A 144179-nucleotide genomic window follows, 5' to 3' on the forward strand; every position below is an offset into this window, starting at 1 on the left:
AGCTATAGTCGCTATATTCATAGTCTGGCGGATAGAATTTCGGGAACCAATTGAACTGTCAAATAACGGAACCAATCGAGCATATCACGACCAACAACAGAAAAGAGCACATCAGGTTTTGTGACCTAAATTCTGGAAACACTTTTCTCGCGATTCAAAGCTTGCCTAGGCAAAACAACATCATAATTTACTTGGGGAACGTTTTCCCTATTCTATGGTGCTTTTAATTTGCGTTCAGTTTGCAAGGAATGAAATATCTTAGTTTTGATTATAATATTTGAGCCCCTTTTCATTTATTGGTCTTCAGTATCTTGAATTGGTTCCCTTTTTTGCTAGATGGAATTTCTCTCCGCCAGACTATGAATATAGCGACTATAGTGGCAGCTGGCTAGATCCGGCCAAAACATAACGATGGTCTTGTGTTGCCGAATGAAGGGTAAAATCCGCTTTTTCAGACACTCTTTAATGTAAACCTTCGACGTCATTGTATGATATATGATGAAAACCTTGGTTTTAAGGTCACAACTGCAGATTCCTTGCCAAACCATTAGTTTCCGAGCAAACTTTTCAGCAAAAACAAATTTATACCTGGAAGAGACATCCCCACGACCAGTTGCCAGGTAAAATTTTCGTCCGGGGATTTGTTTATAATCCATTTTGACATATGTTTCGTCATCCATTAAAATACAGCCATCAAATTTCGTCAAAACTCGTTCGTATAGTAATCGTGCTCGCTTTTTGGCCACTAAATTTTGTTTCTGGGAGCGATTCGGATGTTTACTGGCACAAAAAGACTTATATCCTTCTCTTGAAAGGATGTTACGCACGGTGAAAAAGTTGGAAACATATTTCTTTGCCAAATCACGTATGGAGACACCTCGGTTGCTTTTCACGTACCTCAACACTTTTCTCCTCAGCTCTTTGTCCCTAGTGCCACTTTTATGACAGATGCGCTGTACTCTATCCACACTCAGAGTATCCTTGTAGCGTTTGATTACAAGACTCACCGTTGACTTTGGGAATTTTAACACTTATTGTTCCATGTTCCATGATTCGTAATTCCGGGATGCGCCAATCAATCGAGAAAAACTTTTCACCAATTCCTTCGTTAATGAAACATCCGAGGGGCACGCAATAACCTTTAACTCCTACGCAAGCCTTTTTTAAGTACAATAATTACAGTTAACTACATGATTAATTACTTTAATTACGAGCGTCGGAATTGTTTTGATTTAATTACTTTTAAGTACAAATTTCAGTTTTAATTACAAGTCGCATAAATTAAGTACATTAACTCCATTAATGTACAACGAGAAATGTACTTAAATTTCCCCCAGCGTACCGTTAGACCCTTTCGTTATTGGCCCGTGAAACAAAAATTCACAGGCCCTTTTGCTACGTTAAGGATAATGTCAGCTCTGATAAATTGTATCGCTACCGCTGTTATGACTTCAGAATAGACCCTATAAACATACATCTCCTGGGACCTACGAGGAAATCTACGTTGGTGATTGGTGCCAATTCACATGCAACGATCGGTTCGTGATTGGAAATGTAGTCGGATTTCATTACTGCCGAGGTGTAGGCAGGGCAATTAACTATATCCTGGATCACGCCCCTGTCACAGCACCGGAGAATGCGACAATGAAAGGAATGTTTGTGTGTGCTGCCTGGTTCAACCTAAGAAATAACGAATTTAATTTGGTGGATGCGAACGAATACAGAATTACAAAAAAAATTGTTAACCTTTGCGTGCCTAACGTCTAAATTTGCATAGATTTCAAAAATCAATTAGCTCTAAAAACATAATTTCTCAATATTTTTCTTTACAACAAATTGAATTTTGTCTTGAATCTATTGAAGATTCTGAATACATCTGAAAATATTTTGATCAATTCATGGTTCCTGAGTTATATCGGTTCCCGTTGGGGTCACTTTTGGTCGGCATTCGGCTTTATTGTTCTGTAATAAGTATACACACGATGAACATCATGTTTTTTTTTTTCTCAAACGATGTAATTGGACCAGTGGCAGCTATTTCGATGGTTCACAATCACATTGGGCATCCCGAAAATGTTTCAGTGCCCCGGGGAAGTGGCCAATTCTCAACAAGAACCAAAACCCATCATTCGACATATCAAACTTCATGATTTTACAAATCTTGGCCAGTAATGGCCTTATTGAAAGTCCATGGTCACACTAGCCCTTCCGGGAATGTTCCGGTGCCCCCGGGGAAGTGGCCAATTCTCAACACGAACGAAAGCCATCGTGTGACATATCAAACTTCATGATTTTACAAATCTTGGCCAGTAATGGCCTTATTGAAATTCCATGGTCACACTAGCCCTTCCGGGAATATTCCGGTGCCCCCGGGGAAGTGGCCAATTCTCAACAAGAACGAAACCCATCGTGCGACATATCAAACTTCATGATTTTACAAATCTTGGCCAGTAATGGCCTTATTGAAAGTCCATGGTCACACTAGCCCTTCCGGGAATGTTCCGGTGCCCCGGGGAAGTGGCCAATTCTCAACAAGAACGAAACCCATCGTGCGACATATCAAACTTCATGATTTTACAAATGTTGGCCAGTAATGGCCTTATTGAAATTCCATGTTCACACTAGCCCTTCCGGGAATGTTCCGGTGCTCCCGGGGAAGTGGCCAATTCTCAACAAGAACCAAAACCCATCATTCGACATATCAAACTTCATGATTTTACAAATCTTGGCCAGTAATGGCCTTATTGAAAGTCCATGGTTCCGGTGCCCCCGGGGAAGTGGCCAATTCTCAACAAGAACGAAAGCCATCGTGCGACATATCAAACTTCATGATTTTACAAATCTTGGCCAGTAATGGCCTTATTGAAATTCCATGGTCACACTAGCCCTTCCGGGAATGTTCCGGTGCCCCCGGGGAAGTGGCCAATTCTCAACAAGAACGAAACCTATCGTGCGACATATCAAACTTCATGATTTTACAAATCTTGGCCAGTAATGGTCTTATTGAGAGTCCATGGTCACACTAGCCCTCCCAGACATGTTCTGGTGCCCCCGGAGAAGTGGCCAATTCTCATTAAGAACCAAAAACCCATCGTGCGACATATCAAAATTCATGATTTTCCAAACTTTGGCTGGTAATGGCCTTAATGAGACTCGACGGTCACACTAGCCCTCTCGGGCATGTTCCTGTGTCCCCGGACGAACTTTAAACTTCATTATTCTGCACGGCTAATAATGGTCTTAGACAGTCCACAGTCCCATTTAATTGTCCCCCCCCCCCCTCGGGTAGATTTCCAACTCCCAATAAGAACCAGAACCCCTCGTGTGACATATCAAACTTCATTATTTTACGTAAATCCGTCGGTAATGACCATATTAAGAATTCAAATTTGCTATCCCAGACAGCTGAACGGACACTGGAGCTGGTGAATACTTTGGACATTCACACGCTGTGCTATTTCCGGGAAAAAATCGCAGCTGGTATGCAATTGTCTTCCCAGCACGGATAACTTGAGTGTGTCAAGTTGATCGGTAACGATCAATTCGTGTCCTGTGCACATGGGACTCATCGTTTCCTATCGGTTTGGAGTTCTGCCCATAGTATTGTTTAGTTGACCCATGGAAAGATGAACAATGGGGAGGCGAATTTCATAAGTGCTATCGCGTCAATTCTGAATACGGATGTGATCATATGTTGGCGATAATACAAATAAAAGCACACAATTGGTTTGAATCATCTTAGTGTCTGCAACCAAAACCTGATTATATTTTTTTTGTCAATGAACTCTGCCTTAAATCCGTTAATTATTATTAGTATAATAATATTAAGTTTGAAAGAAATATTGAAATAATTGAAAAATTCACGCGTAACATCAGAAAATTAATGCAAATGCAAATACATCTTCCATTGAATCTGTTAATTCAGGCATCATCATAATATCATCATCTGTCGAACTGTGCTGCGAGAATGGCTTAAAATTCGAACATTTTTTGATCGGGAGGAAATTGCTCGAGGAATTGCTTGAATTTAAGGAAATGTAAAATTTGAAGACTTGTCGTCACAACTAAGTGATTCCCATTTCATTTGTATGGCAATCACGGCCCTCATTATGAGTATCACTTCCTTTTCACTGTAGATTGTCGCTAGAGTTGTAAACCGATATAACCCACTCGTGACAATCGATTTTATTCTAGTTCTGCATTAAAGCGCATTATTCAACGAATACAGTGCACTAGATACATCAACAAATGCCTGTCAAATGTTTTTTGTTCCAACCACCAGGGGCGCGGTGGTGTATTAAACCGTGCATCCAGATTTACTTTGAATCGAGCTTTATGTATGCACAATTTGAATTTTGGAGGATTTTGCCCACACTTAGCTTTGCATCTGTAAACGAGAACCAAATTGCAGGTTCAATCTAACCCTTTGAATCCCGAAAATACAAATTAATGATTTGATCTGATTTGAAGTTTTATTCGCTTGATTTCACAACATAGATAAGTGGATGTTTTTAATGGTGAATACATATCAATAACACATTTTCACGGTGGAGGAATCGCTAGGAAAATCAGAAGAAAAAAAAACATTCAGTGCAAAGCAAGTTTCTCTAATGCTTTTATTCCATGCATCAATACTTCTTATCTTTCACTGGTGAAAATTTCAGAGTGGTGTCTCTTACAGATTTTGAGTTGTATCACAGAGAACAGACGTTGAGAATCGAACAATATTTCTGTAAAAATTTGTGAAATGATTCCTATTCAACTTAAGCGCTACTAACGGCGACTTCCCCACTTAAAAAATTCTCTTTGACAACCTGAAGGCGCTGGCGTTGCACAAATTACACTAGACACTATAGACATAATCCAGACAATTTCGTGGACTGATACTGTTTTCAATAACATCGACATGATTCTGCTTATACCATTCAATGACATCCCTGCTGTAATCGCACCTGGCTAAGTCGGGCCAGAACTTTACCGGACCTTCGTGTGACTGAAAGAAAGGCAAATTTCTCTTCTGGAGACATTGCTCCAGTGATGAAAACCTTTGAAGGTACAGCACGCAACAACCATCCTACACCATCGACTAGAAATACTTGGGGTAACGTGGGCTTTAGGTAGTGATGAAACTTCGCTAGAACTATTCCACAGCCGCAGACAATATATGAGCAAAGGCGGGCGCACACTTTTTTGCCTGTATATAAATTATCGCACTAAAGCTTCATGATAGCATTTTCAACCAACTCTGAATATCGTTAACTTCACGTATGAAGTAACATAAACACACTTTGAATGTTTATTTTTTTCCAAATCTGCAGATGCCTTGCCAAATCATCAATTTGCTAGCAAATTTATCTGCGAAGTCAAATTTGAACGCAAGGTATAATTTTTGACCTGGAATTTGTCCAATTTCACGTAAATTTCAACGTCCATCCAAATCCATCAGTTGCACTTAATTAGAACTTGCTCGTCCAGCTTCCGAGGCAACGAGGTTTTGTTTCGGCGACCTGTTGGGATGTTTGCTGGCATGGTACAACCGAAAACCTTCTCGCATACAGATTCGCCGAACTGTACTGTGCGCCGCACTGAACCTTTTCGTCAGATCACGCCCGGAGATCCCAGGATTATATTGGACTGCCCTAATGATCTTCGCTCGTAATTTCCGTTCACATGTTCCACTTTTACGTTTGTTTTGCTTTGCGCGATCCAATGTTAGTGTTTCCCGATAACGTTTATAGACGGTATTTACTGTCGATTTTGAAAATATGAGAATCATTGCAATCATTCCTCCTGACCACGTTGGGTTTTCAACGTGAGTGTGTAGAATATTTTCACGTCTCTCGCGTTCCATCTTCGATAACTTTTAAACGAGTGTATCCCCATAAAAAAAATTGACAGATGGGGAATTTCCCTGTCGACCGACGAAATCGGTTCAAATCAAATCAAATCAAATCAGATTGACCGCCCACGGTTGCTGCTCTGTTATTACCAGATCAGCTGCAATTACACACACTAAGATTTTTTTTACAGGAGTCAGTATTTTTTTACTGGGTTTTTGAATTACTGAAAATGTCGGTAAAAATTCAAATGATCGTTATCCGTAAGGAATCAATGAAATCGACCAATTTTATTTTCTATCATTAAATGGGGTTTACAGAACTAAGTATGACAAGTTCAGAACAAATTTTCTCATTAATAAATTTTCCACAGATTTTTAAACTTTTACCGAACAGTTCCGCAATTCAAAAACTCGGTAAAACCGTACTGACTCGATTAGTGTGTGCACAGAGAACCAACAGATGATGTTTGGGACTAACATTCATCCTCAATGTGTAAGAACTGGAGATCTAATATTTAGCAATACCAGCGCCGGCCGTGTCCGAATGCAGGTCAACTTGGGAATGGGAAGGAATGTGTTGACGTAATACTCGCTGTGAAGGAAACCGAGAAATCCTCTGCGCTTCCACGAGAAATCACTGGGATGTTGGATGTGGGGGGAAAGGTTGCACGCACACGCAGGGATCGTTTTTTTGGTAGAGCGATTATAATACACCACACACACACACACACACACACACACGCGCGCGCACTCATCCAATTTCTATTTTTAGATCAGGACCCACACTGTGTTAAAGTGATGCGATCGGTGTTAAAGAAGAATTTGTTTTCATTAAAATCTAGTGGGTATAGAATAAGGCAAAGTGAAAAATTGCAAGGAAGGGGACGGGCCTGGGATTGAACTCCCGACCTTCTGCTCAGTAAGCAGAAACGGTAACCACTGAGCTACCGAGCCTCGTCCTGTCGACCGACGAAATCGGTTGTATACAAAAAAGCCCTATTAGTAAACCGAAAACTTCGGGATTAGTACACTGGTTATTTTTGTCAGCATATTCGTTAGTGTATTTAATCGGATTCCGCCGGGACCGTCGGCCATAGATTTAATCTAGTGTAAAATCTGGAAATTGTATGTTTTTTGATCGGTGATTATTTTATTGTACGTATTAATATACAGACGAATTTGGTTTACGTAGTGATTATAAAATAGTGACAGTGAGGCTAAGTGAGTGCAGCTTTATTATCAAATTTCATTACAACCTGGTAAGTTGGTATTAATATTTTTGTTATTTAGGAAAGCATACAATGGCAAGCAGGTGGAGTACTTGGGTAGTAAAAAAAAAAAGCTGCTAAACACAAAGAATACGACAAGTTATATCACCAATACCTGGAAGAATCAGATATAAAAAGTGATTCCGATGATGATCTGCAGCCCTCAATGGAGCATGAACAATGGAGCATGAACGACGGAATTGAAATCAGTTTTGAAGGAAATGAAGAGCCCTTGATTGAGACACTGCAAAAGGATGGAATACATCATAATGATTCTATTAGGTATCCTAGTAATGTAGACAGTGGTCAGATAATAAACATATCTAGCGTTCAGAATCGTAAGGGCCTAACTGCGATAATCGGTTGGCATCAATCTTAAAAGTGAAGCCCACCTATTTCCATCCACCAACTACAGGTCGTATAAGTGAAGCTGGTCCTGGTCTTATAAGTGAAAGGACACACTGACTTACAGATTTGCTGAATTTTGGATCTGTACATGATATAAGACGCCCACTCCTATCCACATATAAGACCAGAAAATGAATGCAAATGTCTAATAAGTGGATGCAGGAGGGGGGGCGGTCTTCCTTGCGTTGGAACAATTCTCAGTGCATTTGCTGTTGCTTTTGTTAGCCAATATAACCTTTTACGATACTGTATTGAAAAATGTTCAGGAAAATGCAAGGAAAAATTATTAAAATTACAAAAAATTACAACTTACCCCAAAGGTAAAATCAATGAAGAAAATCTGTCATATTAGTTAGGTCCTCATGATTCTGCGTGCTAGAATATGTTTTAATTTATATACAAACTATCAAAGCCACAATGTACTAAAGCAGTGTTTTTTTTCTGTTTCTCCTAGCAGCAGTGACACTGTGCATGAAAAAGAGCGAGACGGATGAATTCGAGGCAGAAAACTTTAAAGATCTCAAATCTAACGTTCCACTGAAATATCGGCTTGCATATTTCGTGTCACGTTACCACCTGAGTGTTGAAGCTACCAAAACATTATTAGAAATATTTCGAGATGAAGGTCTCGATGTTCCGATAAGTTGTGTGACCTTGTTGGAAACTCCTCAAAGTGCTTTACTGCCTAAAAAAGTTCACCCTGGTGAATACGTCCATTTTGGAATTAAAAACACGTTTTCTAATTTGGTTGGTGATTCAATTGCGTCAACAATGAGCGAGATAAATTTAGACATCAATATCGATGGTCTCCCCGTTTCAAAAAATGGAAGATGCTTATGGCCTATCCTAGCTGCATTCCCAAACGTGTTCGAAATCTCTCCGTTTGTTGTTGGGTGCTATGCAGGTCTGAAATAACCATCTAATTTTGATGACTTTCTGGTTGACTTTGTAGCAGAAGTCAACGATTTGATAGCAAAAGGTATTGAAATAACTCCTGAATCTGGAACGGTCAGACTAAATTTTAAAATTCGCCTGTTCATATGTGACCGCCCAGCAACGTGTAAAATAAGCGGAACGGTGTCACACGTCAGCAAACACGGTTGTCCGAATTGCGAGCAAGTTGGTAGCCGCGTAAATTGTGTCATTGTTTATTCGAAGGAAGAGAGCTGCGCACGAACCTGAACATCACCGTGTCCAGTCCGTTTACGGAGTTGAGCGCATCAATGGATTGGATATGATTCTACAACTAGGAGTAGATCCTATGCACGCTTGTTACCTTGGTGTAACAAAAAAGGTACTTGAAAGCATGTTCGGGAAGTTGAAAAAAGCCGGATACAAAGGGAGGAGATTGCGTAAAACTGATCGAATTAAAACAGGTTTGTTCTGCTGGCTTTGATAAAGATGAAATATTTGTCTAATTTTTCACTTTTTTCTTTAAAGGTTCATTTTACTTTGAATTAGGGAAGCTCAATCCAAAGGAATTTGCAAGGCGTCCAAAACCATTCGAAGAATTGTCTAACTTTAAAGCAACCGAATTTCGTTTGTTTGATTCTTACATTGGTTTGCTTGTCACCGGGAAGTTCTTTGAAAAAGAACATCACGAGCATTTTATGTTGTACTATTGTGCTCTTCGTCTGCTTTCTATGAGAAATCCATTAAACAATGACATAGAGTTAGCAAGACAATTTCTTAGAAATTTTGTTCATATGTTTCATAGATTCTATGGTGCAACTGGTCTTACGCACAACGTGCATATGTTATTGCATTTAGCAGACTATGTTGAATTGTATGGAAATCTGCCCTCAATCAGCGCTTTCAGGTATGAAAACTTTATGCTAGAGATAAAAAGAACTTTAACTAAAAAGCATCAACTTGTGCAGCAACTTTACAATCGAACAGTTGAACAAACAAAAATCGCTGAAAAGCCTGGTTATCAAAACCAATTTGCAGAAATATTTCAAATGAAAAAGCGTCTATATGGCTGTTTATTTGCATACCGCACCTGCTATTTTAATAATAGAAAAGTAATTAGCGTAAACGGCAAAGATGATTGTGTTATGATAGATGGAATCCCTGCTAAAGTTCTTGGTTTTGCAGATTATGAAGGCCAAAGAGGCGCAATTACCAATTGATTTTACCAAGATTGGTGTATGGTACGCTGAAAATTTAACCGAAGAAATTGAATTGCAATTTTCCTTCGCGTGAAAAGTTTTGAGAGTAAACTTTTTAAGGTCATATTGTTATTCAATTGTTCCGAAAATTTACTTATTTTTTCACTGAAAAACGTTATTCCTAAGAGGCATGGCTTAAAATTTATGAATTTTCAAAGTATGTCATGTTCGGGAAAATCTGAAAGCTCAACTAAAATTTTCCAGAAAAATTGACCACCTACAATTTTTTAAATATTTTTATCGTTCTTAGATCCATAAAATCTACATGTGGGCAAAATTTCATTAAATTCTTAGACCCTTCGGCCTATTTTGTCCGATAATAAAAAATCTCCATATATTAACCACAGACAAACAGACATAACACTCACAAATTGCGCATAGTCAATTCCCTTGTGTTTGACGTTTACACACTACCGCCATCTGTTCAGCGTACTGCCCACCAGAGTGTACTCAACAGATGGCGGTTATGTTTAGCGACGATGTTTTACAGTGAGAAATATTCAGTTGGTTATGTCTGTTGGCCTTTGATTAAATATGAACGTTGTGATAACTTTTAAACAGCCAGACATGTACCAGGAACGTGCTAAAAATGTGCTGAATAAAAAAATAAAAATTAATTAAATTTTTGAACAGAACAGGATTAGTCACCGCGACATTTTCAGTAAAATGGGTACTTTTTACTCATGCACAAAAAAAAATAACATGCAGGGTAAAAAGTACCCATGTTTTGAAGTATTCGTCGAATACATATTAATGAGTAAATCCCCTTTTACTCATTTAATGTGTTAGGCCACTCGCTAAAATGCGTGCGCACTTTTCTTTAAAATGGTAAAGTTTTACTCTTTAATTGGGACTTTCAAGTCACCGTGTGAAATGAAGAAAACAACTCTCACAAGATCTGTCCCAAAAATCGTTCGCTCAATCGTTTTTGGCATGTCAAGCTGTGCTGACTTTCATTTTGCTTGGTGAAATTTTTTTATTGTTCAGTAACAATTAATGAGCGACTCGAATTCGTTGCGAAGATTTTTGGAGAGGGAATTTGATCGAATCAATGCTCGGTTTGACAGAGGTAATTATAGTTATTCACTTTATTGTGCTACGGCACACTAATTAGTATTTTTTTTATATGTTTTTCTTTAGTTGAACAACAACAACGTGATACGTTGGTTCATCAACGAGCGACACGGGAACTGCTATCAGAATGCAACAACCGGCTCCAGCTCATCCAAAAGCACATGACGCCACCAACAAAACGGACGTTTCCGGTAAAAACCATCGAGGATTTACAAACTGTTGTTGGCAAATTCGAGCACCCGGATCAGGCAGCCGATATCAGACAAGAAATAACATATCCTTTGAGCAGTGTCAACCAGGATTAATGGCTGCGGGCAATAATGTCTGACCAGGTTGTTTCCCATTAGCATACCGCAGATGAAATTCGCCATTTGAACTTCATCAAACATATACTGAGTAAGTTGTTTCGGTTTTATTGATTTCATATTTAGTAACCGTGTTTGTATTTTTCTTCCGTATAGATAACATCACATTTACCACGGACAAACAGTTCACAGCCTTGGTGAACCAAGGGAAAGGAAGAGCATACTCACAACGACGGAGAGAAGCAAAGAAATCTGTGGCCAAGGAAAATGCCCCACCCTTGGCTCCACCTTCCAGAACTGTAGAGCTCTTTGGGAAACCATCAGGTGCGAAGAAAACTAAAAAGGAGGAAACGCGTGTTGTGGTGCATATGGTTGAAAATGTAGATGCTTCTCCATCGGATTCAGCGGTTTAGGGTTCGGAGGAATCTGATGATGACATCGAGGAAGACGTTGAATCCCCTGCCTATACTCCGCTGAAATAATCGTAAACTGTTGTCGGTTTTTTCTCTCTATATAATAAATAAATAAACCTTTCAAAACCAAATGTGTATAATGTTTATTTGTTGAATTCAATTTCCTCTTCTGTACCATCTAGTATACGCTCACTTGATATTAATAATGTTGTCTGCCAATGCATTATTCAATTATATCTGTCGATTTAGTATGTTTTATCAGAAGGAACAATTTAATAACCCGATTAATTAGTGTACTTCATCTGGTTTCATCAATTTCATAAACCGATTTAACAGTTGACTTAATCTTTCCCATCGTACAAACAACTGAATGAACCGATTAACCACTCTATTTCGTTTGGTTTCATCAATTGCGTATGCTGATTTATTTGTCGACTTAATCTGTTTTCATCATAGAAACAATAATTTAATAAACTGATCAACCAGTATATTTCGTCTGGTTTCATAGAAGCCCGGCTACAACTCTGTCATCCTACTAATCGTTCGATTTGGTCGCTTCTAGTTGACTGATTTCCTATGTTTTCGACTACCGATTTCGTGTGCTGACGCGTCGGCAACCTCCCTTTGAGAGTCGATGCAACAATTTATAAATACGTCGGTTTCATAGTCGGTCAATCTTACCGACGTGAACCGATTTAGTCGAGGGGAAAATCGGGAGGATTTTTTATGGGGATCCATTCAGCCAAACGTCTTGGTTTAATTTAAAAATGACATATTGCTGTACAGGGTGTGCCATATTGTATGTTGGTATGTAAATATTGAACAACTTTGACATTTGTCAACCGATTGACTTCAGTAGACAAATTTTGGAAACTTCAATTCAGTACAATTTTAATCATGAATCACTTCACACCAAAACAACGCGCTGAAATCGTAACGATGCACATTGAAAATATTTGTAGAGTTGTGTTAATTCAACGTGCATATCGTCGAAAATATCGTGACAAGCAGGCGCCGACTGACAAAACTGCTCGTCGTTTGGTGTCAAATTTGGTTGAGCATGAGATAGTGGGAGATCGTCCACATGTCGTTGGTTGAAGTGGTATGAGAAAGTGTTGCCTAGGACCCAAATGTGTCGTATCGCCACCGCGCTCTGCATTTTGACGTCAGTGGATCAAACAATAAATAAAAAAAGGACTGGACGCTTAACGGTGTGCCATGCCACACTGCAAATCAAACAATTCAGTTTTTGCAACTAAAATTCCCTGGACATCTGGTATAAAAAAGGCAACCTCTCCAGGTTTGACGCTTCCAGACTTATTTTTGTGGGGTTTTTTTTTAAAGCAAAGTTTACGCCAGCAAGGCTCAGACCATTGACGAACTCAAGGCACACATTTGTGCCGAAATCATCGCTATATCGCCTAAGATAAAAGTGATGAAAAACGCAGAAAAAATGGCACACTTTACTGTGGCGGCTACTTGATTGATGTTGTATTCAAAAATTAGTCTCGTATTTGAAAATCGGTTGTTTTTTTCCAAGTTATTCATGGTTTACATACCGACATAAAATATGGCGCACCCTGTATAGTTCGAAACACATATTTACGCTATAAATCTATTTTATTTAAAAATAATATGCGAATACAAAATGTTATCAAAAAATCAGAAAATTGATATAAAAGAAACACAGATATAATCCATTACTAATAGTGATGGAATTATATCTGTGTTTTTGACATGGACTTAATTTTGACACACCCATTCCAACACTCAGGTCATCTACCTTACCATTTTCACTATCATTATTATTTACACAAACACGTATCGAAACTAACAGTAGTCATGTCATAAATCTGATATGAGCTAAGGTGAATATATATGCTAATTGAATTACATATCTGGTTGAACCTGATGCCGATCAACAAACGGTGAAGTAAGAAACTGTGTTTGACCGCAGATACAAAGTATTTTCAGTGTCAATACACACCAAAGCGAGTCAGTTGCGGATCTCTCGACCTGGGAAACCGAAGGCAGCTTGCAAACGTTTTGTTCGTCAATTATCACTTTGGTATATTACTCCATACAAGGTGCGCTGGACATCATCCCCCACTATAAGGCGACTGATTCCGCCGAACTATTTAAATAAAACGAATGATCTGCAAACCATTAATTGTGATCTTGAAAGCGAAAGGTACAACAAATCCATCCTCCTGAGGGAACTGCTGATTTGCTAGAGCAACGTGTTGAAATGGTAAATATTCGTCATATTCGTCAATCAAAAGCTTGATTTTAAAGGACATTATTTTTTTCAGAAAAGTGCATTGCTGGTTTTGGCCGTGATCCTCGGCTGTAATGGTCAAGGATATCAAGGATATTACTACCCCAAGCCAAGCATTCCACTTGAACCAGCGCCTGTTTGTTCAACATCGTATGTAACGCAGACCCTCCGAGAAGCCGTCCAAGTTCCTGTATATTACACATCAACCGTGGTGGATCGGCAATACTTCACAGTGTTTTCCACCGTCGTTCAACCAGTGACCCAAATTGAAACCCAAACAAGAACAGTGGTTATAACGCCAAGTCCCGTGATCCTATATTCCACTATCGTGTCCACCGTAACGGCTTTCAGCGGCATTCAGGATGATAGCAGCAGCAATCAACAATCCTTGAACAACGGTTATCTTCCTCCACCGGTAGTAAGTGACGATGCTCGGGGTCGTCCAAATAATGAGTACCTGCCTCCATGTGGAGAAGAGTCTCGAAGCAACACAGGGGTTAACATTTTGAGCCTTGCTGGTGTTGATAGTGATGCTGTTAGCCAAAATAGTGTACGGTTCAACCCACTGGAACAGCAGCAAATTTCGCTCAATCTCGGAGCGTTGCCTCCGTACTGATTGATGCGTGGTTTGCATGCAAGCGTCTAAGAACGAGATGTAGATGTAGGAAACGAGTGTGTGATGATGTGCGAATAGATTTAGGCGTTACATATTAAGAGGATTTGCTTTCGATCCTGTTAGGTGTGTTAAATAAAAAAAAAATACTTCTGAGAGAGAGACGCTTCTGTGTTCGTGTTTGAAGTGAGGCTGACATTGATTTTTTCGTTGACTACTGCTATATAGGCCTATAATTTTGTAATGCAGTGTACTTAGAAAATTCCACTCGTTCAAGGGCATTTGGTGGGATACTTGTGGAAATCATTATTCATGATGCAGTTCACCAATTTTTATAGAATCCGTTTTGTATTGTTAGGGTTCCAAACTCCGAATAGTTGCTGTGTGCTTTTATAATGTTTCGCGCCTATATGATTGTTAACGACCAACCGGACGCTACCTTAGCTTAATCGTAGCAAAATTTTGAAATTGAGCAACTCGGCCCTCTTCTATTTAGTATTTGTATTTTTATTATTATTAGTATATAGTATTGTATTAGTATTTTAGTATTTGTACGGTAGATTAATTTTTTTCCACTGTTCCAATCTCATTCTCGCACAAGTCACCACGCACCGCACAGAGGGGTATTTATTCTACGCTAGCTGACCAATAGTCGATTTTCCCAAATACAGTCAGGAATCCTTATTGCCGGGGTAACGGGGCGTGAATAAGGAACCTTTAATAAGGATACCCACAGCTTATGGGATTTTCACTAATGGGGGCTATGGTGGATTATCTCATTTATTTCAATATATAAAGCTATACAGGCTTAGACAAAGTTGTTGTACTGGGATAGACCAACAAGCCTGTGTCATTGGATTCAGGTTTAATCGGGAACTACGCCGCTAGAGGCGCTTCTCTCTTATATTACTTATGACTGGCGTTATAATATATGGAACGTTGGACCCAAGTTAGAATATTTCGTGATCCTGGCCATACAGAAAGTTGCTGTCCTGAGCAAAGTTGTCCAGGTGACTAAGTCCTTTCGGTTGGTGGACATATGAGTTCAGAACTCTCTCACTACGCAGTGCTAGTGTGCACGTGCAATTCTAGTCTAGTCTAGTCTAGTCTACACATACACAGCCAGTACTTGAAAGAATCCTGGAAAATGATACATCTATCATTTTTCTTGTCATTATTAATGCCTGCTGCACATCAAGGATGTGAAACAAACAATAAAGCGGCCAGGCCTACTGTGTAGCGTTTAGTTAATTTTTGTGGAAGTGAATGTTTACCATGTCTACTTAATAAGTATAGACAGTGGTTAACATTTAATCCACAGGTAATCAAAGAGCGGGGACATACCGTACCAACCGCTCCGTATGCAGGATTTGAAAATAGGCTATATAAATCGTTGGGAGTGACAGAGCTAAGAAAGTTAATGTACACTCCTTGGTTGTCCGATCTCCTGGGATGGAACACAGGTATTTACCCCTTGTGTTCGAGCGTACAGTCCTCCCTCCGTACAAGCGTGGACGGCACCGCCCACCCACTGCCATCCCTCAATCGATCCAGCCGACCTGAGTCGAAGGACAACAGAGAGCGGTGTGCGGACGTAACCTATACGGAGGGAATGCTGTATTCGCCTAGGTTATAGCGCCCTTGCTCGCTATTCGTTATTCGCTGTCTACAATGAGAAGAAACAATGCATGAAATTTATAGTGAGTAATTTTAATGAATATATATATATATATATATATATATATATATATATATATTGACTTAAATTGATATATATATATATATATATATATATTAGCCGTCTCGATTGAATGCGCATGTTTAAACAACGTTGATCCAGGTACCTATCATATAAATTTGCATATAATCTAGTTATGATTATTGTCAATAATACTTACATTTCGATAAAGATGATGCTGCCTACTTTACCTGTTATGTGATACTTATCACCACAGAGTCCAACCTTGAATTGCAGACCAGGTCCACTAACAAAACACTCGTTCCGAGAAGGGGTTTATGGTCTTCTTCTTCTTCTTCTTCAGGTTCGCTCACCACTCGGAATGAAGGCTCGGTGCGGTTAGTAATATCAAACAGTGTTACATGCAAACGAAAAAACGAAAAAGAGATGCAACCAGGATTAGTTTTTTAAAGTAATAGTTTCATCTGAATACCCAACTAATCATATCTCAGTGACATTGTACCACTCTGAACCCACACCTAAAGCTATTTTGTGATTATATGGTTACTTTGGTATTCACATGAAATGTCGTGCAAGTACCAGAGGTTCAACAACGCCCAACTATGGACAGCTCAATGTTAATACCATTTACTCTTTGAATCAGCTTACACCAACATGATAATCTACTAAGAAACATCTAAGAATGTATAGAGATAAAGTTCAAAAATACAGTTTTAACTGATGGTACTTTATAAACGTCAAACTGTTCAATATTGGACCCTGCCAACACACGGCGCCAGCACGGCAATGTGGGCCGTCAGAATGGTTCATCGGTTGCGAAGTGAAGTGTTTCTTAAACTGAAGCGATACATTTCTCAATGTTTCAACGTTATCCTAACGTAAACTTAATATTATCACCCATATGCCTGTCCACGCCCGAAACCCATCCACCACACAAAATCAAATAAAAATGTTTCTGTATGGCAAACACGTCCAGACATAAACGAGAATATGGGTGTATATCTTCACTGTAACAACTACGGGTAATCATCGAAAATACTTGCATTTTACTCAGGCACTTTTGAGCAAACTGCAATCACTCTCTCATACTCGTAATGTGCCACGACCAAATTGGCACAACGACGCCCTATACGCTCTCTGACCAAAGCGCAGGGGTGCTAGTGTGCACGTGCAATTCCTATATAAACTGTATCTCGAGAGCCTGGCCATATAGAAGGTTACTGTCTTCAGCAAAGTTGTTCAGGTGACTAAGTCCTTTCGGATGGTGCTCATGTTATTCCATAACTCTCACACTACGTGGCGCTAGTGTACACATGAACTTCCTTAATACACTGATAGGCAAAATAAAGTGCCCACCCCATCATTTTTGAAATTTCTCTCATTTATTTGGTTCAAATTCAAATAAACACACCGTAGTCTGTTTCGATGTCTTACCTTTATTATTCTTTTAAAGTTACACCTATGGAATACTGAAAATATAAAGTTTTACTTGAAGTAAAAGAAAATCAATTTGGATTGAAAAAGAAAACAGTGACAAAAAAAAGTGCCCACTTCAAAAATCGGTATGTTTTCGATAAGTTTCCATCGGAAAACCCCTCGATTGTTTTTGTTTTGAAAGTTTGACATGTATTGAAGCAAACGGGTGGAACTGGTGCATTTGTACACGTGATCGCATTTGAATCAGTTGAAAAAAATGGAGGACGTAGTGATTTCGAAAGCAATTCCCGTGTGTATCCGAAAATTGGTTGTTCGTGATGTGCAAAACGGTGAATCGCACCGGTCTGTCGCTAGGAAGTACAATATCAGCAAAACAGCGGTCGGGAAAATTCTGCAGAAAATGAAATCGTTCGGATCAGTGGTGGATCGCCCTGGCAGAGGCAGGATGCGCAAAACGGATGCGAGAACGGACACCAAGATCATGCGTGAAGTGAAGAAGAACCCGAAGGTAACTGTCCGCGAGATCCAGGAGGCTCTTCAGCTAACAGTTTCCAGTCGAACTGTTCGTCGCCGTCTCGTAGCACAGGGGTTGAACAGCAAAGTTGCTCGGAAGCGCCCATTTATCAGCAAGGCAAACAAAGTCAAACGGCTTAAGTTTGCTAAGGAGCATGCTGATAAGCCCCTAGAGTTCTGGAAAACGGTTCTCTGGACGGACGAATCAAAATTCGAACTGTTCAACCGGAAGCGACGGGTTCGTGTGTGGTGTAGATCGGGTGAGGAGCTTCAGGAGCGCCACATACAAGGCACGGTGAAGCATGGAGGAGGAAATGTGATGGTCTGGGGGTGCTTTTCGTGGGGTGGAGTGGGAAGCCTGGTGAAAATCGACGGGATAATGACGGCAGATTCCTACATCGACATCCTGCGGGAAAATCTGGAAGTTTCGCTGATCCAGACGGGCCTTGAGGAGAAATTCGTATTCCAGCAGGACAACGATCCGAAGCATACTGCCAAGAAGACTAAGTCTTTCTTCCGGTCATGTCGAATTAAACCACTGGAATGGCCTCCACAAAGCCCGGACCTCAACCCCATCGAGAATTTGTGGGCGATTCTCGATGCCAGGGTTGACAAAACTGGTGTTACCAATAAAAATAACTATTTTGAAGCCCTGGAGCGCGCCTGGGAAGAACTAGATCCACAGCACCTGAAGAATCTAGTGGAGAGCATGCCGAAGCGCCTGCAGCTGGTCCTGAAGGCCAAAGGAGGACACATTAACTATTAGGCTGGTATTCTTTTACTTTATTTTATGTTTTCTGGAGTTAAAATGCAGTGGGCACTTTTTTTTGTCACTGTTCTTTTTTACACCCATTTTGATTTTTTTTTCTTCGAGTCAGTCTCTTCTTTTTATCTGGTATTCTATAAGTGAAACTTAAAAAGAATATAAAGAATAAGATATAAAAAATACTACAGTGTATTTACTTTAATTTGAACCAAATAAATGAGAGAAATTCAAAAAATGATGGGGTGGGCACTTTATTTTGCCTATCAGTGTATGTTATGTCTCGAAATCTTGTCCATATAAGATGTTGCTGTACAATATGAAAACAGGAGCAGGAAAAGGGATGACGTTTAGAGGCTGGAATTTTATTTCTGATGCCATTTTGAAATCCAAGATGGCGGTAATTGGTTAAAAAAACGGTCAAATACCCTAAAATATCGATATTTTTGGAAAATGAGGAAGGATATCATTAACAGACATTATGGGCATCCAGATTGGGAATGACGTGTAGAGGCCGGAAATCGATAGCAGATGGCATTTCGGAATTCAAGATGGCGGCCATCGGTTCAACAAAAAAAAACTGTAAAATAACCGGGCCGGAAATCAATGCCAGAAGTCATTGTTGAATCCAAGATGGCGGCCATCGGGTCAAGAAAAACTGTCCAATACTCTAAAATATGAGTATTTCCGAAAAGGAAACGTCCTGGAAATCGATTCCAGATGCCATTTTGGCATCCAATATGGCGGCCATCAGTTCAATAAAAACTCTAAAATAACTGCAAAAACTTACAAATATGGAATTCCACATGTACACTAGCGCTGCGTAGTGTGAGAGTTCTGAACTAATATGTCCACCATCCGAAAGGACTTGGTCACATGAACAACTTTGCTGAAGACAGCAACTTTCTGTACGGCCAAAAAATTGATTCCACATGACATCGGTAGATTTCACTTCTAGTATTATTTTAATGAGATAAATGAATGAAACATCTTTAAATTAAATGTACTTCCAACAATTCAAGAGAAAAAGCTATGTTTGCCTAATATGTTGAAAAAATTCCAAACCTATCAGTCCCTTGTTGCTAATACACGCATAACTAGATAATTTCAAGATATGAATAAGATGTAATTCTTCATAGGATATACGTTATGATCATCCCAGGATGCCATCAGAGTTGCTTTCAGGATTCCTCAGAATCATCTTATAATTTCTTCTGGCTTCCCTTGAAATTTCCGTCCATAACAACCTTACAAATTATCTTTTGGAATCCCTTCTTGTAAATCCTAGAATTTATTCTTCAATTATCTTATAATTCTCAATCATTCTATTAACACTCCGAATACGATGCCTCCGAAAAACGTGTAACGGCAACTTTGCAATGGCATAACTTAGCCATTTCTTAATCAATTTCAAAAATTGTGGTACCTTTAGAATTCCTAGGGTTTGTAGATGATTTTGATTGAAAATAAAGTCGTCTACTTTTTTAAAAAAACGAAAAGAGTTGTTACACGTTTTTTTGAAAGGTGTGTTTGTAGGGTTTAGCAAGTGGCGCAAGATCTGTAATTTAGATTATGGGCACTAATGTTCCCAATTAGTCAAAATACAGTCATGTTTCCTATAAATTGATCCTGGAGACAACGGAACGGTCCTCGAAAAATCCGGAACATCCGTAAAAGTGGTCAATCCATGAACCTGATCCTAGAGCTCTGCGGTTTTTTTTTTTTTGAAAACATTAGGAACTCTGATATAAAAAAAAAATATTTGGGGTCGTGACATAAACATGTACCTGGATGGCCATAGAACCGTCCTCCGAAAGATCCGGAACATCCGTAAAAGTGATCAATCCATGAAACTGATCCTAGAGCTACGCATTTTTTTAACATAAGGATCTGTGTTATAAGAATGAAACAGATGGCCATCGGACCGTCCAGCGGAAGATCTGGAACATCCGTAAATGTAGTAAATCCACGATCCTGATCCTAGAGCTCCGCGCTTTTTTTTTAATTTAGGAACAGTGATGATAGAAAGAATTTGGGGTTGTGACATAAACATGAACCTGGATGTTCATAGAACCGTCTTCCGGAAGATCCGGAACATCCGTAAAAGTGATCAATCCATGAAACTGATCCTAGAGCTACGCGTTTTTTAAGGGGGTATTCCCAATCTTTTGCCTTTTTTCGGCCTGTTTTTCAATTAATTTTTTTTCAAGGAAAATGAATAGTAATGCGCCTAACTCTTTGGGATTCTTGTTTATTGAACATTAAAGTTTACAAATAAATTTTTTTCGACATAAAAAAAGACATTATTGACGTCACAAAATGGCGACAAACAGACCCCTGTTCGCCGCAAACGCCTGGACGGGCGAAGACTTTTCTCTGAAACGGCTTCATCTGAAACAGATTTCGTGATGAAATTAATAATCTGCATAAGATTCTCTGGAGCTTCTCCCGTTGGCAGCAAAAAATCTTGCAAATTAACAAAATGGCGGCCATATGAAAAAACAGGTGATTTTTAGCCCGCTTTTTTGCAGCTTTAAGGTGCTTCAAACAATGTTAAATGTTAATATTTTTGGCTGAAAGTGGGAGAAGCTCCAAAGAATTTAATAAGGAACAAAATGCGCAAAGATTCAAGTCAATATCTCTTATAGTTTCTGAGAAAAATCTTCGCCCGATAAAAAAAATGTGGTTTCGAGAAAAACGCGTTTAAAGTTTTGACTTTAGATAAAACCATTTGGGGGTTCTTACCATTAGTCAGCTATGCCTGGACACCGAATTCGCTGATCGGAAAACGGCTTGGGGGGATGAAAGTATATAGTCTAAAGTACAAAAAAACGTGAAAAACAAAAATTTGATTTTTTGAAAAAAAGATCGGGAATACCCCCTTAACATTAGGATCTGTGATTTCCATCGGACCGTCCAGCGGAAGATCTGGAACATCCGTAAATGTAGTAAATCCACGATCCTGATCCTAGAGCTCCGCGTTTTTTTTTTAAATATTAAGAACTGTGATGATAGAAAGAATTTGAAGTTGTGACACAAACATGAACCTGGATGTCCATGGGAACGTCCTCCGGAAGATCCGGAACATCCGTAAAAGTAGTCAATTCATGAAATTGATCCTAGAGCTCCGCATTTTTTTTGAAAAACACTAAAAACTGAGATGATAGAATGAAATTGGGGTCGTGACATAAACATGGACCTTGATGGCCATGAGACCGTCCTCCGAAGATCCAGAACATCCATGAAAGTGGAAAATTCACGAAACTGATCCTAGAGCTCCGTGGTATTCTTCAAAACGTTAGGAACTGTGATATTAGAATGAATTTGGGATCGTGACATAAACATGGACCCAGATGGCCATCGGACCGTCCTCCGGAAGATCCGAAAAATCCGTTCAAGTGGTCAATGTATGGAACTGATCCTAGAACTCCACGGTTTTTTCGAAAACACTTGGAACTGACATATATAAATTAATTTGCGGTCGTGACATAAACATGTACCTAGAAGGCCATATGACCGTCCTTCGTAAGATCTAGAACATCTAAACTGATCCTAGAGTTTTACGGTTTTTTTTTTAAAGCATGTGAAACTGCGATATAAGAAAGAATTTGGGGTCATGACATAAACATTCGAACTGTGATATATTAATGAATTTAGGATCTGGACATCAACATGAACCTGGATGGGCATTTGACCGTCCTCCAGAAGATCCGGATCATCCGTAAAAGTGGATCATCCATGAAACTATGAAAAAACAGTGGTTTTTTTTTCGAAAACTCTTGGAACTGCGATTTAAGATAGAATTAAGGGTCGTGACATAAACATGGATCCGGATGGCCATGGGACTGTCCTCCAAAAGCTCCGGAACATCCGTAAATTTGTCATACTATGAAACTGATCCTAGAGCTCTGCAGTACTGTGTGATCCAGTGGTTTCTTATATCACAGTGTTTAAATATAAGAAACCACTGGATCATTTTTACGGATTTTTCGTATCTTCCAGAGGACGGTCCATGCTTTTGTTACGACCACAAATTCTGTCTTATATCACAGTTCCTAATGGTTTTGAAAAAACTGCGGAGCTCTCCGATCAATTTAATTGATTGACCTCTTTTACTGATGTTCTGGATCTTCTGGAGGACGTTCCCATGGACATCCATGTTCATGTTTATGTCACAACCCCAAATTATTTCTATCATCACAGTTCCTAATGTTTTCAAAAAAATAACGTGTAGATCTAGGATCAGTTTCGTGGATTGATCACTTTTACGGATATTCCTGATCTTCCAGAGGACGGTCCTATGGACCATCCAGCTTCATGTTTATGTCACAACCCCAAATTCTTTTTATCATCACAGTTCCTAATGTTAAAAAAAAACGCGGAGCTCTAGGATCATGATTGTGGATTGATCACTTTTACGGATGTTCCGGAGCTTCCGCTAGACGGTCCGATGGCCATCTTATCCATGACCCAAATTCATTATTATTTCACAGATCGTAATGTTAAAAAAAAACGTGGAGCACTAGGATCAGTTTCATGGATTGTCCACTTTTACGGATGTTCCGGATCTTCCGGAGGACGGTCCCATGGCCATCCAGGTACATGTTTATGTCACGACACCAAATATTTTTTTTTATATCACAGTTCCTAATGTTTTCAAACAAAACCGCAGAGCTCTAGGATCAGGTTAGTGGATTGACCACTTTTACGGATGATCCGGATTTATCGAGGACCGTTCCGTTGTCTCCAGGATCCATATATACGAACCATGACTGTATTCTGGCTAATTGTGAACATTTGTGCTCATAATCTAAATTACAGATCTTGCGCCACTTGCAAAACCCTAAAAACACTCCTTTCAAAAAAAAAAAAAAAAAGCGTAATAACTCTTTTCGCTTTTTAAAACAGTAGACGATTCTATTTTCAATCTTTTCACAATCAAAATCATCTACAAACCCTAGGGATTCTAAAGGTACCACCATTTTTTGAAATTGATTAAAAAATGGCTAAGTTATGCCATTGCAAACTTACCGTTACACGTAAAGTTTTTTACCCACCGTATTCGGAGTGTTAAAATTATTTCCATAATTATGTGTAAGTTACCCTTTGAAAATTCATCTTTGAAATAGTGCTAAGAATTTCCTTGGCGTTCATCCCAGAATTGTCTTGGAAATCTTAACAGACCTATTAAGGAATTCTCTGATTTTATTAGGAAAATCCCTTGATATTTAGTTAGCAACGTATTTTCTAAGGATTCCCTTTATATTATCCTCATAACGTTGAACTTTTTCTCAGCATTTGTCAAAAGATCTCTTCTGAAATCCTTTGAAAATTATGTCTTTTGATCTCACAACTACACACTGGGGGTTATTCCGAGAGTTGCAGTGACTTTTGTCTCTAGTGAAGTGAGACAAATCACGCCGTGGTGACGTGACTCTTCATGTGACTTGAACAGAGAGTCACCACGACGTAACTTTTCTCACTTCAGTAGTGACAAAAGTCACTTCGACTATCGAAATAACCCCCACTGCACTCTTTTGGGTCAAAAGTTATCCGAAATAATTGTCTATGTCTCAAATAACAACGTTGGTTTCATCATACTGCTGCAGACCATGAATTAGGCTTGGTCTTCAAAAGTTCGATAAAATTTATAATGTTACTTGGAATATTTCACCATATTTAACTGTTTCCATTAAACCGAGAAAACTACGTAAGCCATCCGGAAAAAAAAACCCTGAAATAACCGGGATTTTAACTTATCACTAATACTAATAAATTCAAAAATACAACCATGAAGTCTTTATTTCAAGTGCCTTCGTTTTGAACACATGTTGGGTTACTATTCATCAGCAAGCTTTCGTTAAATTCTATGGTATCGTTTCTTGGATGAAAACTGCTCTCATTATCCGACTGGCTATCTTCATATTTATTTTGGTCATTTCGTCGCAACATGCACAGCGCACTGGCTGCGGCAGCCTTTTTAATTTATTTACACTACAATGAACGAACAAAATCTATTGCTAACACAGCGTTAAACTTTGTATCAACAGTGAAATGTTGAGTATTTGTTTTATCTCGCGTAAGGAAGAAAGAAAATCTGGATGGACAGCACCAGCTTTCGGAGGAAAGATCGGAAAGAGAAGCTTCGCTTCTGGCATATCTCACTAACTACTACTACTACTACTACAACGGGACAGAGTATTTCTTGTTCATACGATATCACTACTAGGGGTCTAGATCAGGTTGAATCTTTCCGGTTCCGGTGGAATGATGTCGAGATTAAGCGGTGATCGCTTGACGGTGGCAGTTGCTTCGACCGGGAGGTATGCATTCGTTGGAGTACAGGTGATGACCGTTTCGGTTAGTCGTTCTGTAACGGTTACGGTGCGAATGGAGGTGACTTCCCCTGGTGCTGGAAGGTAGGCATTGGCGGGCTTGCAAACGGTTTGTGAAGCGGGAGGCAGAGTAACGGTGGAGTAGATGGTTGGGGTTACTTCCAGCGATGGAGTTATAGTGATGGTTTTCGTTCCTCGGGAGGTGATGGTCAGTGCTGGAGCCGAGATTGTAGTAGTGCTGGTCGCTCGTGGTGTTTCCGTACGGGTGATGGTGTTGGTGGTACTGGCGGTAGTTGTGATCACGTTGGTTGGAGTCAAAGTTCTGGTAACGGTTGTCGTCGGTTCAGTTGTCTGGACAACGAACGATGGCGTGATGGTTCTAAAATAGAGAAATTGTTAAGCCTAGAAACAAGGGATGTTACTATAGAAATTACCTGGTGATTGTCCGTGTGGCAGCCGTTTCCTGAACGAAGAAGGACGGCGTAATCGTTCTGGTTTGGGTGTTTGTTGAGTCTAGTGTGATCAGTCTGGTCGATGTGGGAGTTATAGTACGGTCTACGGTTACTGAATTCAGGTAGGAGAGTCTGGTTGATGTGGGTGTAACGGTTCGATTAACGGTGACAGATACTGCATAGAATACGTTGGTAGAAGTGGGAGTCACAGTTCGGTTGATGGTTGCCGCTAGCTCGTAGAAGACGTTGGTACTTGTTGGAGTGACCGTCCTGTTTACTGTTACCGATGGAAGGTAAAACAGACTCGTGGATGTGGGAGTCACCGTTCGATTGATAGTTACAGAAGGTAAATATTGAAGGTTTGTATACGTGGGAGTTATGGTTCGTGTAAGTGTAACCGAATCTAGATACTCTAAGCTGGTATATGTTGGAGTGATAGTTCGGGTAATGGACACTGACGGCAAGTAGGATAAAAAGGTGGACGTTGGTGTGATGGTCCTCGTGACCGAAGTACTGCTGGCAGTGAAAACACTGGTAATGGTGGGAGTTACAGTGCGAGTATTCGTAACGAAAGGAGTTTGGCTGATGACGATCGTAGTCGTTGGAGTTATAGTGCGAGTCGTAGCAATTGGCGATCCACGAGAAGTAATGGTTGTTGTTGTAGGAGGCAATGTTACTGTTGTGGTACTTGGTTTAGGTCTGATGGTAGTAGTTACATCTGGTTCCGGAGGAAGATAGGAATTGGTGTTTCCACAGAACGGCCTAACACTGGTTGTAGTTTCCGTCACTGTCGTCGGAATGGTCTGTGTAACTGTTTCCTTTTGGATCTTCGTTTGAATTGCGGTCGATACTATGGTCTCGGTTTCTGTAGCCGTTTTTGTAACTGTTCGCGTCTCCCACGGACACGATGGAGTACCATCTGGGTAACCACAAACATCCGGTCCTCCTTCGCATTTTGGCTCGAATGCAACTATCGGTTTCTCGTTGGAGTATCCTCTGAAAACGTTTTCCGATTCACTTGGTTCGATCACATTCCTGAACTGTTGTGCCGCCTGTGCTGCTTCCTGGTCTTGTCCGAGTTCCAGCAACGGAATGTCCGCCCGACAGACCGCCAGCAGTGATACGATTGCCAGAAGGTGAAATTTCTAACAGTGGAGAGAAAATAAATGTACATGTTAATATTAAATATTTAATAATGTTAGTATGCCGGTAAAGTTCTAAAAATTCAAGCAAGTGATCGCAGACCAGGAACTTCACCTTGAACGATGACATGGCTGTTGACTATGCACCGGTAGACGCTACTCTTCGACCGATGTCTGATGGTTGACTGTTGCGAATTAGAATTGCTAATGCCCCCTCTGTTAATCATAGCATCCATCCCGGAAGATCCACCGAACAAAGGATTCGTTTTCTTTATAAATCGCGAAAATGTTATAGCAAAAGGCCACCAAATATCAAACAGGTTCATTCAAACCTGCCGGTACAAAACCGGCTTTGACGTGTTCGTTGTATTGTTTTCTACTTTTCTTCAGCATGGTGCTCATCTTTGCCATATGATAATAGGATGATAAATATTTGACAAAACTACAGCATCGCAGATCCAACGACCTTCAGTGGCTTTTATCACGTTCGGGCTGTGTCTGCACGGTTGGCACTTGTTTGTCAAGTTGCACCTAATACGCTTCTCCTATAAGTACGTTCTGAACGATACATATGCACCTAGGTATGTGAGAACTTGGACAACTGGTAGATGATTTGAAAAAACCACTACCAAGGCAACCAGGCAACGAGGAGTTGTTGTACAAATTACATATTCTGCTCAGGCTGATAACCTATTTAAATCAAGTCGCTAGATAACGGTTGAGTAAACTGGATCGTGCATGCACAGATGCATCAGAGATATGGAGAAATGTTGAGCGTTTTCAGATTTTTGCATCTAGATTATGCAATGTGACCAGCTTCTGTTGTTACATAAATTAACTCAACAATTTATACGTTGTGCATATAAATAATCATTTAATGTCATTCAGATTCGAAACATGGATAAGATATTTTTTGGTTTCGTTTAGCGCGTGGTCATTGCCAGACATTTTTTTCTATCGGTTTGAATGCTGATATTTTGTTCACTGTTCTCAGCTGTTTACCGAAATAATTATGAACATGTCCCATGCATCTCAACATTTATGAAGATGTTAGTGAATTAGTCATTCAGTGTTTATGATTTCATTTACGTGCAAGGGTCTTTTTAAAGCAAAATGCTTGTTTATTCGTTAGCAAAAGATCTGAGATGTTTGTGCTGTTACAATTGATGTTACCGTTGGAAACTTTAATATGCAATACGTTTGCTATTTCAGTGCCAGTTTTTTACGTTTATAACAGGTTGTTTTTTCAGACATGCCCAAGATCTCGTGGCATTACTGCCGAAAGTGTGAAAACAGTCCAGAAAATTTGACACTTTTGGAAGTTAGCCTATTCTTGAGCGATCCAACAATATCCCTACTGAACTCAAGCTTTTCTGAAGTTAATATTGTATGAGCTTAGTTTACATTTTTTTCAAAAGTGATTTAAAAGTTTTGTAAAATTCAGTACTGTTCAAAGTGATTTTGAACGTGCTAAGCTCTTCTGAAATGGTCCAGTACTTTCCAAAGTGATCCTAAGCTTTTCTCAAGCTATTTAGCACTATCTGAAGTGATTATGAACGTTTTCAACGTGATTCCATTTTTTCCCAATGACAATCCCATACAAATTCTCTATCGCAGTAGCCAGAACGTTCATTTTCCTATGGTTCTATAACTCGATATCAAGTTATTGGACATCAAGTTGTGGAGAGTTGACTGTTCTTCATCTATGTTGCCAAAATCTTTTTCGATGTGTCACAATTTAGTACTAATTTGGCCTAGCGATAAGAATCATTACTCCATTTAGCGATTCCTGTTGAAAAACTATTGCAGAACTCGTGGAAGTGAGGAGAATTTCCCGGTTCCCAACAAAGCGAGAATCACGTCAACAAATTCCTATCTATTCCCTAATTTATCTGCATTTGGACGCGGTTGGTGCTTTTATTGCCTATCGTGTATGAGATCACCAGTTTTTATACATTGCAGATGCTACCCAACAAACAATTCAGAGTCACAAATAAGCATATAAATTGAATAAATGCTGTATTACAGTGTACAATGCTGAATAAAACTAGTTGTCGAATTATGTGCTGAAAAAACCTCATTGAGATCGATAGATGCACATTTATTCCACTGTTTGCTAAGATTCGATAAATTTTCTTATTAAAAGCTGTATAAACGTTGAATATCTTCCCAATTCAACGCCAGAAGTTTGATCTAATAAAAAAACTGAATAAGTGTAATTTGTACATACATTGACATTTAATTCAATTTTTTCAATTGATTTAATAACATGCTCTATTAGACGCAGGGTCCCACAAAGTCACTTTCAATCGAAAATCGTCAAGCGACAATGAAGCTGTCAACCATCACTTTCAATTGAAAGTCATTCTGTCTTCTCTTCGAGCAGATCCCCGTCAACATCAACAGAACCACTTTCGATCAGTTTTAATGCTGTTTGTTTTGACTTGACTTGTGTTCATTTCTTTTTTCATTGTCAAATGAGCTTACTTTTGCATTGAAGCGAAGCTGTTCGATCCAAATTCTATGACTTTTGTTGCTTGTTGACTCGGTTCATTTAAGCGTATGCGCATAGATCTGTGCACGTGGATGTCAAATTTATCATTGTCGGGTGGTTTGTTTACCCATCAATATGGTTTTTTTTTTATTAATCGGGGTGACGTCTAGAGATCATTCGGAAAAAAATAGGAAATGCTGATGCCGTTATGGGTATATTTGGACGGGGTGAAATCAATATCCGACACCATCCATGATGGCGACTTCCGGTTTGAGAATAAGTTGTAAATTCTATCAAATACCCATACAAACGGTTTTTTTTAGAATCATGGTAACGTCTAGAAGCCGGAAATCGATATCCGACGCCATTTTGTAATCCAAGACGGCGGCTTCCGATGTGTGGAAAAGTGTCAAATATCCTAAAATATGGTTATTTTCAGAATGGGGATGAGACGTAGATGCCGAAAACTGATGTCACGCCGTCTCGTCTTTGGAATCCAAGATGGCGGCTTTGGTTCAGAAAAACTGTGAAATATTGTCAAATACCGATCAATGTGGGTTTTTTTTTGGCGTCGAATATCGATTGTCGGCATCCCCTTTCCGAAAATACCCATATTTTAGGATAGTTGACACTTTCTGAATCCTAATGGCCGCCATATTGGATTCCAACATAGTGTCGGATATCGATTTTTGGCATCTACGCGTTGGTCCCGTTCCGAAAATAACTATATCTTAGGGTATTTGACACTTCATAAAACCAATAGCCACTATCTTTAATTCCAAAATGGCGTCGGATATAATTTTTCAGCATCTACGCGGCATCCCCGTTCCAAAAATACCCTATTGTAGGGTTTTCGACACTTTTTTTTCTGAAACCCGATGGCTGCCATTTTGGATTCAAAAATGACGTCCAATATCGATTTTCGGTATCTTCGCGTCGTCCCCGTTCCGAAAATACCCGTAGTGTAGGGTATTTGAGACTTTCCCTGACCCCGATGGCTGCCATCTTGAACTCCAGAATGGCCTCGTCAATTTAATTTTCGTTTAATATAAAATAATATATTATTAAATACTACATATAATCCGGATGCCATCCCTATCGGCAGCCGATATTGTGCGGATACTATCCGGATACCATATGCTGATGCCTGCTTCGTCGGGTCGTGACAAGTCGAATGTGCCCCGAATTGAAGTGAAAGTGGAAAAAACGAAGGAAGCAATTTTCGAGTCATTCATAGCGTCAATTGAAACAAGTCTTTGCTTCAAATGGAATGAACTGAAGCACTTGACGAACGAAACAAGTGATAGTCCAGTCATGTTCGAAAAGAGGAATGTTCATCGTGACTCGATAACAAGAAATACGATGACTTACACGAAAATGATATTGCTCGAAATGAAGCGATTCTGCGGAGAGTTCATTTTCTTTTCTTTGTTTCGAAAATGCAGAACCCTGATTAGACGTCTAATAACTGTTCTGCACCTCCATTATTAGATTTCATTGCATTGCTTTACAATATTGCTGAATAAAGGTGGATACAGTCAGCATAATAGCTCTTATTCCACTATGCGTCCATGTTTTAATCACATGCCTTGTAAATGCTTAATAAACGACGAATTAGATTCATTATTCGACAACACTGCACAGTGGTCCAGAATGCAGATTTAGGTGGAATGAAATGTTTTGAGCCTGAAATTGAAGCTTTAGACTAAAAGTTTTTTTCTACAAAGTTGATCCTTATAGTTAGGCCCGCATTTTTATGACAATGAATTCTACGGTGGTTCCTATTATCATTAAAATCAAAAATCTAACTTTTTTGTTTGAATAAATTAAGGTATACATTAGACCTGTTCATTTTAAACGAAATGTTCGGAATGTAACGGGTCAACCGTGATTACTGTTTGTCATGTTAATTTGTACTTCTGTGTAAATGTTCAGCAAAATCGGTGATGATTTTGAGGTGCTTTAAGTTAATTTTATGTTTTTAAGGTAATTTACGGCTTATAATATTTGTATCTCGAGACTGAAACAACGAAAGCTGCTGTAACAACTTTCATAGCAAAGTTTAATGTGTCATGTATCAACTTTGTCACCAAAGGTTGACTATTAGAAGTGATTTTATTGAAGTTTGACTTAGTTTCATGCTCGAAGATATCTTAAAAAGTGAAGAATTTTAAAGTATTTGTTCTACGAATTTTCCACCCGTATGATATAAAAATGTGTAGTGTACGGCATAATGTTCCTCATATTGTTCTAGAAGTTTCATTCCAACATAGTTTTCGTGTTTATTTCATAGATTGAGAGATAAAAATCAGAAAAGAGGCCGTTTTAGCTAAAATTCACAAGGCAACAGAACCAATAAAAGTCAATTAGATTGACAGAACATAGTTGCATTGCTTTTCAATGACGACCGATGACTGTTTCATTGATATATGATTTTTTCATAAATATGAATCCTCAGTAGACGTGTTTTTTATCAAAGGCAAGTGTCACTCGAACCATAACAGCAATTTATAAAATAACGAATATTTTGAATGGCTCGAGCGACACTTGCCTTTGATAAAAAAACACGTCTACTTCTTAAGATCTAAAAGTTATTCAAAGACATCTTTGCTGAGAAATTCGAAATAAGAAAACTAGAGCAAAAAAACTGTTTGTTTAAGAGCCACCCTAACTCAATTCAAGAAAAAAGCTCTAAATCGGCCAATTTAAGAGATGTAAAAAAGTTATATTAAACAAAGTTGCTTGAAATTAGCTCAGCTATAACTTTGCCGAAGAATGTATACCTTAATTTATTCAAACAAAAAAGTAAGATTTTTGATTTTAATGATAATGTGAACCACCCTAGAATTCATTGTCATAAAAATGAGGGCCTAACTATAAGGAATAACTTTGTAGAAGAGGCTTATAGTCTAAAGTTTCAATTTCAGGCTCAAAACATATCATTCCACCTAAATCTGCACTCTGGACCACTGTGCACTGGTTCAGTCTATCAACAAGACGAAATCAGTAGAGTAGTGGTTACCGTTTCTGCTTTCCAAGTAGAAGGTCGTGAGTTCAATCCCCAAGCTCAACCCTTTTCTATATGAGTTCTACGCCTAATTCATTTAAATAGTAATCATCGATCACGTGACTCACGACCAGTGATGTCTAATAAACGCTAAATAATCAAAAATGTTATCCTATAAGCTCTGTTACAACTAATATAAATATAAGTCGAATAACAGCTTCTCGACATATCTTATACAATACCAATATTTCAATGTGTTGTGGTTGAATAAATTCTCCAGATTTGTGTGAACAAAGCCTGAACAGAAGTTATTATTAAAAATAATGCAAGTATTATTAAGCATGCAGTTGAATAAAAACGTCAAGAAGTCGTTTCTTCAATAGACGATTGTAAGTCGTTTTTTGTTTCTCTGTGTAATACAGGTGATCTGGTAATAACAGAGTAGCAAACGCGAGTGATTAATCACTCTCATGCTTCATTGTGTCTATAAGAAAGATTGTACTCGAAAAAATGAAACACTATCTTCGTGAATAACTTTTTATTGCATGGGTAAAAATTTATCACAATCTGTCAAGTGGTTATCGAGATGGCTTCCAAGCAAGAATAGCTTCGACAAAAAATAAGAGGAGCGGTCGTGGAAAATCCCGTCCAGTCCCACAAGTGCATCGCGAAACAGTTCAGAATCGACAATTCGACCGCGTCCCGTGTGAAAAAATTGTTCAAGGAAACCCAGATGACTCAACGGTGAGCTGGCAGTGGAAGAAAAGCGAAAACGACCGGCCCCGTGAACGCAAGAAGGTGTGGGATTACTTCAAGCACAATCTAAGCCTTTCGATTCGGGACGTGGCCAACCGAACCGATAAACAGAATACGGTGGCCAAATCCTACGCCAGGAAGCTGTATCGCGAGTGGTTGGAGCAGATCCCCGGCCTGGAGTATTTCGTCGGCAATGCCATCTGGATGTTCCGGAGAAGTTCCGGAAGAAGAAGGTCGACAAATTTGCCCAGAAGTAATTAGGCAAGCGATCTCTGGATGCGTACACAACGGCCAAATATATAAAGAAGAATGCCTCCAGAAGCGCCTGCTGTCTTCCCTCCGGTCCCACGAAGAGAACACTCTGTTTTGGCCGGATATGGCATTGTGTCATTACTCAAAACCGGTGATGGAGGGGTACGAAGCCAACGATGTTGTTTTTGTGCCGAAGGAGGCAAATCCGCCAAACTCGCTAAAACTTCGCCCAGTAGAAAAATTCTGGGCGATTGTGAAGGACAATCTCCGGAAAGAAGGTCGAAACGACAAGGATTTGAAGAAAGAGTGGATGAAAGGGTGTAAGAAAGATGGCGCAAGTGTTGCACAGGATTTGATGGTTAGCGTTAAGTCCAAGTTGCGGGCATTTAACCTAGGAGAGGAGGATGAATAAACCAACTTTGCAAAAACATAGCTAATATGTGTTTATATATTCCCTGAGAGTTTAAAAAATATCCGACTTAAAATGAATTTTTGGTGATCATTTTTGTCTGTTGCATTTTTTTCGTGTATACCCAATAATTTTGGTTTTATGAGGGTTATGTAGACCATGATTTGGACTTGTAGAATGCTATAAAACCTCTATAAAGCTTGCCATGTTACTTTGACAGTCTTTGTCTGAAGTGATTCAATATTTTCTGAAGTTTTTCTGCAGTAATTCAGTTCTTTTCAAATTGATTCCGAGATTTTCTAAACTGTTTCAGTACTTTCAGAAGAAATTTCAAACGTTTTTCAAATGATTCTGTGCTCTCCAAAGTGATTAACATTTTTCTGAAGTGATTCCAAACTTTTTTGAAGTGATTCACTTATTACAAAGTGATTCAGTTCTTGAGGAAGTGATTGCAAACTTGCGAAAATTTATACAGTACTGTCTGAAGTTTTGTGAAGTGATTCAGTTCTTTCCGAAATTTCTTACGGAAAGTTCTTACGGAAACGATTATAAACTTTCTGGAAAGATTAAATATTTTCCAAAGAGATTCATAAATTTTATTAAGTCATTTTATACTATTCGGAGAATTTCCGAGCTTTTCTGAAGTGATTCAGTACTTTCAGAAGTGATTACAAGCTTTTCAAAAGTGATTTAGTTCTTTTCGAAGTGATTCAGTACTTTCGGAAGTGATTCCAAACATACTTGAAATGATACAGTACTTTCCGAAGTGATTATTAACATTCTGAAGCAATTCAGTACTTCAGAAGTGATTCCGAGCGTTCGTAAAGTGATCGGTATTTTTCGAAGGGATTCCAAATATTTCTAAAGTGAACTTTCCGCAATGTTTTAGTATTCTTCAAAGTGATTTCTTTTTTTCTGATCTGCAGATCTTTTTTGATGTTATTCAGTACTTTTTGGAGTGGCTTTTGACACTTTTAAAGTGATACAGTACTTTCTAAAGTGATTCCAAACTGTTATGGATCGATTCAATACGTTCAGAAGTGGTTCCTAAAATATATGCTACTTTAGCATCTAACACGCTTTAACACTAATTTGATGTTTTCGCTACTTTGTTAATAGAACAGTGTTCTTCAGTTTATCACCACAATACTTCTGATTGGATTTATATCCACTCTCAAACTTTACAACTTTATGGCCTCCACTTTTGTACGTATAAGCCATTTCTTTGCATTCTATACGACTTGTTTGTTTGTATATATGTTTGTATATCACGAAAACATTTTTAAATATACGTGCATTCTGGTTGTCTGGGTTATCCTCGTCGCCACTAAAATATATGCTACTTTAGCATCTAACATGCCTTAACACTAATTTAAGGTTTTCGGTACTTTGTTAAAAGAACAGTGTTCTTCAGTTTATCACCACAATACTTCTGATTGGATTTATTTCCACTCTCAAACTTTACAACTTTATTTTCCCTTTTCGTTCTACCTGTCTTTTTATGCTTCTATCATCTCATTCATTCATGTCATTATTTTACCTCCTGAATTCTAAATCGGTAACTGACTGTTTTACCGAATCTTGTATACAACAGTTCCAAACATTTTGAAGTGATATAGTATTTTCCGACGTGATCAAAACATTTCTGAAGTATTCAGCACTTTCAAAAGTGATTCAGAACTTTTATGAAGTGCTTCAGTCCTATTTGAAGTGATGTCGAATATTCCTGAAGTGATTAACTGCTTTCCGAAATGGTTCAATTATTTTATTAAGTGATTCAGTACCTTCCGAAATGATTCCAAACTGTATTTAAGCGATTCAGTACTTTTCGAAGTGATTCCGAACCATTCTAAAGTACTTTTCGAAGTAATTTCGAGCTTTTTTTATATGATTTCAAACTTTTCTCGCATACCTCAACGTGAAAATTTTTTGAAAGCATCATAATGTCAAAATGTCTACACGGCGAATAAGAACGACCCAAATTTGAGTTTAGTTCACTCATAATCGCCAAAAGTGCAGGAACTCAGCGATGAGTAAATTTGCCTCAAGTTTTCCCAGGTTTTTCCAGGATTTTCTAAGTAAAAAATCCCGAATTTGAGAAAGATTTTTGACTATTTCAACCTGAACATGTTTACCAGGTGCACTAACCATTTCAAGTTTAACATTTTTAATCAATGTCTACTACAACAACAAAGGTTTGACAAATTTATTTATTATTCCCTGAACATGTACATCACTTTTAATCCTTTTAAACAGGCTAATCATGTAGCCATTTCAAATAAAAACTTTTTGAAATTTCCAGCACATGTTTATCATCTTCTTTTTCTTCGCATTTCAAGCTTATTGCATATCGCATATTAGCTTATTTCGTGCTCTCAACTTAGTGTTCTAGATGCACTTCCACAGTTATTAATTGAGAGCTTTCGATGCCTGTACCATTTTTGCATTGGTATAATTGTGTGGCAAGTCCAATCATACTTCTATGCCCAGGGAAGTCGAGAAATTTTCCTACCCGAAAAATTCCTAGACCGGACCGGGAATCAAACTCAGCCACCTCCAGCATGGTCTTGCTTTGTAACTGCGCCTTTACCGACTGAGCTAAGGGAGACCCCCAATGACATGTTTATCAGGGGCTCTATTTATGTGCATCATATTGAACAGAAATTTGCACTACTTTTTCGAACTGTGTAGTACGGTAAAGAAATAAATATTGATTAGGATACGATAAACGAAAGAAATTGCTTTTGAAGACTGATTCTCAACCAGGGTTGGAAAAGTTCTCAATAGTTCATGAAGTTTACCAAAGGAAAAGTTCGCGAGTCATAGTAAGTTTTGATGAACTTTTCCAACACTGTTCGCAACAGTGAATTTTTTTTTGAGCATCTTGGAAATATGATTTAGATGTAACGCCCCCTAATGCTGCTCTGTTTCATTTCTATTTAATTATAAACAATCTATGCAAAGTACAAGAGCCGCCAGCGCTGTGATCAGAAAACCCCTTCCTGTTCTATTTAGCTATGACACACCATCTGAGCATCCGAGTTGTGTCCGCACAGCAACAATTTACTCCTACCTGTAGAATCTGCCGACAAAACAAGCCAATTTAAATATAAAGATTGAAAATGTGCGATAATGGGCAACACGAATGACCACAGAAGCAACTGTTTGCTTTTAATAGCATTTCTCATCCGACAAGCTTTGGTGTTGGAAAGCTTACCTTTAGACGAGCGACTGAGTAATTAGCCAGTAACAACGATTGACGATGGACTCATGAATTCTAAGTAGGTAGCTTCAGTGAGTTCTTTTTATACGCTGTCGAGATGACCAATGTGACGTAATACTATGCGGACTGTGAGCAAACAGAATGAGTTTCGCTGTAAATTGCCTTATAGATGACTTCCACCGACCGTTGTCGGTAGTTAGCTTAGATCAAGATTTCCAAAAGATTAGCCAAACGGAACGTTATCCATGTATGCAAATTATACTTAAAGTAAATTAGCTAACCACCTTCGTCGTTTGTGATGGGAGTCCAGGGAGTCAGACAGCATTTTTATTCAAACAATAAGTGCAGGGGTTGCGTCCACTTTGCTACCACTGAGCCTGTTGTGCGGGCAGCCTGTGCTAACCCATTCAAGTAATTGAATAAAGTCTGCTTTAGCTAGCTTTATGAGGAATCACTGAATAAAACGGTGTAATAGCCAGATACTAAACCCGTGACTTATCCGGTTTCTTGGTTTTCACACCGATGGAAAGATACACGAGCAGGCTTGAGCGGCTTCAACAGATACAATTAACGTGCGAATCTCCTGTCCGGTGAGAGATACTATCTCCCGCGTCTTTCCAATAATGGGAGGATGTATCGAATTGCTTCGTGTGGCCTTGACTATGTTTCTTTTATTACCATAAGTATAAGCTTAGCAATGTGTGCTGTTACGGAAAACCAATCTAGCAGACGTCAGCTACTAGTCAGGGAGTGCAACTTTGAGATGGATCAATTTTATGTGTACGAGTAATTAATGGCTGTGGAGGATGCGGTGCACAGCAAATGGATTGGACGAAGGTCAGCAAATTTTTTAATGTGGAGGAGGGTCTAATTACCGGTAATACTCACTTTAGTGAGCGAACTGTCGGTCAACTTATTAAACAAATTCAAACTCCTTGGATCGGGAGGTGCTTGATATCGAGGCGGCCATGACCGTCTAAATCGCATATTTGTGGTTGCCAGGACAACATGGCAAGATTTACTAGAGACTATTAATCCTCATCACAATGATAACAAGTGTTTGGCGTGATCATGAGCTGCTAATAGGACTGTGTAAGCCATATGTTAGCTATGCTCACAATTATTTGCTTGTTTTTAAATAAATTATCCACGGTGGCTCTATTAATCATCAGCCAACGGCTTTGCGAATCTTCACACGAGTGATAAACAGGAAAATTACTTTGTAATGAACCAATCAATAAAACACGCAGGGAAAGTGCAATCGTGACATCACTATTTTGTATGTTAATGATTATTTGTTCTACTATTCCGGAGTGGCTACGGGAATCTAACTTGCATAATGATAATTATGATGCAGACAGGCTTTGGAACAGTTGAACTTTAATATTATTATTTTTCGAGCTGAATCTAAAGTGTGCTGAGAATTGGGGTAGGATTCAGGGCATCTCTAACGTCTGATTGAAAATGCTCAAATCGCGAGTAGCAATCAGCAGGGTTGCCAAATTCAAACCTGTGTTTTCGCAAAAAAAAACTTTTCATCGTCGTTTTTTTACAGCAAATCTGTGACGATATCTGTATCAATAATTTGTGAAATAAATCAAATAAATGTTTTTTTAGAAAAGTTATCAAGAGTTTTTGGTTGCACTTTGGTTCTGATAAGCATAAAAACCAAAAATGCGAGGAATTAATACTGACATAGAAAAGGATAATGCGCCTCTGACAGTTATCTTTACCTTTTCATGGCAAGGCAAAAAAAAAATGGGTAGATAATAGTGGGTGATACGAAAAGTGTTTTGAAGCAACTATTAAAGTTGGGTTATTTAACAAATTAATCTTGCTTTTCTGAATGATTTATCATAATTCAGAGCTTCAACTCAACTCAACATTGAGTAATGTTAGACTCAAAATCGCAAAAAAACGTAGGTTACTCATAGACTGAGTAAAATTTTCCTCAAAATTCTGCACGAATATGTGGATTATCGCCGAAAATTTTACTCAGTCTACACACCAAAAAATTCTGGATTTTACTGGCGATGTAAACATCCATGCATGCAAACATTCATACATCATACATGTAAACTTCCTTTTCACGTAAACTAGCAGCTTGCAATAAATGTTGCAAACAAAAGTGGACAGTTGCATACAATATTTGGAATATTGCATGACATGTCTCATAAATTTACACGATCAGTAATCTAAACTTGTATGATGTATGACGCTCCATTTATGTGCAACATAGTAACGGAAATTTACACTACTTTTTTTTAGCTGTGTAGGAGTACTAATAGTCTGAATGAAACCTCTCTCGATTTTCCTCATATTTGAATAATTTTTCTTGAAAAATCATGGAGAACTTTACTCAGTGCAACAATGACTTACGTTTTTGCGAGTTTGAGTGAACGCAAATCAAATATGAGTTAGATTTATCGGCCGTGCGACGATTATGCCTTCTTTGATGGCTCACGCTCATCATTTAAAAGTGCAAGAGCACGAACGTTCACCAAAGAACCATTAACGAGCAAATATAATTTCACAAATTTAAATCTTCAAGCATATCCAAATTACCTCTGTCTTCTCAGTACCAAGCTCTGCGTGGGCTGTGAGTAATCGCCTACATGCGTTTATTTTCATTTTCACTGAGATTATAAAATGCAAAATACATATTTTTTTTGAAAAAAATATCGAGTGCGCGGAATTTTAAACTAGAGTTAATTACCCCATTTCCAGCCTATTAAGGACAACCCACACGTAGTCTTTCTTAATCTAGCGTAGTTTAGCACCAAACGGAGTGTTATTATTACAGATGGCTTCCAAATTTATTTACATTTCCGTATGTACCGTTAGTTCTGATAAGAGGTCGCGAAATATTCGTTTATTGTTGAAGATGCAAAACTGCTTCTGGCGGCTCATTGGTGCACGGGTTTTCTTGGGCCTAATAGCCATTGAAACGCCATTGGGTTTCTCTTGGACCTATCGAACGGAAAGAAATATAAATTCGCATGCACCTTTTGTACACTTCAAGTGCGCCTTTTGTTTTCGAGATCTTATGTTGCGTCTTGCAGGTATTGAATAGAAGCTGAATTTAAGTATGGGCCCAAATTAGGGGCATGTAGGCTGATATTACATCCATTTCCCCTATTTGATCAAAATGACGTCTGAGAATAAGTTAAGGCCTGAAACCAATTAAATGGTAGACCCAATCAATTTTTATCTTATAGCGAATTCAATTATTATTCAGTTCCAACCTGGATCGGGTATCAAGATTGGGTGTGCTTATTTTCTGACAAACGTCGTTGAAACCCAGCTCAGGTTGAGGTTTGCACTGACAAAAAGTTTGGTTTCGCACTGGATTGGAACTGGTTCCAACTCCGATAATAAACGAATTCGCTATTAATCCGATAGGCCGAATCGAATTCAAAGGCATTTGAATGGCATTTCAATGCATGAGGCTTAATTTAGAATCTGTAGCCTGAGTTTAGAGTCAAGAAGCAGTGTTAGATTTTTAACTGACGGTCGAGTTTCGAACGCCTTTGGATACGGTTGTATTTTAAGTTTGTTCTCTGTTTTGTGCGTGCATTCGCTTTCATAGTTTTCGGTTGCATTTGCCGGATTAGCGCTGGCACTCTGCCTCCCGGGCGGTTATACGTGTGTGAGTGGTGGTTTTCTCGCTTTCCGAGAAGTTTTAGAATCGAGAAAGAAAACATGATTCATCATGTTTGCAAGCAACAGAAGATTTAACGCTATCTGCGTTGTTTGATATTTTTTTCTCCCGGTCCTTGTGGCATCGCGAGTGATAATTTTAATTTTAGTTTATTTACGCGGTAATGATGTTGGCTCACTCGCAACTATTTTTGAATAAAAATTAAGTGTTTTCGAACGAAAGTGTACCAAAAGTGCTTCTGAACGTGTTTCGCAGTTGGGTGTGGTGAAATTCGTGCATTCCCGGTTGATTTTGGAAATCCGTATCACAAAATTGCCCACCTATTCCTTTTTTTGGCCGTTCACCGACGACGGGTGTGCTTTCGCGAGAGTGCCGTTTATTGGATCCGTTTCTTTGCTAGGGTGTGTGTGATTTTTTTGTCTAACTAGCGTAAGTGTGCCTGCGATTTGCATTGAGTGTCGGAGATTGTGAGTAAGCTGAAGGATGTCTCGCTAGATACGCCCAAGACTGGACGGTCGGTAGCTGGTGGCCGTGAACGGTTCCTGGGGAAAGCACTAGATGCGACCCTCCTCCCAGATGACCATGGCAATACAGGAAGTATTACAACAAAGGTAATTGCTATTAGATATTTTGCAAACAGTGACAGATAGAGGACATGAAGAACCAGTGGAGGTGCCGGGCAAAGGTGTTTATCCTAGACAAATGGTAAGTTACAAATTCGCTGTTGTCGTTGTCATAGGCTCCGTCGTAGTCACTGTCGTAATCGCCGTCGTAGTCGTAGGCAGTACCGTTAGTGTATTTAAAATTAACCATCAACCGCTGAAAATATGAATTATCGCGTTTTTCTGTTGTTCATTACATGCCAAGTGAAATTCGAGAACGTAGTTTCATTTGAATAGCTTGTTTAACCAGGTCTTAAACAATCGTCACGTCGGTCATAGCTTGTTATGATTGCCTGAACCATGCGTAAAGAGAAAATCGAAACATTGAACGTTGCGTGAAAGTGGATCTTAATGAAGGCCTAAGTACTCTTTCGTAGCTTTAAGTTTTAGGATTTCAAAGATCGTCGGTTTCAGTGGCTTGCTTACTGAGCAGAAAAACGCGGTCCCAGGTCCTTTCATATTAAAAATGTATGGTAAGATCGCTTTTTTATCGTGTATTTTGTAAAACTTTTCGTTGTCGTCGGTGCCGGGTTTGAATAGTTCTAAAAACTTGAGTAACGCTATAATGTGATATGAGGGACTCGGTGGCCTTAGAGCAACCGGTTTGCTTACTGAGCAGAACATCATGAGTCTAATCTCAAGCCCATCCACATTCAAGATTCGTCAATGATTAAAAAGGAGCTCGTCTGCCTGGTGGCAAACGTTTTTGCTTACTGAGCAGTAGACCGTGGGTTCAATCCCAAGCTCCTTCGCGTTAGGACTGCAAACCCAACCCTATTACCACAGAGGTAACTCTAAGACCAGAAAGTCCCGAAGAAACGAGCTCAACTTTTTGGCTCAGCTCTGGTACTATCTTCGGTCCCAAGCTAATCGATTCACCCCTCGAAACATAGGAAAATCCACTAACCCCTCATTTTATCTGTCATACTTTCATAGCGAATCAAAACAAACTGTAGTACTGGAATTTCGACTAGAATGGGGTACGTTAGTTGATTTGCTAGGGACCAATAGGCTAGTCAAGTAGTGAGCCAATTTAAAATCGTTAGTTTCGTATTGATTGTTGCTATTACCCAATATCCCAGTGATTCCTCGTGGAAGTGCAGAGGTGTTCTCGGCTTCCATCAAAGCGAGTGTCACGTTAACACATTCCTACCCCTTCCTTTCTTGACCTGTGTTCGGGTGCGGCCGGCGCTGGTATTGCCTAGTTTGAGATCACCAGTTTTTACACATTGAGGATGATTGCTAGTCCCAAGCATCGTCTATTGGTTCTCTGTGTAATTACATCTGGTCTGGCAATAACAGAGTAGCAACCGTGGGCAGTCAATCATGCTCATGCTCATGCTCAGCGGTGTTAGATTTTTAACAATATTTCAACAATTTGTTTCTCTTTTGCAAATTTTATGGTACTTACGAAAGGTAAATAAATTTAGAATTCATCTACAGTAAAAACCTAGGGGCAAGACAGCTTTTATTCATGAGTAATATTGAAGTTAATTTTGAGTAGCTCTGAGTAACTCGAGTTGCTCAGTATTGAATGCACGGTAGCATAGCAACCTGTTTGTGTACGTGTTTGTTTCCCAAATGTCGCCGTCAGATGTTTGGCGAAGCAAACATTTCAGAAGTTTCAAACCGATCACCATCCATTGACGTATCGTACTGGATCACTATTCTCAAATCCCTTAATCTTCGTACATTTTTGTTAAACCTTACTAAGTAAAGGGTGATACGGTCAAAATTTGGTCAATATCAACTTGACGTATTTCTTTCAATTTTGCATTTAAAAAACCTGAACACCCCTCATTTTGAAGGTGTGTGTGTGTAGAATGTTGCTCCTATTTTGATTTTGAAATTCACTCTTCAGTTGTCAAAATGCCGTCCAAGCAAGAAGAGCAGCGTATCAAAATTTTGCTCGCGCATCGCGAAAATCCGAGCTACTCGCACGCAAAGTTGGCAAAATCGCTAAAAGTTGCCAAATCAACCGTTACAAATGTAATTAAAGTGTTTGGGGAACGTTTGTCGACAGCCAGGAAGTCTGGATCGGGGGGAAATCGAAAACCGGAAGCCGCTGAGACGACAAAGAAAGTTGCCGGTAGTTTCAAGCGAAACCCTAACCTCTCTCTCCGAGATGCCGCAAATAAGCTGGGTGTATCGTCTACAACCGTGCATCGAGCCAAAAAACGAGCCGGACTATCGACTTACAAGAAGGTAGTGACTCCAAATCGCGATGATAAACAAAATACGACGGCCAAAGCGCGATCCCGGAGGCTGTACACGACGATGCTGACGAAGTTTGACTGCGTGGTAATGGACGACGAAACCTACGTCAAAGCTGACTACAAGCAGCTTCCGGGACAGGAGTTTTATACGGCAAAAGGAAGGGGAAAGGTAGCAGATGTTTTCAAGCACATGAAACTGTCAAAGTTCGCAAAGAAATATCTGGTTTGGCAAGCCATCTGTACCTGTGGCTTGAAAAGCAGCATTTTCATAGCTTCCGGGACTGTCAACCAAGAAATTTACGTGAAAGAGTGTTTGAATAAACGTCTGCTGCCTTTCCTGAAGAAACACGGTTGTTCCGTACTGTTTTGGCCGGATTTGGCATCTAGCCATTACGGTAAAAAGGCCATGGAGTGGTACGCCGCCAACAACGTGCAGGTGGTTCCCAAGGACAAGAACCCTCCCAACACGCCAGAGCTCCGCCCAATTGAGAAATACTGGGCTATTGTCAAGCGGAACCTAAAGAAGACCAAAAAAAACTGCTAAGGGCGAGCAGCAGTTCAAGGCAAACTGGCTTTCTGCGGCGAAGAAGGTGGACAAGGTGGCTGTACAAAATCTGATGGCAGGGGTCAAACGTAAGGCCCGGCAATTCAGATTTGGAAAAGCGGAAGCCTAACTGAATATTTTTCCTGAATTTTATACTAATTGAACTTGAAAAAGAAATTTAATTTGATTTTTTAAATAAACGGCTTCACCGATTTACACGCGTTTTCCCTTGACCAAATTTTGACCGTATCACCCTTTAGTTTTCACCTGAATTGAATGCAGACAATCATCATTCAATGGTCACCATCAACATGAAAAGATTCACGCTAAGATGTGCATACCTAAAGTCGGTAGAGAATACCTAGATATCGGTAAACATTACCGATAATCGAAGAAAGTGCACCCACCTAAATTATCCACCATTATGGATTACCAATAATTAACGTTAAAAATGTCCTCATTTATAGTAAAAAAATATCAAATTTTAAGTAAAAAGTAACGATTTTTATTGGTAAAAATAACCGATAATTTTAGGTAATCGTAGCTTAGAGTGTTGCATTCGTAAAAAAGAAGCTTTTCATCGTCTAGGCATATTTGTTTATTCAAAACTTTATGCTAGGTAAATTCAAATAAAGAAGGAAACTCAAGAAGGATATTGAGTTTCCTTCATCATAAATTCGATCTATGTAATTTGAATTACTGTAGTTTACAAATACAATTGTAGATCCCAAATTTGCTTAAAACGTCCATAATTATGCACACCTTTCTGGATGTTTCGACAACGAGTTTACTGTTAATGGCATCTTCTGTGGAGCTATATAGGGTATACGTCCCTAACCTCGGTCTAATATGCAGCCATCGATTACGTTTTTAATCATAACTCATCAATGAATTTACCTGCAAACGATATTCTACTGCTAAATGGTATGCTTAGATATGCTTATCATGTCGTTTGCTATCAGAAACCACGAAAAGTTGAAAAACTTACTTTTTTTAAGACAATAACTCACGAGGGAAATGTATGTAATATGGGTCTATTGTCCCCAAATTGGGTCTATTTATGGATGCAACTTCGTCCTATCTTGTTTGATCCTCAAAAAAACGCTCTTGGTAACGTTTTCTGATGTATTTTTTTTTATCACTATCACTGTTAACTTAATGCTCTTCATTCCTCAAAACATTTCTTAGAGAAAATTTTACGAAAACTACATTAAATCACTCAATTTAAAAATTAAAAATTAAAAATTTCGCTTATCGTCTTTTGACCGCAGAATATCTAAATCAGAACATTGTGATGTTCATTATACAGGTTTGGCAGAAAAAATCTCCCTTCCTGTTCGTTCCTTATCATCCAAATGCAAAACAACATTGTTGACGTTACTCTTATTGCTATATGCTGTCAAATGAATTTCATGGGCCATAGTTAGGAACATAGAAAAGAAATGTGTCCCTAAAGTTGGGTCCATGTTTTACTTGTGAAAACGTTGTTAAACAATTAAAATAAACATAAAATATTCAAACAGCAACTGTAAGTTTTACGTCTAGTGTGTATTATCAGGTAATTCCAATCAATAAATGCCATAATCAGGCCATTTGATGATCGTCAGTCAACCTTCCCATCTTAACCTTATAAGTCATGGCGGCTAAAAACTCCGAACATTGTGATATTCTCAACCAGTTTTATTACTTACGAGAGCTGAAAATGTATTGAAATGTTGTGATATAAATTGATTTGTGTGTGGTACACATTTATCAACCATCAGTGATCAATATTTTCCTTATTTTTTGTGTAATATTCCTTAATTAATTATTTATTTGCGTGATAGGCCGAATGAAAGGACTAGACCCACATTACATACCGTAACCCTATCTATCTAGCTAGTTTTCTATTTTATTGTCCACTCTTAAATAAAGGCTTCCGCTTGACTCAACAATTCTCCAAGTTAATCATCCAATCCAAGCTAAAATCTCCCGTAGCGACCCTCACACGGTTTCGCAGCAGTTTAGACGGATTTGTGAATTGATTAATTTGGATTGGATAAGCTTAACGTCACACAACCTGAACATACATTTTTTTCAAGATTTAGCATATCTGGCTAATGTGCTGTAAATGAATTAAATTTGCCTGGTTAATATTAGTATCAATATATGAAAATATTACGAAAAAGATCACTCTGACAGTTGATGTTTATCAAAACAGTTTTTAATTCTTATTTGTTGATGAATGTTCGACTACTTTGATCAACTTTGAGTAATAATGAGTTACTCAAATTTACTCGCTGCAAAAATATTAACTCTGAGTACAGTTGGCCGTAGGCCCTAAATTAGATCTAAGCCCTATGACAGAACAAAACAGCTTACTCTTTCACACTTGCATCGCAGTGCAAGAGAAAGAGTAGTTTGTTACAGTCATCCTAACCCCTGTTTTCATCACATTCATGTGAGCTACACAGCAAAAAAATAATTTTGATATCACATCAAAGTGGATGCACTACAATCATGTCGAAAATTTCATGTAATTTTTATGACCACATAAATAAACAAATGCAGTAAAAGCAGTGTAATGTCAGTTCATGCATTGTATTAATGATAATTTTGTCCTTTTTAGCAAGTAATATTACGCCATATTTTCGACACGATTGTAGTGCATCCACTTTGACGTGATATCAAAATTATTTTTTTGCTGTGTACGACGAAACTATTGATTGTTGCTCCCGTGAGAAAATGTCCTCTTAAATAGCAACCAACATAAGGTAGGGAACGGCTTAAACAAGTGGTGAAAACTCCTACTTTTTGCACATTACTATAAAGCTATGTGATGTGAAGTATATGTGATCACATGTAAATCACTGTAATTTTGAAGATTATAAATGTCATCCTGAATTGGGTTTTCGATTTTCGTCCTATTAAGCACAACCCGCGCTTTACCTCTCTTTTCTGAACGAGAATAAACTAAAAATGGAATATTTCTACCAAAGATGACTTCCAAATTTATTCACCTTTCCATACGGTACGATTTGACAAAGAGTCACAAATTGTTGAGATTTTGTTTAAAATCTAATACTGCTTCTTGCTTCTAAATTCGTTCTACGAGTTTCAATTCCGTTCTAACGCATTGAAACGCCATTAGATTTTCTTCGTCCTTCGGATAAACGTAGAAAAAGGGGATTCGCTAGAAGTGCTTCTTTTGTTTTGAGAACAATGAGCGTAAATATTCATACAATGCGCTCTAATAGGATTTATGTTGTAGCTAATGAACTAACGCATCGGAACAAACTTATTATTGATTTGTGCGAAGTGAAATCATTGATATTATTGATCTTTTCTGATCGATAGAACGGAAATAGGCGATTACGACCCTGCTTGGCGTGCACAGTTGTACACACCAACCGCTCATTTGTTAATAACTTTTCACTCAGTTGTTGAAATGTATTTTTCTTTAAAGTAATTGATCGATTAGGATCACAGTTTACTGTAGACATTCAAGGAGTAGGTAAATATTAACATTTGAATCAACACCACTGAATTTTTACACTTAAAGTTCGAGATGTGCAGCGAGCATTTCTCACTTAATTTTACATCGCAAAAACACATACAGTTTATTTTTAGAATTAAAACTTACTTTTTTGTACGTATTTATAACTAGATGAAACTCTATTCTATCGACTGATTCAATAAGAACTATGTTCGTCAACTGTGTACAAAGTTATTAGCAAATGAGCAGTTCGTGACCAAAACTGTGTATGCCAAGCATGATTACGACGAAGTAGCGCTCTACCCTACTAACCGTTTTCTAGAAGTTGCAGAAATTCGCCTGCCTTTGGGATGTTTCCATTTGTTTAACCCGTGCAGAGAAGTTTCTCTTGGTCAGTTCTAGTTTCACAGCCAGCCTTGTTGCTAGAATGTAATGTTGATTGTTGCATAGAATTTTCCTAATATTAATTTCAGATGAAATTGGTACTCATCTTATGCTTTTTGCAGACTTTAACTTGGACTGGACTTGGAACTGTATAACAAACTTTGGCCTAATATTATAGATTTGTCTTGAATTGAAAGCTATGGCATCACTGCTTCGTAATAGTGTTTGATGGAATCTTCTATTGTTTCCTATCCTTTGACACTTGGTGTGCTGTTATTGTAGGGTAAACGACGCACAACTATAGGAACCTAACGCTTCTAACGTATCGCAACTATAGGAGCGGTTCCCCTAATCAGGCTTGCAATTGCTCATTGGAGCTAAAATGTTATTATTTGGAATTACACCCAACCGGGGGATGTAAGATTCGCTTACAATTATGTGAGATTCATCATCAGAGGATGTTAGTGGAGACCGCATGAACCGAGGATGCGATATACCTAGCTGCGGTCCAATGCGAGAAAATTGGAGAACGAAAAATGTAGAGTGTATTAGTGAGGTAAATTAGTTATTTCGAAAAAATTAGGAACCAGATGGCTGACTGGACTCGATCCACAAGCGTTACGATTATCAGACCTGTGCTTTCTCCACTGCTCTCTCCATGCTTCTGAATTTGAATAGCCTAAAAGCAAACATGAAGCGTTCATTTTCTCGCATACTCGACTTCGTATGCTTTTTCTGCTGGAGAGATTCGAGGCAAGTGTGTGCGTCGTTTTACAATGTTCTACAATGTGCGTCGTTCTACAAGCTTACTGATATAGTCGAAAGCGTAGATAGAACACGAAATAAAAAAGACAAAAAACCATTACATTGCCTGCATGGTCAATTTATAACAATCGTTGCGATGTTCATGAACAGAGGATGATAGGAAACGGAACTAACATAAATTGTAATAGATTTTCGGTTTGCGTGTATGAACCTATGAAATATACTGTCCGTTAGAAGTGTAAGGTTGCAATAGTTGTACATGGGGACTTCATACACAACTATAGACCTTTTTGGCCTTTAATAGTCTTTCTCTATTTAGCACACATGGATGAATGGACGGATTGTTCTCCCACTAATCTGTTTCCCTCTTGCTCGCATTCGTTTAATGTAAATGGTGCAGTAGTGTGTGTCGATTAAACGTCAAAAACCCTATAGGATCCTAACGATTCTAACGTACCGTAACTTAAAAGGAACAGTGAGTGAGTCGCTATTGCATAAGAATAGCGTAAGAGTACAAGAGAAGAAAAATTCACATTGCCAATTCAAATATCAATAACTAACTTGAAGTTAGGTAGTAGGGTAAGCGCTCCTAATGTTGTGGTACGTTAGAAGCGTTAGGTTCCTATAGTTGTGTATTGAGTCTCCATGCATAACTGTAGGAACCTAACGCTTCTAACGTACCACAACTTTAGGAGCGTTTCCCCTATGCGATTTTCTCATAACATGCTAATAGAAAAGTGCACGATCATAAGCATTTGACGTATTGCGATTGATTTTTTACGAGCAAGTGTCGGTGGAATGGCGCGCGTTGAGGAAATTGACATAGGAAGCAAATCGTGAACTGGACTAGGGTAAAGGCTCCTTAAGGGACCAAATTAGGTAGATAAGTTGTTGTATTAAAAATGATAGTTTCAACTATTGATTACAACCCTGAAATCAGTGGGTCGCGGCCGAAAGATTGGGATCCTCTGTTCTAGTAGCAAGTTTCTGTGAATAGCTCTGTCAATCAATACCATTACCAAATTTCTGTTCAATATGATGCACATAAATGGAGCGTCACATATCATATACGTTTACATTATATATCATATAAAGCTCTGACACATTTCATGCAATGTAGCAAATATTATATACAATAGCCCATCTTTGTAAACAACATTGTTTGCAAGTTGCTCGGTTGCGTGAAATGAAATACAAGTCTACGTGAATGAATGTTTACATCACAATTAAAATTCAGAATTTTTATCTGTGTAGAATATGGTTATGGCACCGAAATATACCAAAAACCAGCGCTTTTCTTTGATATGCATAAGACTAGGGGAACCGCTCCTATAGTTGCGGTACGTTAGAAGCGTTAGGTTCCTATAGTTGTGCATGGAGACTCAATACACAACTATAAGAACCTAACACTTCTAACGTACCGCTACTATAAAAGCGTTTACCCTACTTAATCACAGGAAAAAAATGACTGCAAACCATAACGCGTGGTGAAACATCCAACCCAAAACCGTTGTGCAACAGGCGGAAAGAAGATTTATTCTGGCAATCTTGTTTCACATTATGACCTGTCTCATTTATATTCCGGTTGAGCGCGTCCTCAAAACATTATCTCGCTCGGCAATCAGTAGGATTTGTCTGCAGCTGGAAAGTGACCAACAACGAACACCGACCGAGCGATGCTGGAATGTTTTCAAGTCTCATAAATTCGTGAACATGGATTTTGCACAAATTTGTCTTCAGTCATCCGGAAAAATTAATCAACCGAAGATTTCTTCGTTAGTTTCCTGAAAATCAATTTCACTTGACCTTCAGCAAGTCTCCCAATCACCATCATTTCTCGTAACGAAACACGACAACTTATCAAACATTTTGCGTAACACGTACACTTGAAATTGAACATGTACATTCAGTACATATAATTATCGTATCATCCGTAGGCATGTCATTGCCACAGATCGGGTAATTTAAATGCTAAATCCATTAGCGACGAACCCTTTGTTGTGTTTTCACCCCTCTTCCGTCAAATACTCACACTGTACGCATGTACTTAGCCATGGGTTCACGCATCATCGTCAAGTCCAATCCAAAACAAGATTCATTGACCGCCGACGATGGTTGAGTGGAGGCAATTTGAAATCGCAAAATTTCCAACAGCTTGCGACGTTCAAACTACTATTTGCGCGCACATATGCTGGAGGAGAACAGGAAAAAACTGACCACCAAGTTCACTGTCAATAACGCGGGGAGATGAGACCCACCGAGAACGTCTCAGACTGGTTTTGTGTGTAATAAATAAAACTTTTTTTCCCGTACAAATCAACTTCTAGGCAGGGATATTCAAACTGCGAAATGATACGATGTGTAGGAATTTATTTTCTCTATGAGGGGCATAAAATAGTTTGACATACATTGAATGTTAAGTATAGCTTACAACGTAGTAGTGTGGATTTGATTTGTTTGAATTGATATTATAACATTTGATAACACTACCATAAATAGTGCGTTGGAAATAAAATAAGATGACGCATCTTGCTTTGATCGCCAGATTAAAACTTAGAAATCGCAACTCTGTATTATTTCCAAATGCAGTAGTATCCTTTGATGATTCCATTAGTCTTATTGCACCACTCAAATATATTCGAGTGGGAAGCAAACCATCCGGCACAAGTTCAAAGGCGACGTCTTCGAGAGGCTACCATCATCGCCAATTGTTTTTTTTTCTAAGCCGAGTCGAATCAATCATCCAAATTTCCTCGTTCCTTGTTTCAAACAACTTTGAAATGTGATCCCACTTGTATGACGTCAAGTTTCCAGACGAGTGCTATACCTCTTCTACCGGAGATGCACCAAATTTGAATCAATCGGCCACAAGAATTTGTTCACATTATGGTTGCCTCCTTACTTTGGCAGCATCCAGCGGTGAGTCCACTTTTGAACGCCCGGTTTCAACAATTAGAAACGCTGTAGACGTTCCGCGTGAGTGGCAATAGTCCATCAAACAATTTTGGGATATATTTGCTCAGGTAATTAACGGATTCCGAGCAAGAGGTGCCTTGATTACACTTTTCGGAGGAAACATCTTCAGTTGGATAAATATACGTCCACCTAAACCACTTGCAAGCTAATCAAGTCGTCAGGTGATTACACCATGCGAGTATGTATTCTGCGCGTATTTAGTAATTGATTGAACATACCGACAGACAAACTGGATGGCCTTTCGTCTGCATTATCAACAGTTGACAATCTTCTCTGTTTTAAACGCAGCTGGGAGTGCTCCCATCTTCTCTGAAAGCGTTGTTATATATTATGCTAATTCTCAGGACCGGTGGTTTCTGCACTGGAATGTTGCACAACTTTTCAATGGGAATGAGTAGATAGTTGGTAGATTTTGGAAACCTCGCAGAGACACATGAAGCTGACCTTTTGCAAAGTTGATTTATTCAAGGTCCAATCGAGCTAACGGTCAACGATCTTATTGGGACCCTGGTTTCATAACCGGATTCTTTAATAACAGTGCGAGCAGCAAATAATATATCCTTTAAATTTGTCGAACCTCTTGACGGAATCCCTTTATGAAGAGCTTTGAGTGGGTTGGTTTATTTCCTTTAAATTCCGTTATAATTGCTTATCTTTTGACAGATACGCGTATTTCGTTTACTACTTGCAGACTTCATCGGTGCCTTTTTCGTTACATGTCTGAATGCTTCATACATATTGTTTATTATTTTTCTATGTTGCTTATGAGTAGTGCTTAAAACATGCTCAAGAAAGCATTAAGCTTAAGTAGTGAAACATAAATGTTTGGACTGAAAGTATAACTTGAACAGTCTATACCCGAAACATGGCTAGATGTGGCCAATGTGGTCCTGGATTGGCTGTCTTTGATCTTGTTTTTGAATTCTGATGTGATTTGAAGTGTCGCATGATGAGTGATAGTTTTGATCAGGAACTGGAAACTTCCCCGGGGGATGTCCTGATGCGACCAATGTGACCCTTGAAACTAGGTATGTTTATCAATTAACCCTTTATAAATAAAACTAAGCTGTTATAACGTCGTTCGTACTAAACGTATTTTAATACAGGGTGATTCAGAATAACTGTCACCGATTTCACAAATATGCAATTCTCAATGGGTAGATGGGTATATGTTCAAGTACGTTTGATTTAAAGTGTGTACAAATATCAGCTTGTACTGATAGTAGGATTTGAAATTTCATTCGTCTTCGATTTCAAGCAGCCATGGACGTAAATATGAATCCTGTCACAAATCTGTTTAAAAAGTGTTATCTTTTAGAAACTGAAACCTCTTCAGAGGATTATGGAAAATCCGTTCAATATCAGACCTTTGACGCATTGCCAGGACTCCAAAAGTGTGGAACTAAAACGTGAGTGCCAGCTGTGGTTCATTTTTGTGACAAATGTGGCTGGTAATTAAAAGCAAAGGGAGAGAGATTTGAATTAAAGCATGCTAAGTTGAAGGTTATTTATGTACATATTATGAAAATTCATTCACGCACTCAATCTTATGCCCATTTTTATTATGTAGGGGAATTTACGTATTCTCGGCAACCTAAGCAGCGACCTTCTTTCTATAGCCTTTTTCTATATGGGACGCACACATATGCAGTATTGGTTTGTTTATAATCTTTTGCTGCCAGCTGCTCTAACAATTTCAGTCGAAAGAATTGTCAAAAACTGTTTGAAACGCTTTTACAAAGCTCCAATCTTCTCTAGTGAGAGCGAGTATTGTCGGCAACCAGTTTTTCTTCGGCAACCGTTCCATTTGAACTTCATGTAAATCTGCTGTTCTATTATCGGCAACTCGAAATCAGCTACAATTTGTAGTACGTGTGTTTCATTTCAAGAGCAAATTTTCATTATGTCGTAAGTAACATTCGCACCAATCCGAAAAAATAAAGTTTTGTTTTGATGACCGAAAAGTTATTCCTATTTCGAATTAAACACATATAATTTCATATTGATAGCAATGTTTAACATATTTAGCAGAGTTTTTAATCATACAAATGCAAATCGCTAGCTTTCATGCTAAGAAATATTGGTTTTTGAGTCAAAAGTTATTATACGTCGTTTGGTGGCCCCTATTGTTACTTAAGTCAAAGTGTATTTACCAGGATATTCGGGAGAATTATCAATTACGTCTCCTTACGTGCAGCCCATTCATCATTTTAGGACCACCGAAATCATCAACATACAACAAAGCAACAAACAGTTCGATTTATTCAATTTAATAATGAGAAAGCGAAACGACGAACGTACACTTTTCACGGGTTTCTCAGCGCTGTTACTTAAGTCAAACGGCATCTCCATAGAAATTGGGTGACTTAAGTAACATCGAAAACTATTTTGATCGGAAGGTGATTACGTCAAAAAGCAATTTGACTGGTAAATAAATTTAAAAATGGGATTTGATCCTATATTCGGACAGTACATAGTGTAATAGCAGGAGAATCGATTGACACTGATAGCTCGACTTTGTTTACCTTTGTTACATTCGACGTAATGAAAATTTTCTCTTGATTTCAAGAAAACCCTGCTAGATTGGTTTTCTCAGTGGTAAAAATATAGTCAAATTGAAGCTGAAAGCATAAAGAATCGTTTGCATGCATTCAGCGAAGTGTTTTCGTAAGAAAATTCAGTGAAAATAGTGTTTCAATTTGGGTTGCCGAAAATAGTCTGTCATGCCGAAGCCGTCATTTCCCCTAGTATATATGGAATATATTGTTATCAAAAAATCATGCAAGCGTTCAATCATTTTGACAAAATTTAAAAGTGAGAGTTGTTCCGAATCACCCTGTAAAGTTGAAGAAAAAAATAGACCAATGTTTTTTTCATAAATGAGCAAAATTTCAGCTAATTTTATTCTTCAAACTGCAGCAGTTTGAAAAGACGTTCTCAAATAAGAAGAGATTGTTAGGCTCCAGCTGCCAACAGACCTAATCGATCAAGCCCGAAATTGTACAGATAAACCTTGAATATTTGTTCAATCAGTAATCAAAACCAAATTTAATCACCTCAACCAAGATTTACGAATGTTTACACACAAATGAGGTTCAGCTGTCCTGCGAACCACGCCTGTGGGTTAAAGGTGAAACATAGTTCCATTTTTAAACACATCGCATAAACTAGAAGAAATTCCAGCCAACCTATTGTCCACTAACAGATCCGAATAAACGAATTCCTTCGAAAACTTGTTTTGCGGGATCATGATTGTACCTTGATTCTGTTATGTTTTGGGTGCGATCAGCTTTAAAATCTAATAAAATTATAAATCAACGTCCACGGCCTTCACAACGGCTCTATGGAGAATTTATCACACCGAACCATGCCTCTGCTACGTTCATAAAAGTGAAGTCTAGCTTCCCACTTCATACAGTCCGACGATTGAGACAGGTGAGGCTCGTGACATGACAAATTGTCAATTTCCGATTATGATCCGACAGTCAACTCGTTTCAATAACAACAACAACAAAGATGTGCATTTGGGTCGAGGCGGATAATCAAAGGTGCCACAGAAGGAAGAAGTGTTAGTTTATTTACTAAAATGAACTAAGACGATTGTATATGGCAAGTTTTGCTATAATCAACACTTCTCGTTTTATTCGCTAAATTCACATTACTTGCGAAGAAAATCAATTTGACAGGTCCAAATCTGTCCAAATCCACCCTTAACTTTGCAGCTGTTTATGGCAAAATAGTGAGCATTTCATTAACAGATAAATAACTCACCAACACTAGCGGACTGTGAGTTCCAGCCCACCTGTGATTATCCGCCTTGCTTTTGGACAGCAAGCCGTTTCTTATCACGCGAATCGGTCCGGAATTTTTTCTTCTTCACCTTGAACCACCCAGCGGCCTGCGAACCTTGTGATCTAAAGAAAAAAAAACACGTGTATTGGAACAATGAGCCATTCGCATGCCCAGTCCGAACGGCCTCGCAAAGGGAGATCTTCTGTTGCTGGAGTTAAGTTATGGTGTTTTCGTTTTTCAGCCTTAGTGGGGCATGAATGATATTTTCTCTTTAGGTTTGCGAGAATTTTAAGCATCCATTGTAGTTGCTGCTGATTCGCGTCGTGAAGTGGACGCAAAATGTTTGAGTAATATTTTAAGCGTCTTTCGTTTTCATGGAATTCACGCACCAGACACTACTAGGCTATTAACGTAGCCAATTTTGAATTTTGGTTGGTAGAAAGAAACTGTTCGCCAGTTTGAAAAAATAACAGTACCTGCAGTTTTGAGCTGGATATCAACACACAGACAACAATAGGGTAGATGTTTATAATAGGCCCCATCGGGGCAAAACGACCCCTTTGCATTCCTACGAATCTAGGATTTAGAGACAACTAACCAACCATCTTTCGATTTGCTTCCGTTTCTTTTTCTTGAATTCCGAAATCATCACTTTCTAAATTTTAGTCAATTCATTGGCAGCATGCGTCACCGTGCCAAACCCGTATAAACTTCAGGAAAAAAGTCCACTTTTTAATACATAGGGGAAATTACTCTGCTATTGGCCTATGGATCTATAAAATATTTTGTTTTTTTAATTTTTTCCTGAAAAAGTGCTTTATATGGGCAATACAAATGGATAGTTTTGGTTGCTAGCGAAACATTGTCAAATTCTTTCATTCGAAATTTATGTATGGGCCCAATATTAGGTACATTAACCCTATAAAAGTCTCACTATCTAGTGCATAAGAAAAGCATAGACAACAAAGTCACATTGCCAGACCGCGCTGTATAAATTTGGTGTACACCCCTGAGTGGAAAAGCGGATGACAGGTTACGTGCACTGCTGTCATCTACTCCGTTTGTGTTTAATTCAATCTTGTAATCTTGTGTAACCTTTTAATTTAATGTATTTAAATTTAATTTTAATCAACTGCTGGACAATCCAAACATTTGATGGGAGTCATATAACCATTCTCCAATGCAAGTTTGACAAATAAAGAGTGCCGCAAATCAGTAACAAAAACCAAATTAGGAAAAACTTTCTTCTGGTGTAGATTTTTAAGCAATTTCAGTAAGCATTTTAGCGATAAATCAGCGATTAGAGATGAACCAGCCGACCGCACTCTAGTGCCAATCACCGACGGACATCGATTGCCATCCATTGACGGCAATATAATGTGCAGGAAGGCAGCTTCCACACCTGCGTAGGATATCTCACCCATTCAAACACACATGGGTCGGGACCAACGGCTTTACTTCCCTTCCGAAGGAAGACATGACCAGAGATTTTTAGAGAGAGAAAAATCCTACTGACCTCGGCTGGGATTGAACCCAGATCCATTGGGGTGAGAAAGCAGTCACGCTTACCACTACACCACCGGTGCCGGCTAAATATCAAACTTAAAGTGGACATTTTATACGATAAATGAGGAGATGAAAGTATAGAGTTGATAGTTTCGTTATAGTACACACTTAGTACTCAATGCCGAGTACTCGGCAAACAAATTGGTGCCGTTAATCTCGGTTTGGAAAAAATGTAAACAATCACATATAAATTCTATCGAGATTTCAGCAAAACTTAATACATTTCAATAAATTTGAAAAAAATCAGATTGTTCAATCAACCAACATATTTACGTCATTTAACATGTTGCAACAAAAACGGCTGAAATGACCGCGGAAATGACATATTTTGTTCAATTTTACGTCTTCCTGCTGGAGTACTCCAAGGATCGGTTCCATATTTTCAAGAACTTCCACTGTACATAACAGACACAACACAGGTATTCACGAGGCTTACAAACACTTAAATATTTATTAGCGCCATGAAAATGGCAGATGAAAGCTGAAATTCCGAATCTAGGTAATCAAGCGATGCTAAAAACCAAATCTCGGCATATCACATAACCGAGATAAGCGAAGCCATTGTTTACGTTTGCGCTCGGCATCGGTTTTGCCAAATTTCGGAAACAATATGAAACAAGCTGAGATTCACAGTGGGGCTGAATCTCGGCTAAACCTGATTTTTTGCTGAATTCTCAGTTAATTATGATGATGCCGATGTGCACGGCAGTGTGAAAATTCTATATAGAAAGTAAAAAGCAAGTAAAGGACAATTTTGAGGAAGGTACGAATCGGGCCGACCATCCATCCCTTTTACCAAACTCATCCGTTGATGAGGAATGGAGAGGCGGTTGGTAAAAGGGATGCTGAACCTGATTCGTACATTCCTCAAAATTGTCCTTTGCTTTCTACTTTCTATACAGGATTTTCACACTGCCGTACACAGTTCAAAAAAGTAGTGTAAATTTCTGTTCAATATGATGCACATTGCACATAAATGGAGCGTCAAATATCACATACGTTTACATTATATATCATGTAAACTTCTGACACATTTCATGCAATGTAGCAAATATTGTATACAAAAGCCCGTCTTTGCAAACAACATGTTTGCAAGTTGTTCGGTTGCGTGAAATGAAATACAAGTCTACGTGAATGAATGTTTACATCACAATTAAAATTCAGAATTTTTATGTGTGTACTCTAACGGAACTATCAACTCTATGCTTTCATCTTCTCATCTACAGTATAAAATGTCCACTTTACGTCTGACAATTTACGTTAAGCGTCTCCAACTATGTATATCGTTAACTTCACGCATTAAGTATTAAAACATGATTAGTTAAAGTATATAATTTTTAAGCTTTCACACATGGATATTTGCAATAGAACCTACCGAATGTTTTCAATGAGCCGGACACATACATTCTACGTCTGAACATCAAGCATACATTATGTTCATTGTATCTACTCATAAGTTTCATGGGATTTTGTTTATGTGAACCCCATGATAATATGAGATGTTTTACATGAAAATTTGTCATGACATATGTGTACTCTTAACTGAATGTATGAAATTATGCATTTTCTTTAAAATTATTTATTTCTTACTATAGTTCATCCATGGGAAATATGCCCCACTTTCGGCAGGACAATATATCCCATTATTCATGCGGGAGCGGGACATTTCACCGAAGGACGTTTCGCCGAAGGTCATTTCGCCGAATTAGTAATTTTGCCGAATGGGTCATTTTGCCAAATAGGTCATTTCGCCAAAGAGCATGCCATTTTCTACAGTTTTGAACTTTTCTCAAAGCTCAGTAAATTTTGAAATCAGTCTCGAAAATAGATTAGAAGCATTGGCGTAGCTAATGGGGGTACCAGGGGGGCCAGGCCCCCTCCAGAATTATCTAGGCCCCCCTCCACAAGGTTGCAAAGACTCATTTCAGCTAAAATAATGTTTATCGGAATAATAAAACCAAAAGATGGTATGATGGCATGTTTTACTTGTAACTTACAAGAAGAGGTTACAAAGTATGCGGTGGAAACATAAAACCTGTAAATTTTGCTTTCTATGAGTCACAATCAGCGATTTGCTGATCGCTGAGTGAGTGAGTGAGTGAGTGAGTGAGTTTGTGAAAAATCGCTGACTGTGACTCTCATGAAGTGAAATAAACAGGTTTAATATGTCAAACACATTCTTTGCAACCTCTTCTTGTATCCTACCAATTCAAAATTTGATCATGGCATCTAATTATTTCATAATTTAGAAAAACATTGTTTTAGCTGAAATGAGTCTTTGCAACCTTGCCCCTCCAGAATTATCTAGGCACCCTCCAGATAAATTGTCTAGCTACGCCAATGATTAGAAGGTTCGATTGTTTCAACCTGGCAAGCTATTCAAATGTAATGCTTACTTCTTTTGAACATGAGCAGCTCTTTTGAGTTGTACTGATCTCGGAAATTTTTAAATAATCAATGTTTCACATTTGTGTCATCGGATTGAAAGAGGAAGTTATTTTCATATATGTAACACTAGAAACGCGGATGAAGTAAGAACACCACATCTTTTGAATAATGCTTCACAAAATTCATTATTTTTCAAAGGTATAAATGTTTTCAATTCGATGCCTAGACATATCAAGTGTGCAACTACACTTACTGAATTTAAGAGACGCTGCATTTCACATGTACAAGCTGTTTTTTGAGCAGTTCAATTTTTATGAATGGATAAATCATGTATCTTGACAAAGTTATCTCTGACGGATTATTTTGTATGGAGACTGTCATAAAGACATTTTAGTAATTTGTGTAGCATATACAAAAAGCTACATTGTTTGCCTCGATGGTGATGATAGATTTTTAGTTTTTTGATTTTGTAGTAGTAATAGTAAAAATAGCTTTGAGTAGTCTACAATGGTTTGAGCCTCACTCGCGGAATACAGGTTTAAATGACTAATACGTGGAAATTGTGGCAAAAGCCTTGAATTAGTAAAGGGTTGGCTGGAAGTCGTTTCCTTGGATATAGTCCTGGCACTGCGGAAGCTTAAACGTGTAAATCCCAGGTCACATGTAAATGGAAGTATTGTCGGGGATTATACTTGGACTCTTGATAACTAGTTACACCTTCGAAAGTTTTTGGTTGATGCCTATAGCATATTTAACAGGACATTTATATCTGCAATTGCAATCAGCTCGATTTTGTTTGCAAACCTGGTTAAAATGTTTATATTTAATTATCTTAAAGATAACTCGTCCAACTCAAACCATTGTACGGGTCATCATCATCATCATCATCATCATCATTTGTATAAATGTTTCCCTCTTTTAAACATGAGCAGTTCTTTCAGGCAACTGATTTTAGAAAATTTTAAATTATCAATATTTTTGATTTATAGGAATGCTTTCTTCTTTTAAACATGAGCAGTTCATTCGAATTGTACTGATTTCTTTATTTTCTAAATAATCAATATTTAAAGGAATGCTACCTTCTTTTAAACATGCATGAGTAGTCGTACAACTCGACGTACATGCAAAAGTCAGTTAATTGCTTAGGAAAACGAAGTTCAATGCTTGGGATTACGTTACAAAAATAGTTTGTATTGAAATAATGCATTTGACAGGTATTTTGTCGATGTTGAGGAAATGTTCCGAACAATATTTTGAAGCGATCTACGAAAGTAAATAATGACCTTTCATACTAAATACTTGTGTAATTGATGAGCAAAGTTAGCGACCATTATGATTGTGGTCCTACAATTGAACTGAGAAAATGGTTTTCAGAAAATTTATGCAATAAATCAATCTTGTAAAAAATGCAAAATATAGCAATTTTAGCTCTTTAATTTTGCACGGCAGAGTTTTTTCATTGAGCGCTGTGTTATTTTCTAATACATTGATGAAGGGAGTCATTCTAGGGGTAAAAGGTGTGACCATCATCATCTAAGAGGAAGAGGTAACAATTGGCTTCTTACTCTTTAATTTCTATCTTTATATTTCTCTTTATCTTTGTCTATCTCTATCTTACGCACATCAAATCAGCCAATCACGAGCTGGTTCACGTTTGACAGAAAAGTGGTTCATAATTGCCCCCGTATTGTCACCTCTTCTCTTAGTTCATCATCATCATCATCACCATTCGGCCTAATGACTTTCGGCCTAATGGCTGGACACAAAAATTACATTCTTTCTCTCAAGAGCAGTTCTTTGAGAAGAATCTTAATCTTCTTTGTACATTCATGATTTCTGTTTTTTTTATAAGATTGTAGCCATAAGCTTAGCTAGGTTTTGATATGGACATTTGATAGGTAATTTGACAGAATCGCAAAAAGTACGATTCTTTTTCTCATGAGCTGTTGTTTGATAAAAATCTCATTCTTCTTTAACTAATGGTTGTCCGTACGAACTAATTGAAGCGCATATGAGGGCTTTCTTATTTTCAGATGTGATTCATATCCCATCTAAGGACGTAAACCGAATGGCATTTTGCTTAAGGTGAATCGCTGAGGAAATCTTATTTCTGATTGATCTTGACCTCAAAGTTTTAAGAGCTCAAATATCAACTTCCACAAAACATACACCAATGAAACTGGAACTTCATGGCCATTAGGCTGAATGTAGTTAGACAGTTTAGGTTAAAAATCATTACTCCACGATGCCAATTGACATCTTTGCTGTAATGCATATCGTAAGGACTGCTCATTAGGGTGAGAAAGGTTTGTATGGCGGATAGCAACCCACTGTTCCCCACTGCTCATTCGATCAGTATTGAGGCTCCCAACAATATATACGTCTGTAGGTATACACGGAGCACTTGGCCTAAAGTAAAAGGTTAGCAACTTTTTGCACAGAAGCCGATTTAATTAACGATCTTCAACAAAGCTGCTCTGCATAGTATTCCTTATGTAAGTAGCAAATTTTGATTTTTTTACAAGCAAATTAATAGTTTACTTTCGTGTCCCATACATTTTCCCAAACAAATTTTAAAGTTCTCCCGCCAATTCAAACCATAACCAAATTCGTTCAAATCTGATACGGATGTTTTGCTTATTAATTTGTAACGTGATGAACCAGCCTATGGCTGAAAATCAAGATAATAAAGAAGAAAAAAATTATATATCAAGGCTCAATCGAATCAACTTTGCAGCGCCGAGAATGCTTGTTCACTATACAAAACATCGTTAAACTATAGTCAAAACGTGCAACACAATAAACACTTGATCTTCCACAATCCAATCATCCTCATCCATCATAATGGGATCCGCTTCCAGTGATTTAATTGTATGGCAGTATCGCCAACGAGGGCCAGAGCGCTTCCATTGCAGCAATGGACGCAAAACGTGGTCAGCACTCACACACTCATCACTAAACGGTTGCTTTCCAAAGTCGACGACGCATCGACCGAAAGAACTGCTGATGAAGAACAATGAGGAGGACCACACAATGGTTGCTGTCGAAAAAACAGTCGATCGTATGACACACATCGAGGGTGGCCTGCTTCTTTCGACAGCCGAGTGAACACTGTGACACAGATGTTGGGGACAAAATAGTAGTGGGGAACAGGGGGATGTTACGTGGACCCACGCTACTGCTCATATTTAAAGGAAAAGGGAACATGTTAAGAAAATTGATTTCCATGTCCAAAAATCTACATATTTTTTAACAATCCGGTATTTTAAATATTTCTTCAAGAATATTTAGAATAAAATCAAGCCTGGGATTTCATCATGAACCATTAAAAGCATTTAAACATTAACATAATTTAAAATATCCGAAGTCTCCGATACTTGAAAACTTAATTAAATTGGGAATATCAAATTGGAACCCAGTGGAACTCTTTTTTGAGTGAGAACAGCTGTGGGTTATAATCACTACGCCAAGTCGAGTTATTAGTGTAGGCGGGATCTATTTACCTCCTGACCGCTACAACAATGTCATTGGTATTCAGGATCATGTGAACTCCATCGGTGCTATTGTTTCCAATTTGGAATTCAATGACTATGCTCTGCAGCTCGGAGATTATAACCAGCCTTTGCTCCGGTGGAGTAAGTCGTACGGTGGGTCTTTCCACGTTGAGCCTCAATCGGTTCATCAGCTGCTAGTTCAACGCTTATCGACGGTTTCGCTTCACATGGCCTCAAGCAGATCAATGGTGTATTGAATAGGAACGCTCGCTTTCTAGACCTTGTTCTGTCTAACGAAGCTGCAACTCTGGCATGCACCGTTTCGGAAGCCATAGAACCTCTGATCTTTCTTGAAGCAGACCACCCTGCTTTAGACGTCCTGATGAACCTCCCAGCGCCAATCGTTTTTGAGAATTGTTCCGAAAATAATCGTACACTGGATTTCCGTCAAGCCGACTATGTTGCGATTAGTGCTGCTATTTAGAATTAGCTGGATGTGTTGACGATGCCGTTGAATATTTCAGTCAAATGATTTGAGATATCATGGCTGAATTTGTATCTATTGCCCACCCCGCACCAAAGCCACCGTGGTCTAACGGTCACTTGCGTCGACTGAAACGGTATAGGGCTAAATCGCTACGAAGATACTGCCAAAACCGTTCGTACATTACGAAGCAGGAGTTCAACCACACAAGTAAAGACTATAGGAAATGCAACAGATTCCTATATCGACGATATGTCTTCCGCACACAATCATCTCCTCGCAGAAATCCAAAGCGTTTCTGGTCGTTTGTAAACTCTAAAAAGAACGAAGTCGGTTTGACATTGTCAGTTCATCTCGGTGAGCAAACCGCTGAATCTGAAGCGGAGAAATGCCGCCTTTTTGCTCAACATTTCATGAGTTCGTTCAATGAATCTTCGGCCTCACCAAATCAAGTCACGATTGCTATAAACGATTCTCCAACAGATGCATTTGAGCCCCGTCCGTTTCACATCAGTTTCACAACATACCGTCAATCTAGCTCTTCAAAGGTTGAAACTCTCGTTTGCTGCCGGGCCATACGGTATTCCTGCGTCCGTTCTGAAGCTGTGTTCGGAGTCGTTGCTCAATCCCTTGGTGAATTTATTTAATCTGTCACTACAGGAGGGTAAATTGACTGAGGCATGGAAATTTTCGTATATGTTCCCCGTCCACAAGAAATGTGATAAAAGGAATGTTCAGAATTACAGAAGAATCACATCACTATGTTGCTGCACCAAAGCATTCGAGATCATCATCAATGAGGCGCTCTTCAGTTCTTGTAAAAATTACATCTCCACGGCCCAGCATGGATTCCTCAAAACGGTCAGTTACAACCAATTTGATCGAATTCGTGTCGCTCTGCGTTCGGACAATGAACTCTGGGGGACAAAGCTTTTGAGCCAGTTTGAGAAACTCGGAGTGTCTGGATCCTTCATCTCGTGGTTCATATCTTACCTTACGAACCGTTCGCTTTGCGTTAAGATTGGAGCTTCTCGTTCTGAAGTGTAGTAATCTGGAAGTAATCTGGGACCCCTTCCGTTTTCACTTTTCGTCAACGAGATTTCGTGTCTACTGTCACCTGGATGCCGGCTATTCTACGCTGACGATGTCAAAATGTATGTGGTTATCAATTGCATCGCTGATTGTTAGGAGTTGCAGCTGATTGTGGATCGTATGCAAAGTTGGTGCTCCCGTAATTTGTTGACGCTCAGCATCAACAAGTGCAATGTGATATCATTTCATCGCAAACAAAACCCGATAATATTTGATTATTCCATTTCCGGGCAACCATTAGGAGGTCTGAAAACTTTCGCGATCCACTTTGCCTGCGGGCGCTGTATTGTTCGTTAGTACGTTCAATCTTAGAGTATAGTGCTGTCGTCTGGTGCCCATACCAAGCATGCTGGATAGCCAGATTTGAGAGTGTACAGATAAAGTTTTTTCGCTACGCGCTTCGTCATCTGCCTTGGCGTAACACGGCTAACTTGCTGTCTTACGTGGATCGCTGTCATCTGCTTGGAATTGACACCTTGGAACAAAAAAGACGGAACGCTCAAGCTGTGTTTGCTGCTAAAATCATTACCAGCGAGATTGATTCCCCCGAATTACTTCGGCAGCTTTTCATTTACGCACCTGAGAGAGTGATTAGACAGCGTAATTTTGTACATCTCGCAGCTCGTAATCGGCAATATTAGTTGAATGAACCTATCCGAGCCATCGCTAATGCGTTCAATGACGTCTATGCATTGTTTGACTTTAATGTGCCGTTAACTGTTTTTATTAGGAGACTGTGCTGAATTAGAATGTGTCCTGTTTTTGTTTTAATTATACTTTTTTAATTCATTAAGACAACAATATGTCAGCAAATAAATAAATGAATAATTAATTTCTGTAAATCTTCTCTGGATACATTTTTTTATATCAGATATATCGCATATTTTTGTTTGAATGATATTTTTTTCTTGATATCAAAACTTTAGAAATTTTATTTAAACCGTGTTCATGAAAAACAAAGAATGGAATATGCAAAACAATTAACAGGAAAATAAATGCATTTCTTCTCTCTACAATTCATAATTACTTAATTGAAATATTGTCCCCTCGAAAACCAAACAGAGAAAATATAACTGACATGTACTGCAATAACATTTTAGCTGTCTTCTCAGTTAAATACTAGCAAAATAATGATCGCTTTTACTGGGGTTTCCAAACATACACACTTAGAAATACCTAATCTTACACGTGATGGAATCCATCTTTGACATAAAGAATGAGACGGAAACAAACATGCCATGTTAAATTAAGTGCTCCGAGACTGAAAAGTTCGAAAGTACGTTTGATTGAGCTGAATTTTGCGTCTATTATGACTCAATTTTATATCAATAATGGCACTCGTATATGTCAGTCTCAGTGCACGTAAATTTTCATTCATTTTTCTAAGTAAGTAGCTGGAGTGAATTACCGAACGAACTGTTGATTTTGAAAATTCGCATGTGGATTTGAGGAAAAACCTCCAGTCTCCTCATTCATTAATGTATGAGCTAGGTAAAGGAGTGTGCGTTTGACTAGTACTGTCGCATTAATGACTCTAACGGATCTAAAGGGCGAACACGAAATTATTGCGACACCGAAAATGTCATGCCAATTTTCTTATAATGTTGAGAATCAAACCAAAATTTTAGGGTAGTTTTATACATATATTTACTTCAAAAATCAAAAGAAAAGTTAATCGATGGAGTCTTGAGTGTAAAATTGAACGCATTTTCGCTTGATGCCCTCCATCAAAGTCTTTACAGTGTCATCCGGTACCAGTTTCTCAGTTTTTTTTTTCCATTTTCTTAACATGTCCTTCTCGTCTTTGACTGTCTTCTTGCTCTTCCCGCTTCATTATTGCCCAGTACTGCTCCACCGGGCGCAACTCCGGACAGTTTGGCGGATTCATGTCCTTTGGAAAAAAAATGGACAGAATTGGCCTCATACCACTCCAGGACACTTTTAGAATAGTGGCATGATGCCAAATCTGGCCAAAATAGCGGAGCTTCGTCGTGCTGCTGCAAGAACGGCAAAAGGCGCTTCTCGAGGCACTCAGATTTGTAGATCTCGCCATTTACTGTGCCCTTTGTCACGAAAGGCTCACTCCTCAGTCCGCAAGAGCAGATGGCCTGCCAAATGAGATATTTGGAGGCGAACTTCGACATTTTCTTCTTCTTAAATTTGTCGTCCACATCGAACTTGCTCTTGCCGGTGAAAAACTCCAACCCCGGAATTTGCTTAAAATCGGCTTTTATATACGTTTCGTCGTCCATCACACAGCAGCCATATTTTGTCAGCATCTTCTCGTAGAGCTTCCGTGCCCAAGTTTTAGCCGCCGATAGTTGCCGCTCATCGTGGTTTGGGAAGTTCTGTACCTTGTATGTATGTAGTCCAGCTCTCTTCTTTGCATTCTGGACGTAGCTCTGCGACATGCCGATCTTTTTAGCCAAATCACGGCTTGAGACATTGGGATTTGCTTTAATCATCCGCTTCACCTTTCCCTCCGTCTTTTTGTTCTCCGGTCCCGGTTTTCTTCCAGCTCCTTTGCCGTGGTCCAACGTCAACCGCTTCAACACTCTGGAGACGGTTGAATGGTGAATGTTCAACATTTTTCCCAACTGCCGGTGCGACAGGTCAGGAAATTCCAGGTGTTTGGAAAGAATTTGTTCTCTCAACTCGCGTTGGTTCACCTCCATTTTCGTTGAATCGAAAAACACGACTTCGAGTTTGACAGCATGTACACAATACACATCAATGAGAAAGTGTGCAAAATTTGGTTGATTTTTACCCAATGGTAAAAAAGTTATGCCCTGTTGAATGTGTCGCAATAATTTCGTGTTCGCTCTTTATCAACCTATCCTCTTCAGAACTTTCACAAATTATCGCACTATAGCTTCATGTTGATAAGTGTTCGGAAAAACTCAAAAACTCAAATCTCATGCATGAGTTTTGCCTTGCAAAATTCAACGTCACAAAAATCACCGATGAGTTTTCAGGTTCAAAAATTCATTGCTTTATATGTTGGCGTTATTCATTGTTATTACTATTTTTTGTGCATCAGGGGTTAGAAAACTAACACAACATGCATAGGCATGATATAAATTAACGTTTGAGTGGTTTTTATGAATTTAAAGCTGGAATGATTTTTCGGCATTGTGAGTGTGAGTGCGTGAATATGCATGAGAATCTCAAGCGTGAATTTTGTTTTCCGCATTCGCACGCGAGTTTTTTCTCGCAGAAAGGCTGAATGAATGAGATTTGAGAATGATTTTCCGAACACTGATGCTGATATTAGTTTTAGCAATTCCAACCAACTCTGAAATTCGTGTTTACTTTTTTACGGAAATTTCTGTAATCATATAGCTCTGACGATACCTGGGTGATCCGCAATTCAAAACCCCAGTTAAATTTTACTGACTTCAGTAAACTTTTGTAAGTGTGTACGACCTTCAAATGAAACCTTAATTTGAAGCAAATGGTTTCAAATATCAACAATCTATGAAAAGTTTGGTATCAACAACTGGGATCGGTGTACTTCGCTCGTGCAGAAATGAACGTTGAAACCCGTTTTGATAAGGATAAGGTTATTTGCTGAATCATTTCCGTACTTATTCCCTCTTCAGAATTCATCACGTTAAGCTGTTGGTTAAACACGAAGTATTTCCGCATTTCAAACATTCGATTCACTAACCCGCACTGAAGCCATCAATGATGCTGACTCCTGATTCGGGTGTAGAATTTCATTTCGCAGAACGATCAATATTTATATTTGCCATAGCGTTCAACTGCCAACTAAGTAGACATGACCTCATCGTGACATAAATTCGTACTTTACGTTCAATGAGTAACACCAAAAAGTAGCAGCTTCCAGTCATTACACAGTGCGGATAGTCACCTCCTACAGCTATCGCAGCATCCAAGCAGAAGAACCTGTCCAATTACAGCTGACCTCCCTGCAACCCATATCTTTTGGAGCGAAAAGAAACCCAACCGGAGTGGTAGGTATTTATCAGCTCAGAGACTGAAATAAAAGAAAAACGATGATCAGCCCAACCCAGTTTTCGACCTGCCTTGAACATTACAAATTGGCATATTTCTGCTTTGTGGGACCGTTTTTGCGACTGGCCAAGAAATAATTTAGCGATAAAGGTCATGTTAATAATGAAATTTAGTTCATCTCAAAATCATCTGAACTTACGCAAAATCTAAATAAAGTCAACTCTCATTGAATCAATTCCTTATGCAACGCTTATTTACCTCGATCAAACGAAAGCATCCATCCTCAACCGTACGACCCCAGGTTGTCGATACTGATCTTCTCCGCAGTACTTGCCATCACCGTCATTAACTCTTACTCAGGAAGGTCATAAATTACATTTATGAGCTCAACCACACACAGCTACCCGCAGGGAGTTTTTCGTTTTGCAAATTGTAGCTCACCTTCAACCGGATGAATCTGGAGTGCGTAGTCAGCGGGGCCTCATCATCACCATTGGAAAGCCCAAAAACAACCGGCCTGAACTTTGTATGGATATGATCCGGTATTTATCACCGAGACAGCGATCGACTCCTCGAAAATATTTCATCCGTGACACCTCTTGAAAATTATCTGCGTGAGCTACTTCACACAACAATCGCTTAATCAGCACCACTTCGTTAAGTCGCATGAAAGACAATACCCGAAAATGAGCAAGTAATAAATTTAACTGCCTTCTGCGTAACGGTAGATGTGACCATATCGTGAGAATCACAAGGAAAAAGGGTCACACTAGAAGAACGAACACATCCCTCTGGTGTCGTCCGAGTACGTGACGCGATTTCTTGAGCAGGCAAAACATGAAATGTGTGCGCTATCCAGAGGTTTTAATCTGTGTATAAATCAATTTTTACGATCACCAGGATGACCGGTTCTGCGGTGCCGGTTGAGTTCGAAGCCGAAAATGTCATACACCTACTGCAGTGGATAGGAAAGGTTTGGGTGCAGCAACAGCAGCGTTGATGTCACTCAAATCTCGTCAACATTGATCATCGACATTGATGAAACATTCTAAGTGTTGATTAATTTAATCCAGCCTAGGCTAGGATGGGTGCGATGACAGCCGAATGGTGACCTTCAGCCAATCAATGTCATCGAGCGGAAGATGATTTGCCAAAATAGGTGCTAATTATTGGTTGGATGTGGAGGTGAGGTCGTTAGTATCCCGTTATGGTGACAAATGGTGTTATTTGGAAATTACCAATGCGGTGAACTGATGGAGCAAACACAACTATGTATCAGAAAAAAAGTAAATAAAGTTAACAATACGTTTGTATTCGGTGACACTAAGGTGCACAACAAAAGCAAATCATCTATTTTGAATAAAAAGGTACAGCATTCTGAATAACGCTAGAAGCAGGCCTAACTGTGGCCTAGTATGTAAGATAATCGAAATGTATTTTTCATACAAGCAGTTCACATACAATTTGGTTCGTTCGACTTCCATTATGTGATCCCAGGATTTAACTTGCTTCTGTCTGATTTTTCTGTGCAATTGAATGTACTGAGTGGATTGTTTAATTTAAATCAATGCAATGATGACTCAATACTGGGTTTGAGTTGACGTTTCAATGCGTTAGGCCGAGTTTAGAATTCGTGGGCCGAGTTAGGCGTCAAGAAACAGTGTTAGACTTTTGACAATATCTCAACGATTGGTTTCTCTTTATCAAATCTTACGGTACGTACGGAAAGGTAAATAAATTTGGAAGCCATCAGTAATAAAAACACTCTGTTTGGTGCTAGACTGCGCTAGATTAAGACAGACTAAGAGCGAGTTGTGCTTAATATGCCGGAAATGGGGTAGTTAACCCTATGTTCCTTGAACTCCTGATCAAACGAGATGTAGTGTAGATGTTGAAGATGTAGAAGTATAGATAATAAAAACCATTTCTTTCATATAAATAGAGCTGTCATGTTAAGTGGCATAAATAGTAGCAAAAACAAGTTTTTAAAAATGTCCACAGGCATACCTAAGTTAGAACACACTTTAAGGCGGATAGACCAGAGTTACACGTGATCTTTAACCATACATGAAAAGTAAATTGTGACCATAATGAAGGGTACTCCTGATACCAACGTTGCATTTACATATTTTAAGATATTTTAACCAAATTTATGATTTGGCCCAATGTCACCCCACATAAGGTTTTTCATTGGTCTATTTTTCACTTAATTTTAGAAAAATTTAATATCAATTTCAATCAACCATTTCCTTGACAGTCGTAAATATATCATTGATGAACGTATCACATACTTAAAATTGTTTTTCTTGTCAAAATGTAAATGTGGTCGAGTCGAATGGTTTACTTTCAGATACGCAATTTGGATTTCGGAGAGGCAAAGGAACGAACGACTGTCTTGCGTTGCTTTCAACTGAAATTCAACTGGCCTATGCGCAAAAACAGCAAATGGGTTCAGTTTTCTTGGACATTAAGGGGCTTTTGATTCTGTTTGTATCGATGTCCTTTCGGATAAACTCCACGATAGTGGGCTTTCACCAATTATGAACAACTATTTGAGCAACTTGTTGTCTGAGAAATATATGAGCTTTTCTCATGGAAACTCGACAACTTCACGAATTAGTTACATGGGTCTCCCCCAGGGCTCATGTTTAAGCCCCCTTCTTTATAATTTTTATGTAAAAGACATTGATGGTTGTCTTGATGAAAATTGCTTGCTCGGACGGTAACTTAGATGAATCTACAGCTGTTCTTAATAACGCTTTGAAAACGTGTACCAATCAACTAGTTGAGCAAAAGTTTGTTTCTTTGAAAAACTCGAACAGCTGGTACAATTTGGATCTTTTGCGTCTTAAACGGAAAAGGGACAAATTGTACAAAAAGTTTTGTAGATCTAATAATGACAATCATTGGGCTAGGTACACAATCGCGCGTAATAAGTATTCACAATCGATAAAGAAAACTCGTTGTGAATATGTTCAAAGGAAGATTGATCAGCATCAAAACAACAGCAAAGAGTTATGGAAAATTTTGAAATCTTTATTAAAACCTAGTAATTGCAAACCGCGGTCCATAACTTTTAATGGCACATTAGAACAGTCAGAACAAGTAATTGCAGCTAAGTTTAATGATTATTTCGTAGATAGCGTTTCATTGATTAATCAATCTATTGAATTGGTCGATGAACCTGACGAAATAAAACAGCCAGTTAATAGTAGTTGTAGATTTGAAGTTTTTCACCCAATCACATTAGATGAACTTAGAGTTATTTGTTTTTCATTAGGAAAATCGGCTGGAGTAGATAATGTTAATGCTAGAGTTATTCAAGATTGCTTTCATGTCATTGGCCACATCTTGCTGGACCTTATTAATGAATCATTACAAACTGGACATGTGCCACAAATTTGGAAGGAATCCTTAGTGGTCCCTATTCAAAAAGTTGCTGGAACGATTAAAGCCGAAGAGTTTCGTCCCATCAACATGTTGCACACATTAGAGAAAATTTTAGAACTTGTTGTTAAAGGCCAGCTGTTGGAGTATTTAAATAGTAATAGTTTGTTGATACCAGAACAATCGGGATATCGGGAAGGTCATTCTTGTGAAACCGCGTTGAATTTGGTATTAGCGAAGTGGAAAAATAACTTGGAGTGTAAAGATACGATTGTTGCTGTTTTTTTGGATCTTAAACGCGCTTTTGAAACAATTTCTAGGCCCTTATTGTTAAGATCAATCAAGCGCTTTGGAATTACGAGTACTGCATATAAATGGTTTGAAAGCTATTTGTCTGACAGAACTCAACGGACTGTTTTTAATGATTCTGTTTCCAGTCCCGTGGGGAATAACCTTGGAGTGCCCCAGGGAAGTGTATTAGGGCCCCTGTTATTTATTATGTATATTAATGACTTGCGACGTGTTTTACGATTTTGCGACATTAATCTTTTTGCAGATGATACTGTGTTATTCATTGCAGCTAAGGATTTAGATGATGCCGTTTTACACTTGAATGAAGATTTGAGTTCTCTAAGTAGATGGTTGAAGTATAAGCAGTTAAAATTGAATACAAGTAAAACTAAATTTATGGTAATTTCGCGAAATCGAGTAAATGAGAACGTCTCTGTTGTAATTGATGATGAGACTATTGATCGCGTTCGGGAGATTAAATATCTTGGCGTGATTATTGATGACACACTTAAGTTCAACTCTCACATTGACAATGTCATCAAGAAAATTGCCAAGAAGTATGGAATTCTATGTCGACTGAAAAACGATTTAACTATTGCCAGTAAAATACAGCTATACAAATCAATCATCTCTCCTCATCTTGACTTTTGCCCTTCCATTTTATTTCTGGCCAATGCAACACAAATATCGAGATTACAGCGCTTGCAGAATAAAATAATGCGTTTGATTTTGAGATGTAATAGATTCACTTCCTCTACTTTGATGTTAGACGCCTTACAATGGTTGTCGGTGAAGCAAAGAATTGTATATTTGACTATGGTGTTCATTTTTAAAGTAGTTAACGGTTTGCTGCCTCGATATTTGTGTGATCGAATTGAAAGAGGAAGTGACTTTCATAGATATAATACTAGAAACGCGGTTGAAATAAGAACACCACATTTCTTGACTTGTGCTTCACAAAATTCATTATATTATAAAGGAATAAATGTTTTCAATTCGATGCCTAGACATATCAAACGTTTAGCAACACTTACAGAATTTAAAAGACACTGCATTTCACACGTTAAAACTGTCTTTTGAACAGTTATCCAGTGATTTTTTTATGAATTGACAAATTATGTATCTTGACGAAGTTATCTCTAACGGATTATTTTATATGGATAGCTGTCATAACGACTTTTTAATAATTATTGTAGCACTGCAAAAACTATTTCTGTTCGCCACGAGGGTGATGATGGATTTTTAATACATGATTTTATAGTAGATTAATTTAAAAAAAAAAGTAGTCTACAAAGGTTTGAGCCTCGCGCGCGTATTACGGATATAGAGGACTGAATTTAACATTTGATAAAAAAAAAATGCAATTTTGAAGCTTATTTGGAAGATACTTTGAGTTAGTAGTAAGTTTTCTGGCAAATGTTGGGGGTTCGTGAGCATTCCTGACATTGCTGAAAATTATGATAGCATCAAATTGCGGGGTTACTAGTGTAATACGATGCTTTGTTGATTGTTCATTAACTCTTGATTGCTTGTAATACTTATGAATATTTTAGGTGGACAAAAAGGCGAACTAAGAGGTGGACGCCTGAGCTTTTCCACATTTATATCGCTGTGAAGCAACTGTAAACTTTAGAGGGAATCTATATCTGTAACTGAAACCAGTTCGATTTTGTTTGCCAACCTGGTTAAAATGTCATATTCAATTATCTTAAAGATAAATCGTCCAGCTCAAACCTTTGTAGGGGTAAGAGGTGGGACCATCATCATCAAAAAAAAAAAAAAAAAAAAAAAAAGGCAGCTTGCAGATGACGGCGCTGTGTCCGTTATAGGACCAAGTGCACCGGACCTGCAACGACCATTGCAAGATACCTTAGACAATTTGTCTACTTGGGCTATGAAGCTGGGTATCGAATTCTCTCCGGAGAAAACTGAGTTGGTTGTTTTTTCTAGGAAGCATCATCCTGCACAGTTACAGCTTCAACTAAAGGGTAGAACAATCACTCAAAGTATATCTTTCAAGTATTTAGGTGTCTGGTTCGATTCCAAATGCACATGGGGAAAACATATTGCGTATCTAAAACAAAAATGCCAACAAAGAATCAATTTTATTCGTACAATTACCGGAACTTGGTGGGGAGCACACCCGGAAGATCTTATCAGGTTGTATCGAACAACCATCCTTTCGGTTTTAGAGTACGGCAGCTTTTCCTTCCAATCCGCAGCAAAAACACACATTCTTAAGCTGCAACGGATTCAATACCGTTGCCTTCGTATTGCGCTAGGCTGCATGCACTCGACTCATACGATGAGCCTCGAAGTACTCGCGGGTGTTCTCCCACTGACAGATCGTTTCGCTGAGCTGTCTTTCCGGTTCCTCATCCGTTGTGAAGTATTGAATCCTTTGGTAATAGAACACTTTGAGAAGCTGCTCGACCAAAATCCTCAAGCAAGATTCATGAGTTTGTACTATGAGTACATGACGCTGGAGGTTGGTCCTTCTTCATTAATCTCCAATCGTGATTGCTTTTAAGCCTTCTATAGTTCCTCTGTAAATTTTGATCTGACCATGATGCAAGAAATCCATGGAATACCAGATCACCATCGGTCGATGGTTGTTCCCTCAATTTTTGCAATCAAGTACCACCATGTAAGTAACGATAAAAGATTTTTCACAGATGGGTCAACCATAAATGCTTCCACTGGATTTGGTGTATTTAATCAATTTCATAGCGCCTCCTATAAACTGCAGAAACCATGCTCCGTATACGTTGCGGAACTCGCAGCTATATTTTACGCAGTAGAGCGAATTGCCTCACTACCTTCTGACCATTATTTCATTTTTACGGATAGTCTTAGCTCATTGGAGGCTATTCGTTCAATGAGGCCGATGAAGCACTCCTCGTATTTCCTGCCTGAAATACGAACTAAACTGAGTGCTTTATCTAACTGCTCCTATACTATCACCTTAGCTTGGGTCCCATCTCATTGCTCAATTCCGGGTAATGAGAAAGCGGACTCATTGGCTAAGGTGGGCGCTATGGAAGGCGATATTTTTGAGCGACAAATCGCCTTCAACGAATTTTTCTCCATCGCTCGCCAGCAAGTCCTCATCAGTTGGCAACAAAAATGGAATGATGGTGAATTGGGAAGATGGTTACATTCTATTCTCCCACAGGTGTCGAACAAACCATGGTTCAAAGGGTTGGACATGAGCCGCGACTTTATACGCGTTATATCAAGGCTTATGTCCAATCACTGCTCGTTAGACTCGCACTTCTATCGAATTGGGCTCTCAGGCAGCAATTTATGTGCGTGTGGCAGTGGTTATCACGATATCGAGCATGTTGTTTGGTCGTGTACCTTACACCGTGTTGCCAGATCTGAGTTATCTACATCCCTCAGGGCCCGAGGAAAACAACCCGCGATACCCGTTAGAGATGTCTTGGCGAGCCGAGACCTTGACTATTTGAAATTAATTTATGTGTTTTTAAAACGGATAGATTTGAGGATTTAGAAGTTAGTGTCATCTTGTGTTCTCCCAAGTTGTTAGCTACCCATCGGTGTACCCCCATGATTGTCTTTTTCATCAGAGTGTCGCCTAGTTCGAGATCAAGAGCACATTGCTCTCCAAACCTTGTGTTCACAATCCCTACCCTGCCATCCATTTGTTACAATTTGTTACCCCTAACCTCGAGATAGCCGCGAGTAATCGGCCCCCGCTTTACTAACGTTAGTTTTAAGTAATTTCGTTATCTAAACAATGAATATCGGCTCCGCAAAGCTACAGCGAATGAGCCTGGAAAAATAAACGAATTATAAAAAAAAAATGTAAATGTTGTAAGCTTGGGAACGAACAACTTTGACTTCTTGGCCCATTTTCACCCCCACTTAGGGTAGCTTCAATATAGCCGAATATATTTGTATATTAGTAAAAGAAAAACTTTTTATAAATGAAATTGAAAATTTAGGCTAGATTTAGAAAACGATTCCCATGTAAAATCGTGAGCTGAATCCAAAAATGTAGTCACAGCCACATTTTTGGATTCAGTGCACGATTTTACATGGGAATCGACCGTCAGCGGAAGTTCTCTGATCATCACTGAAGTTCCTTAAATTTTCAAAAGTTCGTGAAACTGCTTTGAGGTTTACGGAACTTTTTCATTGTTCCGCAAAGTTCCTGATGTTCTCAGAAATTTTCTGAAGATTTCGAAATCTTGCTGAGGTTCTCGGAACAACTTTAAATTTCATGCAATTAACTTGAAGCCATGTGGTTTTCTGAGCTTTCCTGAAGTTCTTGGAACTGTTCTGAAATTAATGGAACTGTCTTAAGTTCTCTGGTCTTCTGTGAAATTCCTATAATTGTAAAATTTCTGAAGATTTCTCAAATTATCTGGAGAGCCATGAACTTCCCAAAATTACCGGAACTTTTTAAAGATTCTCGAAATTTTCCTAAAGTACATATAACGGTGCTACAACAGATCTAAGCTCCTCTAAAAGTCTAGACTAGTGGTGCTGGCGATGAAAAGAGGTGATGCTGCATTTTTGAACGTGACAGTTTCTGGAACACCAATCCTCGAAGTCTTTGATCATATATAGTTATAGCACCCAAGTAACAATCCAGTAACCATTTAGCATCCACTCTGATTTATGATGGTTTTATAACGGCAATGAACAATCCAATTAGTTTAAATATAGCATTTCAAAGTGTAAAACATTCCTGCTGAGTAATTCAGCTTTTTGCTGTTTTAAAAACCTTTTATAGTCTGGCAAGAAAGTCAAAAACTGTCTTGTTTTAAAAATAAATTTAAAACAGTTATCAATCCCTCCATAAAACTGTTCTGTAATTCAAGAATAAACGTCATTAGCATTTGTTTATTAATGTCTTGATAAAATACTTTATAAACGTGTTCTATCATTATAAAAGCAACCATAAAACCATTAGGTTTTGCATTAGAGCAAAATGCATTTACTTTTGCTTTTTAGGCTTTTTAAAGTGCATCATTAGCTCCCCAATTTCTCTGTTTCCAAATTGAGCTTAAAAGATGGTTCCTCATAGTTAATAAATGCCATATTTATGACAAGGAAAACTCGAAGGATACACGAAGAAGGATGTAAAATTCAAGTCGATTTCAGCAAAATTTACTTCTTTAGAAGAACCAGCACACCATCAACGACTGACCATCTGGCGGAGAAGAGTAAAGTGAGCGTGGCCCTCGAATTCATAAAACATTGCCGAAAGTTTAAAAAAAACATACCAGCCTTCTCCAGATCTTGCGAATAGATGACAATCGAAATAACAACCGACAGCAAACCAATGAACTGCTAGTTAGCGGAGATTAGCTGGTTTCCGATCCATAGCAGCGATTTTATTCGGCGAAAGAATCAACTCTTCGAAAATTTCATTCAAGCGTACATCCCTGCATCGTTGAATGGTTCACTTCTGTAACCATTCGGAAGAAGGGGATCTTTTTTGGGAACGATTGCGCTTCCAGCTGTTCGAAATGCGAAATGTTGTAAAACAGTATCGCAAACTATCTGAGTAACTGCTCCTAATCCATCGGGAGAAAACCGCCTGGAAGAATCCTGGATCTCACAGCACAACTATCGAAAGATAAACAAACTTTGACGTTTAACTTTTTGCAGGCAAGTTTGCTTCCATAAATGCTGCCATAAATCTTAACGGGTTAGGAACAAGCAAAATGGCTTTAGATAAATACAATTAAGCCTGCAAGTTTTCTTCATAAAAGCCATTTTAAACCCTTATTAATTTGTTAAAAATTCTTGAAAGCAAAACAACTTTTTCACAAATGACCCATGGAAATCAACTTTTATGCCACCGCCATGTTACAATTAGTTTGCTTGTTTTTTACAATCTTCGATTTTCAATCTATATTTCCTTAGATATAACTATATTTTGGTAAATTTAGTAATGAGCAAACATTTAAATGCGAAAATATTAAAAATAATGTCTCGGCCCAGCTCGATCTGAAGAATATATTTTTTTTTAAATTCAAATAATTAGTCAAATCGGCGTTTTGCGAGGGTGGACTTAATTTTTTTCGATCTTTTCACGTACATTCTACATAAAATTTAATATGGCACTTAAAACTAGGCCACTTAATGAGATGTATTGTAATAAATTTCGATATTCAACAAGATTTTCATACCATCAGTTTCTATTTTAATTATTTTGATAAGATCGGATTCATAAATCCTTTTCTATCTTGATTGATGATTTCCTAGTGGATTCAGTATGCGGCCAGGGGAAATGGCTCGGAAAGGGTTTTTATTGTTGCTTAATAGCTTTTATTGTAGCTTTCAAATGGTTCTCAACGCGTTCGTCATACAACCTGTTGCAGTAAATCAATCTTGAAGAGCTTCGAGAATACACCCTTCAGAACCTTCTCCAGGGTGGGCCAACTAGACATATTCTAGTCTTAATGAGATTTTGGTGGATACATTAATGACAAAATAGCCTTGACCAGGGTTTTATGAATGTTGTTTTATAGTTGCTTTGTAGTATTTCATAAAACTTAAAATGTTACTTGGGCTGTAGCAACATAAATCTTAACGCCATCTGCATAGAAAGAACGACAGCCAACCGGAATAATGAATCCAACCTCGTTAATGAAGATTGAAAATAGCAACGACCCTAAATTGCTGCCTTGAGGTACACCGGATGTATTGGCGAAAGAGTTTGATTGTGCTGCTTCGATTTTCACGCATAGCTCTCGATTTGTCAAGTATGGCTTGAACCAACGAATGAAGCCCTGTGACCAGTGCTGCAAAATCTCGGCAATACACGGTGATATTGACAATTCTGCTTTGGTCACTCATTTGAGCTAACAGTCATTGTCAAAGCAAACCATGCGGATTGTCAATGACAATGCTGTCAGTGACGAACATGTGTAGATTTTTTTTTATTAACTAAATTTGTTACGAAATTAAATGACTTGAGCAATACAATTACATGGAACCGTTAAAGTGAACAAGCATCTACGTCCTGAACTGCTTGGATAAAAATAATGTGACACAGAAATTTTCATTGACGAAAATATTAATGCGATTTTGACGTAGGTTTTTTGAGGATCAAGTCAGTGGCTATGTGACATAATTTTTATGTCAATATCGCACGAAATTCTGTCAATGACAATGACACATCTCAGCACTAAGCTGGACTTTCCTTCAACGCGCGGAGCTTCCGTGAAGTTATCGGGACTGATATTCTTGATGCTCTTGGAGCTTTTTTTAATGCTCCTACAATTTTCCTTACGTTCTCTGGTCCACTGTGAAGTTTTCACAGTTTCCTATTAATTCTGTAGCTATCTCTGATATTCTCAGAACTTCTTGAAAGTTCCTGCGTTTTCTCTGATGATAATGAACCCACCTTGAATTTCTCGAAAGTTCCCTAAAGTCCCCAAAGTTTTCCAAAAGTTCTCAGAACTTCCCCAATGTTCAAGTAGTATGTTATTGAAACTTATCTGAAATTCTCAGAATCTAATTTAAATCCTTGTTACTTTTATAAAGCTACTACAAAGTTAATGGGACTGATCTGAAGTTTTACAAGCTCCTCTAAAGTTTGTGAATCTTTGCTTAAGTTCTTGAAATTTTCCTGATTATGTTTTTGAAACTGCCCTGAAATTAATACAGTTGCATTTGAGGTCTCTTAACTTCCCTGAAGTTCTCTAGACTTCCGTGAATTTCTTGGAATATGACATTTTCATAAGTTTTTGAAACTTCTGCAAATTTCCTGAAGTTAATTGAACTTCCCTGATAGTTCTCCTGCATTGTCTGAAATCAATGGAACTGCCCTGAAGCTATCGGAACTTACCTTTAAATGTTTGTAAGAAAGTTTGAACATACTGAGAGGTTAGCACATATCATCGGTAAGAGACGTGTGTGTAAGAAAATTTGCGAAAAAAATCTAAAGGCACCGGTGGGATTCGAACCCACAATTCCCATTCAGTACACGCATGCATTACCAATTATACAACGGTGGACCTACAGTACTGGACAAAATAAATCATACGCTCAACCCAAAAAATGCATCATATTTTTGCTATTTTGCACGCAATTTCAGCAGTATATTCAGAAAAGTTCAAGTATTTCTCATGGTGCATTCAATTAGCTGAATGAAATTTGTTATAATATTCTGCTATTTTTGATACAAATTTAAATAAATATATGCTCTCTTTTGATCTTGGACAAAATAAATCATACACACCTAAGTTTTTATTTTTTAGCCATCGAATAAAAACAAAATCTGAAGATTTGGCATCACGGCGTAATATTTGACAGTTCTTGTTCCGGGAAGCGTGCGCATCGCACCATTGTGTTTTGTTTGCGTCATTTGAAAAGTGACGAATGTCGGGAAAGCAGATTTCGCTCGATGTTAGAAATTTGGTGATTCGCGATGGTGAAAAAGGAATTTCTTTTCGGAAAATTGCAGAAAAGTACTCGATCTCAGTTGGAGCTGTTCAGCACATATGGAAAAAGTACGAAACACGAGGAATACGTCATCGTGCGACAAGTAATCGTGATGACATCAGAATTGTTCGAATGGCTAAGCAGAATCCGAAGTATTCGTCGAGGCATATTGTGGAATCGATGGATCTCAATGTAAGTCGACGTACTGTTCGCCAGTGACTTAATGAGAGCGGTTTGAAAAGCTGTTTGGCATCGAAGCGTCCTTTTATCAACAAGTGGAACCAACGGAAGCGACTGGAATTTGCAGATGTGTACATTGACTTGTTAAGTGAAAATCTGGAAGTTTCGCTACTGAAAACTGGCCTGGAATCCAATTGCATTTCCCAACCAGATAATGAACCAAAGCACACAGCGAAGAAAACAACGGCATTTTTCAAATCAAATCGGATCAAAACGCTGGAATGGCCTCTCCAATCTCCCGATCTCAACCCAATTGAGAATGTGTGGTCTTACATGGACAACAAAGTAGATAAAGTATCGGTTTCCGACAAAAACGTTTATTTTGAAGCACTTGAAGCAGCGTGGGAGAATATCGATTCAGGATATCTACAAAACCTCGTTGAAAGTATGCCAAGACGGTTGGAAGCAGTGTTGAAAGCAAAGGGTGGTCATACCAAATACTGAGGGTGTTAAAATTTAAGTTGAAAGTTGAATTAAACAAGAATTTTCAATAAGAAATTAGGCGTATGATTTATTTTGTCCAGCTCGAAATTCTCCTTTTACAAGTTATAAATGATGATTGAGAAAGTCATACAATATATTGAATATTCTATACCTGCACAGTTTTAGCGAAAAACATACAGAAGTATTGCAGAACAAACCATTATTGTATGTTTGAATCTACCTGATATATCGAGCTCCATTTTATGATTTATTTTGTCCAGTACTGTATATGGTTTATGGATGTATTTGGTTAATGACATTTGAGTTTCGAATCCGTTTCCCACCCTAGTCTTTTTGCGCAAGCGTTCTACATAACATACATTCTACCTTTAAAGATCTATAAACTTTCCCGAAGTTCTGGATGATCTTGAAATTTTCGGAACTATCCTGAAGTAATTCTATTGTGCCTTAATTCGCAGTATTTTAGAATATGAAGCCCCAGTTTGAACCCCGTAACACGTGAGGCAGATAAACCGTATCGAACGTGTGCGAAAACTGTTTATACGTTTTGCACTTCGAAACCTTCCGTGGAACGATCATGTTCATCTTCCGCCCTATCAAGAACGCTGCCGTTTAATAAACAGACAGATGCTGCAACAACTATTTATATTTGACATCTTAGAGAGTAATATCCATAGTACCGACCTCCTATTGGAAGTCTCGTTCAATGTAAATCAGCGTCAACTGCGGAAGTCTGATATCATCGTTGTTCCCGCAGCACAAGCCATGGATTCTATAGTCCGTTAAGTTCTTGCATAAGGGCTTTCAATATTATTAGCAATTTTTTTGACTTCAGTATGACGAAACAGTGTTTTAATAAAAGGTTAAGAAATTAGATTAAAATAGTGTAATAGTTGTAGTATGTTTTATTGTTTTCGGAACTTCCTTGAAGTTCTTGGAGTTTACAAAAAATAATCAGAATTTCTTGTATGTTCTTGAAGTAAAACTATAAAGTTCTCTTAGTTTTCGTGAAGTACGTTTTTAAAGCTCCCGCAAGATTCCTGATGTAAAACCGTTGGTCCCCGATTCATGAGTTCAAGGATCGATAGGTATGATACAGGTGTGGGAGCTGCCTCCCTGGTGTCGGTAGTATTGGTGCTCAACACGGAAAACAAGATCGGCAAAAAAACAAATCAAGGAGAAAAAGTTTCCTGATGTTCATGGAAGAGTCCTACAGTTCTCAAAACTGCTCCGAAGTTCACGTTACTTTTCTACAGATCTCCAAACTTCTTTGAAGTTTTCGAATTCCTTTCTTCCTTGTTCTTGGATCATCTATAATTCCTTTGCAATTTTTCTGAAGTTAATTAAACGGCCCTGAAATTCTCAACTTTCCGTAACTTCCCTAAAATCTTACAATTTTTCTGATGCGTCCTGAAGTCTTATAATCTTTCCTAGACATCTTCAAAATAAGCTGACGTTTTCTGGACTTCCTGAAGTTCTTGGAACTTCTGAAAAGTTATTTAAATTGTCATAAATATAATGGATCTGCCCTGAAGTTTCTGATTTTCATCTCCATTGTAGATTTACCATACAAAAGTAGCTATATAACGTTTTCCGAAAATGTTTAATTCACTGTTACTTTTCTGGATTGATGCACATCCTACTACAATTGGAATTTGGGATGCTAGTTTCTCAACTATTTAAGGTTTATCTGTATTATTTTGGGATTGACATGATGAGCCTTCATGAAGTTTGTTTAGTTTCAGTAAAACACTTCGTTTTAGAATGTCCTTTTCAAATAGGCTATATCGTGATGTACGTAGAAATAATGAAGCTGAAATTTTGTTAATTTTATTCAAAATATTATTCATTAAAATGCTCTACACATTACTGAAATCTGTCACACACAACGAAAAAAGCCGCAAAAAGCATGGTCTTCCCTGAATTTGAAGGAACTTCTGTAAAGTTCCTGTCATTAATCCAGAAGTTATTGAAATTGCTCCAATGAGCTTTCATAAGTGTCACGGGATGGCTGGACATTTGTTAGTAGAAAGGATATACCATAGGATACGTATGGTGATCTTAATTGGAAATTTATGAAAATTAGAATTGGGTAGGACCTGAGATTGAGCTTACGTCCTTATGCCCTCTGGACTACTGGACGGTCTAGGAGCGCATGAGCATTAATTAATAAAATCTAATTGCTTGTATCTACATGAGCGTCAAATATTCCTTTATACATTTTGGTGCAGCTTTGATTAGAGGGGCGCAGGCAGATCGAATTGTCTGATCAAAAAAAAAATCATAGTGTTTGGCTGGTTACTCACGGACTGGTTGCCATAGAACCAACCTCATTTAGAAAAGGTATCGTTTTTATTATGTGCAATTTCTCGTCAAAATTGCAAATTGATTATGATTACTTCGTGTAAGTATCTCCTATGGTGTTAAAATACGATTGAAGAGATCAACTCATAATTGAGTCGGATATCATTAAAAGCTGGAAAAGCTGGGTTAGTCACAGAGTGAGAAATATTTTATTTTTCTTAAAAAACTGCTCGAATTTGAAGAAAATCTGCATATTATAATAGTATCTTTGAGATCTAACGTGACGTTTATTTTTTTCTTTGGGTTTTTTTTTTTCTATAATCAGTGGCTGATCTGATCAAAACCAGACCCAGGATCAGTCTTGTAAGCGGTCACGGTAGTCGACACATTTTCTGTGATAATCGACTGTCTTTGCCTCCGACACTTACAAAACAAGCTATCATAGTGCAGTACCAAACTCAAATGTCATTTAACATGCTCTGTCATACGACACTGTCGGCGAATACCGTCACGAATGTATGTATTTTAGTTTTTCTCATAATAAGAGCTGCTGATGTTGTGCTTGTGTGAATTCTGAAAATAGCAAGCAATGACGTCCTAGGAATAACATTTCTGATCATAAATGGTTTAATTTACACCAAATTGAGGAATAAGAACCAAATCACTCATGTCATATGATAGTTATTTGATAATTTTCTTTTGTTCGAATGTTATTCTACCGGTTGTGTTGTGTGTGAGAGACGACGGTAGAGCATGAGTGTACGATTACAAACAGATTGTCGCGCACGACAAAGAAGTCGTCCCTCGGTGAGTTCACTAAAGAAGTCCTGCGAGAGCTGCAGCTCAATCTATATAGTTCTACGTGCCTGTTATTTGCCGCTGACAAGCTGTTCTGAAGCCAAGTAGGGCCCTCGACGTCCCATCATTCATCTCATCGTTGTGTCGCAGCGCTGAACCTGATTATTGCAGTGGCGTCGTGTCCACATGTGCACGACACAGGTGTAAATAATTTAAAAAAATGGGCTTAGATTTTTACAGATTTGATGGTCACATTATAGCTGTACTTCTTTACTCCAGACCACAAGTGACCATGAATACACTATTTTATAGGGTGGCTCAATTAAACCTTCGACCTTGGATTGCTTCAAAAAGGATTAAATTCAGTTCAGATCGTCTACCTAATCTTTAATGCATTGATTTCTAAACATGTCGATATCATACCTTAACAAAACCCATTAAATAGTGCACCTACAAGCTATTTTTTTTTGGTGGCGGGTGGCAAGTTTTTGAATGTTCAAATGCCTGATGTGAGCCAAGCAGACCTTCTATCACCTCTTGAATCCACAATACATGCCGGATTGCACCACTAGTTGTAATTGAAACTTTCAGCAGTCACGCGTCAAACGGGAGCAACACGGAAACAGCAGTCTGGTACGCTTTCGAAGTGTATAATACTTGCAGACCGGTTTGAATGAGTGAGTTTAAATTAGATGAACATTTGTGATGTATGGGTGCCTTTCGTGCAGCGTGCATTTCTCGCTGTGCACTTGGATATCTGATTGCAGACAAAGAGAGTAATGGAGAAATAGAGCGCAAAAACTCGCTCTCACTCTCTTGTCAGTTGTAAATCTCTCAATTACCGATGGTTGCGCCGGTGCACCTGCCAAAACTTATGAGCTTTCCCTGGTTCATTCTGATATTGTTGTTAAGTTTTGCAATTCCTCCTGTATCGGTTAGCGCGAAAAGGGCCATAAAAGTTTTGTTTACACAAGACGATAGTTCCTTTAAATGTTGTTGCTCGAATTTATGAAGCATTGAAAAATAAAACAAAAACTAATATGTCGTGGTAAACTATAACGAACAAAGTTGGGTGCACAGGTAAATAAATGAGGCACGCGACGCCTCTGGACTATTGGCTTGCCAATGCACATCAAAAATCGACTACATCCGAACATCTTTTATCTCAAATCGAGGGAAGACAGTCCGTAAAAGCTCTACCACAAACCGGACTAGTTCATGTTGGTCTTCGTCAAGTGTACCGTCTACAATTTGGACTTCTACAACAACACATGTCAAGCTGCCTTTAGGTTCAATTGGCTAAACTTGATGAGTTCGTTCCTTTTTGTCAATTTGTATCTTTTCAAATCAGTAGCGCCGGTAGATCATCTGCGTTACTGATATAAGATCTACCACCGAATCATAGTCTTGACAACTTCAAATTAGAGAAACAGATTTTTTCAGTAATCAAAGGTACACATTATAGTCTTTGTTACTTTTTATACCTTTTTTAAAGTATACTCTAAGGAAGCCTTAGCGTGAAACTTTAAAGGCACAAATGTCAGCTTCCACAAAACATACAAATTTGAAATTGCTACTCCTTGTTTGCTGTGCTACTACAAACAGAGAGTAGCAATTTCAAATTTGTATGTTTTGTGGAAGCTGAAATTTGTACCTTTGAAGTTTCACGCTAAGGCTTCCTTAGAGTATCACCTGAATAGTGATAAGACTCGGGTAGTGACCACCTTGGTTAGGAATTTTATATTGTATATATCAAATTAAAAAAAAAAATGCTTATGGTCATATAGTACATACACTTCTTTTCCCTTTTCCCTTCTCCTTTTCCTTTCGCTCTTATCTTTTCAGAAAGTGAGTAATGGCGCTATAGCCATAAGCCATACATGGCTAGGACAAGAGTAAGTGATCATGTCCCAACCATCAAAGGAAAATGGAGCATCACTTAACCTTTCTAGCTTAGATGCTTCCAACGACCAATCAATCATATAATTACCAAAAACGGAACGTACGGCGTACATTTATTGTATTCTGAAGCATCGTGTTTAAATTTTCGATGTCTTCTGAATCATCTTGACCCTTAAATGCTGCACGGCCGTTTTGGTATGTGTGACGCATCTTAGATGTGAAACATATATCAAATAAACAAGAAAAATCATAGAGATATATCAATTATTGTCCAGGATACTTTAAAGTACTGGCTGTGTTGGTTTCTTTCCATGATTTGTTTTCCGTCGGTCTTGTTTTCCGTGCTGAGCACCAATGCTACCGACACTAGGGAGGCAGTTCCCACACCTGGACCCTATCTATCGACCCATCAACTCATGAATCGGGGACCAACGGCTTTATCCCCGAAGGAAGGCGTGATCAGAGATGTTATGCCTCAGAACATCGCAGCGGTGCCAACTGGGATTTAAACCTGGGGTGAGAGTTTAAAATCTAGTTTTCCTAAAATAGCTCTAACTTCTTAAACACTCTTCCAAATAAACTCAATACTATACCGATAACCAATAAACGGTTGATGAGCCAGCAGCCAAAATCTATCCTTTTAAGTTGTGCTCGTACAGCTGTCTTTATGAAATGTACGGACAGCTATTCGCTCAATTTTGAGCACACTGTACATCCGGAACCAGTTAATTGATTTCATAATTATTCAAAATCTTTCTATGGGACCATAGTGCCTATCATTTGGCAACTAGTTCTGATCAGCAGTTGCCAAGAAACGTTACTTAATTTCTATGTGAAATTTACTTGGACTTCCACGAATTTCACGAAATGGCGCCTTAGAAGACCTGAAGTCATACCGAGCGTTCTTATCCAGCGAACGCACACAACGACTGCGGGAGACTGCATCGAAATGTTCATTAACATTGACGAAATCTACGGAAGGAATGAACGACGACTCTCTCCTCCCAGAAGAAAACTATAATGTAAGTAAAACTAGTCCTCCAGAAATCTCTTCACCTTCGCCATAAGAATGCGACTGAAATTGTGGTAAATAATAATAAAGACAATATTTTGTCAACCTACGCACTTCCAACAATTTCTTCACAAAAACAGAATACGACTGAAATTTTGGTTTACTGTCAAAATTTCAATTGCATGGAAAGAAGAGATGAACTAGCCTCAGGCTAAAAATCTCTAAAATAAAGATTTAAAAAAAAAAAAAAAAATTGCATGGAAAGCCCAGCCAAAATTAATTGCTAATCTATGCCGGCAACATGAAGCTCTTTTTTCAAATAAGAAATGATGAAAACATCAATACATTCTAGAGTGAAATACACATATTGTACACATGGAGTAAAAAGCCTATTAGAACTGAATGTAATAAAATGTAGCTTAATGTAATTTAACAGAAAACAGAACTCCATAAAACATTTCAATTGTATTTGAAACCAGTATGTAGAAAAATGTGAAAGAGTTAGGGATTTATGGATTATCTTTGACTCCAAACTAACTTTTATAGTTCATTAAAACATAAGCACTTTTGCTGTTACTTTCAGGACACAATTAAAACACTATATATTGCCAAATTATGCAAAATTTGGCGCATGATGGCGTCTTACAATCAATACTACGAAACCATCGACTTTCCAATGTCTCAGCATAAACTAAAATAATATTTTAACTCCATACGGAATCATAACTCATAAGAAGTAAAAATTGAATAGCAGACAATTTTTTTTTTAATATTCTTAAGAAAAACAAATCTGGATATGTATTTGTACTAGTCGGTTGATGAAATAAATAAATAATTCAATAAATTTATTTCGTTACAAATGCACTCCCAGACATTTCCCGAGCTCGTCGAGTTGAGCCGATTAGTACATTTGGCTCAACCCTCAGAGCCTCGGATCGGATAGCCAGTTTTCCATGCGATTTGTATCAATCTTGAACAATTTATCGATTCTTGAGCAGATTTTTGTGAAGTAAATTATCTTCTTGTTTTTCACAACAAAAAAAAATGCCAGTTTTTCTGGCCAGCTGAACCACATTAGTTCAAATTTGAGTTATTATTATTTCGTTAAGTTGGTTATGATGAAACAAACTTGTTGATGTAACGTGTTATGTATTTGTCAGGTGTTTTCATAGGATTTCAACAGTGAATAGTGCAGGTAATTTCAATGTTAAAATTTAGTAATGCAATAAAATTACGTATTTGATCAACCATCTGGTCTGAAATGTTCATATCTTAATTAATTTGGAACGGTCCGGCAGATAAGACAGATAATCCATTAACTAGTTGAAAAATAAGCAGGAACGTATCACAACCGGGTAAATTGTGACTGGATTGGGTACGGTTCGGTGACAAAAGGTGGACTAAAACTCTCAAGCAACATTTCCGGTTTCATTATGAACTTCAAGTTCATTGAAAGTGTTATAAACCTCTTCAAAACCATGATAAATCTAAAATTGTTTCGCGCTTGAGTTTAGCTCTTAAAGAATTGGTTAAAAAGTAAAGGGGGAGGTAGCTCATCGATTCTTCCGGTTCGCCTCCTAGCATCGTGCTATAAGGTACCAGGCGATAACCAGGGTAGTTGATCGATAGCTCGATGACGTCATTTCGTTGGCGTCTGCTATGGGAAATTCTCATAGCAGGCGTTGACGATGGGACGTTGTCGAGTTGTTGAATAGCAACTATCGTGGTAGCTCACCGATTACCTGTCGATCTGCCAAATTTGGAAAGACGTCTGCATTGAATTGTCTCATATAATAATATTCCGCCCACTATATCACAAGAAATTGCGAGTAGCTGAGTGGAATGGAGATAAGTTAAGCATTGGGTACAGGACCAAGTCTCCCCTGGGTGGTGCCAAAAGATGAGCGCAATAAAATCATCAAGTTGCCATAAGGAACAGAATGCGACTATTGCATGGCTGGGTAGTCAAAGTCTTCCATTCGTTAGTCATTTCAGGTGGATTAGAACAGGTTTAGGTTTAGGGTGGGCGTTGGCCAGATTTGGATTTTTCAGATATAATCCTTACGCAGACCAATTCCACTTTCGGAAAGGTGATCGTTGCTTCTATCCGACGATGTTGTTGGTTTGCGTGGGCGTACTTTGGTGCGCGTGTAAGGGGCCTTAGAAAGTTTGTTTACAAATGCTTTTGTGCCGTTATCAAGTGTTATGCCTGATATGGTGCCCGTTCACTGATCAAAATTAGATTCAAATCGTCAGGCCCTGCCCTGGAATAAGGGAATTGACGATGATTTGTCAAGTTTCATTTTGCATTTGCATATAATTGTAAGTTTAGGTTTGCTTTTGTAATTGTAAGATAGATAGTTTGCCTCAATTGAAACATTGAGTTAAACATGACGAATCATACCTCTAAAATAGTAGTAGTTACAGTGCCGCATTATCTAATAGCGAATTCGTTTATTATTCAGTTCCAACCTGGATCTGGTATCAAGATTGGGTCTGCTTGTTTTCTGACAAACGTCAGTTTGCTCGTTTGTTTTTAAAACCTAGCTCAGGTTGAGGTTCGCACTGACAAAAAGTTCGGTTTCGCACTGGGTTGGAACTGGTTCCAACCCCGATAATAAACGAATTCGCTATAACTTTTGTTTTGTTTGTTTACATATAACTTATATTAATACCTCCTTGTTTTCTCTCTAATTTGTCTACTATGTCCCACCATCACGATGAGAGATGAGCTACCGTACATGGTACACGCTCATATACACTCCCAAAATAGTATGCCGCAAGTAAGTATATCACAGAGGCAACTAAAGATCCAGAAACAAAAACCGAAAACGCTGAACGGCAGATTGGTTTACAGTGGTCGACCAGGGTGTGTGCTGATAAATTACAAAATTACAATTACATCATTATTTCATACATCAGCTTGAATTACGTTGATCGATATTACATTTTTTTTTTTGCTGTGCACTACACCATCGGAGCCAGCAAAGTTCAACAATCCATCGTTGCTTATGCCTTTGTTGTCGTTTGGAACCAGTTTTGCGAGGTAGGTGACGATTGTGCGTATTTCTCGCGTAAATTTTGAAAAGGGCCTAGCCTGAACAATACGTAAAGAGCAAATTGAAACATTGAACGTCGCGTGAAAGTGGAACTTAATGAAGGCCTAAGCACTTTTTCGTAGTTTTTAGTTTTCGGATTTGAAAGATTGTCGGTTACAGTGGCCTGCTTACTGAGCAGAAAAACGCGGTCCCAGGTCCTTACATATCAAAGAGATTTATAGTAAAATCGCTTGTGTATCGTGTATTTTGCGAAACTCGTTGTTATCGTTGGTTCCAGCTTTGAATGGATACAAAAATTAGAGCAACGGTATTATGTGATATGAGGGGCTCGGTGGCCTTAGAGCAACCGTTTTTGCTTACTGAGCAGAACATCATGAGTCTAATCTCAGGCCCATCCACATTCAAGATTCGTCAATCGTTTTATTTGTTAATACGACTACATGGTAATAACAGCAACTCGGTGATTAAAAAGGTGCTCGTCTGCCTAGTGGCAAACGTTTTTGCTTACTGAGCAGAAGACCGTGGGTTTAGTCCCAAGCTCCTTCGCGTTATATGATCGTTAGGACATCAATTCAGCTTATCGTTTACCAAAACGAACCCTGCTGCAAACCCAACCCTCTTATCCAACATCCCAGTGATTCCTCGTGGAAGTGCAGAGGTCTTCTCGTCTTCCATCAAAGCGAGTGTCATGTCAACATAATCCTTCCCATTCCTTTCTTGACCTGTGTTCGGGCGCGGCCGGCACTGGTATTGCCTAATTTAAGATCACCAGTTTTTACACATTGAGGATGATTGCTAGTCCCAAGCATCGTCTATTGGTTCTCTATGTAATTACAGCTTATCTGGCAATAACAGAGTAGCAACCGTGGGCGGTCAATCAAGCTCAAGCTCAAGCTCAAGAATTGGATAAAAAGTAAATTCTATCCTATATTTCAGAACAGGGTCAAATAAAATGTCGATCACAAATTTGCGACGTCGAAAAACAAAAAAAAACAAAATTTAACCATGTGATAAGGTTGGGATTAGAAAGAGTCGAAATGATAATCCTATGCATGATCATAATACATAATTGATCATAAATTTATAAGGTGAACACCGGCGTTTGACCATTATGAAAATAACCATCTGCTTGATCCTTTATCGTTTCAAGGTTGAACACATTATCCAAGTTATCGGGGGATGAGATGGACTGTAACTGTTTCTGTAGGTGTGTAAAAACAGTTGTTTTGATTTTTAATGTTGCTGCAATGTGTTCTGTATCCTCCATCCAGGCTAGTTTGACACACTGGCACTAATGATCGTCCATATATTCATATTTACAGACTTAAGCAACATTTCTCACCCATCTCTTAAGCTACACAGTCTTCATCGAAACGCCCAATCATAAAACATAAACAAACCACCTCTCGCGTTCAATCACCATTGAACACAAACTATAGATCACTAACCGCCAGCAGTTTCTCCGACTGAGATTCTTTATAGCCACCCAGCTCGTGAGAAGTAACCTACAGCCACCGGTACATAGTTTCAATCAATCACACAGCACGGTGCAATTTGCGCTAGGTCACATGTTCATGTCACTTCTCCGACCGAGTAATCCTTGCAAGGTCCTTCGGGCTAGCCCCTCGACATTTGCTGATGCACTAAATCCGATAACTATCGACACTCACCATTTTTCTCGCCTTCTCGGCTGTTGCTGTTGTATCCTTATGTAATCAGTTGTAGCACTTGATGCAGTGCTCCTTGAAATGCACACTCACGCACTTCCTCAGTCCTTGTAATCACTTTTTCACACCCTCGTCAGAGGTTAGTAATTCACACAGTTCGTAAATCCTCAAACCGCGCCCGATGCGTTAACGTAATAAAACAAAAACACATACACACCCACACAGCGATCCGTTTTCCCCCGAGAATGGCAGTGGCTATAGTGGTCAGGTGAAAATTCAAATGAGAACTAAAAGATGCTCCATCTCCTTACGGCGTTTTTATACCACTGTTGCGTCGCTCTTACGCGTCTCAAAGGTAAGTCTTGACGACGCGCTCAATGCTGGTGGTTCCTTGCGGGTGTTGCTGGTCAGCGGAAGGGCGAAGACACTGTGACAGACACTCCTCGAGTTGGGTGTGATAAAGATGCGTCTCTCGCACAGGGGAATGTGGGGTTTAACTGGCCGATCGGAAAGTGTCAGGAAAATGATGGCGTTCTTTAATTTGATCGCTCGTGTGACTACTTGCACTTCAAGTAATATACAGAGTAGACCTGTTCATTTTAAACGAAATGTTCGGAATGTAACGGGTCAACCGTGATTACTGTTCGTCATGTTAATTTGAACTTCTGTGCAAATTTTCAGCAAAATCGGTGATGATTTAGAGGTGCTTCAAGTTAATTTTATGTTTTTAAGGTAATTTACGGCTTACAATATTTGTATCTCGAGACTGAAACAACGAAAGCTGCTGTAACAACTTTCATAGCAAAGTTTAATGTGTTATGTATCAACTTTGTAACCAAAGGTTGACTATTCGAAGTGATTTTATTGAAGTTTGACTTAGTTTCATGCTCGAAGATATCTTAAAATGTGAAGAATTTTAAAGTATTTGTTCTACGAATTTTCCACCCATATGATATAAAAATGTGTAGTGTACGGCATAATGTTCCTCATATTGTTCTAGAAGTTTCGTTCCAACATAGTTTTCGTGTATATTTCATAGATTGAGAGATAAAAATCAGAAAAGAGGCCGTTTTAGCTAAAATTCACAAGACAACAGAACCAATAAAAGTCAATTAGATTGACAGAACATAGTTGCATTGCTTTTCAATGACGACCGATGACTGTTTCATTGATATATGATTTTTTCATAAATATGAATCCTCAGTAGACGTGTTTTTTATCAAAGGCAAGTGTCACTCGAGCCATTCAAAATATTCGTTATTTTATAAATTGCTGTTATGGTTCGAGTGACACTTGCCTTTGATAAAAAACACGTCTACTGAGGATTCATATTTATGAAAAAATCCTATATCAATGAAACAGTCATCGGTCGTCATTGAAAAGCAATGCAACTATGTTCTGTCAATCTAATTGACTTTTATTGGTTCTGTTGTCTTGTGAATTTTAGCTAAAACGGCCTCTTTTCTGATTTTTATCTCTCAATCTATGAAATATACACGAAAACTATGTTGGAACGAAACTTCTAGAACAATATGAGGAACATTATACCGTACACTACACATTTTTATATCATATGGGTGGAAAATTCGTAGAACAAATACTTTAAAATTCTTCACATTTTAAGATATCTTCGAGCATGAAACTAAGTCAAACTTCAATAAAATCACTTCGAATAGTCAACCTTTGGTTACAAAGTTGATACATAACACATTAAACTTTGCTATGAAAGTTGTTACAGCAGCTTTCGTTGTTTCAGTCTCGAGATACAAATATTGTGAGCCGTAAATTACCTTAAAAACATAAAATTAACTTGAAGCACCTCTAAATCATCACCGATTTTGCTGAAAATTTGCACAGAAGTTCAAATTAACATGACGAACAGTAATCACGGTTGACCCGTTACATTCCGAACATTTCGTTTAAAATGAACAGGTCTAATACAGAGGATTAGGTTTGAAACGTGCACTGAACCAAAATAACCTTATTCCCGTTATGTGGAAGTCTAATAAATTGGCGCTATAAGAAAATCAAATAAAAAAGATATGACTGGTGACTGTGACTGGTAAATTCTATATAAAATTGTGATATATTTATAATGCTGATGATTTGGAAACTTTTAAATGATCATCATATGATAAATGAAAATCGGTCACATTATAAGAATTAACTGAAATGGATTTGAAAACTATGAGCATAAGCTTTACTTTACTATTTAAAATTTATATGAAAATCACATGATATATACTTCTTGTTTTGACACACATATTTTATCGGTTCTAAAAATAAAAATCAGGCAGTGGAAGGTGTTGCTTCGAGTGCTTTCACAGTTGTGTTTTTTTTTTATTGTAGCTGATTTGGGATTCGATCCAGGATTGTTGAGGTGTGATGCTGTCGGTACCTTCGCGCGGTTCCACTGAGCCATGGCTGACTTTGAGATTCAGCTCGTTGAATTAGCATGAAGTAATGAATGCAGTGCTACGCTATGCTTTTTTCCTAGAGTGAAGAAAAATAACACTGACAAATTTATGTTCAATTTCGGTGGTGTCACGTTGTGATGTGAATTTGACTGGCGCATCAAGTGGTAGTGGAAAAAATAGCCGACCCAGTTAAATCATAATTCCAATGTTTTTTGGTGGAATTTATTAAAAAAGATATCAGTAAGGCTTAAATAAGTACGGTGGTAAGTTATTTGATGCAAAAGATTAGTGGTAGAAGCCTCAGAAAGGTCTAAAAGTGTGAAAAAAGAGTTGGCGCAGATTGTGAAAATAAAAAGGAAAATGGCGAGAAGCAGAAAGAACCGGATGGCTGAACGACGGTGCAATACGAGAAAAAAAAAAACAAACGGTTGCGTCGACGCGTTGGATCCTCTGCGTAAGATGGCCGAAAGACGAAAAAGAAGGAATGGATGGTTTGTCCTTCAAAAAAAGCTAAGTACAATAGTTTGGTGTTGCGTTAAGTGTAGAGGGTGGGTTTACTCGGGAATGGGATGCAGATTTTCCGGAAAAGCTGCAGCAATGTGGGTGACATTTCCTCGAATTTGGGTGGAATTTTGCTCATTTGTATGTGGATACACTTTTTGCGCTTATTGAGTGAACTGATATGAGCACACTGATAAAATTTCAAAGATTGTTTTTATGTGTCCCACACATGATTTTTGCAATGTGATCAACAAGTGATATCTATGTGTCGGTCACATACTTAATGTATGTACACATAAAAACCATGTGTAACCAAACATACTATTCTTTTGACTAATAAATTTTATGTGTGCTTCTGGGTGGATTGTGTTTATGTGTGGTCACATAAAAAATCATGTGGAATTTCACATGGAAATTCGTCAATGAAAATGTGTGGAATTGTATTAGTGTAGCATTTTTTGTCCGAGTATAGAATGGTAGAGATAGGCGAGACAACAACCAATTGAAGCGTTTGTTGTAATGCCATCTAGTGTCATTTTTTTAAAAGTATAGATGTAATGATAGTACACGACTAGAAAATGGTTCCCAGCGACCAGTTCACTTTTCCTTACTTTTGATAGTTTGTCTCCTTTTCTCCTTCTAATGTTGCCAAAAACAATGAAAATTAATGAGATAAGATTAAATTTGTTCGTTTGTGGTTGTGTATGAAAAAACTGATTAAGGTTGTGTTGGTTCTGCCATGGTTATTGTATTTGGTGGGCTTGTTCCAGTTATGTCGCTTTCGTTATTGCGGTGTAGCACCGGTGTAGTGTAAACAGGAATAAGCGCGAGTCTTTGACAGCTTAACATCATTAGTTTTTAAACAAAGGTGCATCCTATATCAACACCCTAAATTATTTCGGTGTACGGCAGTGTAGCACCGCAAAAAAACGAAAACGAAATAAATTTCGTATAATTTGAGTGCATCACATGAACTTAAGTTTACTTTAATTGATTATGATTCAAATTGAAAAGACATAGAGGTTTTGGGCCTACGGGAGAAGAGGTAGTAAAATTATTTTCACTCCCGCGAGTTTTCCTCTCAATCAATAGAAAAAAAGATAAAACACAACATATTTCCTTTCTTTTAATTAGCTACGGGTGTGACAACGATGGCGAGTTCACTATGTTATATTTTCATTTTATTTCAGCAACCTTATCTTCCAGCAGATGATCCGGACAGCAATTTCAACATTTATAAAAAAAAACTACATATGCCAGCAACACTAACTGGGTGTATCCTATGGCTTACCTTCCCTACTAACATAATTCCTAAATTCCCGAGACATTTATGAGGGGTCGTAGAGTTCTCTGCATCTCTCTTAAGTAAATGTTGGACTAACATACCTTTCCTATCCCTACCAGTTGTAAGGACGTGGCCAGGACAATCCTTAACTGTTGGAGCGGGATATGTCTTTATCTGGGAGATAGTAATTACTTCCTACTTACTATCTGTCCAGTAATAGATATCCGTCTTGATCTTAATAGTTTTGAATTCGTACCACCTACGATATTGTGCAACTTGTTCGATGCTAATGCTAATGCTAATTTCGGTGGTGTCACGTTGTGTGTTCAAATCTTTCTTAATGCTCCTGTGTGCAATAAGACAACCTCTAAATTATACGAATTCATGGAACTGGTTCATGAAGTTCCAGTTCTAGCTCTGGAATATGGAAGAAGGCTTACAATTAGAATCTTAGCAAAATGAATATTGCAGAAGTTTTTCTGTTTTTTCAATCTTAATATAGGGTAAATTATGGCTTCGGCACCCATTGACTGTTTTCGGCAACCGAAATTGAAACGTTTATTTCACTGTATTTTCCCATCAAAACTCTTCGCTGAATGTATTAAGCCGATTCCTTACCTTTTCAGCTTCAATCTGATTACATTTTTACGACTGTGAATTCCTGTTATACCATATTTTTCTTTAAATGAAATATACATACTACAAAATACGGCTGATTTCGAGTTGCCGATAATAGAACAGCTGGTTAACACGCAGTTTAAACGGAAAGGGTGCCGAAGAAAAAGAGACTGCCGACAATAGTCACTCTCACCTGAGAAGTTTGGAGCGTTGTAAAAACATGTTCAACCCGTTTTGATCAATTCTGTCGATTGGAATTAGTAGAACAGCAAGCAGCAGGTAAATGTCAACAAACAAACCTGTCATGTATGTGTGTGACGCTGAGAAATCGCTAATAGAAGTTCGGACGCTGCTTAGATTGACGAGAATACGTAAATTCCCCTATTATTTTCCAGAACCCATTTTCTTATGGGACAGTAAAAATAAAAATTATTTAAGTACACTATTGTTATTGCTGGCAATATTGCTTTTAATTTGTATCATGTTCAATGAGTGAACGATAACATCGTTGAAAATTATTTTCTGCTAAATAATCAAATCATACATTTTATTGACAGCGATATTCATCCCAAAAACTATGCCAAAACAAATATTTGCTGTTGGTTTTCGCAAAAGGCAAATCTATATTACTATTTAATGCATGGGGTAGATCTGTTTACAATCAACAAACGTCAAAAATCTGTGGAATAGATTCCAATGACATGTATATGTTTTCCTATAGTACAAGCTTAAATTTCTATCTAATATTTCAATAATTCTACAAGTCTGTTTAAACTTTAGACATATCAACAAACGTCAAAATTCCTTAAAAGTCACTCCAATAAAATAAACATGATTTTCATATAAGATATATCTTTTAGTGAGCAATATTCATCACGAATACAGGTATATTTTAATGGATTTTCTTATAGTGCAAACTTATCTGACTTCTAGATATCTGTTCCCACCTATGAAATATCAACGGTTCTTCACTAAAAAATATATCGAACAATTTCCATATACATCTCACTCATCGCTAACCAGCAAAGGAATGTCATGCATTAAGTATGTTAAATTACGATAGAAATCATTCCCTATCGCAGTCATAGTTTTTAGCTGATAATCCAATGGAATCTATCAATCATCGCATAGAATAAATAAACCTTCGGACATTGCTATGTTATACACAAAAAAAAAAATTAATATCACATCAAAGTGGATGCACTTCAATTGTGCCGAAAATATGGTGTAATATTACTTGCCCAAAAGGACAAAATTATCATTAATACAGTGCATGAACTGACATTACGCTGCTCTTACTGTGTTTGTTTATTGTTGTGGCCATAAAAATTACATGAGATTTTCGATATGATTGAAGTGCATCGTTTTTTTGACGTTGGATAACGTCTTTCGGCAACATACGGGGATACAAAATTGAAAACAGTCATTCAAACGTTACGAAAAATTAAAAGATTTTGAACGATAATAACTCAACCGTCTCTCGATAGATTTACGAAATAATGACATCAATCGATTGGAAATATTTCTAGCAATTTGCTGAATGTTTCAAAACTATTGATTTCATCATGTAAACTATTGAAAAATGGTTAAAAGTAAACCATTGTCTAAAGATGGTGAAAATCGATTGATTTTTTTATATTCTTATACTTTCTCCAACCGAGACATCAGATGCGAGTATCTGACACTTCTGATATTTTCTGTTCTACTATATAGGTCGCCCGTTCCATCATTGTCTATCCGATCTTGAATCCGATCTAATCCGATCACTTGAATATCGAAAGTTGAATCTTCGCAGAGCCATAGATTCCATTTTTATTGCATTTCTACAAAACTTATTTCAGAATCGAACTCGTCTTCACAGACTGTGTGAAGAAGAACGATGCATCATCGAGCACAACCCGTTCCGTTCCTAAATCGTCCTCATCACAACCTCCAAAAAAACAATCTACCCTCTCGACATCTCGAGCGGATTACCCGGTTCATCATACCACCTAGCGCTGTTCTACTGATTGGTAATAATATTTACCCGGAGTTCACCGCACTCGTGGTTGAAGCAAAGCGCCCGGCATGCAAACCGCTCATAAAAATCGCCATCGCCATCCGGTACCCATGCTCGGCATAACCATCATTCCAAAACCACAACCAAAACGGCCCTTTTCAGGGCCACCAATAATTCGACAAAGAGTTAGTTTTGAAGACAATTTCTTTCCAGAATATCACAGTTACATCAAAATTTGGGGACTATACTGGGGTGTGGGAACGCTGGAAGTGGAGATGCTGTCTGTCTTCGAACTACCAACATCATTCCAAAGCTCCTCCAGGGCGACAGAGCAGAGCAAACCCAACAACATCAGCCCAACAAAACGGCCCTTTTCAGGGCCACCAAACTTTCGCAAAAGAGTTATTAAGGAATATTCCTAAAATATAATATGCACAATTAAGTACAACACATAACAGACGTTATCCAACGCCAACCCTGCGGTCGTATCTAGTATACAACCCTTCCAACTTTTTTTAATAATTACTTTATTTGTACAGGCTAAATCGAAGAAACTTTACAGAGCCGAGTTATCCTTTCCGTTATACATTATTACTGTCTTATATTTAAAGTTAAAGGATCTGGACCGAGTACTCGCGGTTGTCTCGAGGTTAGTTGAGATTTACAATTTTTTTTTGGATGGTAAAACGGAAGAAGGAAGTTTGAAATGTGGTTTACGATACCAATATTTAATTAATCCTAAAATATGAAATTATTACGATTCATTTTGAAAACAAACATTGAGAAAAAAAACCCACACGTACAAAATATAAACCAAACACAAGATTAATCAAACTAACAATCTAAGGTTAATATTCTTAAAGTAAACATATATGAGTTTCATAAACTCCAGATCGCGTCTAGCCAAAATATCCCGAACTGAAACATTAGGTTGTCTACCTCGAGCCCGAAGGGAATCATAAAAATGTGATCTGACTCCACGATACTCCGCACAAGACCAAAGGATGCGATCAGCGTCCTGGTAACCTTGTCCACATTCACAGAGATTACTGTCTCTCAACCCCACATGGAAAAAGTGAGCGTTTAGACAATAGTGATTGGACATGAGACGAGACATCACGCATAAGAAGTCTCGACCCATGTCCAACCCTTTGAACCATGCAAACTTCGACACCTTAGGGATAAATGAATGTAACCATCGTCCCAAGCTCCCTTCACTCCATTGATGTTGCCAGCTATCGTGTGACTGCTGACGATAAATAGAGAAAAATTCACTATAGGAAATTTGTCGCCTTTCATAGCGCCCACGCGAAGGTAATGATGGAAGAGCGCACGGAGAAAGCACTAAGCAGCTCTCGTATTTTCAAGAGAAAATACGAGAAGTGCTTTACCGGCCTAATGGAACGAATAGCCTCGACAGAACTGAGACTATCCGTGAATATAAAGTAGTGGTCTGGAAGAAGTGAAGAAATAGTTTCCATAGTGTAGTGAATTGCTCCCAATTCAGCCACACACACAGAACAAGGAGCTTCAAGTTTTCGAGAGGCGCTATGAAATTCATTAAATACACCAAAACCAGCAGACTGCTCTATTAGAGATCCATCTGTGAAAAACGTTCTTGCAGAATCAACATGGCCAAACTTTTCAGAGTATAATGACGGACAATCATAAGACGATGAATTCCACGGATTTCCTGCATCATAGATAAATCAAAATTCACTGAATTGCCGAAATCGGAGATGACTACACAATTGGGAATATTTCTTGAAGGGCTGACATCCTGTGTTAAATATAGGTAGTACAAAGTCATAAAACATGTTTGAGGATTTAGCTCCAGAAGCTTCTCAACGTTTTCGTTCACCAGTGGGTTCATTACTTCGCAACGGGTGAGGATCCTCAGAGATAACTCTGAAAAACGGACGGATAGTGGCAACATGCCCGCCAGCACTTCGAGACTATAGTATGAGTCGAGTGCATGCATCCTAACGCGATACGAAGACAGCGATACTGGATCCGTTCCAGCTTGATGATGTGCGTTTTAGCTGCCGACTGGAAGCAAAAACTACCGTACTCTAAAACTGATAAAATCGTTGTCCGGTACAACGTCAGAAGATCTTGTGGATGGGCTCACCACCACGTTCCGGTAATTGATAGAAGGAAATTGATCCTTAGTTGGCATTTCGTCTCACATACTCAATGTTGGATCTCTAGCAGCACTTGGAATCGAACCAGACTCCAAGATATTTAAAACAATTCGTTTGAGCGATCGGCTTACCCAAAAGATGAAGCTTCGGTTGTGCTGGGCTATGCTTCCTAGAAAAAAATGACCAACTCAGTTTTCTCCGTGGAGAATTCGATACCTAGCTGAATAGCCCAAGTAGACAAATTGTCCAAGGTATCCTGTAACCCAAGCAACACGGCTTGTCATAATGAAGTTGAAAATACTTTTCAATGACTTACGTATAGAATCAATAATACTTTAATTTGCATCTAAAAAGCGCAAGAAGCGGAGCTTATAAAACTAAATACTGGTCTTATAACATGTTTTGGAAACATCATAAGAACCAGCGGCAAAAAATTAAAAAATATAAACGAGCATGGAATTCGAACACAGGTCCTTGGCGTGAAAGATTTATTACTTCCTAACTACACCAACTCCGCTTGATAAAAGGTTAATAATAAGTATCTATCATCTTCTTGCCAATGGCATGAAAATTATATTCTTGTGCAACACGCCTGCTTCGATCCGTCATAAAGAAGTTTTGTAAGCTGCAGCAATGCGTACATTTAACTGCCAGAGTGTTATTTAAATGTATTTTCAACTACTTATAACGCATCCTGAACCTTTTCAGTTGCATTAATTTATGAGATGTCATAAAAGAGTGTTTTCAACTTTCTTTATAACAAACCTCCGAAAACCTCATAAGAAACTGTCAATGACTGCGTGAAGTGACAGTCCGGCTCAATTGCGCCGTCAATGTCCACGTCTGGAAAGTGCAGAATCTCTTCAAGAGCTTTATAAATTCAACTAAGATTGATTTTGCATACGACAAGTTTTATAGTAGTATTAAAACAGTAAGATGTACGTTTAAATAACATTTAAAGTTAAAAGCACAAGAAAACTATTTTGGAAAATGTTCTTTAAACCTCATATAAAACATGGGATGTTTTATGCATCACTTATAATACATGAATACAACAAGTCGTTCTAATTCTTTTTCAGAAAGATGTTTTGTGTGTTACTTGGGAAGAGTCCTTGCAGGTCAACCTCTTTTGGCCTTGTGATAGACACTACGCCATCATCTGCAAGTTGTCTCAACGTGCAATTGTTACTAAGGCAGTCATCAATTTCTCTAACGTAGAAATTGTACAAAAGGAGGCTTAAACATGAGCCTTGGGGGAGACCCATGTAGCTAAATCGAAAAGCTGTAGAGTTTCCATGAGAAAAGCTCATATGTTTTTCTGACAGCGAATTGTACAAAAAAATATTCATTAATGGAGACAATCCAAAAGCGTGGAGTTTCTCTGAAAGAACTTCAACGGATACTGAATCAAAATCCCCCTTGATATCCAAGAACACAGAAGCCATTTGCTCTTTCTTAGCAAAAGCCAACTGAATTTCCGAGGAAAGCAACGCGAGACAGTCGTTCGTTCCCTTACCCCTACGGAAACCAAATTGTCGAGGCAAAAAAGGATCATTTTCTTCATCAATTTTCGAATGCATGACAGCATCGCGATGGGCCGATACGAATTGTGATCCGACGCGGGTTTATCAGGCTTTTTAATGGCTATCACCCTCACTCGTCTCCAATCGTCGGGAACAATATTGAGCTCCATAAACTGATAGTACAAGTTCGACATGCGCCTCTTAGCGACGTCTGGGAGGTTTTTCAGCAAGTTGAATGTGATTCTATAAGATCCCGGGGCAGAATTGCCACACGAAAGCAGAGCGAGTGAAAGTTCGACTATTGAAAAAGGCTGACTGGTTGCGGCTACCAAATTCGCGGTTTCGCGAGGAATCAACTGCGACAAATTCTTTTATATTTTCGACTTCAATGAATTAGCTGACATTCCAACAAACATTGAAAGCTGAATAAGAGCTTATTCATGCAAACATTTGCTTATTCAGCTAAAAATTGGCTTATTCAGCTCTTAACCAGTTCAAATTGTTTGTTGGGGTGTTTCGTCATCGGTTACTTGGCCTTTTTCCAAACCGCTGACCGTAACTATTTAGTTTAAGTTTTATGCATTTAGACAATAATTGTCAGTTGAATTTTTCAATATACAAATAAACAAATAAACAAATAAACAAATAAACAAATAAACAAATAAACAAATAAACAAATAAACAAATAAATAGATAAACAAATAAACAAATAAACAAATACCGGCTAAAACTCCATACGCCAACAACGGTTACTTCCTAAATGGAAGTATTGAATTTTATTTTTATGATCTTCACTCAAGAGCCCTGTATTTTGTATAATGGAAAAGAGTCACATGTGCGTGATTCGTAAAGGCGAGTGCACTGATGGATTTGAGTTCACTCACTCGAGAAAAAGTGACACCTGCTGCGGGTAATGTTTACTAATCACCAACACTAAATGTTTCACTTCACCTAACAAGAAATTTCAATGCAATACGTGCACTCGACTATTGTATTGAAATTTATACTTATAGCGAATTCGTTTATTATTCAGTTCCAACCTGGATCGGGTATCAAGATTGGGTCTGCTTGTTTTCTGACAAACGTCAGTTTGATCGTTTGTTTTTGAAACCCAGCTCAGGTTGAGGTTCGCACTGACAAAAAGTTCGGTTTCGCACTGGGTTGGAACTGGTTCCAACCCCGATAATAAACGAATTCGCTATTAGGTAAAGTTAAACATAAATACATCAGTTTACCCTCCATTCCACTATATGTCAAAAATATTCTTTCAGCGAGAGAGTTTTACGGCAGATGATCTAAGCTGCTTTTCGCTCTCTCTCTCTCTCTCTCTCTTTCTCTCTTTTTCTCAACTCAACTTCGCGCCACGCTGCTATTTGTGGATGAATGATGAGATCTTCCCCCGGTCAAGCGGCAGCCGGTTTTGTATCATGGTGCTTTTCAAGTTTCCACCCGAACGATAAGCAGTGATGTGCGCCTTTTCGCCTCAAGTATTCATTTTCGACTTCAAATGGAAGAAAGACTGATAACGTCTTTAATCACTTATTTTGCCACCAGTTGTATTCTGTGTCTCAGGTCGATTCACCTGCCTTGTCTTTCTACGGAAGAACCTACTACTGATCATAATTGATTTGCTTTATTCTTTAAAATATCGAACGGTCAAATACTGCATACTACATTTGAGCATTATTATAAACAACATATCCCTAATATTATAAATTTTAATACTATTTAGATGGCTTTTTTACAGAAACTAACGACCATTTCAGTAGACTGAAGACTTGATGAACAAAAATTTGTTTTGTGTTACTTAATCATTTGAAATAATAATTACGGGATCCTCTTGTGTACGTTTTTCACTGCAACCAGTTATTTGTTCTATAAGTATTTAGTAGGACTATAATAAGATGCTTACCCTGATGGATTCTGGATTTTTGTTTTAAGATAAGGTTAAGTGGAAATCATTGTCTTTATCCACTATTTAGACAGGACCATAAGTTGACAATAAATTTAGTGCACCGATCACACTGCAAATATTTTTCCGTCAATTTTCCCTTTTTTTCTCTCTCTCAAAACGCTCTTTTCGTAAAAATGAGTTTCGGAAATTTATCAGTCGAGTATTAGTACAAGACACTGAAGAAGTCTGCACATTGTAGACGAAATACGCGTATCTGTCAAGGATAAGCAAATAAGGTAGTGGAATTAAACGGAAATTACTAATCCTTCTCTCTCTCTCTATCTTTATAAAGGTATTTCACTAAGACGCCCACATTCATCAGGATAAATACACTGGAGTCGCTTTTTACGCGGATGATACGTCCCGCGTAAAAAACCGCGTGTTTTTTTTATTAAAGGCAAGTGTCACTCGAGCCATTCAAAAAGTTTGTTATTTTCTAAATTGCTGTTATGGCTCGAGTGACACTTACCTTTGATAAAAAAAAACACGTCTACTGAGGATTCATATTAAATTTATTAGAAATTTTCTAAAAATATCGGGACTTATTACGGATGTCACTTCACGGTGAAAACTTGTCACCTGCATTTCAGTAGGGTAAACGCTCCTATAGTTGCGGTACGTTAGAAGCGTTAGGTTCCTATAGTTGTGTATTGAGTCTTGATACACAACTATAGGAACCTAACGCTTCTAAACGTACCGCAACTATAGGAGCGTTTTCCCTATAACAATTGACATCTTAAAACTAAACTTAATTGAGGATTTCAACATTTTTTGCCTGAAATTTTTAATTATTTTGTTGGACATTTATTCTTAAGTTTCAACATTTGAAAGTTCATTTACCTCGGTAGTACTTTACAAGGGAGGCAACTTCAAAATCATCTTCAGAACTTTGTTCTGAATCTTTTAAAGTGCTTTTTTCCTGGTAGTGCAACAACTAGACCATATTGGAACGGCATAAAGCATGGCCAGTCTAAAACTTGTTTAAATATTAGAAGTTTATTCTTCAGGCAAACTTTGGGTGTCCTGTTTATAAGAGGATACAAACATTTTATATATTTATTACATTTGGCTTGAATGCTCTCAATGTGGTCTTTAAAAGTGAAGTTTTGCTCAAGAACTAATTTAAGATATTTCACTTGACTTGACCAAGAAATTGGAATAGTGACTATGTGACTACTAGGGTAAACGCTCCTATAGTTGCGGTACGTTAGAAGCGTTAGGTTCTTATAGTTGTGTATTGAGTTTCCATGCACAACTATAGGAACCTAACGCTTCTAACTTACCGCAACTATAGGAGCGTTTCTCCTTCTAGATTTCAAAAAGGAAGCTCCATGCTGTGAAAGGCTTTCGTTAGTTGGGCTGAGTTGTTAAAGTTGAAAATTGCTTGGGGATACACCGATTGTTTATTATGATCCATATCGTTTAGCACCTATCAAATTTGTCCATCCATGAGCCCCTCGAAAGGAATCAGTACTGTCAGATATGACGTTTGACTTCGTTATAGGTGGGCTACAGCCAATCTAACGGGAGCCCATCTAAAACGTAGCCCACTTAAAGATAGCCCAACGAGTGTAATTCGACTGTACAACACTATTTGAATAAATCAAGCACGGGGCTGTCGACGTTCCACGAGCACAGTCTTTGGGAGATTTTAGATCTCCACTGCCCCTGCGTGAACAATCATCGATTAATAATTTAAAAAAAATGTACGAACAGTTGACTTCTGCCAGCTCTCTCTCCACGAAACGAGCCACGTGGTATATACACCCAACCGGTGGATGTAAGATTCGCTTACAATTATGTGGGATTCATCATCAGAGGAGACCGCATGAACCGAGGATGCGATATACCTAGCTGCGGTCCGATGTAAGAAAATTGGAGACCGAAAAATGTGGAGTGTATTAGTGAGTGAAATTAATTATGTGGAAAAAATAGAAAAAAAAGTTGCCGACTGGACACGAACCACGGACGTTGCGACTATCAGACCTGTGCTTTCTCCACTGCTCTCTCCATGCTTCTGAATATGATCATGAAGCGCTCATTTTCTCGCATGCTCGACTTCGTATGCTGGAGAGATTCGAGATAAGTGTGTGCGTCGTTCTACAATGTTCTACGAAGTGCGTCGTTCTACAAGCTTACTGGTATAGTCGAAAGCGTAGATGCAACACGAAATAAAAATGCTCGACTTCGTATGCTTTTTCTGCTGGAGAGATTCGAGACAAGTGTGTGCGTCGTTCTACAATGTTCTACAATGTGCGTCGTTCTACAAGCTTACTGGTATAGTCGAAAGCGTAGATTGAACCCGAAATAAAAATGCTCGACTTCGTATGCTTTTTCTGCGGGAGAGATTCGAGACAAGTGTGCGCGTCGTTCTACAATGTTCTACAATGTGCGTCGTTCTACAAGCTTACTGGTATAGTCGAAAGCGTAGAAAGAACACGAAATGAAAAAGACAAAAAACCATTACATCGCCTGTAAGGTCAACTTCTAACATTCGCTGTGATGTTCATGAACAGAGGATGATAGGAAACGGAACTAACATTCATTGTAATAGATTTTTGGTTTGCGTGTAGATAACCTCTAACAAGTGTGGGGGAATAACCGTGTCAGCGACGAGCAAAAGCATCTTCAAGACCGACGAATCTTTATCACGATTTATAAAAAATGGACTTTCCTTGCTTCCTGAGAAGCAGAGTTTAGATATGCAATGATTACCTCAGCTACCAGATTAGCGGCGATCATCATATTCTACACACTGTGATCAAACTTCAGGGGTGAGATGGCACCATGAAAACCGGGTGAGAAATGTTCAATGTCACACGTCGTCACACGCAGCGCGCTGTTTGTTAGCCTTTTGGGAGGGTTCATTCATCAACGTCGTCGTCATCGTCGTTGTCGGTCACCGGTGAACTTGGCTGATATTGATATTTGAGTTCGTTTGCTGTGATGCTATTTAAATTCCTAACTGATTCAAGATCATCGGACGCAGATCTCTTCATAGCGAACGGTGATAGTTTATAGGCATAAAACCGAAATGAACGATGTCGCAACTGGTGACCATTTAAGCTGCAAGCGATCGGTCAATTTTGACTCATCGTTTACTGATTTGACAAGATAATTAACATGATAGTGATCATGGGGGTGAATACCAAATACAGGTATGATTACAATATAACTGGATACCTAAATATTGTATTGGCGTGCTTGACATAACCCGAGCAGAAGAAAATAACTATTGAATTCCTAATTCTGACCTGATACCAAAATTTGGTATTTTACCTCTTATGTCAGGCTCATCCATACCAATTTAAGGTTCGACGTTCCTTTCCGAGGGTGGTAAATTTCCTTCAATGCCTCACAGTCAGGTAACAACTTGAAGCGATGCCCGTAAATGTATTTGTGGAAACGCTTCACCTAAAATATTATGGCTAAAGCTTCCCAAAGGAGCTGTGAGTAATTTTTTTCGGCAGGAGGTAAGGTACATGAGGCAAAAAGGACGGGTTTTTCTTCTCCGTCTACAATGTGAAATAGAACAGCACCCACACCATAAGGGCTAGCATCTGCCGCGACCACTATCGGTTTTTGAGGATCATAGAGCTGTAACATATTATTCTTATTATTCTTCAAAATAAGCTGTTTGCTTCTTGAAAAGCATCCTTCACAAGCTCTATCCCAGACAAAATTTACATTTTTCCGAAGCAATCTGTACATAACTTTTAGTTCTGCTGAGATGTTTGGTATAAATTTCGAATAGTAATTTAACAACCCAAAGTATGATTGCAATTCACTAATATTTTTCGGAGATGGGGCGTTCACAATTTTATCTTTTTTGGATTGGTTTGGTCTAATGCCATCTTTGCGAATGGTGTGACCCAAATAACCCACCGATTCCAGGAAAAACTTACTTTTTTCAACGTTTATCTTCACGTTATACCGACTCAAGAATTCTAGAACATGATCTAAAATACGTCTACACTCCTCTGTTCTTGCTCCAATTAGCACATCGTCTAGATAGCACACGCAACCCTCTACTTTCCCTAAAATCTGCTCCATTTATGCACATCGAAAGGCAATCGAACATATTGAAAAAGTCCAATGTGTGTGTTAATCGTGAGATATTGCTGAGAATTCTTCGAAACATTCAGCTGCTGATATGCTCCACGACGGTCAATCACGCAAAATAATTTACAGTTCGTCAATTGAGCGAAAATGTCGTCAATTCTCGGTAACGGGTAAAGTTCAGATCGTAAATAAGGATTAATTGTCACTTTGCAATCAATGCATAACCTCAAACTCCCATTGGATTTGGGTAAAACTACTATAGGAGAAGCCCACTTGCTATGTGAGACTCTCTTCAAAATATTTTCCTCACAAAGTCTGTTCAACTCGGTTTCAATGGCAGGGCGTTGTTGAAAAGAAGACGAATAAGCCACGTGGAAGATAGGACTCACGTTATCTTCCATGATAACCTCCGCTTCGAAATCTCGAATGGGAGTATTGTCGTTACAAATAACATTTGGATATTTCAATCGCATGGAATCAATAAGGGAACATTCAACATGGTTCATACTCACGATGCTCTCCTTGAACTTACTCCTCCATCCGGGCCAGATGATATCCATCCATGTGCGTCCAAGCAGCGGTCTGAAAGCCTTGTTGCTTTCGATCACTTCTAGCGCTAGCTTTATACCCGGACCACGTTGGTTTTTAGATACATTTGCACTAAATCCCCCGATTACCTTGATTCCCGGTCCCGTTACGGTTGAAAATTCATCGTTAATCTTGAACAACGGAATGTCCGAAAAACACTTTTTATACAAGCAATCGTTTATCACCGTTGCACAGGTTCCACTATCTATTTCAAATTGAACTGGTCGACTTTCGACGTATAACACTTCCGTTACCACTTTGCTTTTTCTCAATGGAGTTTCATTTTCTACCGAGTTCAGCTGCATCCAGAGGTTAGCGATTTCTTGCACTAGGCTCCTGCACCTGCAATCCTACCGTACAACCTGCAATCCTACCGTACATTCCTGTCCAGTGAACGCACGCAACGGCTACAATCTACTAGGGAGGCCGCCCTCAAATTTTACAATCCTGTAAATTTTCAACGCCGCTGACGCACCTTGAGGAAGACTCATTATTTCTATATAACGATGCTCGGCATGAGACTGAGGTAACTAATAATAACAATGACCATATTTTATCAACCGACGTATTTCCAACAATTTCTTCACATAGACAGAATGCGACTGAAATTTTGATTTATTGTCAAAATTTCAATCGCATGAAAAGCCCAGCTAAAATGAAGGAAATTTATCAACATTTATTATGCTCATCCTTTTCGGTCATTCTGGCAACTGAAACAAGCTGGGACGAAAGCGTAAAAAGTGAAGAAATCTTTGGAAATGCCTTTAATGTATTCAGAGACGACAGAAATTTTCATGCAACACAGAAGAAGTCAGGTGGTGGAGTTCTTATAGCTCTTTCGGCCAATTTTAACTCAGAAATTATCTTTACACCAAAATTTACAGAATTTGAGCATATTTGGGTGAAATCACACATAGCCGGTGAAACGCACGTGTTCGCCTCAGTGTATTTTCCACCAGACCATGCTCATAAAAGCACTTATGAAGCCTTCTTCCAAAGTGCTGAACACATTCTATCTGACCTTCCTCCTGAGGTTAAAGTTCACATCTATGGAGACTTTAATCAACGCCATGCTGACTTCATTCTGGACTCTGAAAATGAATGTATCTTACTCCCAGTCGTTGGGGATAATGAAACATTGCAGTTCATTTTTGACAAAACTGCTAATTTAGGACTGAACCAAATTAACCACATCAAAAACCAACAAAATTGCTATTTGGACTTTTAACTAACGAATATTTATGAAGATTTCTGTGTGACCGAATCATTAAATCCACTGTGGAAAAATGAAGCGTTTCACACAGCAATCGAATATTCTTTATTTATGCATGAAAACCAAAGACACAACGACTGCGAATACGAAGAAGTCTTTGAATACAAATTAGCAGACTACGAAAAAATAAAATTTAAATTAAACAGTGTCAATTGGCAATTAATTTTAAGGTTCAACAAACCATCATTGTTTTTTCAATCATCATCTTAAAATCAAAAGCAGTTTTTTCGTTCAAATTCAAAATTCTACCAACGAAAATGTCATCATTGCATTCTACTGGCCTACCGGAACACAGTGATGACATTTTCATTGGCAGAATTTTGAATTTGATCGAAAAAACTGCTTTTGATGATTGAAAATTCAATGATGGTTTGTTGAATCTTAAGGAATGTAGGAAATGTCGAAATTGGTATAGACGTGTTCTACAAAATTTTAACAGAAATAATTTCGGAAGAAATACCTTTGAAGAAAAAAAGACGTAACAGAAACACACAAAATCCAGTCTGGTTTAACAGACAAATAAAAAACTTGAAAAATCGGAAGCAAAAAGCACATAAAATTTATAAAAAACACAATAGTAGTAATAATTTATTAATTTATTTGGATCTATGCGATCAACTGAATTTAGCTATCAGTACTGCATTTGAAAAATATAATGCAAAAACTGAACGTGAAATAAAGTCCTTTCCGAAGAACTTCTTTAATTACGTAAAAACGAAATTAAAATCTGACAATTTTCCTTCAATAATGCATCTAGACGAAAATGTCGGTGATAGTTCGGAAAAAACTGTAATCTATTCGCAAATTTTTTTCAAGAAATTTATACGACATTTTCTGAAGAAGATCGTGACCGCGATTATTTTGTATTTTATCCAGAATTTTCAAGGGACACTGGCCTCAATCAACTTCAAGTGCAGGACATTTTGCAGGCTTTAAAAAATTTAAATGCCTCAAAAGGTCCTGGACCTGACGGAATTCCTCCAGTATTTATTAAATGTCTAGCAATGGAACTCACTGCTCCATTGTTTTGGCTTTTTAATATGTCCCTGGAATCCGGAACCTTCCCTAAAATTTGGAAAAGCTCATTTCTAGTACCTATCTTTAAATCTGGTCGAAAATCTGACGTACGTAATTATCGTGGTATAGCCATTATCTCTTGCATTCCTAAGCTTTTCGAGTCAATTATCAACGAAAAATTATTTCTCCAAATCAAAAATAGAATTACTGACATGCAACACGGCTTTTTCAAGGGTCGTTCGACCTCGACCAACTTACTTGAATTTATAGACTATTCATTGAATGCAATGGATAATGGAAACCACGTAGAAGCTCTCTATACAGACTTTAGCAAGGCATTTGACCGCATTGACATACCAATGTTACTCTTTAAACTGCAAAAAATTGGAATTAAGTCAGGGCTCCTGAAATGGCTTGAATCATATTTAACTAACCGCCAACAAATAATTAAATTCAACGGAAAGAAATCGAGCCCAATTCAAGTCACTTCAGGCGTCCCCCAAGGCCTCTCCTTTTTATTCTATACGTAAACGACATATCTTACATTCTCAAAAAACTTAAATTGCTTATTTATGCCGACGACATGAAGCTCTTTTTGGAAATAAGAAATGAAGAAGACATCAATATATTCCGGAATGAAATACACATATTCTACATATGGTGCAAAAAAAAGTCTACTAGAATTGAATGTAAAAAAATGTAACTTAATATCATTTAGTAGAAAAAGAACAACTTCAAATATTTCAATTGCATTAGGAAATCAAACTGTAGACAAATGTGAAAGAGTTAGGGATTTAGGAATTATCTTAGACTCTAAGCTAACTTTCATAGACCATTACAATACAATTATTCACAGGGCAAATAACATGCTAGGCTTTATCAAGTGCTTTTGCTATAAGTTTCAGGACCCTTACACAATTAAAACACTATATATTGCCTATGTGAGGTCAATACTAGAATATTGCAGTATTGTATGGTCTCCATTTTCAATCACGCACGAAGAAAGATTAGAATCAGTACAAAAACCATTTCTATTATACGCTCTTCGTAAATTATGTTGGACTTCATTTCCTCTTCCATCATATGAAGCACGCTGCATGCTTATAAACATACAAACATTAAAAGAGCGTCGTGAATATGCAATGGTTTCATTTGTAAATGATATCGTTTCGCAGCGAATTGACTCAACAGAACTTTTATCAAAATTAAATTTCCATGCACCCACTCGGCAACTCCGAAATCGAAATTTATTTGCCATAAAACATCATCGCACAAATTATGCAAAATATGGGCCATTAAACCGCATGATGGCCTCTTACAATAAACACTGCGAAACCATTGACTTAACAATGTCTCGGCATAAACTAAAGCAATATTTTTATTCCATAAGAAATAACAACTCATAAAAGAAAAGACAAGAAAGCTGACACTACTTTGTTATATAAATATATATTTAAGAAAACAAAACTGTATTAATTGTACTAGTCTACGTTGGTTGACGAAATAAATAAATAAATAAATAAATAAATTTGAAAAAACAATTAAATTTATTATTAAAAAAGTTAATTTCTCAAAAAGGGCATTTTTTAAAAATTTCGTTTGAAGCCTCATTGATGCTCATAATGTTTGCTACTAACTGGCAAAGTTTGGTGATGGTAAATTATGGTTTTTTGAAAATTTCACGATTTTTACATTTTCATTGAAAACACGTGTTTTTTAACCGTGTCTATTTTTTCAAGAATCGCATTTTAATTTTGCACAATTTTCCCGAAGACACCATAGCAATCAATTAAGCAAGCCGTTTTTGCAATATAGGTATGATTATTTAATTTGTGTTTTTCTACACAGGCCCTTTTGGAAAAGTAGTCGGGGTTCGCTATTACAATTTGTAATAGCGAATCCCGACTACTTTTTTATTTTCAAATTTCAACTTAAATCCACAAAATACATTTTTCTGCTCTTTTTTACTCTTTATTATTCGGAAACCTTGTGGACAGATGATACATAATTTATTTTCATTGTAATACACTTACTTTCTATTTTTATTTACATCACTTCTTAAATACATCGAATATTTTGGCATCATTATCATTACAGTTTGAGTAACGTTTGGCTTTAATTTTTATTTTCTGAATTTCTCAAAAGAATGAAACGTTTGAGTTCCTTGAATTATTTTTGCATTATTATATTGCTCGTTGAGGTGTGAAGCCATACTTTCGTATTCATCTGTTGTGGCAAAACTAAATGATAATTTTGTTAATTCTTCTTCTTTTCGATTATTTGCCCAATTATAAAGCTCTCTTGCATTTTTTTTTATTGGATGTTCGCGTTCTTTGGCCAAACTTGCTCTGGTAGCCATGCGTTTTATTGTACCTCCAATAGCGTCACAAGAACCTTTCCCATGTGATGTTGCAAATAAATGCCATTCGGCTTCAATTCCATACTTTGATTTAAATTTACAAAGGCTAGCAAAATTTTTCCGGTTCTTGTACTGTGACGTGGCTCCATTGGACATAAAATAAATCTTGTTGATATTTTTACTTTGGTTAATGCGTAAAAAACTTATAATTTTAGAAATAAATAAGTTAACAGCCACTGAGCCATGCCTTAACTCTTCAGAAATTATAATAAATCTTAAATGTTTAACTTGCATATTTTCTCTAAAATATATAACAAATGGATGAATGGTAGCTTGTTGGACATTCCAGTGATGAGACTGAACTTCACCCTGTAACACAAAGCTGTAGTTTTCGGAAAAATCACAAGCAACTAAAAATTCACCTTCTTGCAAATTATTTCGTGTAGTTTTCAAAAAATTAGATTGCTGCGTTTTTATGAAACCATGTGGTATCAAACTTGTCAATTTCCAGCAGAAAAATGAAACAAACTCGTCTGCAGGCTTAACAATAGTTTCTAAATCACATCTATCCGTGGTAACCCACTGTTCAAATGAAAGCTGATCAATGCATTTTTCCTCTAATTGTTTTAATAAAATGTTTTCTAATGCGGAAGAGTCTGGACAATCTTCACAACACCGTAGATAGCAATATGTTGTCTTGTTTTCACAAAGTAGGCTGTCAGTGAACGTTTTTACATCATTTAAATGATTAAGTTTTTTCAAACTGTGTAAAATTAGATTGATGTTTTCATGCGTTGTGCACACGCAAGCATTGTGGGTTCCACAAAATATTGTGGTTAAAATTTTACATTGCTTAGGGCGGAGTTTTGCAAATGAAGAGAATCCAATTTTTACATTGCAGTGAATTACATTGAATCGTTTATAAGCTTCTCTCAAAGTCATCATTAGTAATCTTTTTTGAATGGCTTGTCGTTTTCCTTCATTCTGCACAGACACATAATCTTTTTGACAAGGCATTGCCCGGCTTATATCATCATCTTCAAAAAAAATTATGACTGCCAATTTTGTTTCATCACTTAAGGCTGTGCCATATTTTGCGGTTTTTGACGAATGACCTTCCTTTATCAACTTAGCCTCTGTTGCAATATATCTACTAGCATTAAATTGATCCATAACTTTTTGTGTTGACCATGAATAAGGCAAGAACGATAAAATTAATAATTTTTCACTTCTTGCAGTGGGTGCATTGGAAAAAAAAATCCTTCATGTTTTCTAAAACTTCTTTGAGTTCATTCACTTCGTCAGCCTCAGGCTCGAAGTTGAAAAGATTCTTTCTAATACCTTCGTTGATTTCACGGTGCTTCTTTTCGGGGTAGTGGATGTAGTTGAGTTTTCCCACGTCTATCGGTGATACCTGGATTCCTGCAATGCCTCGGTTGAATATCTCGATGTTGACTGGTTGAGTGAATTCTTGGTACGATTGAACTGAAGTAACTGATGTCATTGGTGGTACAGTTGTAAGGCTTTCATAGCTCGGTACGACAGGTACTATCACTGTAGTTGGCATCCTTGAGCTTCCGGCAACATGCTGTTCCTCGTTTGAGATGAAAAGAGCTTGTTTATCAACACGAAGACGGCAGGACGTGCAAATGCGAAAACCAGTATTCAATCATGATGCTTCAGAATAATCCAATCGATTTTAATTTCTGGATGGTAATATTCGAAATATTCATCAACTCTTTCGAGCACTTGACTTCCTCAAACGGCCGAATGCACCTGATAAAACATGATCGTTTACTCATGTTGCTTCCTGTATTAAAAAAAATTAAAAATAATAATCTTTAAAAATGATTTCATTGAAATACAACTGAAGGTTATGCTTACGTTTTAACCAAATGGTGTTACACTTATTTGCTATGATAACTTTTTAAGATGTATGCGGTAAAAAGCAATCTTTGTGATCAACTGCTTGTTTTCACCATTCAAACTCATTTAAGTATCAGATCGATAGGTATAATTTCTACATTAGGTACAGACAGATGTTTTTGGTGTTCACTACTACAGTGTTGAGTATTTGACTTATTACTGTTCAGATCACTGATACAACTTTGCAAAATTCAAGACAATGAATAAAAAAGAAAATTAAAAAATCGTCAATTTGAATGGAATTGCTCCTTCAGTAAGGGTCGCTAGTTTGAACATCATATCACTTTTATTTAGTTCTAGCTCAATATTGATCAAATGATTTTTTTAGTTTTGTTAGTAACGATACCTTTTCATGGTATCAGGTATAATGAATCCTAACTTTTCAATAGGGCCTGTGTAGAAAAACACTAATGAAGTAAACATACCTATATCGCAAAAACGGCTTGCATGATTGCTATGGTGTCTTCGGGAAAGCTGTGCAAAATTAAAATGCAATTCTTGAAAAAATATACACGGTTGAAAAACATGTGTTTTTAATGAAAATGTAAAAACCGTGAAATTTTCAAAAAATCATTGAGTTTACCATCACCAAACTTTGCCAGTTAGTAGCAAACATTATGAGCTTCAATGAGGCTTAAAACGAAAATATTCAAAAATGTATTTTTTGAGAAATTAACTTTTTTAATAACAAATATATTTTTTTTCATTGAAACAAACGAAATTTTCTGCAGTGTATATTTTTAACATTATTGCCAAAATAATATCTACAACTTTGCTGGAGACACCAAATCAATCCAACAAACCGTTCAGCAATATATATTTTAACTCATTAGTACTATTTTTACACAGGCCCTGTTAGAAAAGTAGTCTTGATTCAATTTGAAGAACTGATAACACAAATTGGCAAACTGTGCAAATTTTCATCAAAATCGGAGCCGACAAATTAAAAAAAAATTTAAAAATTCGTTAATCTGTAGAGAATTGCTCGAGAGCTTTAAGCTCCACTACATATTCTGTGACTGATTGACCTACTTTTTGATCTGCCTGATGAAAACGGTAGTGCTCGTGTTTTTGCAGTACCATTACTAAATCAACATGCGACTTCGTACTAGGATTCACTGGTTGCAATAGTTTCTTTAGAATGGCATAAGTGTCGATTCCTAAATGCGTCAAAAGAAACGCCACTTTTCTCTCTTCCGGGACATCATGTAGAAAAAAGTGTTGAATCATCCTTTCCTCATACACCTCAAAGTCGTCACCCGCGACGTAATTTTCAAACGATCCGAAATTCATCCATACTACCAGACGCTCCAGCCACGTCACCTTTATCTTCTCCGGTCATTTTTAACCTCACTTCAGTCGTATTAGTGAAGCGGCTCCGTTACTTTTACACGACACGTGGTCTTCTAATCTCAATACGCTATTGTACGCTGATGATATTATTCACGACTCACTTGCACTAACAAACGGTAGCACTGTTCTCAACTCCGTTACTTGTTTAACTCAACACGTGGTCTCTTCAATTAACTACGCTTCGGGGCACTACTCCCTATGTAGTGAAACACACGCGGTATGGTTTACTCTTTATTCTTACCTATTTTTATTTAAAATTCGTTCTTCTCGAAGGCGATCAAGGAAAAGAGGACGATACAATGGATTGTTCTCTTTTTATAGTATTTGGAATAGGGTTGCCTGATAAGACCTCAACTAGCCAAACCGGAAATACAATGGTTGTTTTGGTAACAATCGTTAATGTTATCTAGATATATTACAAAATGTAGTTCTATATGGTAATTTTTTAATTTTTCTTGGCTTGAGCGAAACAATTTTCGAGGGATCAATTTCAGCGCAGAAGTCTAATAATAAGTCTACGCAATAATAACTTCCCAAGTACTAATTTTGGATTCATTAGGGTTCTGTAGGACATAATTTAAACATATAGAATGCTTCAAAAACATGATAAAACATGTAATATTACATGGGTTACGGATAATCCAGACCTGTTTTGATGCCAGAATAACACATTTTTTTATTTATACTCAATACTTTCAATCTCATAGCTCATTTAAGTGTTGTTGTCCAAAAACTGAAAGTCCCCGTTATGTAATTGTAATTTTGGTATTAATTTAATATTTTACAAATTTATGCAATAACTAGAGTAATTTTAAACATGCCAAAATAAGATATCATAATAGAGATATTCACATGTTCTTTATTAGTTATCGTATCGTGCTCGGGATATGTTGCTTACCACTTATTTGGGAAGTGCCGGTCAATGCTTTAATACGGCAATGAAAAAAATCAGCAAAATACGATTGAATTTTATTAGGGTTAACTACCCCATTTCCGGCCTATTAAGCAGAACCCGCACTTAGTCTTTCTTAATCTAGCACAGTTTAGCGCCAAACGGACTGTTATTATTACTGATGGCTTCCAAATTTATTTACCTTTCCGTACGTACCGTTAGATTTGATAAAGAGAAACCTATCGTTGTGATATTGTCAAAAGTCTAACACTGTTTCTTGACGCCAAACTTGGCCTACGGATTCTATACTCAGCCTAACGCATTGAAACGCCATTGAAACGCCAATGAATTCACTTCGACATATCGGATGAAGATAAAAATTGATTCGGTCGAAGCGCTTCTTTTGTTTTTGGGAATTATGGGCGCAAACCTTCATATCACGCGTTCTCATTGACTTCGTCCGGAAGCCTATTAACTAAAGTATCGTACCAAACGCATAATTGACTTTTCAACTCTGAAATCATGGTTTTATTTGAAGTTTTCTACTCGATAGGCCCAAAATGGGCGATTAGGCCGAAGTAGTTCTCTACCCTAGACAAAACAGACTTTAATTTTTGCATCCTTTGACTCATTCTTGATCCTAATTTTAAAAATTATGAAACATCTCATGCTTCTTCATTTAATTTTAAGACGGTCTTAAGACCATGTCACTAGAGTCAGCAGCGTCTGTCACGTTAGGGGTCCCTCTTAGCTCAATCGGTAAATGCACAGCTATAAAGCAACATCATGCTGAAGGCGGCTGGGTTTGATTCCCGGTTCGGTCCTGAAATTTTTCGGGTGGGAAAATTTCTCGATTTCCCTGGGCAAAGAGTATGTACTTGCCACACAATAATACTATAGCAAACATTGTACAGGCTTAGAAAGCTCTGAATTAAAAACTGTGGAAGGACTAAAAAGAACACCTAGTTGAGGACCAGTGTGAAATCCTAGTAAGGACGTAATAAGGAATAGAAGACGAAGAAGAAGGCTGTCACGTTGACGGACATAGCTTCAAGGTAAGCATTCACAAATCAAGAATGATGTTCATTCAAAATGTAATTGTTTTAATGTTATATTAAGGATGAAGGATATTATCTAATCGTTCGATTGCATGATGACTGCTGTAGTTCCTTAGTCGATAGCATTCCATGATATAAAAATGGAAAATATAGTTAGTGTTAGTTTCTACCAGAACATTTCCAATTAATTCGAAAGTAAAACGAAGAATCAGTTTGAACTATGCCTAATATATTCTAATCTAAAAGAATCTGTTTAAACTATGCAAACATGAACCGTTAACTAATGGCATAACGAACCGAAATAAATAAAAATATTATACTGTGTTTGACGGAACTTAAAGCTTAGATAATCAAATAATGAATCAAAAAGCGATACATGAGAATAAATTAATTAAATCCCGCATACTAAATACTACTCAATCATTAAGGTACTTGATTGGATTGGTCTACTGATGACCGCTATAGAATACTGATGACCAATATAGAATCCTCTCCAAATATCTGCAGCTAATAGCATCCTTAACCGGTCATGGCTATTAATAAATGATCTTCGTGTTTTGCAAAATGAGGATTTAGCATCGTAGAGCTCCACCTATACCGCCGCACGCGTCAGGTTCTGGGAACGATAGCTGCGCTGAGAAAACCTGAACCTGAGCCATTAATAATAGGGGCGGTCATTTTAAATTGGATCCGGTTCTGGAGGGGAGCCACCCTCCGTGGGATATGAATTCGGCGGTGACGGTCGTTAAAATTGTCCTTGCGGTCGGCATTGACCTCCAACGGTTATAAATCTAGTCAATCAGAAACCTTTGAAACCTAATTTGCGTTGTTTCGGTAGCACCTTTTGTTGAATGGTAATTCGACAGATCAGAATCATTTGGTGATTTCCCTCGCAATATTTTTATAGCAAGTCAAATCAATTCACATTTGATTCTGCCCAATACCCATGTCTATGCAAACTGTTTTTGTTTGAACAAAAACTCAACGCGAAACAGAAATGCAGCGGTTTAGAGAATATCGTTCAAAGCGAAGATCCGGTTTATTTGTTGAATTGAGTTGACCCAAAAGCTTTGCCAAGTCACGGTTAATTGGTAAACAATTTGCAAAGAGTGCAAACGGTATCTGAGATGCGTTCCAATTCAATCGCAAATGCTTCAACATTTGCAAGATAGGTGAATAACCCAGATTCGTCATTCGATAGGAATTTTCGCGTGACAATGCAAATTGATCTACTCGATTATGCAAAATGTACACTGAAGAAAACGATTAGGTGTTAGAAGTTGCATCACCTAGTTAAAACCTGAAAAACTGAATAAGACTCACACAAAAAAAAAATCCTTGAATCTATCGACCTGAGATCCGACCCTTCTTACGTATATTGCTGATGTCTGCATTCAGGGAAGAAAAGAAAAATAATTTATGATATGTGGGTCTGCGTCTGATTATTAATGATCGGAACATGCCTTGCCACAGACCACGCATGTTTTTTTATGTGATTTGATATGATTTAGTTTACGTCAGATTTTGGCCACTTTCCCGGTGTTAAACGGAGCATGGGTGGTCAATGTGGTACCTTCTCGCATGGTCATATAAACACGATTTATGTCGTATCGTTTATACATGAGTTAGGGTAAATAGGGTGCCAATAAAATGGTCATCTCAAATTTCAAAAAGATACCCCCTACAAAAAGTTCCTTGTCTCCAAAAACGAGCCTACGCAAAAGTTTAGCTCAATCGGACTTGATTTATACTTACTTACTTACCTTACCTGGGCCCAGGTCAGATTCCTATCGACTTACTTAATTTCCTTATTGAGGCTCCGCCGCCATGAGCCCCTGGGTCTGCCTGTGCTGCGATATCCTACCGGATTCCAATCCAGTGCTTGCTTGCAGATTTCGTTTCCGCCCCGTCGAAGTGTGTGGCCGACCCACCTCCACTTTCGCTCTCGAATTTCTGTTGCTATCGGCTTCTGATGACATCGACGATGGAGCTCGGCATTCGAGATCCAGTTGTGAGGCCACCAGACACGAAATATATACCGCAGGCATCGTTTGATGAAGACCTGCAGCTTTTGAGTGTTCTCCGCTGATACACACTACGTCTCGCTGGCGTATAACAACACAGATTTCACGTTCGAGTTGAAAATTCGGATTTTGGTGCGTTGACTTATCTGGTTGGATCTCCATACGTTTCGTAAACTCGCAAAGGCAGCCCTAGCCTTCTTGATTCGTGCACCTATGCCGCTCTTGGTCCCGCCGTCCGACGCTATTTTGCTGCCAAGATATTGGAAACATTCGACCTTCTCCACTGCTTGCCCCGCTACCGTAAAGTTGGAAGGGTTGCCCGTGTTGATATCCAACGATTTGGTCTTGTTAACGTTGATGGTGAGACCCGCCGCAGAGGAGCGTTCGGCTAGGTCATTGAGCTTACTCTGTATATCAGAGCGCCGTTGTGCTAGTAGAGCAACATCATCAGCCAAATCGAAGTCGTTGAGATGCTTCATGGTGATAGGCTGCCAAAGCAGCCCACGGTTCGGTACACGGTCAATTGCACCTACCATGATCTCGTCGATTACGATGAGAAACAGTAGCGGTGATAGTATACATCCTTGATAGGGTCGGACAAGGCTCCGTTATGCAGAACTCTGCACGTGAAAGCCTCATACTGCACTTCGATGAGGTTGACGATTTTATCCGGGACTCCCTTGCGTCTCAGGGCACCCCACAGATTCTCGTGATTGAGACGGTCGAAAGCTTTTTCGTAGTCAAGGGACTCTTGGAATTCATTGACCTGCTCCAGGATGGTCCACACAAGATCTTCCGGCACGGAATCCTGCCTGCTGCCGTCGGAGAGTCACGTCGATCTTCTCCTGTATCCGATTCAGGATAATTTTGCACAGAACTTTGAGAACAATACACAGCAACATGATACCTCGCCAATTGTCGCACACAGTCAGATCCCCCTTCTTTGGGACCTTCACTAAGATGCCATGCATCCAGTCGGCCGGAAAAGTCGCGGTGTCCCAGTTATTACAGAATAGTTGATGCATCATTTGTGCGGATAGCATGGGGTCAGCTTTGAGCATCTCTGCTGATATGCGATCGACTCTTGGAGCCTTGTTGGATTTCATGCTTCGGATAGCTGCTTCAATCTCCTGCAGTGATGGGGCCTCGGAATTGACGCGAGTGATGCGCTGCACCCTAGGCGGATCATGCCGAGATGTTGATGGCTGGTTGGCCGTCGAAACTTGAAAAAGTTGTTCGAAGTGCTCAAACCAGCGTTTCAGCTGGTCAGTGGGGTCGGTAAGCAATTGTCCAGTCGTGTCCTTCACTGGCATCCTCGGGTTCATCCCTGCTCCACTCAGGCGTCGTGAGATATCGTAGAGGAGGCGTATATCGCCAGTGTTTGCGGCTTTCTCCCCTTCGTCGGCCAGGGAGTTCACCCACGTTCGCTTGTCCCATCTGCAAGAGCGCTTGACTTCCGAGTACCGTTGACGGGCTTCGTTCTTGGCTCCTCTGGTTCTCGCCCGCTCTATCGCGGCTTTTGCTTCTCTACGCTCCTCAATCTTCCGCCAGGTTTCATCTGCGATCCACTCTTTCCTCTGGGTGCGCAGCTCACCCAAGTTGTTCTCGCTTTTATAAAGGCATTCCTGATGGCCGTCCATTGTTCTTCTACGCTGCCACCTTCTGGAACGTCCGCAGCTCGAGTTTCAAGTTCTTCAACAAAAGACCTTTTTGCCACTGGATCTTCAAGTCGGCGTGTGTTGAACCGCCGCCCGAGTCTCTCCTCCCGTCGCTGGATCCGTGCCATGCGTACGCGGATTTCGCCGATTAGAAGGTGATGGTCAGACGCGATGTCGGCGCTGCGTTTATTCCGGACATCAAGGAGGCTCCGTCTCCATTTTCGGCTGATGCAGATGTGGTCGATCTGATTTTCGGTATGTCCATCACGGGAAACCCACGTGACTTTGTGCACTGGCCGATGGGGGAAGAGCGAGCCCCCGATCACTGTGTCGTTATTGCCACAAAATTTTGCAAACAGCTCTCCGTTCTCGCTCATTTCGCCGAGACCATGGCGTCCTATGACACGCTCATAGTCCGTGTTGTCGGAGCCGATCTTCGCATTGAAGTCGCCAATGTAGATCTTGATGTCACCCTTTGAAACCTTATCCACGACGGCATTCAGTTGACTATAAAAATTCTCCTTATCCTGTAGCTCGGCAGCATCGGTTGGCGCATAACATTGGATTATGGTAAGGTTACGAACCCGCGTTCTAAATTTGACAACGATTATCCTCTCATTAACAGGCTCCCACTTGATGAGCGCAGCACTTGCCTGGACGTTAAGTGGGAGACCAACTCCACGATGGTAGGGAGCGTTTTCACCTCGAATACCAGAGTATAGTAGTACCTATCCCGACGGCAGTTTGTGTTCTCCAAAGTTTGGCCAACGAACTTCACTCAGTCCCAGGATTTCTAGCTTCATGCGTCGCGCCTCGTTGGCGAGTTGTGCCAGTTAACCCTGCTGGTCTAACGTCAATACATTCCATGATCCAATTCGTGTCCGTTGTTTTGCGCCAACAGTCGTTGCCGTTAAATCAGTTCGATGTCTTTCTCTGTTGGTTTCTGTAACAATTGTAAAGGTTTCAGAGACAGTAGGTGGTTGGCCTAAGGTCTCCTATCCGCCGTGATGGGGCTGCCATCATAGGTGTAGCTTCCGGGGAAGAGCATTTCTTATTCAGCCGCTGGATGCCAGTCAGACGCTGTTTGAGCAGCACCTCCATGGTGAACAGACGCTCAGGATGGCGAAGCATTTCCTCTATCACCGTGCTATGGTTACCGCGCCAGTGTTCGCGTCGCACCTCCTCACTCTGCTATTGTCGGATTGACAACATTGCCCAGGCTACGCCAACCAGCTGTGTCCATGTTTCAGCTGGCAGTCTTTTGTGATCATGTGACTCGTGGAGGCGTGAGGTAGGAACTTGTGAGGACCGGAGCTAGGTATATCGCTCCTTCCAGATTGTCACTCACCATTTTGTAGCCCACTTGATTTAGAGGGGTGGCACAAAGCGGTCAAATTTTAACCTTTTTATTTATTTAGCTGGCGTCAATCAGTGTAAACCGTTTAAAAATAGTTGCCTTGTGCTATTTTACAATTTTACTTAGTTTAAAAATATAGCGGAAATGCATGTAATGTCGGCCTAAATGCCCCTAATATGGGCCGATACATAAATTCAGCAATCGATTAAATTTTTAATAGCAACCAAAAATATATCTATAAGTACCGTCCCAATGACGTGTTCATCTAGATAAAATTGATAAGTAGCAGTTATTTTCGATGGGCCCAATGTTAGATCCATAGACCAATATTAGAGCCATTTCTCCTATACACATCAGCCATTCCATAGCCAAACAATATAGTGGTTCTTAGAATTTCGTAATTTTTTTTTTAATTTTGATAATTACTGCAAAATATTAGACCCGATTTTTTTTTTATTTTGTCATGAGGGTGACCATTTATATTTTAGGGTGGTTCAAAAAATCGATTTTTTGTTTTAAAATGACTTTTTTCTAAAATTTACAACTTGTGTGGTTCAACTTGACCAATTTAAAAGATCAAAATATCAAATGAAATGTAATTAAAAATACTTTTAAATATAATATGATGATTTTGACAATTTGGGATTTCATATTTAAAACCATTAATTGTAATTTTTTATGGTTTCCATGGTTTGTAGTAAGAAAAAATTTGTGGAAGGTACGAATCGGGTTGATCATCTCTTGCCGTACTCTAACGGAACAATCAACCCTATACTTTCATCTCCTCATCTATCGTATTAAATTACCACTTTAAGTCTGTTATTTGACGCTTAGCATCTTCAAATCTAGATAGAGCTGGAATTAGGGCGTAACAGCTTTTGTAAACAATGACTTCTATCGATGATTTCTAGGAACTCACGGCACGCCCCCGCAGACAAACATAACCATCGGATAAGGGAAGTCTTTCCCTACCTGATGAAGATGTTGGTTTGCGTGGGCGAGTCTTGGATTTCTAGAAATCGTCTAGTTTTCTATCATTATTCACAAAAGCTGTTAGGCCCTAATTCCGGCTCTATCTAGAAATATGTAAATCGTTTACTTCACCCAGAAGTAATACAAACGAAATAGTTTCTTCTTTAATTGTTTTGCACCCCGTGCGAAATTAAGCTTTCTTTATAAAATAATGAAATTGGGTTTTTAGCGGAATGCTTAAATAAAACAGAAAAAAGGTTATCTTCCATTTAATTCCACTTAATTAATTTTGGTATCCCCAACAGACACGTATACAAACACGTATTAATTAAGTGGAAATAAATTGAAGATAACCTTTTTTTGCTGTTTTATTTAAGCATTCCGCTAACAACCCAATTTCATTACTTTATTATGATGGCTACCAAGCCTTTAGGATTTTCCTTATTAGAGAGTTGAATAGATTTTTCTCCTTTAGTTTACTTAAATCTTTGGTTTTAATTAGTTAGGTAGGTTCCGATTCAACACATTGTAGTTTCATTTTTATACCTGTGATCTTGACTTTTATACCTAGGGGATGAGTACTCAAGGGGGTTAGATTTTGAATAGTTCTTAAGTGGGAATGACACTGATGAAGACTGCACATTGTAGTCGAAATACGTATCTGTCATGGATACCAAAATTAATTAAGTGGAATTAAATGGAAGATAACCTTTTTTTAAGCTTTCTTTGTTTTGTCTTTTTTGTGAGTATGGAAAAAATATGTTAAACTATGATTTCTGTCATATTTATTGGATATCTATGCGGAAGAAATATTGAGGTTTACATGTATTGCCATCAGTTGAATGCCGCGGACACACTTGGATGACAAACTATGAACATGAGCATTATTTGTACAATAAATTATGAGCAGATCCATGATCACACTTGTATAGTTATTGTATAGTTGTTGTATAGTGTTCATAATTATCATACAAATAATGATCATGCTCATAGTTTGTCATCTAAGTGTATCCGCGGCATAAGTATTAGTTTCTTATGATTTTATTACAGTATTTGTAAACTTAATTTTTATATTCGTTGAGGCCATGTTGCTGTAAGGTCTCATGAAATCAGTTAAGGTCTGAACGGCGGCTTCTGTTCCACGATTGAATGGGAATCCCATAGTACGCTTGTCTGGGTATAGCTTATCCCTGAGGCCACAGAACGAGTGGGCATCGTTGCAGTCGGCAGTCCTAGGATGTATAATCGATCAGTTAAGGAAAAAAAATCAACAAATCAAAAATCCAATCTTACTCGTCGAATTCTTGTCCAACTGTGTCATCATCAAAGTTCGATATCATCACGTATAGGTCAAACTGTACTCCTTCGGGAGCTCCTTTTGGCAACAGCATATGATGTGGCCAACCACATCCACAGAATCGAAACTCTGCCAGTTGTCTTTGATCCATTGGCGTTTCCGCTGTTCCAATTCGACGGAATGACCTCTCATACGGTACTGTCACACTAGATTGGTCCGACTTTCGTATGAGAGTGTTTTCTCCTGGTTTCACTGCAACGAAATTCTCTATATAGAGTAAGCGTACTTTGCTAATTAACATTTGTTGAACTTACAATTTACACCAAATTTATCCAATTCAATAAACAACTGTCGTTGCTCGCGGAACTGCATGTTGGTGCCACGCTCATCTACCTTGGGCGCAAGGAAGATACGAGCTGTTCCTCGCTTCGGAGACCCTGTTGAGTTGGTGACTTTGATCTTATATGTGAACGGAGCATGCTGTAGATGAGTGAAGCTCGCAAAAACATTTCCTTGAGGACCAAAATCAAGCCCTGCTGCCAAGTCGACTTGCGTTTTCTGCCAATAGGTCAACAACATATTTGCCGGAGCGTTTGGTCGATTGACACGTGCACTGATACCATTGACTTTAATTCCAGTATAGCCCAACTGAGTGGCATTGTATGGATTCAACGTATCCAGGAATCTACGGAATAATCCATCGATCATTCCATGCCAACGATAGAACACTGGATCACGCATTGCCGTCGTAACGTCACCCATTACGCCAAAATCCTCCAAGTAGCGATAGTCCGGATCGTGGATGTACGCCAAGAAATCATGACCAGAGTTGTGCAAACTTCCGTACAACCTTTTATTGACAGACAACGTCGAAGCTTCTACCAGATCACCCAAAATGTCGATTCCTCGAGTATCGTCTAGTGGAATGTTTGTACCACTTGACTATAAAATTAAATCCTACATTACTGGCCACTCCCACAGTCAAACAAATATCAACTTACATCTACAACGAATCCTTGATCAATAGCTTGAATAATTCGATCTCTCCAGCGCTGTAGTTCATCCACGGTGATAATCGTGTCATTGTCCACTCGATTGAGATCCCTCATTACTTGATTGTCATGCCTAGCCGGATAGGCACGATTGTTCAAGCTACGAACCATCTTTGGGAAATATGCTTCCGTGATCGGTTCACGCAAATTCGTCAACGGCTTAGCCCGTGCCAGTCGGTTGCAAAATCTATCCGCATTGTATCGGGCAATGATTTGACTGTGCATGTAGTAGAACAGCTCTCCACGTCGATCCTTTCGGGCAATTTCTGGAGGCGCTCCAGCTGGATACACTAAATGCCAATGCCAGTGGTGCATGTTTACTCCGATATCCTCACGGAAGTATGCCATCCGCTGCTCTGGTTCTCGATCCGAAGCGGTGTAATTCGGTTCGATGTTGACCGTATCCTGAACAGAGCTTATACATTTTACACTAAATCATTCTCCAAATTAAAGATTTCAACATACCCGTTTAACTTGATCTTGAACAACGTTTCCTTCCTCACGCAGCTTCGGGAACACCGACGGATCCACGAACTGATCGGGAAACAGTTCCAAAATCGATGGAATCAGAACGTCCTTGGTGTCCGGTCGATGTTGAAGTGCAACCGTCAGAGCATACTGGAACATGTATGGATTCAAGCGATCCCTAGCGTAGGTGGCAACCCCCATCAATGTGCTTGCATCGGGTAGTTTAGCAAACAAATCAATCAAACGACCAGCTATGTCCCGATGTTTCTCTACAAATAGCGAAAATGCCGCACGCCTGCCTATTACCTCCGCAAAGGTAATATCCGGAATTTCCACATTCCGCACGGGAATTTCAACGTCTGCCCCACCGGTAAATCGGGTTTGTAGCTCGCCAGCCAGTGGGCGATACCGGTCGCTCAAGTACTCTTCCGGGATGATCAACGACGTTTTGCCATTGTCCTTTGGCATAAAGGTCGGTTCAATGGGGCGCTGCAGAAGCGCTTGGAATGATCTATTTTCGGTCATCTTTACTTGCGAGGAGTTTCCTTAAACGATGGATAATACACTGTGGCTCGATGTGAACTGTGTCTTGAGATTAAATTTTGGCAGTCTTTTATATGGCTAGTTGAAGTTGATCAACGGAAACCGCAATCTCCACAATGTATGTAGGCACTCTCATGAAGATGTGCTGTGTGCTGTGACATTATACAATGTATTGCTACATAGCATGACTTTTGTGTTACTGCCTGCACGCTGATGTGATGTTGCGATTAGAAAAGACGCCTTGCCACTTGTTTAAAATAATCAATTTACTTCCTGTACAATCAATCACTTAATCAGTTTCAAATTTTTATTTCATAAAATCAATTATCGATTTTTGCTATGTTCAAAATACAGATTGACCATTTTAAAGGTTATACAGTGGTGATAGAACTTTGAAAATTATGATTTTTTGTTTTTCTGGCCTGAGCGAAAGTAATACTGAGGGATTATTTTTTAGCAATGTTTTAGTTTCTGTAAGAGAATCATGTACTGCAAAAAGGACGGGAACACACTTTTGATTTTTGTTGTTCAGATTCATTCAGGAAACAAGTATGGAAACAGACCAATTTTTGAGAAGCTGAAATTCCATCGTTGTGAAAAAAGCTTGTCAGTAAATTTAGTATTTAGGACTAAATACGTTTGGCATACGGACGCTAGGCATAATGAAAGCTACGCGTAAACACTATATTGATGCAAAATTTTAAATTCTCGCTCCACAGTGCTCACAGTGCTAGCCTCCCACTATTTGAGCTCATTTGGTAAGAGACTGACTTGACACAAACCGGAAAAACATAACTTTTCCATCATTTGCATATTGAGGAATTCTCTACAGCTTGACGAATTTTTAATTTTTTATAATTTGTCGGCTCCGATTTTGATGAAAATTTGCACAGTTGTTCTTTTTTAGTAAAGATGCCAATTTGTGTTATCAGTTCTTCAGATTGAATCACGACTACTTTTCTAACATGGCCTGTGTAAAAATAGTACTAATGAGTTAAAAAATATATATTGCCGAAACGGTTTGTTGAATTGATTTGGTGTATTGAGCAAAGTTGTAGATATTATTTTGGCAATAATTTAAAAAATATATACTGTAAAAAATTTCGTTTTTTTCAATGAAAAAAAAAATGTATTTGTTATTTAAATAGTAATTTCTCAAAAAGTGCAAAATTTTCGTTTTAAGCCCCATTGAAGTTCATAATGTTTGCTATAAACTGGTGATGAGGGATTCCATCCAGAATGAGCTGAAAAAACCTGAAATCGTGCTCGACCATCTTCGATTTGGATGATACTTTGCCCATATTTTCAGTATGATAGACCAAATATATTCCGCAGGAGAGGAGACCCTTTTGACTCAAAGATAATTTTTGAAAGGGGCCTATGTGTTTTTGCACACATACTTTTTAAAAAAATGTAGGTCGAATACAGTTGGTTGCAGAAAAAATTTACTAAGAAGGAGTTGTAGGAAACTAATTAGGCTTTATAAAAAAAATATACGCGGATTTTTTTTTTTCATTTTTTTACAAAAATTTTTAAAAATAAACCTCAAAATTCAAATAACAAAAAAAACGTATTTTTGATTTTTTATATATTTTTTTGTATAAAAATATGAATAGAAAGCCGAAGTTTTAAAAACAACTCTAGGATGGACAAACTTTTAACAAAAAAGTTTTTCTAAGAGCAACTTTTGAGGCATTTTTGAAAATTTCATTATATACGGCAAAATGTTCAGTTTGATGTTAGTATATGATTATAAAAATCATTTCAAACGATAGTGCCCATATCGAAAAATTTCCTAAATATATCCGTTTTCGAGATATTTCAAATTTACTTTCATCAAAATCATTTTTTTGTAGAAAATAAGCCATTTCCATAAGATAATCGTGATTCTCCATCAGCATTGATAAGTTTAGCAACACCGAAAAAAGTTTTCATATAGTTTCCATTGGGAATGCACATGATATTTTTCCAATAACAAAATTAATGATTTTTATCTGAAATTCACATAACATTCATATGATCACATGAATTCTACGTGATAAATCACATAAATTTCATTGGACACATAAGGTTCATGTGATTTTGTAGTGCGATTCCCAATTATGAGATCACATGAAAGTTATGTGAAATTCTAATGGATATTTTCCATTGGAAATGTGATTTATTTTTTGAGTGAAGATACACATATATTTACCTTCAATTTGTCTTTTGACGATTGAACGATCAGACAACCCGTTTAGAATTTACAGGGGAAATGAAAACACTATTATTTTAAATATAGAAACCAACACAAGTTAAGTTGCACTTATTTTCATTATCAAGCGTAGTTTCATCCTATTTAAGTTGGTAATATTGATGTACCTATCCATCTTATTATTTTAGGTACATTATAATGTCTTTCATGGCATTCCAAAAGAGCTTCTCTGTTAGAGTAGCTTCAATACCAAAACAATATTTATACCTGAATATCCAAATGGTACCTACGTTTGTATATAAGCATGACCATCCTTTTGAAAACAGACATCACTAAAAAAATCTTTTTGAGTGAACAAGTATAATTTGAATATGAAATTCAAGAAGGTCGAGTGTTGCAAGCCGTTTCCTAATAAACGGTGTTCGTCAAAGCTTCGTAAATTATCCGAAAATTTGATTGAAAAACATAAGTTCCTAGAGTGGAAATTTAATTTGGATACATCTCTATCAATCTGTGATACGTGTCGCTTGAATTTAAATAGAATCGAACCATGTGCTGAAAATCTGGAACTAGAAGTGCAACCGTCAGTCATGGACATCGCGGAACTTCAGCCATCTACATCTCGACATGGCCTCGAAGAAATACCATCAACTACGTCAATAACAACAGCATCATCTCAGGATAGTGGAGAGCAACAATTTTCCAGGACGCATAATATTGAGCTAATCAACAAGGGCATAGCTGGTATCAACGTATCGCCAATATCGACAAAAAAATTCCAGAATGTTAACTATCCTCGGAGAAAGTATATGGACATTACCAATGGCATTAAGAAACGCATCTTCGGGTTTCAAGCGGAAGAAGATGACCTGGAGCAACTAAAATTGAAGGCTGCGGAACACAATGAGATGATCGGACAACTGAAGGAGAGATTTGCTGATCCAGGTTCATCGAGCGACGATCAAATAAGGATTCTGACGATTTTGCCGAAATCTTGGTCTTCGCAAACGGTAATGGACGAATTTGAAACAAATAAATACATTGTATTGCAAGCTCGATGCTTGGCAAACGGGAAAGGAGTATTGGCCACCCCCAACGAAAGGTTAGGACACGGTTTGGATCCCGAAATTAAAAACGAGGTATTGCAGTTCTTCGAAAGCGACCAGATAAGCAGAGCCACACCAGGACTAAGCGATTACGTTTCAGTGAAGAAGGAAGGTAAGAAGATTCATATTCAAAAGCGACTTTTAGTTTGTACATTGCGAGAAGCTTTTATTAAATTTCAAGAAGTTAGTAAAAATAGCACTGGATTTAGTTCATTTGCAGCACTACAACCAAAGCATTGCAAATTGGTAGTTCAGGTTCTCACAATATTTGTGTTTGTACTATCCATGAAAATATTAATTTAATGCTTCATTGCCTTAGAAAATATTCATTCGAAAAAGATTTCAACCATTATTTTGAAGAAATATTATGCAGCTCATCATCCAGAACTAAACATTGTTATCTCCGCGAATGCGAACGTTGTCCAGGTCTCTCAGATTTTGAAAGAAGTTTTTCAGAAAAATTCGAGGAACAGGGTATGTATGAAATATTGTTGAACAATGGGTTTCAACTGATCGATGTAGTTTAGAGAAATTTGTAAAACCAGTAGATGGATTTCCCAGACAACCAGAAGTCGTATAACAATGTACAGACAGTATCGTAAATTGCTACAGTTTAAGTCAAAATCGCATATAAGAATGGCATACTTCGCATTATGTATAATTTAAATCGTATAGAATGCATATTTCCGACTTATATGCGATGACTCATTTTTCCCTCGTACTGAATCACAAATTAAATCAGATTACATCGTAAGACTTTTCAAAATGAATTTGTTATTACAGATTAAATCGTATATGATGTTAAATCAACTCGTTTAAAATTAAATTAAAATATGCACGTATATGGCCTCCACTTTTGTACGTATAAGCCATTTCTTTGCATTCTATACGAATTGTTTGTTTGTATATATGTTTGTATATCACGAAAACAACTTTGAATATATGCGCATTCTGGTTGTCTGGGTTATTCCTTATTTTTGAGAAAAGTTGTATAAACTGGTATCCCATGATTATATTAAAACTCAGCAGTCTAGTTTCTTGAGAAATACAAAAAATACTCTTAAAAATGGAGAAGTTGTCATAATTTGTGATTTTTCCGAAAATTATTAATTTGTTCTTCAAGATGCTGCCCAAAGTAGTTACTGGAATAATCAACAAGCTACTATTCATCCTTTTTGCATTTATTATTCAGAATCAGGTATAATTAAAAATTTAAGTTTGATCGTAATCTCTGAAGTTTTAAAACACGATACAATTGCGGTGCAAGTATTTATTTCAAAATTACTGACCTTTTTGCAAACAAAAATACAAGTAAAAAAAGCGATGTGTATGTCTGATGGAGCTGCATCCCAATATAAAAATTGCAAAAATTTTGCAAGTCTTTGTAAATTTAAAACGATGTACAATATTGATGTTGAATGGCACTTTTTTGCAACTTCGCATGGCAAGAGACCATGGTACGCGATTGGTGGCACATTAAAACGAATATCAAGGAACGCAAGTGTGGCTGTAGAACACGAACATCCAATCACAAGTGCAGCAGAGTTATATGCATGGGCTAACCAGAAGAGTAATGATTATTTAACAAAAATGTCATTTTGTTTTGTGTCACAAAAGGAATACGAACAGGGGGCTGCAGAATGGAAAAGCATTTTTGAAAAGGCCAAAACGATCCCAGGTACAAGAAAATATCACTGTATTGTTCCGATTTCCGAAAATAAAATATCAGCGAAACTATTTTCGAATGACGAAGAACGCACCATTCATAACATACAAAAACATGCCAATCAAATGTTCATCAAATAAAAATATATCCAACGGAAAGGTTTATGTACAAATTATTATTATTAAAGGCGATCGAAAGTAATAAATGTAAGATGCAAATAGAAACGCATGAGTATTTCATTTATTTATCTTATTTATCTTATAAGTTTAAAACCAATTTTCCAATAGTCTATTGGTGCAAGGGTAAGTTGAAGGTAAGTACATGCATATCTTGCAAAACTTATCATATTTGATGGTTAACTTACGAAAAGGGCATATTTTCCACAAAAAAATGATTATGATGAAAGTAAATTTGAAATATCTCGAAAACTGTTACATATAGGAAGTTTATCGATATGAGCATTATCGTTTGAAATGATTTTTATAATTATATACTGACATCAAACTGAGCATTTTGCCGTAAATAATGAAAGTTTCAAAAATGCCTTAAAAGTTGCTCTTAAAAAAACTTTTTTATTAAAAGTTTGTTCATCCTGGAGTTGTTTTCAAAACTTCTACTTTCTATTCAAGTTTTTATTAAAAAAATAAAAAAATCAAAAATACGTTTTTTTTTTTGTTATTTGAATTTGAGGTTTATTTTAATTTTTTTTTGTAAAAAAACGAATAAAAAATTCCGTGTATATTTTTTTTTTATAAAGCCTTATTAGTTTCCTACAACTCTTTCTTAGTAAATTTTTTTCTACAACCAACTGTTTTCGGAAACGGCGTCGGTGGTGTGGTGGTAAGCGTGATTACCTCTCACCCCAGCAGGCCTGGGTTCAATCCCGAAGCATAACATCTCTGATCACGCCTTCCTTCGGATGGGAAGTAAAGCCGTTGGTCCCCGGTTCATGAGTTGATGGGTCGATAGGTAGGGTCCAGGTGTGGGAGCTGCCTTACTGGCACGTCGGTAGCATTGGTGCTCAGCACGGAAAACAAGATCAACGGAAAAAACAAACCAAAGGAAAAAAAAAAAAAAACTGTTTTCGAACTACATTTTTTTTAAAGTATGTGTGCAAAAACACATAGGCCCTTTTCAAAAATTACCCTTGAGTCAAAAGGGTCTCCTCTCCTGCGGAAAATACTTGGTCTATCATACTGAAAATATGTGCCATGTATCATCCAGATCGAAGATAGTCAAGTTTGGTGACTGACCGATTTGGCGTGGAATTGGTCTGTTGGTAAACTCAAAAACAAAAAAAGTTATGATTTTTTGAAAATTTCACGGTTTTTACATTTTCATTAAAAACACATGTTTTTCAACCGTGTATATTTTTTCAAGAATTGCATTTTAATTTTGCACAGCTTTCCCGAAGACACCATAGCAATCATGCAAGCCGTTTTTGCGATATAGGTATGTTTACTTCATTAGTGTTTTTCTACACAGGCCCTATTGAAAAGTTAGGATTCATTACATCTGATACCATGAAAAGGTATCGTTACTAACAAAACTAAAAAAATCATTTGATGAATATTGAGCTAGAACTAAATAAAAGTGATATGATGTTCAAACTAGCGACCCTTACTGAAGAAGCAATTCCATTCAATTTGACGATTTTTTTAATTTTCTTTTTTATTCATTGTCTTGAATTGAAAGTAGTGTCAGTGATCTTAACGGTAATAAGTCAAATACTCAACACTGTAGTAGTGAACACCAAAAACATTTGTCTGTACCTAATGTAGAAATTATACCTATCGATCTGATACTTAAATGAGTTTGAATGGTGAAAACAATTAGTTGATCACAAAGATTGCTTTTTACCGCATACATCTTAAAAACTTATCATAGGAAATAAGTGTAACAGCATTTGGTTAAAAGGTAAGCATAACCTTCAGTTGTATTTCAATGAAATCATTTTTAAAGATTATATTTTTTTTTGTTTAATACAAGAAGCAACATGAGTAAACGAGCATGTTTTATCAGGTGCATTCGGCCGTTCGAGGAAGTCAAGTGCTCGAAAGAGCTGAGGAATATTTCGAATATTACCATTCAGAAATTAAAATCGATTGGATATTCTGAAGCATCATGATTGAATACTGGTTTTCGCATTTGCACGTCTTGCCGTCTTCGTGTTGATAAACAAGCTCTTTTCATCTCAAATGAGGAACAGCATGTTGCCGGAAGCTCAAGGATGCCAACTACAGTGATAGTACCTGTCGTATCGAGCTATGAAAGCCTTACAACTGTACCACCAATGACATCAGTTACTTCAGTTCAATCGTACCAAGAATTCACTCAACCAGTCAACATCGAGATATTCAACCGAGGCATTGCAGGAATCCAGGTATCACCGATAGACGTGGGAAAACTCAACTACATCCACTACCCCGAAAAGAAGCACCGTGAAATCAACGAAGGTATTAAAAAGAATCTTTTCAACTTCGAGCCTGAGGCTGACGAAGTGAATGAACTCAAAGAAGTTTTAGAAAACATGAAGGAAAAGTTTTCCAATGCATCCACTGCAAGAAGTGAAAAATTATTAATTTTATCGTTATTGCCTTATTCATGGTCAACACAAAATGTTATGGAACAATTTAATGCTAGTAGATATATTGCAACAGAGCTTTTTGCAATCTGAAATGATACGTCGAAAAAAACTGCATTTGAATTTTCCGAAAATGCTTCAAAGTAAATTGAACCTTATTGCTAAGACAGCCTCTACTAGTCTGCTTGTAAAACACCAAAATTTATCCACCTATGGTAAGATTGAATCCTTCTTATAAATATAGGATTTTATAAATCGAATCATGAGATTTGACTAAAGCCAGTTTCTGGCCACATCACTTCAGGTGATAGCCCAACGCTATGGAACGACGGGATGCCGACGCTTAAGATGGCCAAAGGTGTCGAGATCGTTGTCATTGCTGACACCCTCGTCTTAACAGTAGGAGGCGAGACGCAAGAAAAAGAGGAAATGTTACAACAGTTCTAAATCAAACAAGATACATTTTCTGGCTAGCGTACCTTCGCCAATACTTAGGTTTGGAGGTCCACCATGGAATTCAGTGCCGGAAACCAACCGGAATCAAGCGAAGTTGAACAGAACGTTCAGGATGGCCATGCGAGTTGTGAGTGCATTCAGAACCATCTCGTCGGAAGCAGTAAGCAGTAAGGGAGCAGTTCCACGCCAACTGACGAAACATCACAAAATTGTTCACTAGGGACAGTGAACCAAGTTTATGCCAGGATTTTTCAATATTTATTTATTTCTATAATAAATCATAGCACTATACGGCTAATCTAATCTAAATGCCGTCTGATACAAAGTTGTACAGTGTACATTAAATAAAAGTGCCTATTTAAAAAAAAAAACCCAAGCACTTTGTAACAAAACTGGGATTTATTTACCAACATTTTAAGATAAAGTCAATCATTAAATTTGAAATAAAATCTCCAGATATAATAGAATAACCAGTTTCTTTGAGTAGATTTTTCCTCAATCAGTGTTCGGAAAATCTCAAAAAGTCAAATCTCGTATGTGAGATTATTGACCAATGAGCTTTGCCTTGCTCCTCAGCTGCGCAATAATTACCGATGAGATTTCTGGATCACAAACTTATTGACATTGGAAAACTAACCAAACATACTTGAGCATGCTATCAATTGATGTTTGGGTGTTATTTATAAGTTTTAATCTGGAACGAGTTTTTTGGCATTGTGATGAGTATGAGTGCGTGGATATGCATGATAATCTCAATGGTAAATTCACACGGGAGTAAATTCTCTCAGGAGGGCTCAATGAAGGAAATTTTTCCGAACACTGCCCTCAATCAAAAACAAATACTTCACAATTGATAATTGTTTGAACATCTGTTTTCAAAGGAAGCTTTGAAATCGTTGAAACTAAACGAACAAATGTAAATAAATTCAAATGTTGTCACCGTTCCCAGTAAGAGTATACTCTGCTGCATATTCCTCAATTCACCACAAAACATATAGCAACGAGATGCATGCCTCGGGCATGTTCTCACCAGCTGATTAAGCTGAACCAAATTAAGCCTACGTTTAAAAAATGAACCAACAAAACACTCAGTCTAACTTTGTGGTTCAATCTTTGCGGTCATGCATCTTATCGTAACGTTGCTGTGGCTAGTTTGGGTGCCGTCCGTTCTACTGACGGACTCAACATACGACGATAAACACAACTCTTATCAACCCGGACAATCAATCGGCATACTGGTGAACACATTGAATAAAATTGTCAACGCTCCATCGTACCGGGATCAGCCAAACCAAAACCCCATATCGGCCTTCACATCCTGGTTGCCCATCAACGAACAGTGGGAGATTGATCCAAATGCATTATCAAAAGTGCTAAGTGAAACAGTAAAGTGATTGATTACAAAATGAGAACCATGTTAAAGATGAAGTTGAATCGATTTATTTAAACTTGATTTTGAGCTTACAAACCTTTATGGCTTTTTCATTTACTAGAAAAGAATTCAAGTGCGTGCGATGACGGTATTGCTGAATCTAACCCGGATGGTTCCAGTCCCCATGTTCGCATTGGGGCTGACAAAGTCCTGCAAAGTTTCCACCGTTGCCTCGGTGCTCCGATCGAAGGGGTAGCCCATGGCTCGAGTATCCGGATAGAGCTTATCGCGCAAACCGCAGAATGAGTGAGCGTCGTCACATGGGGCATTGCTGTGGGGTGAAATGCTACCGTTAGAGTTTGATTGATCGAGAAATTTGAATAGAACTTACGGATCCTGGGTTTGGTTGATCGCATCGATGGTATAGTCCGAAACCATGGCAAAGATGTCGAACTGGACACCATCGCCAGTGGCTCCCTTCGGTATGAGCATGTGCTGTGGCCATCCACAACCGCAGAATCGGAACTGAGCCAGTGCGTTGGCGTTGGTGGGCGTGGAGCTCGTTCCAACGGCACGGAACGTTCGCTCGTACGGAATCGTCACGCTGGATTGATCCGAACGGCGGACGATCGTATTGGCACCGGGGTTCACTAAAATGGGTGTTGTTAGAGGTCGTGTTGAATGGATTTGCTAGAACCTATGATGATTTTGGATACTTCTGACCATGACGTGAATGATTCCGAACATATTATCTGTGGCTGCAACTGATCCTGGGCAATTTTCATAATTTTTGTGCCAACCTACCAGGTCTGATCAATGACACAGCTCAACCTGACTCGATGTTCCTCGGACTTAGTCGCGATTGTATGTCAAAAAATGGTCTGTCGAACTGGGGCCACATTGCGTAGGTCAAAGCGAAACTTTTTCATACAAGCGTTGAATAATAAAACCGGAACAAATCGTGTTTCGTTTATCACTCGATGCTAGAAAAAAAATAAATAAAATAAAAATATAGAGGAAATGGCTCTAATGTTGGCCTATGGCTCTAAGATTGGGCCCATCGCTAAAAATCTGCTATTTATCAATTTTATCTAGATGAACGCGTCATTGAGACGGTACTCATGGATATTTTTGGTCGCTATTGAAAATTTAGTCGATTGCTGAATTTTTGTATGGGCCCAAATTAGGGGCATTTAGACCGACATTACATCCATTTCCCCTACATTCAAAATTTGGTTTACATCACATCTAAACCGTATATTTCAAACGTTTACATTACTTCTTAGCCTTCGATTTAGTCTTATACTTCTTTGAAGCCGTTATTTTTTACACTAATGCAGAACAAGAACCACAAATGTTGACTTTATTTTGTGTAACACTCGGGACATTTCGCGCATAAGTTTTTGTCTCCTTTCAAGGAAGAACATTGGTAATAATGTAGATCAGTAGGATCAATGTAAGTGATTTTTGGGTTTTTTTATAAATTCCGGTTAAACCATCAAGCGGAATACCACATACTTAATAGTTCTTATAAAAAAAAAACGTTTTTTTCGATAGTTCCTCCTTATTCAAATATAACATGGCAGAACAGGAAACCCAAATTGATCAGAACATCCCGGCGGTGACTTCAGAAACGGTTAGACTCCGTTTAAAAAAATTTTGCTCAAAAAAGTGTCGGTTCACTTCGGAAAACTTTCTACACTTTTAGGAAAGCTAGATGACCTAAACTAGATTGTGTCCTAGCCAAATGCCAAACAGTTAACAAAAATATGGGACACACTTAGGAAAATTTCAATCCCGTTCTGACAAGTTTTTTTTTTCCTTTGGTTTGTTTTTTCCGTCGATCTTGTTTTCCGTGCTGAGCACCAATGCTACCAACGTGCCAGGAAGGCAGCTCCCACACTTGAACCCTAACTATCGACCCATCAACTCATGAACCGGGGACCAACGGCTTTACTTCCCATCCGAAGGAAGGCGTGGTCAGAGATGTTATGCCTCAGAACATCCCGGCGGCATCGACTGGGATTGAACCCAGGCCTGCTGGGGTGAGAGGTAATCACGCTTACCACTACACCACCGGCGCCGTTAACTGACAAGTTTGAATTCAGTTCGGAAAAAGTTGAATTAATGCAGGAGACCTTGGATTCATTTTGGAAAGGGATTAAATCAGCTAATGTGGATTCACTCCAGAACATTCGAATCCAATGCTTTAATACTTGGTATTTTTGGATATTTTGGATCACTTCAGGAAAGCCTTGACAACTTTAAAAGGATTGAATAACATAACATAACTTAAAAGTTTTGATTCATCATGAGCATGAGCATGAGCATTGACGACCATACATTTCAGTAGTTCCTACTCCCTGATTTACCGGCCACGTCCTTACGGTCAACGGAGAGGGAAAGGATTGTTATTTCAAGAACCGTTGCTACTTGAGACCGAGTATACCTCTGCATCTCTCTCCACCCAACCGGTGGATGTAAGATTCGCTTACAATTATGTGGGATTCATCATCAGAGGATGTAAGTGGTGACCGCATGAACCGAGGATGTGATATACCTAGCTGCGGTCCAATGCAAGAAAATTGGAGACCGAAAAATGTAGAGTGTATTAGTGAGGTAAATTTATTATGTCGAAAAAAAAAATAGGAAAAAGGTTGCCGACTGGACTTGAACAACGAACGTTGCGATTATCAGACCTGTGCTTTCTCCACTGCTCTCTCCATGCTTCTGAATATCGATAGCCTAAAAGCAAACAAGAAGCGTTCTTTTCTTCTCACACTCGACTTCGTATGCTTTTTCTGCTGGAGAGATTCGCGGCAAGGGTGTGCGTCGTTCTACCATGTTATACATATAAATCAAGGCAAATGCTTGCTTGTGTAGGTAAAAGCACAGACAGAACATGAAATAAAAAAGGCAAAAAACCATTACATCGCCTGTAAGGTCAACTTCTAACATTCGCTGCGATGTTCATGAACAGAGGATGATAGGAAATGGAACTAACATTCATTGTAATAGATTTTTGGTTTGCGTGTACGGTTGTCACGGGAAGGACGTTTTTTGTTAGTGGGAAGGGTAAATTAGATCTGGATTCACATTGAAAAGTGATGCGATCTTTTTTTTTAAACTTTCTCTCATCTAGCTTGACGCTTTAGTGAAATGTAGCACGATGAGGAAAAGCCCTTTTGAGCTGGTTGACTTTACTCGAAACGGCATAAAAACCTAATATCTTTTGTTCTAGTCACATTACAAGCTAATTACATTGAACAGTTACACAAATCAAATAAGTTCATGCTTACAAAATACATTATCAAAGGTGAGAAGATAAAAATTTAAAACTATGTCAATAGGTAATTAAACCTATGTCCAATGGAACGAAGAGCCATGCTGCGGTGGGCGATCCTGTATGCAAGCCCGCAGTTCCAGCAGTCGAGAAGAAAAAAGAAAAAAAGGAAGCAAAATTCTTCGTTGTACTAGGTGTTGGACAGGAACTCACCTGATCGTCAGTCTAATTTGTCATCTGTCCAGTAATCTACGTTGAAATGCTGCTGCGGATGAGTTGAAGTCGAAGAACTGGTAAACCTCATTAAATATTGCCTTCATATATGGAATCGGACCGTGTTGGCCATACCCTGCATAACGTGCTTCAAGTGACAAGAAGTCTCGCTGTCGTAAAACTCTTTCGGGAGCGTAGACGTTCACTTGGGCCATTTCACCCAACATAATTTTCGCGACAAACACAGCGTGTGCAATAAATCTTCTACGTTGAATCAAGCCCAAGGAGCGTGCATCGATGTTCATACGGCCGGAAATTCACAGGATCTTGCCATGGAAGACTACGAAGAGCATATATCACGAACTTCTTTTGAATTGATTCAAATCTACTTATCCAAGTGGTCTGATATGGACACCACACGATTGCATTGGATTCTAAAATCGAACGTACTAGCATAGAGGTAACTCTAAGACTAGAAGGTCCCAAAATAACGTGCTCCACTTTTTGGCTCAGCTCTGGTACTCTCTTTGGTCCCAAGCTAATCGATTCACCCCTCGAAACAAAGGAAAAACCAATAACCCCTCATTTTATCTGCCAAACTTTCATAGCGAATCAAAACAAACATTGCGTAGTACTAGAATTTCAACTAGAATGGGGTACGTTAATCGTTTGCTTGGGACCAATAGGCTAGTCAAGTAGTGAGCCAATTTAAAATCGTTAGTTTCGTATCGATTGTTGGTACTAGTGCACAATAAAACGACCGGAGGCAGTGAGTATCACGAAATTCATTAGCAACTTTCAAGATGAATCCTAGTTGTCTGTTGGCCTTTGTGATGATACTATCATAGTGAAGCCGATATGTGAGTCCAGAATCTAACAGAACTCCCTCTCTCTCTAGATTCACGCGTACGAGAAACTGGTTGGAAATGTTGTAGTCGTAGATGATTGGGTTCAGTTTCTGATGAAACGTTATTTCATTACATTTAGGAATATTAATTGTAAATAATTTTCTTGAGCACCACTCTTCGAATTGGATAATCAGTTGTTGTAGCAGGTCGCAATCCTGGATGCAATTTACGATTACCTATAATTTAACATCGTCCGCGTAGAAAAGGAAACTAATGATTTTAAATTGGCTCACACTTGACTAGCCTATCGGTCCCAAGTAAATCGATTAACGTACCCCATTTTAGTTGAAATTCTAGTACTACACTATGTTGGTTTTGATTCGCTATGAAAGTTTGACAGATTAAATGAGGGGTTCGTGGATTGTTCTGTGTTTCGAGGGGTGCATCGATAAGCTTGGAACCGAAGAAAGTACCAGAGCTGAGCCAAAAATTTGAGCACGTTTCTTCGGGACCTTCTGGTCTTAGAGGTACCTCTTTGATTAAAGCACGAGATCACACCGCCATGAAATCGGTTGCCACTTTGTTTAGCTTAATGCCTGTTCTGTACGACAATCGTTGAGCGCAGCGTTGCAGGAAAATGCTCACAAACGAATGACAGCTGACCCAGTACTTAAATTATGGCAATAAAGGGACGAGCAAGGGAGCGTGCTAGAGCGGCTTCGCAACACTCAGTGCATAAAAAATAAATGTACACTGAAAGTTTTATTTTTATTTTCCCCTTTGTGATATACCAAACTTTTGAAAGGGGGGGGGGTGACAAAAGAAAAAGTTGAGATTGGATCCGGCCTTATTTGCTTATCATTGACAGATAAGCTAATATATGCACCCCAGTATAGTCGACAAAGACTTACTTCTACGTCAAAAGTGTAAAAGTTCAAGTATAATTTTTTAGATCTTCAAATTACAAAGGGGAATCTACGTATTCTCAGCAACCTAAGCTAGCCTTTTTCTCTAAGAAACGCAAACACATGCAGTATTGGTTGGTTTACAATCTTTTGCTGCCAGTTGCTCAAACAATTTCAGTCGAATGAATTGTCAAAAACTGTTTTGAAACGTTCAAAGTGTTTTTTTTTTATTTTAATGTTACTTCATACGCTATGTTTGCGATTTTCAGAGTTGGTTGGAAATGCTATCTTAAAATTTAAGCACGCTGTTTGACTTGCACTGTCGCCTTCGCTCATTTTCAACTTCTATTCAATGTCCATACTGCCGTACTCTAACTGAACTATCTACCTACCCTCTTCTAAGATCATTCTCTATCTAATAAATTATCTCATTACAGCTTCATGTTAGAAAGCATTTGCAATCAACTCTAGCGACTATTGTGGGCAACATCTTTTTATTCGGCATCGTTTCTATTTGAGCTACGTGTTAGATAGCTGTTCTTTCATCGGCAACTCGAAATCAGCAGCATTTTGTAATGCGTGTGTTTCATTTCAAGAAAACCTTAGCGTTTCAATTTGGGTTGCCTAAAATAGTCTGTCATGCCTAAGCCGTCATTTCCCCTATATATTTTTCTTAAACAAGCTCATCAAAAATGCAAACTTTTTGAATATTTAAAACCATCGACACTTGAAAATTGATAAAAATCGTTGAACGAGAACTTTTGGTTTCTTTTTATTAATTTTTATTTTGCTAGTACACTCTGTTGTGTAATTTCTACACAGCAATCAATATTTGAAACATTCTAAATCGTTATCTGTGTAAAAATTGTATGTATGTATGTAAGTAGCCACCATCCAACTTGGGTCTTGCCCTACATGCGATTCCACTTAATAGAAAGATCAAATTTTTTTATCGTTCTGAATTCAACATATTGCTGTATGAAGCGTTAAAATGGTTTGAGCGGACCCGTAAGCAGGGATACTTACGCGAAACCCGCAGGAATAAGAGAATCTCTTTCCAACATTATGATCCAACAAAACGAATAACGAAATTCGCAGTTTACTAGATAAGCTTTTCACGGGATGGTTTGTTTGATAAGTGCGCGTCAATTTCATTGCAACTGTTTGAGACTAACATCAGCCCAACCTAGCTACATCCTCGTACTGGCTATGCACAATTGTGACCTACTTCCAACGAGTTTGCAGCATCGCTTATTGTATTCTCATCTACACACCGAGCAGAGGATAGATGGTCATCGATCAAGCCAGGCGAGAGGGATTAGATCGTTTCGCTTGTATATAGGCTGCAGTGGT

At 38.2% G+C, this 144179-nt stretch overlaps 4 protein-coding genes across 4 annotated transcripts in view; 1 reads left to right on the top strand and 3 right to left on the bottom strand.

Annotated features, from left to right (window-relative positions):
* Positions 1-13606: 13606 nt before the first annotated feature.
* LOC135698540 (uncharacterized) lies at positions 13607-14372 on the top strand. Its single transcript, XM_065218566.1, has 2 exons — positions 13607-13729; positions 13791-14372. The coding sequence occupies exons 1-2, from the start codon at positions 13727-13729 to the stop codon at positions 14370-14372; spliced, it is 585 nt and encodes a 194-aa protein (XP_065074638.1). The 5' UTR covers positions 13607-13726.
* A 10185-nt stretch (positions 14373-24557) lies between these two features.
* On the bottom strand, positions 24558-92066 carry LOC135698533 (mucin-2-like). The gene is made up of 3 exons (XM_065218554.1): positions 91863-92066; positions 25551-26713; positions 24558-25495 (listed from the first exon to the last, which is right to left on the bottom strand). The coding sequence occupies exons 1-3, from the start codon at positions 91863-91865 to the stop codon at positions 25015-25017; spliced, it is 1647 nt and encodes a 548-aa protein (XP_065074626.1). The 5' UTR covers positions 91866-92066; the 3' UTR covers positions 24558-25014.
* Positions 92067-125850: 33784 nt separating this feature from the next.
* LOC135698530 (phenoloxidase 8-like) lies at positions 125851-128196 on the bottom strand. Its single transcript, XM_065218549.1, has 5 exons — positions 127654-128196; positions 127138-127593; positions 126451-127078; positions 126133-126388; positions 125851-126071 (listed from the first exon to the last, which is right to left on the bottom strand). Exons 1-5 carry the CDS (start codon positions 128179-128181, stop codon positions 125873-125875), a joined length of 2067 nt encoding a protein of 688 aa, XP_065074621.1. The 5' UTR covers positions 128182-128196; the 3' UTR covers positions 125851-125872.
* A 9466-nt stretch (positions 128197-137662) lies between these two features.
* Positions 137663-144179, bottom strand: part of LOC135698541 (phenoloxidase 8-like) — a 7062-nt gene continuing 545 nt past the window's right edge. The window contains exons 3-4 of the mRNA XM_065218567.1: positions 137969-138227; positions 137663-137908 (exon numbers count right to left, since the gene is read on the bottom strand). Of these exons, the coding sequence (XP_065074639.1) occupies positions 137707-137908; positions 137969-138227 (461 nt within the window). The 3' untranslated portion in view covers positions 137663-137706. The remainder of the gene's footprint in view (positions 137909-137968; positions 138228-144179) is intronic.

The sequence above is a fragment of the Ochlerotatus camptorhynchus genome, unplaced genomic scaffold (assembly GCF_037179485.1).
Source record: "Ochlerotatus camptorhynchus isolate MF236.1 unplaced genomic scaffold, CSIRO-AGI_Acam_v1.1 ptg000089l, whole genome shotgun sequence".
Taxonomy (NCBI): Eukaryota; Metazoa; Arthropoda; class Insecta; order Diptera; family Culicidae; genus Ochlerotatus; species Ochlerotatus camptorhynchus.

What these genes read in the sequence shown, in the direction of transcription:
- LOC135698533 (XM_065218554.1), bottom strand. An exon ending in GCCACACGGACAATCACCAG is followed by an intron (nt 25,496 to 25,550) that starts GTAATTTCTATA and finishes TCTCTATTTTAG; the next exon opens with AACCATCACGCCATCGTTCG.
- LOC135698530 (XM_065218549.1), bottom strand. Translation starts at nt 128,181, where the DNA reads ATGACCGAAAATAGATCATTCCAAGCGCTTCTGCAGCGCCCCATTGAA. An exon ending in GGATAAATTTGGTGTAAATT is followed by an intron (nt 126,389 to 126,450) that starts GTAAGTTCAACA and finishes ATTTCGTTGCAG; the next exon opens with TGAAACCAGGAGAAAACACT. An exon ending in GTTGGACAAGAATTCGACGA is followed by an intron (nt 126,072 to 126,132) that starts GTAAGATTGGAT and finishes TATACATCCTAG; the next exon opens with GACTGCCGACTGCAACGATG.